We start from the raw sequence: 130099 nt of genomic DNA, 5'->3' as shown, positions 1-130099 counted from the left end.
GTTAGGATTATCGACGTCGAGGACGAATCTGACGCGAAGTCAGGGAGCCTCTAGGAACGGAGTCTAACGCACACGAACCTGATGCGAAATCAAGGAGCTGCAGGATGCGGACGAACCTGATGCGAAATCGAGGAGCCACTAGGATGAGATAGTTTTCGTGGACGAACTCAATGCGAAATTGGGGCGCCACTAGGTTGGTTAAATTGATTATAAGTATACAATAAAAATATGGTTACCCAGAGACGCTCGGAGTTGACGCACTGACAATGCGGGCTCTAAGAGTAATTATTAAATACCAAAATAGAACTAATGCCGGACTATTAGGTTAAATTCATTCGAAAGTGAACTTTAGCGCCGATCTCACTAGAATTGACTCTTAGGAGTGCGACACAACATGACTCTATACGTGACTGCATAATTACTAACCGAAAACAGTGAAAGTGCAAACGGTTCATATGCCCTCGAAACGAATGGGGTGGTCCGTAAGGTTGTTTTCAATTAAATCGGGCCACAGTTTGGTCTTTGTTAAAAGGGTTAAACAGAGACGTTATCTAGGGCACTTCCTGCCAGAGACGATCTTGAATAGATTCCAGTGAGAAAGTTGAACGGAATCTGTTCTCCGAACGTAACAAGTGATAGCACAAGGACGTAAGACCGAGTATGTAATAACGAGTATGTAGTAACCGAAGTTCCAGCCTCTCGGTCCAATACATTAGGGCCACACCTCGGGTGTTGGTCCCGAGGTTTCCCCACATCAAGAAGACCAACATTGGACCGGCTAGGTAAGGGGCAATACCTGGGCTTGTAACCTCCACCCCCGCCATCGATTCCGCAGGTCGGGACGGGGCTACACACCCCAACGTCATGTTGCGGATCTTCTTTGGGGGCAGACAACCGCTGCTCCTCACCTTATGCTCGGTTGGCTTCCTCAGTACGGTGCAAATAGGGCACCGTGGGGTCGCCGAGCATTCACTCACGCGGTGGGTTGAGCTAGCGCATTTGTAGCATTGCCCGCTCCGACCAATCGTGCTCGTGCACCGCTGCCTCATACGCCCAACGGCGACGCAACGGAAGCACCTACATCGGGCGGGCAGCCAACACTTCGACCTGTACGGTAGCCCACCTTTAAATTCTCGGCATCCGCGATGACTCGTGCGGCCGCGGCCAAACATTGAGCCTTTTCCTTTTCTTTTCCGTGGGAAAATGCTTTTCGCATACCGCGGCTCCCTGGAGAAAGCCGGGGTTATGTGGGACTGTCTCTGAGGGGGATCCCCAAAGACTACCCACTAAAAACCCACGCCCACCTAAGCTAAAGGGGAGGTGCCTGGATCACGCGAGTACTCAACAGGACACCTCCCAGCTAACATACTACCCAAGGGAGGGGGTTAGCCTCCCCCATTGCCTACGCTATAAGACCCTGGCCGGAGGGACCCGCCCGGTGTCCCCATCCCTGGAGCCTTCGGATTGGGCTTCCCGAGCCCCAGCTGGGTCCACCCACAGCTCCCGGAGTCTTCGTACCCCGCTCGGGCCGGTGTCCCGAAGGAACCAGTCCCGGCCGAGGCAAGAAGACGCCGCCACCGGAAGGAAGGGCCGTCGGAGGCGCGATCCGGCACGCCCCGACCCTTCCTACCCAACCTCCCACGAATCCCCCTCCCCTATGGGAGAGGGGCGGACCGACACCCACCCCCTCACCCACAAGGGGGAGCTATAGTGTTGTCACAACACGGGGGAGCTATGCTCCCCCGGGGGCCAGGGTCAGCTCACACCCCGAGCCCCCGAATCCACCGCCCGCAATGATGGGGGCACATCATGACGCGAGGAGTCCCCCCGCGTCAACTCTACTCCGCCCCCCTCTCCCGGGGGCACGCCGAACATTGAGCCTATATAATGCCCAACCCCGAGGGGGAGAACTTGACGTCCCCCGCTTTCACCTCCTTTGGTAGGTACTTGTCAGCCGCGGCCTGGCACCTCCACCTTTTCTGGGGCGGTGGCCAAGTCATCCAGGCCCCGTAGACGGAATTCCGCCTTTCTACGTGCCTGGAGAATCGGACATCCATCCTCCCGAGCACTTCGCTCATACGTGCCGCCAGGGCATCTGCCTTGGGGGCCCCTTCGGGTCCGGGGACCTGTATAATCAGGCTCCTCTTCCAGGATAGCTCCTGGGTCCCGAGGGTCTCCAAGACGATGTTTGGTGGCCCGTCTTCAAATCCCCCTTCATGGGTGGCTTCTGGTCGCCCGTTCCCACAACCTTAACGGCCCCTTTGCGGGGGGCGTACTGAGGGGAGGGGATGGTGAGTCGGTCTTTCCACTCCCTCACCTCACTAATCCCAACCCACTTGAAGTATCTCTTTGAAATCTTGTATATTACTTGTAATGTTTATATGTAGGTCATACCTTTTCAACACTGGGTGCAAATATCCCCACACTTACGGTTCTATTTTTATTTCTTATATTGAGATTCTTACTTATAATGGTTACATGGTTTAGACGAATGCAATTGGATATATAAAAAATTTGCCGTTTTATTGCATATTTTCGTATTATGCGGCCACCACGACAGGAATGTTTTGTAAGCAAATTGAACATAAATGATTGTGATGTTGTCGATTGAATAATACCGGACGTATAATCAGAGGATAATGGGTTTTTGGCGGCATTGAATGCAAGCCCAAAACCAATTTTATCTTTTTTCTGCCCGATCGCTCAACCGAAACGTGTACTACGTGTTACTACATGTAAAAATAAGTGAAAAAACGTATAAACCTTTTTCGGCTGAGGCTCCGTTTTCTGGAAGATTAACATGGAAATTTGGTGAAGTGCACGTGCACTCGTTTACGCGCTGATTATCGATTACGATGTCAATGCAAATAGAAAAGTTTTTATTTTTCATTCTTTTTACAGAATTTTTGGCAACGTATTTGTGAGATTTTTCTGATTAAAATGAGTCTAAATACGGCATAATTTGGACCATATTTAAAGGTTGAGAAATTCTGGTCTAGTCTATTTTATTTAGTTCCCGGAGAACATCCCCCATGGCTCCCCGAGAAGTTGCGGTGGTGCGAGAGAAAAGGCGAAAGATTCGGAGTGGTTTTGCGTCGAGGGGCGAGGTGTTGCGAGTCCGTTGATTTTTATTGACGTTAATTATGTGTATATATTATACATAATTTTATAGTCTTTTTCATTTTTTTACTCCCACAAATAGTGAACTCTGACAAAACAAAGCTATAGATCTGTTTAATAAATAGATTTTGAATAAATATTCCTCGAAAATTGGTTTCTCCTTTCCCGTTTACACGTGAATCCTTCCTTAAGGATACCTAAATATCTTTCGTATTTACAGTCCTATCAGAAAACTTCAGAGGACAAAGTGACACTATTGCAGGGGGCAATATAATGGTGAAGAAAAAAATTTTTTATCTCGTGTTTTTTAATGAAATATCAAGGTCACCGATGTTTTTTTAAATGGAATAGTATATTTTTTTACGATAGCATGATAGACAATAAAAAACTGAATTTTGTGGATACCACCTTTTTTGACCTTAAAATGACCTTGAGCAAGAATAATGCGAAGCGGATGAAATGTGGAAGTTTACAACTTACGTGTTTCAGCAAAGATTGCGCGTTGTTTACGTCGGGTTGACCTTTACATATCATAATAAATGTTCGAAATAGTTTTCATAGTAAACAGCGTATGTTTATGTTAGAGTATGTATCATTGAGATCGTTAACAGAAGGTTAATCGGTTAGAATAAGTACGTTGTTCCTTCTGCATTATTCGAGTTCGAAACGTGAAAGTGATAACAATGCGTTATAATGCGTTAAAGCCATCAATCTTTGAGGCAAGCAGTACGTTTGTATCGTGAAAAATTTGTGAATCGTATTTGTCCTTCGTTACACGCATTTTCCGTCGTGGTTGTCCAGCGCATTATTCTGAAGTTGCTAGAACGGTGCTAAATACGAAATATCCTGGACGCTGGATTGGGCGACGAGGACCAATTCCATGGCCAGCCCGTTCTCCGGATCTGACACCATTGGACTTTTATCTATGGGGCAAGATAAAATGTATTGTGTACAAAGATAAACCCACAATGCCAGAGAATATGCGGCAAAGGATTACTGCAGCATGTGCTTCAATTACGTCTCAGGAAATCGACAATGCCTACAGATCATTTATTAAAAGATTGCAACATTGCATAAATGAGGATGGTCAACATTTCGAACATTTATTATGATATGTAAAGGTCAACCCGACGTAAACAACGCGCAATCTTTGCTGAAACACGTAAGTTTTAAACTTCCACATTTCATTCGCTTCACATTATTCTTGCTCAAGGTCATTTCAAGGTCAAAAAAGGTGGTATCCACAAAATTCAGTTTTTTATTGTCTATCATTCTATCGTAAAAAAAATATACTATTCCATTAAAAAAAACATCGGTGACCTTGAAATTTCATTAAAAAACACGACATAAAAAATTTTGGTCTTCACCATTATATTGCCCCCTGCAATAGTGTCACTTTGTCCTCTGAAGTTTTCTGATAGGACTGTAAATACAAAAGATATTTAGGTGTTCCCATTTATGTGGGACACTTTGTATAATCCTTGTGAACTACTATCTTGTGGTATACAATAAATTATGTTATTTCGAGGCAAACCAAGTAATTGATCCATGAACCAAGCCACCACGAACACAGGCTGGTCCACGCAACTTGCATATCTATATAACTTCCAAAGGATGCGTTGCGCGGAAAAGTTTTGCATACCGAAGTTGCATGGTCTGAAGGGGTACACAACTTAGTGTATTTACTTTTTGGACAGGTGGAAGTGTTTCGGAGATTTGAAGGTCGACTTTGTTTTTTTAAATGAAATACTATATTTTTTATACCAAAATATGGAAGAATGTCGAATTCTGAGTAAAAATGTATTGACCTTCATTAGCCCTAAACCTAATAATTAACGAGTAATTTCACTTTATTTCCTGAAAATTTTCTTACAAAGAATAAAATATCATTTAAATTTCTTTTTATTTTTCTAACCTGATATTACGCGAAGAAAATTTTCAGGAAATAAAGTGAAATTACTCGTTAATTATTAGGTTTAGGGCTAATGAAGGTCAATACTTTTTTACTCAGAATTCGACATTCTTCCATATTTTGGTATAAAAAATATAGTATTTCATTTAAAAAACAAAGTCGACCTTCAAATCTCCGAAACACTTCCACCTGTAAAAAAAAAAACACTAAATTGTGTACCCCTTCAGACCATGCAACTTCTGTATACAAAACTTTGTCGTGCAACGCATCCTTTGGAAGTTATATCTGACTACGCATAGCTACGGCACTGGCGAATCGAGATACGGCTGCAATGGCCGCGTCGCGGGAACGCGTTGCACACAGCAAGCTGTCAATGAATATTTTCTCGACCTGCTCATATACCAACCGAACCAAATACTTTTCGTGAATGGATTCCTCAATAGAAATGTCTGCCAAATTCAATGCTGTATTGTATATTTTTGCTACATGAAGTCAGCTCATTTTCAAACATTAACAGGCACTTACAACTATTAAAATATACAAACAAATACAATTGTTTACATGGATATCTAGCGGAAAGTTCCCTATATCTTTTGACTCAAATCCGAACTTTCTCGCAGGTTTAGTTTTTTTGCCAAAATCATTTTTATAAAAACCGATATTTCTTTAAAACTATGCGTGAGAGAGAGAAACTATGCTTCCGAATTTGATTTTAGAATGACTAACTCTATAAGTATCACCTAATGGATATAGGAAAATATGAAAAAAAGTTTTAATTTATAAGATCGTGGTACTAGCAGACTCTGCTGGTATTCTACCATGTCAGATTTGGCTACCTAGGTAACAATTAAAAACCATATTGCTCTATAAACCATAAACCACTCGCCGGCTACCACGCGCGCTACCGCACGGTCAAGGTTTGTAACATTATGATAAGTTTAAAAAGAATAATCATAATAAAATCACAATTGTGCAACAGACCACCGACGGATTTCAGGCAAAATCCAACCGAATTTCATGAAATTTTATATAATGTACGAAAATGTATACTCTTGTTATATGTATAAATTTTCCTTTGAAATTAAAGCTTTCTCCAAAATAGCATTTTCAATAGCAATGTCCTCAAAATAGCATTTTTTAAAAACAATGTGAAACTTTTTTTTTGTCTATGTACCATTTCAGATATTTCCTTAAGAAAATCTTGATTTTTTAAAAATTTCGGATAACTAAAATGAGTTTCAGATCGGTAGCCGTTTTAATCAATCCTTACTTTACAGAGCGTGCAAGCCCGAATTCACAAGTAGTTTATTCAAAGTCATGACTAAATTTTTTCACTGTCTGTTTTTGCCTGTTTCATGGGCGACACAAAAATTGCAAATATCTATTATCAATAGTGTATTACATTTTTGTTTTGTTTTTAAAGTTGTGTCGATTCAATGGGGTCATTGGCAAGTAAATGATTTAAACAAAAATTCATAGAAATCGTTTACTTTTGTACAATAATTTTGTGGGAACCCCACCTTTAAACACGTTATCTGTTGCTATCTATTGCAAAATCACCATATCATCATCACCTCATTATTTGGAACTAACTTGTTTTTGCACCAAGTGGAGGATCATTTTTTTTAAAAATAAAATAGCATCTTTAACCTCTTAACTTAACAATTATTTTGTAAAAGTGTGTATAATACCCGTGTATTCTCGGGCTTTTAAGTTAAGAGGTTAACAAAAAATGTGTAACAAGTGGAACTACTTCATTATTGTTGAGAACCCTTCATTTGGCATTGTTACTAAGTTAGTATGAAGTGCATCATGCCAATCCTAATTCTGACGGTAACGATATAGATATACACTAGAGATTCATGTCCTTTATTTCGTTTTGTGACAGCAACACGAACTCGAGATCTTTGAGAACTGACTGCCTACAAATGTGTGGATAGTAACAAATTAATAGACAGCTGATTCTATTTTGTACAAAGATGTGCCATCTAACTATTAACAAATTTAAACATTTTAAAACATCATAAAATGTATATAAACTTATAAATAATTAGAAGATATTTTTTCATAAAAAATCCTAAACACAAGATCAAAGAAACTAAAAGTGTAGCATGTATAGAAAATTCGAGACGGAAAAGTAAAACAAAACGCGGAACGACAAGCTTCTAGAAGTTTCGCGAAGGGAGTTTGTAGGCAATCACGCGGGGAAGCGACGCGAGGGGAGCGCTCGAAAAGTCGAATCACGCTTAACGACCGGGTGTTGATTTCACGTTCGCGGATAGCAACGAATTTATATAAATAGAGGGATCACGGAGGGACTCGGCCTATTTGCTATTCCGAGAGAGAGGACGAGGTAAGGACCACGGCCGCTCTTGGTTAGCATTAGCACCCCGGCAGGAGAGTACGGCGATAATACCTGGACGCCTGTCGGGAGAACGGGAGAGGACGGGAGTCTGTTCCTGGTCGCTCGTTCGACATGGAGAGTACGGCGATAATACCTGGACGCCTGTCGAACGAGAGAGAACGGGTCAACTCCTGGCCGCCCAGGGCTCGGCAGGAGAGTACGGCGACAATACCTGGACGCCTGCCGAGAGGGAACGGAAGAGTGTTCCTGGCCGCTCGTCTCGACAAGGAGAGTACGGCGATAATACCTGGACGCCTTGTCGAGCGAGAGAGGACAGAGCATCTTCGGATCGGTTGCGAAAATACCACGGAACCTAGCTAGAGTATACGTGTGATGAGAGAAAGTTTGCATGATTGTGATTTATAATGCGAGCAATTGAATGAATTTATACATATACCTCACTTTCCTGTACCCCTGTTCCTAACCCAAAAATAAATTCTTTTATCCAGCATATCCTGATTAAATCCTTACTCGTGACTACAAAAGGTATTATTACGCCAATTTCTGAAAAATTGCATTTTGATTATTTATTCGAGTAAAAGTTTGTTTGGTCGTGTATATTAATTTGTGTAGGATGTGTAAAGCGTACTGAACTTTCTTTAAAAATAAAATTAGTTTATAATGTCTAACATAAACAATGTTTATTACATTCTGCATACTAAATATTTTGTAACATCGTAGAACTACAGGTTCATGATAATCAAAATTATACCCATGGTGAAAAATAGTAATATTGCTATTGAATAAATATTTAAATATCACATATACAAAATTACTCTACATGCATTCTTCATCGATTATACGAAACTGAATTCTGCACTGAAATATTACAAAACATTAGAAATAAAATGTACATGGTTACTGAGAACTTCATGTGAATATTATTCGTTCGTATTTGGAATAATTATTTACTGCATAGAGTAGATCTCTCATGTCGTAAAAATGCTACATGAATGCATAATACGTATACTAATTTCGTCATACGTATGTATTTTTTGAAAGAGAATATTTTATAGCATACTTACGTTTCACTGTCCAACAGACCTGTGCGAAGGAAATATTTTGAAAATCGAAAGCACAATTTCCGAACTGTGTTCCGCAAATATATCGTGCATGATTGTCGTCTGTTATGCTTTTTTTCTAGGTACAAGAATTACAGTTTCGGAATATTACATTTAACGTTGCTTTATAGAAATTCACTGCGTTTGTTTTTAAACTAGTCGAGAGCATGAACTCGTCACAATTCTCATGTAATTTTCATACAAAATATTCATAATAGAGTGTACTTATGTAACAAACCTGCATAAAATATGTATAAAATACGTACTTCATGATTTTACTCTACATAATACTCCTAATAATTCTGTTCTAGTTACTATTTATACATAACTAGACTGCGGATCTTTATGAAATATAAAATTTTTTTACCGGAATTGCAACAATCTGAAGTGAAATAGAAATTTATTTTCTTTCTTATTATGTTTAGCAGATAGAAAATAATATAATAGTACGTTTAAATTTTTCTAATATTTTTGCTACTTAAAATTGCACCTACTAATTTTTGTCATAAATGCATAAAATCCGCAGTCTATACATAACGTAATTTAACAAATAATGATGTGATATGCTTACACTATGGCATCTTTACAATATGACACGCGCATTATTAGCTGTGTGGAATTGGCGTTAGTTTTATTGAATCCTATAATTACAGGTGATAATCATCTCGTGTGTAAAGTACTTCAATTCAACTACAGCTAGAAATTCAATCACTGATTTGTTATTTGGACACCATACATATGCCATGTCTTGATGCTAGCCCCATTAGCTGGAACAAAAATGAATTCCCCAAATTCAAATATCTATCGACACGTTTACTCTGTTTTCTGAAGATAATAATTAATTACTTTGTGGTAGGTCTCCTTGATGGCTCTGAGGCTGTAGGTGGCGGAGGCGGACCCCTACGCGCTAATTCTTCTAAATAACCCATTAACAAACGAGTTCGTTCAGCCGCAGCTGCTTCCAATACAAGAAATCTTCGATCCTTCCTTAAAATTTCCTCGATTTCTGCTAAATGTGCATTGTTTTCTTGTACTTTTTTATATGTTTTATCAGTAATCAATTTGGTTTCCTGAAATTAATTGTTTCATTAAGAGTTTCATTAAATGCTTACTCAGGCTTGCGTATAACCGAAATAAACTATTTGAAAAATAATCGGCAGGATAATATATTATCGTATTTGGCTACATATTATTTGAAATAATCATGTATTAAGTTATTTGTTATTGGTCATTATTTATTTTTTATGCGATCAAGTATACATAAAATAATAATAATAATTATTATTATTATTAAAATAATTTATGGTCAATTGCGTCAGAAATGATAGAATTACAGAATACAGAATATCGTTTAGTATCAAATTACAATAATAAATATAAATATAAATGTCACTCTGACGGATTACTTGAAGCAAGACCAGTTTCGAGAGCAAATACCTAACCTAATTAATATTATTTAATATGTACTCTCTTATTACAAGTTATTTATTATTTCATCTAAGCAAATAAATAATGATTAAAAAATGAATAATGATTTTTTATCTTATTTCAAATGAAAAATAACAATTTGAAATAAAGCATGTTAATATATTTGTTGGTTGTATTTTAGGTATAACGTAGAGAAAGTAACTTTATTTCGCACGAGATTCAAATAACTTCTTTTTTGAGTTAATTAATTAATTCATATAAAGTAACAAAAATAATCTGACATAAGTTGTGATAAGATTACTTGTTATTTTATTTGAATAAAATTACTTACACTTAACTGTCAGAACTAGAGACCACAAATTTCTATAATAACCCCAAACAAGTTTCAATAACCACCCAATACAGTGTTTTCTCTGTATATATTTCCTACAATCGGTGTGTATCAAAATATTATCTCCTGGCCGATATATGTCCTTGGCTAGACCCTTGTTTTGGACATATATCGAGTAAACACTGTATCGTGGTAAGTCATTGTATCGTCATGTATTGTGGAAATAATAAACTATTTTGTTTGAATACCAAGTAATGAAATATCCAGAAAAAGAACTCTTTTCATATGCAAATAAACTAACTAGTAACTATTTTAATATAACATCTAGTCACATAAAACAATATATTATTGAAATCTTCATTTTTCAAATATATTATTTTAGTAATGTCCAAGCCTGATGTATTTTATTTTATCAATCTAAAATGAAATCTGCGTTGTAGCTTTTTTACCAATTAATGGAGGGTGAAGATTTGTTTTATCGCTTGGTAGAAGTAATATTCTACAGAATCCTTCTAAGCATGAAACATTCGTATAGATTTTAAATTTAAACATTAGATTTTTCCTAATGAAATTTTTTAAAAACGCAACAAATTCGTTTTTACCATGTCAACATCTAAGTTTCGCCTATTGGCTATTAAGTCCTCTATGCTATATCGGAACACTATTAATAGGTTCATTAATAATTGTGCTATATCTCCAAACAATTTAATCATTTTCTCTTAAATAATAATCTCAAAAGCAGTTATTCCATTATATTACTCAAGATAACTCGTAAGTTTGGTGAACAAAATGCATATCACTGTTGAACAATTCACTAACTAATCCTGAACTATATCTTTGATTTGAAAAAGCTTATTAATTAGATAAGCAGTAGATGAAGTGTCAATTGTACCAAGTTTGGTTATATTCTATGAAATGTGTAGGGATAAAAATAGTAATGGCTATCATAAATCTTGACTCTTCAGTTTATTTCGTTAAATTAATTGTATGCACTTTCCGAAATTTTTTGTAGGTGCTAATGCGGTGTTTAACGTGTTAATGTTCGCAGTAAAAAATGATGTATTTAAAATACCTGTAGGAGTTCTCTAAAATCAGCTTTTGCTGCGACAAGTTTATCCTTAATATATTCCTTGAATTCTTTCTCGCATTTCTGTAAGCATTATGGTAAATATATTAGAATTATTATAAAAAATATCTAGTCTCAATGTAACAATACATTAGTAATTAATGGACAATGAATCCTTATGCATATGTAGCATAGCATATTCGCATAGCTGCGAATTTATAAAATACAAGCAAACCGATAATTGAGAAAAATTAATATATATTTGTTTTTTTTTCATACGAAATATACTAGTTAATAGAGTATACTTTTTCTTCATTCGAATTTTCACAATATAGGCTATGAAAACTTAAATTTGCATGAAGATTCACAGTCTAGTAATTAGATTACATACCCGATCACTAGACGAAAATTTCAGATATCTAGGATCATCTTTCAACAATTTTTTTATATCTCTCCATGATGCAGTGAGTTCAGTCGAAGCACCTACTTCGTCAAGAAGTTCTCGGAATTTATCACGCTTCTTGCGACTAAGTTGTTCTATGTGTTCGTTGAATAACCTTTCCTTCTCCTCGCGGTCCAAGTTCTCTGCTGATTCCCATCTGTGATCTTTCCTCAACTGTCGTTTCGCTTCTCTCCAAGCTAGATCACCGTTTCTTACCTGTGTAAACACACGCACATGCATGATATAATAATTGACTATAAAAAACTAAATTTCTAACGACGATTCTACAACATTAACATCGTGACAATATAAGCAATAAACATAAGAAGTAGAATCGGATAAGGGGGTAAAAAGATTAATAAACTCTATGAAAGCATTATCAACAGTTTCTTCATTTTAAAAAGTGTTCTTGGTAGAGAAATGGTGTAGATGTTTGGTAAGATACCCAGTCAGCCCAACTTGCTTCGAGTATTTCTTTATCAATGTATGTAATCGTACTTAGCAAGCAAAAGCTGGTCATTTTATTTGCATGTCAAAAGCATGCATGCAAAATTCCATGCCAACTGAAGAGCAAATTGAGACCAAACCTTAGCCTCCTTATAGAGTAAATATCGGGCAAAATTGGAAGAAGTCTTTCTGTAGGAGGGAGAGCGGAATTTGAAATTAAATAATTCAAGTTTTATTTATTTTTTAGGACTGAAATATTTACAGATCTTAAAATTATAGTGTTTTCCCTCCTACAGCAAGATTTCCTCCAATTTTAACCGATATTTACTCTTAGTGCGACCGAGCTGCCCTCTATAAGGAAGCCAAGGTTTGGTCTCAATTTTCTTTCCATTTGTCATGGAATTTTGGCTGCTAACTTTGCATTCAAATACCGCGCCTATACTAATAATTGTCCAAAACACGAGAGGGACACGATGAGGGACAATTATCGGCTAGAAGATACTATTCTTCGATCCACTGTCAAACGTAGAAAAGGACAACGAAGATCAAAGGCCTTGGTCGCTGAGAAGTGTAAACATAATGCCGAGTTCACGCTGACAAGTAGAACTGTTCGCGAGCTGCTCATCAACAAAAACTGCATCGGATCCATATTGCTGTTGGCGAGCAGCTTGCGAGCAGTTCGTTGTAGACCTTGCTCGGTGCACACACAAAAATTATAAAATATGTCTGAAGAAGATATTTTACTTGTATCAGAAACATGTTTAGTAATACAAGAAGATAGTGTTGAGAAAAAAAGAAAGCGACAATGCTGGCAAAGAGAAATTAAAAAAAAAACGCATTTCTGGTGAAATATGTTTAATACATGATTTATTGAAAAACGAAACAGGATTCAGAAAGTTTGCGAGAATGTCATATAAAGACTGTGAAAAATTACTCGGCATAATTGGACCGAAAATATTAAAGAAGACTACGAATTTTCCAATAGCGATTTCTGCCAAAGAAAGATTATTAGTAACTTTTAATTTAGTAAATAATTGAAATTATTTAAACTTTTTTATTAAAATTGCATTTTTTCATCAACTGATAGATCTTCGTGTGGTCTTTAAACAAGTATTAAAGGTCTTACATCGAAAATGTATTAGTTTAGGAGTTATTAATTCCACATAGTCCACATGGACCTTCAGCTCGCGAACTGTTCGCTAAAGTGTCCAACACTGCAGCCGGCGAGCATTGAAGCAGTTATAAATCGTTCGCAACCGTAGGACATAAAACTTTGTAGGTTTGTGATACATCAATTGCTATTGCAAAGAAAACGAAACACCAAAATATCCGCTAATTCTTGACAATTAAAAGCTCTCCTAATAATAAATGAAATCAATAAATGAAAATAGTAAAGTGAAAAACATTACAACCGAACTATAATGAAGGATATTCGTAGCCGGAGATATTATAGCATAAAATATTTTTAAAATACCTTTAAAATATATCTAAAATGGCGTTATAACAGTTATATGATTAAGGAAGAACAAAAAAATAGTGTTTAACGAAAAAAATCAGTCGCTGTGGGTTTCGATCCGGAACCAAAAGATTCGCCGCCGGAGTTCTTACCGCCTGCGACAACCGAAAATGTTCAGAGTATAGCGCAAATAAAATATTTTGGTAATTGTGCATAAAAGGGTCCTCCTCACCGATTTTAATAAAATTTAAATATGTTTTAAAACTCAACATTCTGAACAACTTTTTCCTATACATATAACCGCCGCTCAGCCTTAATTTATGAAATATTCACTAAAAACTGTAGTTACTACTATATTGAATTTTTCCTATACGTGCACGTTTGTGTCGCTCGTATGTACATAAGCATGGTGCGACCGCTCATCAACTGTTTCTATAGATATATCACGATGATCGTCAAACGATCTATATACCGTGTGAACTGTTTACAACAAATGATAATGAAAGTTTGGTTTGTTAAATACAAAACATTATGGGCTGAATTTTAACTTTACTAAAAATTACAGACTTCTATACTTTTTAGTAATTTTCGACCAAATTTAACCCAACAAAGGCGTCATAAAAATTGTGTTGAGTTAGGTTTGGATTACATTTCGATGAGGGTAAACTTGTCGAAACACCTCTTCCTCACAGATTTTGATGAAATTGGAATATGTTGTCAAGGTCATCATTCTGAGTAACTGTTTCCTATAGATGTAACCGGCGCGACGGTGTCTTTTAGTTTCCGGGATATTCACAAGAAACTATCAGGGTGACTATAGTGAATTTCCGATATAAGTCCCTACAATACTCGCGTTTACCGGTCCCTGGAACTACCCACACCACCGCGGCGTATACCCTGCGAGGGGCCCAGAAGCTCGAGAGCCGCCGCCGAGGAGTGTAACATAAAACGGCCGGCCGGGTATGGATCAAAGTATACAAGATGGGAAAGAGACCGTGCACGTATGACCGCTAGATTCGAAACTAAGGTGTAGGGTTTAGGTCGACGGAACATCAGTGTTCTAGATTATATTTCTTCTAGGCACGGCTGGGTCATTATCTTGAATGTCTGACCATTTCTAGATAGCTTTTCCAGAGCGCGTTGACAGTTCACTACTGTGCATGGCACAAAAAAATGTTTTTACGGCCCCCTCAGTTCCTCAGGTAAACTATCGGTAACTCTTCTCTACAACATCATGAAGATAGGAAACGTTCCTGCCTCTTCGTGAAACAGCATCACACATCCTTATATTATACGTAAATTATACATATATCGTAAAAACGAGAATAGTAGTTATTTTTTTAAGGGAATATCCACATTAGGAAGCGTTCACTTGAAATAATTTTAATTTCGTCAATTTTAAAAACACTCCTCAGCGGCGGCGGCTCTCGAGCTTCGTTGTCCGTTTCTGCGTGCAACGTTGTATCAGAGAAGGACATTTTCTCAGCCTTCTTGTCCCTAACCGTCTGTATGTCCCTAGTTTTGATCATGTAGATGCGAGGGTCATTTACATTTCCAGCGTGCACTGTGTACATATTTCAAATGCAACGTTTGGCGTGAACCACAGATTTCTTCTAAATGTCCTTCGCCAGAACCGCCCAAGGGACTTATGACGCGAATTCTTCCTATTTCGAATGACCGAATTTGTTCTTTAGGGCCGGAGCCCACCCACCTGCACCCCCTCCCCGAAAAACCTAACACAAACACACTCTGAAATTCATTTAAATTTGAATCGGAAAATGTTCAAAACTCGAGTTACTTTGTTGTTCTTTGTTTTCATTACATTAAATTTACTAAAGATCAAATTCGGTTGTACAAAATAGGCAAAGTTCGCAATAGTGAATCTGACGGTTTTTTTCGAATATCTCGGAAAATAAAAGAAACCGCCACTCCGGTTATATCGATAGGGAACAGTTGTTCCTCATGTCATCATTGATACATACGAGCGCTATGAACGTGCACGTATAGACAAAATTCAATGTAGTAGTAACTACAATTTTTAGCGAATATCTCATAAATTAAGGCTGAACGGCGGTTATACGTACAGGAAAAAGTTGTTCAGAATGCCGAGTTTTAAAACATATTTAAATTTTATCAAAATCGGCGAGGAGGACCCTTTTATGCACAATTACCAAAATATTTTATTTGCGTTATACTCTGAACAGTTTCGGTTGTCGCAGACGGTAAGAACTCCGGCGGCGAATCTTTTGGTCCCGGATCGAAACCCACAGCAAGTGATTGTTTTCGTTAAACACTATTTTTTTATTCTTCCTTAATCACATAACTGTTGTAACGCCATTTTAGATATATTTTTAAAGTATTTTAAAAATATTTTATGCTATAGTATCTGTGGCTACGAATATCCTCCATTATGGTTCGGTTGTAACGTTTTTCACTTTACTATTTTCATTCATTGATTCTGCAGAATATGTAATGGTATGGAACTTCTTATTTTATTATTACCATATGTTATTTTGTTTCTTTTTATTTAGTATTGGAAGAGCTTTTAATTTTCAAGAATTAGCGGATATTTTGGTGTTTCGTTTTCTTCGCACTAGTAATTGATGTATCATAAACCTACAAAGTTTTATGTCCTACAGTTGCGATTGATTGACAACTGCTGCGACGCTCAAGAAAATTGAAAGTACCAATAGAGAAACGGAAGGCCAGCTATCAATTTTACTATATTCCACCCGCAGTTTAAAAATAACAATAACACTTTAAAAATATATTTAAAATGGCGTTACACGAATTATATGATTAAGGAAGAACAAAATAATAGTGTTTAACGAAAACACAACTAACATAATAATATAAACGTGGTCAATTGAAAATTTCAATATAAAATCGGCAATTTTATGCTTGCGGATTAAAAAAAAAAACTATTTTGCAACCAAAAATTCTGAAAAAATCACAGTCATATGTGCTATTTTAGATAGAATATTCATGAAATTTTTCGTAATTTTTTGTTGAGCAGAACAGAAGAAATGGAGCATAATTTACTAAAACCAAGTCCACCCTACAACTACCCTTGTGATAGCAGTACCTACTTGAAACTTGTCACAGAGGGTTTTCTTTGGGAGCTCTATCGAATAGTATAACCAGAAATCAATTTGGTTTCGAGACACTTTTGACCATCTTATCCGGCTATACTCTTAACCACTACTACTACACCTTCGTGATTTTTAGTGGGAATATGCGTAGATACATGCGATAATAAATTATGCAAGATTTAGCTGCCCATACGGTGGGCCAATGAAGACACGAGACACCAGCGAACGCGACGAAGATGCGCGCTGCATGAAAAAAAGGTTGATGGGGGAAGTAAGCGTTTGAGAGGCCCCAACTTACAACTTTCGTTTGAAACATTTTTTCCACCTACAATTTTCGAGTAATGGAATTTTGTCCAGAAAACGAGCTTTTCAACACACTGTGCGTCGTAGGCAAATATGTTTGGACGGTATCTTACGATCATTGTATAATACTTTTATAATTATAGTCCACTCCACTCCTATGATGTAAATCTGAAGTAATAGGAGTGGGGTGTTTATTCCTCTATGACGACTGGTTTTCTTTATTTTCATCTCGAGTGACTTCTTCCAGAAAAACAGACCATAGTAATTCGCATTTATAAAGCAAAATCGGGACATGTTATACTTGCAATTTCAGCTATTGGATTGAATAATACAAACAGTGTACATACTAAGTCTGCAAGAAGAGCACTGAAATGTTGCACCGCTTCTGTGTGTCTATGGTGCTGCCTCTCCTTGTCCCTGTCACGAAGATGTGTAGCAAGAGTTCTTTGGACTTCCCTCTCTCTTTCACGAAGACTTGCTTCTGCTCTTCTTTCACGTTCTCGTTTCAGTTTCTCACGATCCTCTTCCGAGTCAGATTGATCTTCTGCATCATCTTTCTACATGAAGAAACGTTACATGTACTACATCATGAAACAAGTTGCAACAATTTTTCAACTGATAACTCAATACTGCATCAATCTGAATATTGTTGAATGACGCAAAAAGTCACTAAATGAATTTCATGTGCACGAAATGACAGGGATACATATTTCAATCTCACATCAAGTAGTCAAGAGACTGCAGATCTTTGTTTAAATTTCTAGTTTCATAAATTATTTTATAGAAATCAAAGAATGGGAAAAATGTTGTTACCAACCAGAACATAAAATATTAAATTCTGTTAATATGCATGACTTCTTGTAATTTTTTTTCTGCAAATTTTGATCCATGCATTATACATTAAATCTGATTTTTATTTTATAATTTTCGAACAAAATTTTAAAAACATGGCATCCCTTAAGTGAAAGTATACATTTCTATGAATTTCCACTTCCTATATTACCTATTGATAATCACTAGGCTGTAGATTTCAAGCAATTATTATGAAATATATTATTTGTGATTTATTAAAATGATTAACTAAGAAAATGTTTTCTATTTATTTCCTGTTTTTTGTAATTTATGCAAAGAATTCTTATTTTCTATGAAAATTTGCAGTCTAATCATGATAATCGAAGCAACGATCATCATTGTTTTATCAATAGAATGTCAAATGATGAGGACAACTCGTGGAAATGGTTAAAAAAAAACTAAGTTTCTTTTTGTATAAGTCAATAAGATTATATCCTAAAAATGTGTTTTTGAAAGTATAACCTAACAAAAAAGGAACAGCTCTCAGATATAAACAAATTGAACTGCAAAAATTCCTAAAGGATAAAAAAGGTTTTATTGAATGACACTGGAATAGTAGACTAAAAAGATACAACATCTGTAAGTTGTACAACACTTTTAAGTTTCATAACCCGAGATTTTGAACATTGTTCTCCTTAAAGTACTCTTACTTATTTCGAATGTTTTTTATCGAATAAGTTATTTTCATTTAAAATCAACTGAAGGGCCATTTTAGCCACCACATCCAGCTAGGCCCTTTAATAATTGTTTTTCCTTAGTTTCGTTTCCAGGACTGCACAATTTTATTAGGAATACAAATCTGTTCAATTTTCTAATTTTAAATAAATTCAATGTTTGCTTTACTACACATCGATTGACTACTCAAATATCGAAGCCATGTCAAAATACTTCTGCAAATTTCGATAACTATCCTACATCTCAACAACAAAAAAGGTTTAGTTTTGAAAATATGTAATAACATCCTAAAAGTTTAAAAAACCAGTATACAGTGTTTAAAATTCCTAAAAATCGCTTTATTTTTAGTGCATTACACATGTTAACACAATTGTTTCCTTCAATGAATTATTCCTAAACAAATATTTTTATAGTCATACAAATTATCATATGTTTATACGTTAATTATTATTGCAATTATTGTACTTCGTTTATAACAGAAATAAAACATACTTTTTAAGTTTTAAATATTAATTTCTTAATTCTTATTAATCCTTAATCGTTCTCTAATCTACCTTTAATTATATTATAAAAATTCTACTTTTTTATTCAAAAAGAAAGAAGTACCCAGTCAACCAAACTTGCTTCGAGCAAATCTTGATGAATGTTTGTCATCGTACTTTGTGTCATTTTGGTGTCAAAAGCATGCATGCAAAATGCCATGCCAAATGGAGAGCAAATTGAGACCAAACCTTGGCCTCCTTATAGAGTAAATATCGGGCAAAATTGGAGGACATCTTTCTGTAGGAGGGAGAGCAGAATTTGAAATTGAGTAATTCAAGTTTTATTCATTTTTTAAGACTGAAATATTTACAGATCTTAAAATTATAGTGTTTTCCCTCCTACAGCAAGATTTCCTTCAATTTTAACCGATATTTACTCTTAGTGCGACCGACCTGCCCTCTATACGGGAGCCAAGGTTTGGTCTCAACTTGCTTTCCATTTGGCATGGAATTTTGGCTGCAAAATTTGCACTCAAATACCGCGCCTCGCGCGGCAATAGATGGGGTCGGAATTTGTAGACAAAGGGCCTAGCCGATTAAGATGGTCAAAACTGCCCTTAGAGGTTTTTCAATGATTAATGAACCATTCGAAAGCTGACCCAGAAATACCCCGCTGAGCAAAATTTCAACCCTCTATCTTGCCCGTGAGGGTAGTTACAGGGTAAATTAGATTTCGCGCTTTTCCGCGCATTTCCCACACTCTGATGCTTCCTAAAGTTCTGAAAAAAATGTGGCGTATTTTGGATCCTAAGACAGATTTTTGAGAATTTTTTCAGATTTTTTTCTTGCAAACTGTGGTCGCAAAAAATGAAAAACCTCAAAAAAATCGGAAAAATGTACATTTCTCAAAAATATGAAAACATGCTATTTTGCTGTTTAGTGCCCCGATAAAGTACCATAACAGGCAGTGTCCTCAATTTTTTTTAGATTTTTTCATGTGGGCACTTTTTGTCCAGACAAGAAAAACCGTATTTTTTCGCCGTTTCTGCTATTAGGAGGAAAGTTACACTTGTTGGTTTTATCGCAGGTATATATTAAGTCATTTTAAACATTATTACATTGAAACAAGTAAGTGTTTGACCTAAGAAATGTTTTAAGAGAAAAAATGGATTGTATTTTGTGCGGTATATACCAGAATGTTCGTAACGTTTACAACATCGCCGGTTGGCACAGCGGTTAGGGCGTCGGGCTACGGAGCGGATACGCTGGTGTTCGAATCCCGTCGGTGGGAAAGTTTTTTTTCCATACGTCATCTTTATTTTTTCAATTTCTTATATGGTTTATTCATGTGATTTTAACAATATTTTTTTAATGTTTTAAAAATATTGAGGTAACATTTTTAACTAACTTTTATTTATATCAGTCCGATTTTACTTCGAATTTAATGATATTATTTTCTTGGATTAGGCAATAAATTAATATTTATATTATTGTGTTCGTCCACGATTTCTGCCTGATATGAAATTGCTTGTGAAAATTGGTAAAATTCCGTGAAAAGAATTTTTAAATCTACTTCTGTCATTTCCGGAAAATCAAGAGTATCTACCGAGGATACTGTTTGAAATGGAGTCTTTTTACAGTTCCAATTGTTTCCAATTTTTGGAAAGGTTTTGCTGTCTACTTGTTTGTGTAGAAGCTGGTACTTTTGACCTAGTATACTATGAATTGCCTCTGCATCCCACCGAAAATAATGAACTTCCTCATCCGTATCATAAATGTCCACAGAACAAGTCTTTCATTCAAGTAACTATAAACGGGAATTACTTCCTCATGTACCTTACAATACAGAGGAATGGCTTAGGCTTATTTGTACCTGATACCTCACTTTCAAAATAGTGGTAGTATGTAGCCCTTTTCTCTCAATTTGACAAAAACCAATACTTTGCTGCGTGTTATTTATTCAGAGTTCTTCTTATTTCCTCCCTAATTTCTGAAGACGCAAGGCTTAGAAACTAGATTAATGAATTTTAATATTAACAATGTTAAACAGGACCGCAATGATGAACATATACAATTAGAGAATCGAGGAAATAATAGATACTGCAAAACTATTTTTGTATGTATTTTAGTCAAAAATGTTACCTCAATATTTTCCAAACATTAAAAAAATATTGTTAAAATCACATAAATAAACCATATAAGAAATTGAAAAAATAAAGATGACGTATGGAAAAAAAACTTTCCCACCGACGGGATTCGAACACCAGCGTATCCGCTCCGTAGCCCGACGCCCTAACCGCTGTGCCAACCGGCGATGTTGTAAACGTTCCGAACATTCTGGTATATACCGCACAAAATACAATCCATTTTTTCTCTTAAAACATTTCTTAGGTCAAACACTTACTTGTTTCAATGTAATAATATTTAAAATGACTTAATATATACCTGCGATAAAACCAACAAGTGTAACTTTCCTCCTAATAGCAGAAACGGCGAAAAAATTCGGTTTTTCTTGTCTGGACAAAAAGTGCCCACAAGAAAAAATCTAAAAAAAATTGAGGACACTGCCTGTTATGGTACTTTATCGGGGCACTAAACAGCAAAATAGCATGTTTTCATATTTTTGAGAAATGTACATTTTTCCGATTTTTTTGAGGTTTTTCATTTTTTGCGACCACAGTTTGCAAGAAAAAAATCTGAAAAAATTCTCAAAAATCTGTCTTAGGATCCAAAATATGCCACATTTTTTTCAGAATTTTAGGAAGCATCAGAGTGTGGAAAATGCGTGGAAAAGCGCGAAATCTAATTTACCCTGTAACTACCCTCACGGGCAAGATAGAGGGTTGAAATTTTGCTCAGAGGGGTTTTTCTGGGTCAGCTTTCGAATGGTTCATTAATCATTGAAAAACCTCTAAGGGCAGTTTTGACCATCTTAATCGGCTAGGCCCTTTAATCCAAATCAAGAGCAAATTGTTTACTCGGTAGTCTTATAAAAAGGCAGTGGAAACTTTTAGGTCTATACAATTAGAAATGATATGCAATTATCTATAGTTTCTTAAACCTTAACATATTTTCAAGAAATACTTACATCATTTTCTTTCTTCGTTGGTTTCTCTTCATTATCTTCAATTTCACCACTTTCCTTCTCTACTATAGTTTCCTTTTTGTCTTTACCATTTTCTTCCGCCGGTACTTCGCTTCTTCGTTGTTTTTTGTCCTTCGAACTATCCTTGTCAGCCCGATCCTTCGAGGATTTTTCCTTGTACTTATCAACATCCTTCCTGTCCCTGTCTTTTTTTTCTGACTTGTGATGGTCTTTGTCCCTATGCCGGTGGTCTTTGTCTTTCTCCTTTTCCTTTTTCCTCTCCTCTTTTAGCATGCGTATGTAATCCCTAAACCAATCCTCCCGTGTGCTTGCTGACTCTACCACTCTGTACCTCCAATCAGATTCCAATTTTTTCTTACAATCACTCCAATGCGAATGTCTGTCGATGTCTTTGTGTTCACGTAGCATCGCTATGAATTCCTTTTTCACCTGAAACGCATTTATCATAAGAGTTTTCATTATTGAAGAACAATCAGCTTTTGCTTATACTCTAATTATACAATTCTGTCTTAAAATTGAAGCTGTATCTTATTCATTCTTTTTTTATCTTTTCAATTGTTTCAGTTTTAATATCATGCACGCTTAATATTTTATCAACCAATGACTTATACATGTTCAGCCACATTACAATCACTTTGACAATATATTGTTATCGTAATTATTATTAATTAGAAAGAAGTTTATGACTTGTAATGTGGATCAAACTATTTCAACTTGCAAACCTTTTTAATGGTTTTCAAACTACATTTTCGTTAGGGGTAGAAGAAATAGTCATTCATGTCATTCGTTCGTGTCAGAAGGTATCGCAACGTTAAGGGCTCTACTTGTTGGAATTTTTAATGAAATAAGCTGGTCAGATTCGCTGAAAAAAATTATACTCATTATAGCTGCAAGAATAATTATTTTCAACCGAATCATCATTAAACATTCTGCATGGCGGAATTTAGAAAGCAGCAAAACAAACAATTAAACCAACGTCGTCACATGTGACGAATGAAAGGTCTGCTTTTGTTTAATGATGAAACGGAAGCATAAAATAAATAGATTTATATCTGCTGCCCTTGCTGAAATAAAAACAATCGTTAGTATTATTGTCACGAGATTTTTAAAATATTAAAAGCTTTCAGCCGTTCAAATTACGAAACGAGGCGCTACTTTTCCAAACCATTTTTTTACCACAGTACCTTTTCAATGCATATATATGTATATATATCTATGTATATATATATATATATATATATATATATATATATATATATATATGTCATCACTACCGTAGATTATGTATAGCATGATATGGTAAATAAAACTCTTAACAAATAAAACAAAAAATCTTAAAATTAAACTTGATTAGTATCTTTGGAGTGTACAATCAATAAAATTGCTTCAGTGAATTACATTATGAGTACATTATGTTCTAACCAAAAATCTTATACCATGGTTATAAATGATTTTGATGTATTTCACTATGTTTTTTCACGATTTTATGTTTCTGACTCCTTCATTCTACATTACTGTGAATTAGAAAATAATATCGTTGTATTAAAAATTCCCATTACGTAATTTGTGAACGACCTATAATTTTAATATAATTAAAATAACATGTTCATGTACTTGACTAATCTTAGTACATGTTCAATTTGTATCGAAAATACGATTACAGCTCATAGATGCTGGCACATTTTGGTCTTGAATTTACCCTTACAGTTATTACTCGGATCCTGACCCTATGTATGTATATTTTAGAAGTAGTCAAAAATTTGTGCCATAACTTCAAGTAACTTCTATCTCAGTACAGTTGTTTTCAAAGTCCACTTCTATTTTTCTTAAGACAAAAGCAGTCAAGGTTCCCTGAAGGATACAAACCAAATTTCATAAAAGCACACTCTATTACATTTGTGTACTCATATTTGATGTTTTGCTAGACTTCTTTAGAAACAAATTGCATTGTACCTCTTGCAAAGTAAAAATATTTGTAATTTTCCAACGATACAAAAAAAAAAAAAAATAAAAAAAATTTTCTATTATACCAATTGAAATGCACTCGATCAATTTTAAATGTACGTATCAATGCTTTGATATAGCACATATTGACATAAAAACAATTCTAACCATACAATACATTCTAATGAATAAATTAAATATTTCGTTTACACATATTCCTTCTGCAAATATTGATTCATTACACCATCAATAAAACTATTATCGGCAGAGAATGAACTAATGCTGTGAATCTACTAATGGCAGTGAATCAACTAATATAAAAAGAAAGTTAATTTGTTGTTATGCCAATACATTCAACGTGATAAAAACTGGTAGCTTCTTTGTCAAGACAGATAACGGTTCTTCATCTCCAGGAAACAGAATAAGATCTGTAAGTACGTATTGGAATTGATGCTACCATCTGGGTGTACCACCCTTTCTAACTGAATTCTATTCAATTTCATTGAGATTGGTTTTGATCTTTGGGGAAAAGTTAATCTTTTGAAGTAACGAGGATTACGAGTAATATACAAATACCGAGTTCGTTCATTCTCATGACTCTGCTTTGGAGTAAAGAATGCGGCGCGCGAGGGTGTGCCAACTGTGCCACGCAGTGTAGGTGGGGATGGTAGATGACATCATCCATGCCACCAACCAGCTTCAGAACCAAGCCACTCCACATACGGAACCTGTCCTGCCTGCCTCCTGACTGAAGTGGAGAGTTTAGAACACATAAGTACATAAGGAACCGTCACATACTAAGATTTTATTCTCTACATCTCCCATCTTACAGCTACAAAACTTTTGTCTATCGAGAAAATCTACTGGAGTAGAGAATTATTAGAGAAACTTCTCCTGGTATGTGTTCTTCAGCCATTAATTTTAGGAATTCATATTAGATAATCTTACAAGTGGAACAAAATAGTAACATACCTATAGAACCTGAAAGAATTATCAATTATCGCTGAAAATGTAAATTCATTAAGTATTATCCTCTCCTATCTCAGATCAGAACATTTTTTGAGTACTTCTTTGCTCATGTCTCTTATGTTAACGCACACCGTGAAATCTCACTCAACAATAGCATATAATCTCGTTGTTCTTTAATGAACAATAATGAAATGTAAATTTTGTTATTTACATACAAGTGTTCGCTAAACAAAGAACTTGTTCAGTATTCGTTTAAACCGTGCGAATGTATATATAGTATATGCTATGTCTACATTTTATTTGTTATATCTTTAATAATGCACTATACGATTTCTTCGAACAAAATGGAGGATGTATGAATGAGAACCTTAATGAAGTCTGTTATGGAAAAGGGAAAGGTTTGATGGTATTGTATCCAAAAAGAACTTCTGTTTTATAATACTTTGATACCTTTAGAGAATTGAGGTACCCAACAGTAATAAGGTTATGACAAAATGAAATTAGCATGAAAAATACAAGATAACTTCGATCGCATGTGAAAGACTAGATATATTCTCAAACCGTTGTAACTAATTTTCTAAACATATTCATATCATCTGTTCTAAAGCTACTGAACAATCCCAAAATTGTTAAACAATTTAGCGAAAGAGGTACCACAATTCTCAAATATCTTTAAAAACTTGATATGCTTTTTGTCACGCGAATAAGATAATGTAATTTTAGAATTTCTTCTTACTTATGGCATCGAATGTCTAAATTATTCATAAAATTTTTTGTTTTATATATTGTAGCTTGAATCCTGAAAAGTAATGTTTGCATTGCAAATAAATCACACGTATCAATAAAATATAAATACCTGTTCTCGTTTTGCTGTTTTTTCCTCTTTTTCCTTTTTTCGCACTTCCAGAAGATATTCGTTGAAAAGGCTCTCTCGTTCACGCATCTTTTCTACATTCTTAAACCGTTCATCACGCCCATGTTTTTGAGCAAAATCACTAAACGATGATCTAAGCAAAAAAGATCAAGTATTTCTCGAATTAATTAAGAAACGGCTCAAATACCTTTAAAAATCTTCAAGAACATTTACTAAGTCATTACATACTTCCCATGAAGACCAGCTTCTTCCAATAATTTCTGGAACTGTTCCTTCCGTTCCTTCATTTTGTTCCTTTTTTCCCGCCTTTCTTCTTCTGCCCTCTCCTTTACATATTTCTCGAACACTTGTTTCCTCTCCTTCGACGTCAAAAGCAGGTACCGAGGGTCGAACACTATTTTATGAAGTTCTTTTTCCCATGTACTGAAAGCCGATACCTACAAAAACCATAGAAAAAAACACATAAATATAGTGCCACATTAATTACCCAACGGCCTTAAAAAGTTGTGATATTTTACATCTTTTTCTGCAAGCATATCTCTGAACGATTTGATGCGTGTTTCCAGGGGAACGATTGCTCTTTCTCTAGCAGCACGAACTTCCGCTTCTATTGCAGCCTCTTTGCCGATATCAATAGTTTTTTTATTTTCCTTTTCGTCTTCTTCTTTTGGTGTTACTGTTAGCATAAAATCAGTAATTAATTCTATGTTTTTTAACCTAATGTATATCAAATCATATTTAGACGGAATATCCCAAACCATTCACCCGTCCCTATGAATACATTACGTATTTTAAACATTTAAAATTCAAAGTGAAGGATTGTTTTCAAAATTTGAGAGAACACTACCAATATATTTCCAGTAGATAAAGTGTTGAGATTGGAACAAAAATTCACTGTTTCAGTTCGCAATCGAAAAATATAATATTTCATTTGAAAAATTTGATTACTAGACTAAATAAATAATTTCTAGCTGGTATCAGAAGTTTAAAATATCACGATTCGACATCGAGTACACTTGATAGATATATCACAATTTTTCAAATTTTCCATGAAATCACTCCCCTTCATTTTAAGACAGAGCTGCCCAATAAGTTGCTCGTAAGCAGCTTTCAGTTTCTTTCCTAACTCGCATGCTAGGCTAAACGATTCCCACCACTCTAATCGACCGGGTAGAGTTTGCAGGGGAGAAGGGCTAGTGAAGTAGCTCTTTCCTCTCTTTCTTTTGCCCGGACGCGAATCTAATGTATCAGTACTATCAGTCAGTGGAGGAACCGAATGAACTTTGTCTGGCACGGAATTTGTTATGCGCGGAAAGGGTGTCACCCCTATTTAACAAAAAAAAATGGTATGGCACATTAATTCGTCGATATTCAAAAGTATGTTATCAGACTTAATAACTTCTATCTAAAAGTTTTTTTATTCTCCTCAGTAATAAGAAGAATATTGAAAGAAATGTACTCTGCTTCAAAAGTTATTTTGTTAAGTGATTTAAAGTATGTTGTACTTCTTAAATGTTAGTACGATATTTCTTTTGATATCTTTTATCTGTAAACATCTTACTTAAGTAGAATAAAAAAGATTACCTCAGTTAAAAATTGTTAGGATTGATAACATTTTTCTGAAAATTAGCATCAAAAAGTGAACATATCATCTCATTTGAAAGAATGGTGGTGACACCTTTTACATCTTTAAGAAACTCACCTCCACAATATCTTTACCTACCCCATACTGTATAGTTTCATAGAAAAAATCAAGACAAGATTCGTGACCCACATAAAATTTCACTCCCGATATGTAGTAACTCTGCTTAAAATATTTTCTTCAATGGCAAACAGTGTGAGAGATCATTAAGTGTAAACTTCAAATGGGATATCCTATACAGAATGGTCCACCGAACTTAGCAGAAAAATATTATTTGCAGAGAACGTGTTCTTAGGTACCATTCAAACTACATACAAAATATTTTCAGTATCGTCACGACTGAAGGAAATATGTTGGTTGCTACTTTTAGGTAGAACACTTTGTATATGTAAATACATGTCGTATATCTAAAAATTACTTTTAGTTTCTTCTTGTTTCATTTTTTTTGCTGGCGTAGGTTGATCATCGTCACTACTTTCACTTGTATCTGACTGACGTGTAGTTTTAGTTGGTACAATTGCATCTGGTGGAGTGGACACCATTTTGTCAACATCTTGACGACCAATAAGATCGTCTGGTCTTTCCCATACTGATATGCGCGAAGAAGGATTGTAAAAAAATACACGTCCATCACCCGTCCAAACAACACACCTGAAAAGAGGAGATTGAAACTTGCGTTTTCACGAAATGTTACAGCCGCACTGAAATAATGTTTAAAAATATACCAAGGAGTTCCAGGGACCGGTGTGCTAGAAATTGGTCTAGACTTATCTTGCGGTTTAGCAACCTCTTTAGGCGCAGTTTCCTCTTTTTTAGGTTTATTAGTATCGGCTTCTTTTACACTATCTTTGGCTTCATGAGTACTTTCTTGTTGCTTTTCTTGTTTGGTGGGTTCAGTAGCAACGTTATTATTGTTTACTGTCGAACTAGGGACAACAGTATTTGTAGAATTTACTGCTGCTTCCTCTGCCTTTTGCCGTAACGCTAATTTTGCACCTGAAAGCATATTTAATTGTATTTATTGCTGTATTTTGCTTTCCTTAATAGAAATTTGTATTAGCAATGGCATACTTTCAAGATCTTTTAGAGGTTGCGGTTTTTCCCATACAGATTCACCAGCTTTACTATTGTAATAATACAACCTTCCATCTGGAGCACGATGCTCCGTCCATACCATGGCAGATGCTACTAGTTCCTGATCAAGCTGTGCAAGTATGGTAGGATCTTCTGCTGGTGCCTGTGGAGCCATTACACCATGTGGCATTTGTGGCATGCCTAAAATGTATTGTTCTTTTAAATAAAATACTCGGTAATTATAAAAGTACCCGGGCTTGAAAATAACTGTTTAAAACTGTTATATAAAGGCTCTGATTAAAACATTTATGAAGAACTTTTATTTCGAATAACTGTTACGAAAAACCGAAATTTCCAGCTAATATCTGTTTCGATTACGGTTCTTATATCGGTTTGGAATAGTTATTTTTTCGGTTCTTACAATTATAGAATCGATAATTGCATCAAATCTTCCGTTCCGTAATCCATATGTCCAATTATTATAACTGTATCTTAATGTATACGTATATATGCTTTATAAAATAGTTAAAGAAAAAGTTGAAACATTTATATAGGGTGTAAAAAATACGTAATAATCATTCGTTCTTGGGGTAAACCTGGACCTCTGAATCGGTGGGCATTCGTAAAAGAAACTTCCCGCAAAATTGTTCATAACAAAGAAAATTAACAGAGGTCTAGATTCACCCCTAGAACGGACAATCGTTACTTTTTTTTTTACACCTTGCATAAATGTTTCTCTTCTTTTTATAACTATTTTATAAAACATATGTAGGTATACAGTAAAATGCTGTTATAATAATTCGAAATATTAATTACGGAAAATTTGATGCAAGAAATGATTCTACAACCGTAAGAACCAATATATAAAACCAGAAAAATAACTGTTTGAAACCGATATAAGAACCGTTATCGAAACAGATATTAGCAGGAAATTTTAGTTGTTCGTAACAGTAATTATAAATAAAGGTTCTTCATAACTGTTTTACGAACCGAAACCAATATTATAACATTTTCAAGCCCTCGAAGTACCTTTTATATAGACTAAGCACAGTTTATATCACCCCAATTTGTTTGTGGTGGACCATAGCCTCCAAAAGGTTGAAAACCTGGTGGTGGCATACCGAAAGGTGCTGCACCAAATTGTGTTGCAATTGGACCACCAAATTGATTTGGCATCCTATGTTGCATAGGTATCATATTGGGAGGTGGTTGCATCATATTTGTATTTACTGCTGGTGTATTCATAGTTGGAGTACTAGTAACAGTTGCAGGTGCTGCACCTGAATATTAGCAAAAATGAGAATTTTTCTTTAATATTTACAATTATTAAATTTTATTTTTTTCCACGAAAATAGTAGTAATACCATTTGTTTGAGTTGTGTCAGATGGTTGTGTGTTAACATCTGGAGTCTCACCAAGCGTGGGAGGTGGACCTGTTCCAGGTGGAGCAGTACTAAGTTGATTCATAGCATCTGTATTATTTGTAGCTGGTTCACTATTTTGAGAAATTCTATTCTCACTGATCTGACTTGGTGTGGCAGCTGTTGATGTAGGGGTGCTAGAAGCGGCATTTTGTTTAGACGCTCCATGTACCAACTGTTCTAACTGTAAGAGAATTAGTACATAAGATGATACATAGGATAATTACATAAGAGAAATTATGCAAAAAAATTTCAAAATTAATTTCACTAACCTGATCTTGTACCATGACCTTAACATTTGGTCCCTCTGGTTTTGTCCATGTAGTTTCTCTCGTACGAATATTGTAGTAATAAGACTTTCCATCCGGTGTTTTTGTTTCTACCCATACTTCGCCATTGAGATCTAAGCCTGGAATGTTTGCTTGTTGTTGTGCCTGTTGTGGTGGGGGCTGTTGCTGACCTGGAATCTATATCAACAATCCCTGTTTTACATTTTAGTTGCAAGGCCCATTAACTTTCTGTAAATCGAAATTTACGTTATTCATATTTGGAGGTCCCATTCCAGGAGGTGGTCCATATGGGCCTGGACCTGTCCCAATTGGGCCATTCATCATGTGTGGCGGTGGCTAATAGCATATAAAGTTAAATAACCCTTACTCAACTAATTGAAAAACTCGAATAACATATGAGCAATAATTACCATTCCTGGAGGGCCCATTAAATTTGGTGGTCCCATCAAATTTGGTGGTCCCATAGGTCCCCAACTAGGATCAAATGGTGGGGGTCCTCTAAAGCGTGGCCCTGTTGGTCCTGGTGGACAGTTTGGCCTAGGCGGTCCCTCAAATGGGAAACCATTGTTTGCTCCACGAAACATCGGTCCTCTGGGTCCAAATCCTCTTCCTCGAAACCTTGGAGGCCCACTTCTCATGGGGAAATCAAACCCACCTCTGCTACGACCCCTTAAATTATTGTTATATATCTTGACTATGTACTTTACGTACCATACGTCTGAATCATTCACCCAAGTGTAGACATCATCTTCTTTCTGAGTTTAACTTTATAGTTAAGCGACAAAAACGTATATAAACAATAATTTTGCATATAATGGCTCCATTACCTTTGTCATTTAATACACCGAAATGAAGAAAAAAATTCACTTGACAAAGAAAAAATGTTTAACACAAGAAAATATAGAGAAGTATTAACAGAACACCATACTGAACAATTGTGGGTAAATCATTTCATCGTATAGGAGCGTAAGTAGAAACAATAGTCATATTTCTATAGCATTTAAAATATTAGGTGTTTATTGGAATACGGAATCCGGATTGCTCGCATGAAATGTATTATGGAGGTGGACAGGATTATGGATGGGACGACTTAACCTTACTTCTTGCTCTTTTATTTTCGACGACGCGTAACTCGACGAATGTATGGGGTGTTAGGAAAAAACTGTAACGCACCTGAAGCCTCCTCGTCCCCGAGGTACGAAATGTCTATAATCTTCTCCATCGTAACCATAATCCTCAGTTTCTTCCATGCACTCATCATTGTGCTCCTGTTCATTATTAGAAACAGATTCCGTAGTCGCAGAAACTTGTTCAGTATTCGCTTCCATTTTACGCTAATACAGAAATTAATATTTTCTTTTCTACACGCCCATCTATTTCTTTCCTCAGGCTTGCACAAAAACGCCGCAAACAAATCACTATTTTATTCAATGTAAGCCGTAAACATATTATTGCCAACATAAACATTAAATTCTCCTAGGCATTTTAACAGTAGCGCAAACATAACAGTCTACAATCATGACTGGTATGGCGGTTGTGACCTTATGCTCGGTACCACGTAAGAAGGAACCTATTTCGCGCTTGTCGTTGTGGGTTAGCCTTGTTTTGAAGTCTCAGCTCCCCCACTCAATCGCCCACTACGTCATGAATATTCATATTCTGGGAGACAAGTCATTTGTAATTTGACTCGCCTTAACCCCTTCAACCATATCTCTCTGAACGCTACGAACACACGGTATTATCAACAACTAGCATTTAGACGCAGAAGAGATGCGCAGTCATATGAGCGCGAGTAGGGGATTAGCCAATGAACAAGTCCTGTTGGTGTCATATGCGCTGTAAGGTCCTTCGCCAGGTTCCTTCTTACGCGGCACCAAGTGTAGACTATGTAGGCATGAGATCTGGCCCGATCTGAGGCTCTTTCGAAGGCTACGCCTCCTTGCCCTGACCACGTGCCTCGCTCCCCGTGACGATCCACGTTCTCAAGCCATCTCAGGCCAGTACCATATGAACTGCAATGAACTGCGCGTGGCGCATTAAAGTGACACCCGTATCAATAAGTTTCACATCACTCATGAGATCCAACCCACTCTATGTATGTAGTACTACAGTGTTTTCTCGACACGGGTCTTGCCAGCGACATATATCGTCCAGGAGATACTATTATTCTTTCATCCACGTGAACGTCGTACCCGACCCGTATTATATTTACACTCCTCGGCGTTCGAAGCCTTTCGATCTTCGGGGCACCTCACGGGTTATACCCCGCAGTAGTGGGGATAGTGCTGAGACTTTTATCTGCCAAGTACAGTGAATCCGCTTTATATGTCTGAAGCTCTGGTCTCGTCGTGCTCAGGGTACTATTCCTTGATGAAGTTCCGAACGTAGAAAAGGACAGCGATAGTCTGACGTCTTTTACAGCCCGCCGCGGTCCGTAAACACGTCGTAATTCGTGTGTCCTATACGTTACATGCCAAAGTCATAGCGGGGAAATAGTGCCGACGAGACCCTACTATTCTTTGATGTAGTGCCGAACGTAGAAAAGGACAGCGAAGCTTGAGAGCTTCTTTATTTTTCATTATTTTTTTATGGGACTTTCACCAACATATTCGTGGCATTTTCCTGATTAAAATGAAACCAAGTATTATATTATTCCGATGATAATTACTTGTGTAATGAACGATTAAAGTTTCGGACGCAAAGAGGGACAGCGTATGGGAAAAAAAGAGACGCGGAGAATCGAAACGTTCGGAAAAGATGAAAGACTGGCGTGAACTCAGACCTTTAAATCAAATCTTGAACTTTTTTATTATTAATTATTTTGTTACGAGACTCGTTAACATATTCGTGGCATTTTTCTAAAGAAAATGATACCAAACGCGATATAATTCTGATCATATTTACACTAATTTTCTGTTGTAATTGTAATGGGAAGTCACTTTTATCGTTCATTACACAAGTAAATGTCATCGGATTTATATCATATTTGGTATCATTTTCATTAGAACGAATATGTTGATGAAAGTCCCATAAAAAAGTAATGAAAAATAATGAAGTTTTCCTATTAGATTAGTACCTATCCTCTCTGTTAGTACCCGTCGGTTATACCCGACCCGTGTCATGCTCACACTTCTCGGCGGCTCTCGAGCTTCTCGGCCCCTCACGGGGTATACGCCGCGGTCGTAGGGATATTTTGACGTTGGCTAACTTAGAAGTGTAGGCGACGTATAACCCGTTTTCACTGTATTTCCGACATACATCGAGAAATGACTGTAGCCAGTGATGAGATATTGGCCAACATTTGTCGCGCATGCGCGGCGATTTTAGCCGCAGCAAAGTAAAATTCTTGATAAAATGGGGTACCTTGATCACCCTGCAAAATTTTTAAAAATTGTTATAATTTGATTTTGAAAATAGCGAACTCTACGCCTCTTTGTAGCTCCTTCTCCAATATTACCTGCGATTGTATAATAAAATGTTAACAATAACTTATGAAAAACTCGTAGGACTCTCGTCTCGTCTCGGAAGAGATTATTCCGGTACTTTCCCGCCAATATCACTGTTTTACTATATTTTCCTCATGATACATATAGATACGTTACTAACAGGTACTAGCCACGCTGAACAACGTAGCAACACCGCTTGTAGACGGATCAGAAGTCCTATTGGATCCTATTTTCAATAATGACGTCTTGTATTTGGAATTATAATTAACACTTTTTTTCATATAAAATTATGTTAAAATACACAATTCTTTATTGATTGTGTATAAGCAATATATAAATATTATAATTATGGTAAGTAGGAGTGATATTAAAGTATACTAATATATAGACTCTCGGAATAGTTTGGTGTTGTGATACATAATATTTGAAATATTTACAGTGGTTTTAAGAAAATATAAATGCGGAGCAAAGTAAAATCATCTTTGAATTAGGATACAACATTTGAAAATGAATTAGGGGATATATAAGTTAATAGAACCCTTAATAGAAATCTTGGCCAATATCTCAGCACTGACAATGAGTTGAACATCCCTTTCTAGAGTTTTTCGATTTTCGAAACGACAAAGCTTTATTTCGATCATGATTGGTGTACATGAAGAGAAACGTCAATGTTATGTAAATTTATGAAAAAGTATATTTCCTTCAACAGTTGTTCAAACATTTTCGATCATCATTGTAAATACAAATTTTTTAATCACATTTTTGTTTACATCGAATACTACGCATTAAGCTAAGGTTCGAAATAAAAGCAGTCAGTAATAATTAAAATAATATGGTAGTGAAATCGAAAAAGTAAACTTCGTGATTGTTATCGATCATTAACATATCTTCTGGCACGTAAATAAGTTGCATTCGGTTTCAGACGAATATTACAGGGACACAGAAACGTGTTATTATCACAATAATACTTATGCTAGAAGGAATTCGACAAAAGACTGGTCTATAAAAGAAATTGAAATTCAAATTAGTCTTTCCAGATATAGACATAAAAAAGCTATATCTTCTATTATCATGTGTATAACATTAAAAATATAACTAACCTACGGAAAATAATATTTGAGTACTACTTTCGTATTTTGGTAATGTTTCGCAGACTCCGCAAAATTTATTCGATACGCGACAAAATTCATTTCACATTGAAATAATGAAAAACACAAAGAAAAATCAAATGTATTGGGATTCTTTAAATGGAGAGAAATAAAACAATTTCGTCTACAATAAATACTAACGTCCCCTATTCACAAGATAAGCAGTCTTGCATAGAATTGATTATTGACCATAATTTCCAACGTTGGCATTTTGATAATGCTTTCAGACAATTTTAAGATCCTTACAAGAATAAACACGATCTTCGACAAACTTTCAATACGTCAGGTGCCTCGCCCGAATACCTAATTATCTCCTTCGTTTTCGATGATATGGGAACGTATTTACAAAACAATTTGACCAATAGTAAAAGACAAAAATCCATCCAGGCATAAGCTTGAAGTGGCCTTGAACATCAGATAATTAGAAAAGATCTACAATTACGTAGAAAAAGTATTCGATTTATTTAAATTTCGTTTTACAGATTTGTCTGTATCTGTAAAAAAGCAAAGGAGATATTTAGACCTTTCGGTTCCGGTGGCGTGACCTCAATACCATGAAGTTCCTCGACTTCGCCAACAACAGTAGCAAACGCCTCTTGAAAGATAGTTTACAAGACATTGTTTCAACAACATGTCCTAAGTACGTGTGATCATTTTGCTTCGATCCGTAGCTCCGCAAAATCCTATCAAGAATTAAACAAGAACAATTTGGAATGACTTTCGACTTCCGAGTCAGAAAATATTCAACATAGCTTGTGCATATACTATCTCTTCTTCCAAAGACTACGTCGGTAATATTTACAGTTCCGCTATATATGTATATACCTATATACATATTTATTAAGAAACGGTTTCGTCGATGTCCATTTTTTCTACTGTATCATTCGGCTCCTCTGCAATTATAACTATTTATAACTCGTGATTGAAATGAAATAGTAACATTCTTTAAAACAAGACCGTAACTTACCACCTTCTTTTTTAGGGTCCTCAGCAGTTTGCTCGGTATCTTCAGACTCCGTTGGTCGCTCAACGACCTCGATATCCGAATCTAAAAATAGTATTTCGTTTTTTCTGATGACAATTCATGGTAAAACAAAACATTGCATATGGAAAAATATTCGAACCTGTGTCCGAGGGACTGGATGGCTCGTTTTGCGTTGGTTTCGCGTTTGTTTCGTTTTCGTTACTTGGTGATGACAATGCTTGTTCTTCGGAGTCGTTCGATGAATTAAGTTGCATCGATGATAGAGTAACATCGTGATCCAGTCTGGGTGCAGCACATTTCTGCTTTCTTGCAGGATTCCAAGTATTGCAGTAACAACACTTGAATCCTACAATGACCAAAGAAGTATATTTAAGACATTTACTATCGAAGCTGTACTTGCATACTTAACTCTTCATGTAGTTTATAACAGATGTTTACCGAAATATTCGAATTCCTCTTTCAACGACATTCCATTGTGCGAAAAGCACTGTCGGCATATTAATGCATAGCGATTCGCTGGACCATCACCCACTATGTAGTCAACCAACCGTTCCAAATAACTCCTTTCGCGTGCTAATATCGGCCGTGGTAATGGCGATCCTATCATGTAAATGTTTTCATCATTTCTTGCCGTTAATTTTTATAAAGTAGTAAGCAGACCAATACTGTACTTCTATGAACAACGGGCAACCGACGCACAAAATTAATTTTCGTTGTACCAGATATACAGTGGTTCACAAAAGTATTCAAACAAAACAAAATAGTTTTTTTTAAATTGAACCAAACGACCTTGACTCTTTCTGAACAATTAGAAGGATTGGTTTACTAAACAATGTACAAAAAAGATTTTGCAAAAGTTGCAATTGGTAGAAATTACATAAGAAAATAAAATAGGCACCTTTTAAAACTTTTTGATTGGATCTCGTAATGAAAATTTTAAATATACGTTTTGTAGATCTATGCTAGTTATACACATGCTGAAACTTTCATCGAAATCCCTAATATTCTCGGAAATCCCGCTGTTATTATTTATCTAGTACTTGAAAGTCTAATATATTCAATTTTAAAAATACTAACGATAACCCATAACTGGAATAACTGGTCTAATACCGCTCTGGAAACCAATTGGTGTGGCCTGAACGGGAGATATGCCAACTGGGGCAAGGCCAGTGTTACTGGGTGTAGCCCTCTGTACGTTTAATACTGGTTTTTGAGATGTCAGCACTCTCTTCCTTAGTTCTCCCAAATTAGAAGGGGATGTCAGATTTTGTGGTGATACAGATCGTTGTGGTGTTTCTGTGGGCTGTGGTACTCTATAAGATGACTAAAATAAAGTTTCTTTTAATCTTCATTTCTTTTCATTCCCTGCACACAAGAAATTTCGTATCTACTGCTTTTACGAAGAAAGCAAGAAACCTAAAATACAAACCTGTGGAGATAACTGAAATACAAAAACAAGAAAAGATCAATCAACACAAACTCAAATAAAACAAAAATCATATCACATAAATGAAAAAAAAAAAGTTTCACGTATTATATACACTGTTCTACTCACAGGTGTCATTTTTAATTGATCTGGAGCAAATTTTAACAGAATCTCTTTAGCCTTTTTGTAAGTCTCAGTCTCTGTGACTTCATCTAGGATTTTATTTTTTTCAAACTGCATTGTACTTAATTTCTCTTGATTCTCGGAAATTTTACGTTTATAATACCATGTGACCATCTTTTTTGTGAGTAATATTCTATAATAGTCAAAGATTCAATTAATGCATCTAATTAATGACTTTGGAAAATACTAGAATTATATGTACACAGAAATAAAATACTTACAGAATAGGAAAAATCAATAATGGAATGATATAAAATATTTGATCATACAATGATGCGGGAAAGAAGCAGAAATAAAAAATGAACGCTGATATTATATAAAGTATCACACTGTATAAAATGAGAGTGCCAACAATTCTTTTATGCCTTTGTTCTGTCGTGCGCCCATATTTCTCAATCTCTTTAATTTGCTATTACAAAAAAGAATAATTAGATTATTAACAAATTTCATGCCATGAACATAAAAAGGAAAAAGAAAAAAAAAGAAACATGAATTCCTTACCGAGTCAAGGCTTTCTAAAATTTCAATAGTCGTTTTTTTTTTCTGAAATATACGAAAGATTTGTTTTGTTATATATCTGCGAACATAAAAACCAAGCATATGTTCGTACAGCTACAATCATATGCATTTACATGTGTGTACACAACTTCATAAAACATTTAAATTTAAATATAAATTCAAATGAATTCTTCATTGTGAATCCAAAGAAGTTCATGAAATAACAATCAATATGGAAGCTCATAACTACATGCATAGCATGTTAATTCGCAGCTTTCACTAGTCACTGCCAAATCATCCTTTTCTGCCATTAAATTTTTTCCACACGAAATTGTAAAGTACAGTTAGAACGCTTATGTAAATTTCAATAAGAAAAAGATACTTTGAAAAATGGTTCATCGTATAATATGTATCCTGTATAATGTTCAAGGTTATTTATAGGTGGACAGTAAAAAATTCAAATAAGACGAATGGAGAGTCATTGAATGGTAATATCCTATCATATGGTAATCCTCTAGCATAACATACAATTCAATTCTGATAAATCATCGAACGTTAAGACCTGGAATCCTATTAAACAGAATCGAATGGCAAGGTATGACGTTGTAGAGACTTGCGCGCACAATGTAGATCCAAACAGATCGAAGGTATTCTACATCTCGATAAGCTTCGTTTAAACTCTCCTTACATATTCGCGCCTAACCTCGAAACCCTGTCACTCTTAAATCCGTAGATATCTTTACGCTGATTTAATTCCACGCTCCAGGAAGCGTAAATTATCGAGCTGTTTATAGTTTCCAGTGCTCGAACGGAAAATGGTTTCCGGCGAGCGATTTCTAAATGCACAATAAAAACGCGTGATATGGTGGAAAGACGGTTAACCTTAAAAACGAACACCAGCAGCGGGTCGATGCCATTTTGCGCAAAATATGCGAAACGAGACTTACGCGAAATCTTGACAATATAATCCCCATGGCGGCGAAAATTCAACGGGTCCCCCGGAGACGAGGCGGAAAAAATTCAGTTCCACGAACGTTGACGGGGAACGGTCGGTGCCTGAAGGTGTCAAAGTCAAAACAAGAGATTCGTTGCGAATTTTAAAATAACTTAGCCGGGCGATATCTGGTGGTAGCTGCGTGCAGTCGCTCGGCCCAAATTCAAATCCCTTCACGTTTTGTCCCGATATATTTATAGACCCGATACTCTATAAACAATTCTTGAACGACAGCGTGCCACGAAATCCGCTATCATGCCGCCGAGAACGGTAGTATGTACGCGTTTCCAATCAACGCGCGGAATACCTATGCCCGTGAAACACGAACACACGCGTATATCGCCGAAGCAACAGATGTCGGAGACCTCTTTATTTTTCGCTTGTCACTTTTGCGCGTTGCTAACCGATCGTCGACGGAAATGCATATCTGTGGTCGTGAGGCAGCGTTACCAGATCGAGGGATTTCTGAGATAAACAGTGGGGGAAATGCTATATTCCGAACCCGAGTAACGTCACGAGGCTGTAGTCTAGTCCAGTCTAGTCTAGCCCAGACAGTGACGTCGCGATTAGTGCTAAGGGTGAGCCTCCTATCACGGCTCTACAGTACCGGTCGTGACGTCACTAGGTACCCCCACTACTGGTACGTTGGTGGGCCAATTCTAAGAGCGTGACGTCACGCGATCTCTTAGAGGGACTTTTTGCGACAACTCTATAAGTCGTGAGGCAGAACGACGTCACAATTTTCAAAAATTTCAGCCACAACTCGGCTTCGAAAGACTCGAGTTTTCAAACGAAATAAATTTCTGTAACTATTTCTATTTTTTTACTTTCTAATCTTCGCACGCTGTAAGTTCAAAAATTTCTAACAAAAATCTCATATTTTTGCTGCAATATAGTATTATATATAGACTGTGGATCTTTAATGCAACATGAAAATAGTGCAAGTCAATTATAGAAACCATAGTTAACACTAGGTTTACGGGGCGCGTCAAATAATGACTCGTTCTAATAATTTAATTTACGATTATTGAAATTGTAAAGATGCATCCATGAAGAGTCACTTTCTTAGGCAACGTTCTCTTAGCAGAAACGTTGCGCTTCCCTTATCGATAAGGAAGAAATGCAGACGTCGAAGTCGCAGATCTTGCGGAGACCTTGCGATAGCGATAGTCTTCTCCAAGGTTCTGCGTGAGCAACATTTTTAGTGGACATACTATAAATAGACGTGACGCGTTACGCCGATTTACCTAGAGAAATCGATACATTGGCACTACTATTTTTAAAAAATATAAATAATCCCCCTCGTCCTCAGACTCCCATAACGACTACATAAAATATATTATTCAAATATATTATTTGATTTGTGTTCTACATAATTGCAATCGAACCTCCCACGCTACCAAGATTTCACAAAAGAAGGTAATGATTAAAAAGACCATTTTCTCCTTTTTTCGAGACGTCGTGGCCGCATACATTAGGGCGACAGCGCGCATATTGCTCCGTTTGGGTATGATTTATACAAACGTAACGGATACTCGTAAATTATCAATGTCATTATCAGCAACTCATTCCCGGGCGACAATTTAACGAGAAACAATTAAGCGAATGATATTGGCAACAGTAAGACATAGTTGCCGTTACATTATCACCGTTTTGCGTGTCTCGCTTCTAGACAAAAGGATTTCGCATCGTTGTTCAGCGATCGTTTCTGTAAGAGGCAACGACGTTAGGCGGTTTTCTGCTTCACGTAGCTGTAGCTGAAAACCGCTTTTATCGCCATGTGAACGAACTCGTTGATCATGGGTACTGCTTGCTCGACCAGTACCACTTCCGCTGGCGACATTTTTGGCAGTCCGAAATTCATCTGCACACCACCCGGGCCGAATAGCAATTCGCTGCTAAAGAACCGGCAAACCGGTAACACGTTCGATCGAACGTAACCGGAGGAGGTGACATTCGGTGATCCACTGAGTCCACTGGCGAGTGTGAGAATCAACTTGGCAGCGGCGGCACCAACTGACAGTATCGGTCCCCTGCGGTCGATGCTCGTTATTTCCTTATCCGCCCCGCGCAGCGATTGTAGCAACATTTCTTGTTGCGCCTGTTTACAACGTGCTCTTTTTATTTCGCTCACGAAAAAACATAATTGGAAAGTTAGCTGGCTCGACGAATCGCTAAATGGTAAGAGGACGCGTGCATATTCATAGGAGGTCGAGATACGGCGACACTTTAAAGGTATGTCCACACCGAAGCAACATTTTATTACCTTCTTCTTTTTTTAGCGAATAAAAGTAAACTATCAAGAGGCGACAAAAAGTTGCTCAATGCTGCTTCAGTGTGGACATAGTTTAGGAATCGCTCGTTTTTTAGGACATAGATTTTTCTCAGTTTACAGGTAGTGGAAGCTGAGAATTATTGCATTAGAGCAGATATGACTGCAATTTGGTCTGTGAACCACTACCCTAACGTGAGGAGAACTCCCAAGAACAAGTTGCGCTCATATCTGCTCTAGGAAATGATCGAGCAATTTTTAAAGAATTACTGTGTTACTGTACCGCTGTCTATGGTATCAAACTTATCGACTGATTGATCCGCGTGCAAAATACTCCGTCTTAAGTCTTATCTCGTGATACAGAACGTTCCATTAACCCTCCGACGACGGACCATTTTTATAACTATATAATTGATACCTTATTTTCATTGACGCCGACTGTATACTGGCTCGTTCATGTTCGCGACTAATTTTTTTACTGTTCTTGGCTTTCAAAAAATAAAAAAAATTCCGGGATACGTATTGAAGTCTCTATTTCAATATATAATGGTTGGAACGTCAAATGTTTAAATCATTAATGGTAAAAGATAAATATCGAAAAGAGAGAAATTCAAGAGCGCAATTTTGTAATCGTAATTGAATTACGATTTTTATATTGAGGATCAACATAGACCCAGGCTCCGTCGTTCGAGAGTTAATATTGTTTTGTCTGGAGACATCTCCGTTGTTTGAATTTGGGTATCCTCGTACATGAGTGAACCGGTTAATGGGGCTGCTGCGAGATAGAAGAGGAACGATGGTGTAGGGATCCGCGCCGGCTACCATAGGGATCGATAGGAACGCAGGATCAAGATCCAGGAGATTCGCTGTTGTAGCCTCCATTCGCATGCGTTCGAAGGCCGTGGAGCCGATGATTCTGTCTGGATCCCACCATCCAGAGAGTTTGTAAATCTCAGAGACCATGGGCAGCATTGCTGTGACAGGCCGAACGAAAATTGCTACCAATGCCTCAGAGCTCACAGTTACCATGTGTTCGGCCATTTCGTATACGTAAGATGCTGCAGATTCGAATTGGGTTTTCGGGTTCAGTTCCATCACGCATGGCTCCGACTCGTCCATCAGGGCAATTATGTTCGTCTGCGAAGGAGAGTAAGATCTTAGATCGAGTGGAGAACTTTGAAAACAGAAATCTCTTAGTAATCTAATGAATAGACAGCGGATTTTATGGATTTGTAACAAAAATGAGTAGGTGTAATTCAAAACATTAGAAGAATTTAAAAATCTTATTAAATATATTGAGGAAGAAAATAAATTTCTATTTCAGTTCAGTTTGTTGCAATTCAAGTAGAAAATGTTTCTTTTGCATAAAGATCCGCTGTCTAGTGGTAAACGTACTTCTTTAAGGGCGTTCCTTATTTGTTTCCTCTTATGGTACTTGATTCGGGTGGACGTGTCAATGTGACTCGTGTCCAAGACCGCACCAGCCATGCTGTTTGTTGTGTCCACCAGGTTTATGCGTTTTATTAAGCGGGATTGTTTCAGAAGTGCAGCTGTGTAAAGTGGTGTCTCGCCGCCCCCAATTATGCACACCTGCACGTCGCCCTTCCGGTCTGGGAGGAAGCAGTCGTAGCCATTGAATTCGCCCTTCGAACTAGCATCAGTCTTCTCTCCAGATTTCTCCGTGTTCTTGCTGCATTCCGAACTCTTATCTTTTCCATCGTTGGTCGATATTTTCGAAATGTTGCGGATCCGTACACCCCTCCCGATGGATCGCAGAAGACACCACTGTGATTCAATCATGATTGATCATTTGTTTTGCAGAATGAGTCATCGATGACGATGTCCTCTCTTATTACTATCAGGATTTACAAAGTGCGAGGAGAATCGCCGAGGGTATCGGTTTAACCCAATATCACGCTGACTAGTAAAAATAACCGGTGAACAAATGAACGTATAAACGAAATTGTCTATAAATGCGCACGAAAAATTATTAAATATCTTTTCCCCTAACTTATTTCACCGTTGCCTCTTTGAACGTAGCATTTGTGCAGAATTAAGAAAAAATGAGTGGTATGAGTGATTAAACAATAGTATAAATATTAATCTATCAAATATGTTTTTTATGTTTTACAATTGCATATTTCACAGTGTTTTAAAGTAGTTACAATTTAGATGCGTTCAATTCGGAGCTACAACAATGTTTTCTCGTTTGCTAAATGCAGTAAGGATACAAAGGCAATGGGGAAACTCAACGAATCCGCGTTGGTCTTTGACAAATTCTCTGGCAGTTTCTTATAAATCTCGCTGAAGCATTTATCTGCCTTCATTTGATTGCCAGTTTCTTATTGCACCTCCGGATGTATGTCTACGGTTTCCGTGCCAACAGACTCTGTCAAACATTTCCAAATTGATTTCTTTAATTATTGAATATTAATCTTCTTAGTGCGAACTCTGTAAGCGATGGGTAACTTATTTGTTAATGTGGGAATAGCGACCAGATTGTTCCCGAACATTTGTTCTCAAACGTTTCGTTCTCGTGATCCTTGTTTCTAACATTGTCTTCTGTTTCATGATCCATGACAGGAACATTAGAACAGTAGTTCGATATGTTATTTTCATTGTCATAGTTACATGTGATGATGTCGTCAGACATGTGAGTAGTGTTCAAGTCATCATTCTTTTTCGAATCTATGGAGATCAGCTCGTGAAGGAACAACTTGTTCACGGTCGTGATCAATATCAACGCGTTTACAATTAACGCAAATCTCGTGGAAGCCTAACCGACGATTCGTGCCAATCTCTTTCAGCAACTTCAACGTGAATTTTTCTACTGCAGTTTTCTTATTACCGTCGTCGTAATGTATGTAGCTCTATTTCTTTCCTTTTTTACCACGTTTTTGGGGATACGCTTCTACAATCCCACTTTCTCCGAAAGGTCTGTTGACGTTGTTTGCCTTCTAATATGCTGGACCAGCCCAATGTGCATTCCAATTTTTGTCGAGTATGGAATACTCTGACGACGAATCCACCAGCTTTTCTACTGATCTTTGGATGTGTTTCACCACATTCTTTTCATTCTCCTCTTCCTCGTCAATGTTAAAGGGGTCTATAGAGCGAACTATTTCCTCTTCAGCTGGAACGCTGACGTCCAAGTCGCACTGAGACCCGTTTCCTGCGTCTTCTTCTTCTACGTCTTCGAGCTCCGTGTTATCGTCATCGTCCCAACCGAGGAACTGAAAGTTTGCCATCGGTGGACATATACACGATCCAGAGAGATCTAGTTCTGGAATGCTTACTTCTCCTGGTTTTAAAATTCTTACTCTCCACAGTGTCAATAACAACGTCCGTTTACGGATGCATTGCTTGGTAAATTGTATTTACAGTTTGTGTGTCTTGATCCTTCATTAAACACACTGTGAGCTTCAGTATTTCAATGATGCATTTCAAGCTTTCAATGGTGCTAAAACCTTTCTGCTTATGTTTTTTCTTTTTCTTATTTTCTCTGTCTTTTCTGTTTGGTCGTCATGCACAGTGGAATCATCTGCCTGGTTATCTGTTTGTCACAGAAGCGTCTTTTTCTAATCTACCAGTAAATTTCATCATTGCTGTACGTATGCTATCTACATGAGATCCATAGATTTTAGTGCTGACATCCAAGGATACAGTGGCTGTTTGTAAATCGGACATCTCTCCGTCTTGCTTTTTGATCAGGTATGCCATATAGTCGATGAGTGGAAGGTTGAACGTGGTTTTCAGGTTAAACTTGTTTTCTACATCGAGCTGTATGCATTCTCTCACGCAACTGGCCATTTCAGGTACTGACATTTGTGCTAGAAAGGAGAGCCCTAGAGAACTTCTCCTACTGTTTGCAGTTGTCATTGCCACAGATTTTCTCACAGCATATAGTTCACTGTGTCTAGCTAAACGTTCCTGTTCATCATCATTTTCTGACAAGACACAAAGCGGTGTATCCTGTACAAGGATAGACTTTCTTGAAGTAATTAACATGCTACTGATTTTTAAAGTGTTTGTTAACAAATCTTTCTCATTTTTTACAGATGCCATTTTGTGATTATAATTAGATTGGATTCTTGTATAATAAATAAGTCTATATATATATGTCCGTGTCTATATATCTATGTCCATAAATTGTGTATATTATTTGTTTTCGAAGAAGCATTTTCATTCATTCGGGTGCTTTATTGTTCTTCAGGCCTATAATGTTATTTTGTTTTATACATGTATAAAAATATAGAACAATTGAAAATGTGAAAGCATCAAGTAAACATTTGTAAAAGTGACAGTGCTATCTCCAAAGGCTTTGAAGAAATCTAAACAAATCTTTCCCTTCAAAAGAAAGGCTATAACTATTAAACGTATTAATGGAAGTGATTACCGTTTAATGTGATGAAATTGTTCATAATCTTTTCCAGTTCGACTCTCAGAAAATGTAATAATGTGTGATATTGTTGTAACACAATGTGCATTTGTTGAAGCGTTTTTAGTTTGTTCGCAAGGTCCTAAAAATATCGGACAATCAACATTATAAACGTCAAACTGTACCGAAACAAGTTTTATTATATTATAACCAAAATCATTCTTATCGATTACCTTATTTTCCATTTATTATAATATTCATGAAAATGATGCAGTTCACTAACATTCCACGTTACCCACAAGAGCTTCTATAAATTCGTTCAAGTTTGAATTTCATATGTGCGTTCCTAAAACTATTTAGTTCTGTCATGAACAATATTCATTTACATTTGGCAGAGAGGATGTCACTTGAGAACTATGGAAGTACTTAGACAAATGTAATACAGTGAAATAAGGGAGCAGTATGTATACTATTACAGGTTTTAACAATACATTGTTTGTCTTAAAAAAAGATTAAAAGACTGTGTTTTTTTATTAACAATCATGAGCGACATCTGACGAGAATAGAATCACAGACGAGGTATAGGAGTAGACCAATCACCATATGGGCTTTCGTGTCTCACACGTAAACAACTGGTTTTCTTACGCCCTCTACGCTGACGAACGATAAATGTTGGAACTAGATCCACAAAAATGATTAAATCTGGTCAAATCAAATGATTGACGAGTTATGTAATGTACATATCTGATGTTATGACTATAGGTTCAAATTATATTTTTTTATTTGATGTCATTATGTTATATATCTACAATTATCTTTATCAATACAATATTAATAAATATAGATACTACGTTTCCAAATTATAGAAATACAATTTTCATAAACCTAGCTTGAACGTAAATAACAATTCTCCATACGTATAATTATTATTCGCATTTCTACAATTTTTTAACACTATTAATACGCAACCATTTTGAATATATTTTGTAACTGAACTTGAAAAAGAAATTAAATTGAAATTTACTATATATTTTCATGTATATTTCATTTAAAAAACATAAACTTTAGCTTTAAAGAATCATCCAAAATATCATATTAGTTGTAAAATTCGAAAGTGTTAAGAATTAATTAATCAATAATTATGTAGTTGATCTTTTTTCAAAGATTTCAATCTATTTCACTACTGACTGAGAACGTAGTTGCATTATTTTCTTTCACGTTTGTAGTGAGAAAATAAACGACGAAGGCAACAGTATGTCTCCTTACGTTGCTTCTACTACGCTCGCGCTACACACATTTATGCTTTTATGTTTTTAATCAGAACAATATTGTTAATACGAATGAGTTGTAGAGCTTATCCCGATCAAAATGAGTGCAAACACGACATCATTTGGACTGTCTTTAATTAGATTGTAATTTTTATTGTAACATTACGTATCAGTGAAACTTGTTCGATTACACTCGAATTTGACCTCATTTTCATCAGGAAAATCCCCTCCATTCGCTCGTCACAATTTCATGAGGATATATTGAAAAATCTAAAAGTTTAAACTTTCATACGTGCGCGATTCTCCATCCGCTTACATTGTATGTCGTCTGTCGTCGCTGGGTCTTTGAAGCTCGGCGCTCGGCAACAGTTATTCGAAGATTTATTCGAAGCGTTCGAATAAAAGATACAGATAAAAGATGATCTGGACCCCCGGCCGGAGGGGGGGGAGGCGGCGCAGGGTACGCCCCGGGGGCGTACCCCCGTTGCGACGCCTCTGACGCGAGCGGGGACGCCCTTGATGATCTCGAGGCGGGGGATCGGATATCCCCTTACACTCGGTCACCAACGGCGTCCCCGGAGGCCGCCGGGCATCTCGGGCGGGGGCCCGGATGCTCATCGGGCGGCCTAACAGGGGGGAAGGCGCCACGTCGTCCGTTGCGTGGTGCCTTCGGATAGAGTAGGTACGGGAGGGGGCCGCGTCCCCCCCTGGGTGGTATGCTAAGGCGGGGGCACACCGGATTGACATGCGCGCGCAGAGCACGGGTGCCCCCAGGAGTCTAGGGACGGACGGGGAGGAGTTAGTGGGTATACTCGGCGTTGCACCAACCAGCCGAGGAGTCCCACATAACCCGGACCACCCCCCCCGGGGGGGGGTTCGGGTATCCGTAACGAGATTACCTCCTCGGAGAAAGAAAAAAAAAAAAAAAAAGGAGACGTACTGTTGCCTTCGTCGTTTATTTTCTCACTACAAACGTGAAAGAAAATAATGCAACTACGTTCTCAGTCAGTAGTGAAATAGATTGAAATCTTTGAAAAAAGATCAACTACATAATTATTGATTAATTAATTCTTAACACTTTCGAATTTTACAACTAATATGATATTTTGGATGATTCTTTAAAGCTAAAGTTTATGTTTTTTAAATGAAATATACATGAAAATATATAGTAAATTTCAATTTAATTTCTTTTTCAAGTTCAGTTACAAAATATATTCAAAATGGTTGCGTATTAATAGTGTTAAAAAATTGTAGAAATGCGAATAATAATTATACGTATGGAGAATTGTTATTTACGTTCAAGCTAGGTTTATGAAAATTGTATTTCTATAATTTGGAAACGTAGTATCTATATTTATTAATATTGTATTGATAAAGATAATTGTAGATATATAACATAATGACATCAAATAAAAAAATATAATTTGAACCTATAGTCATAACATCAGATATGTACATTACATAACTCGTCAATCATTTGATTTGACCAGATTTAATCATTTTTGTGGATCTAGTTCCAACATTTATCGTTCGTCAGCGTAGAGGGCGTAAGAAAACCAGTTGTTTACGTGTGAGACACGAAAGCCCATATGGTGATTGGTCTACTCCTATACCTCGTCTGTGCTACCACTAACGACGCTGTCAGCAGATTTTAGTTCCAGTTGGTAATACAGGATGTGACACGAAAATGGTAATGGGGTTACGTGACCCCAAAAACGTTGGACACGAAAATGCATTGGATGATGGGTCTATCCTTATACCTCGTCTGTGGTAACATTCATAGTTTATGAAATTTATGAAATTTTTCTATTATATTACATTTCAAATATTGCCGCGCATTCCAAATCTTTCGACCCTTCGAATTCGCCTGACCTTTGTCTCCAGCCAATAGGAAAGCTAGATGTTCCCAGCTCAGCGGTGATTGATCGGTTTTTCTCTCTTCTTATTGGTGTTGTATGGTCATTGGTTATGCAGTTAGTTAAAGCTGGTTAAAGCACGGGCTGTAAAAGAATTGAGCCCAATAATATGAATCTTCTTGACTACTTTCGACATTTTAGGTGGTCTTCAAAAGAGAGACAATTAAAAGAAATTAATTAAATATTTTCGCAAGTACTTTTTTTGCCGATAATTACTGTGCAGGGTGCCCCGGTATTCATGACCCCAATATTTAAATAGCAGAGTCGAAGCGTTTCCTTCTTCCTCAATTAAAAAAATTCACATCTCCCGCCGCAAGATAATGCATGGCTTCGTGTTGTTGGCAGTGCTGGTAAATGTGACAGGTCAGTCTGCAGGAATGGCGACCATGGTGGAAGAACAGAATTCGGTTGACATGGGCAAAGATAAAGAATCACAGTGAGTTGTATTCAATTAAATGTATTTAAAAGAAACTGGTTCTATACATTACGTACGTCTATGAAAATGGTCGTGGGAAAGAGCTACGATCTCGATCAGACCTCTGGAAAATAACCTAACGTACAACACATTGCACGATCCTTGGCAATATTTTTTAATTTATACGTTCGTTTACATTACAGATTCGACCAAGTCAGTTACAATTGGGTGGACATCACCCAAGAGTTCTTCGAAGCCGTTACAGGTGCTTATTTACAAATTCAGTTTTTTCGCGTGTGAACGTTCGCTCGGATTTTTTCCCCTTTTTGTTGCCTTTTTTGTTGTACACTTCTTGTGATACTGTTAGACTCTAAGCAATAAAAGCAAACTGATCCAATTAGTTTTGTGCAAACACGAGTTTGATTATATTCAGAATTTATTAAAGTTAATTTCAAAATATTGGTGATGCAGATTATTGTTTCGCAAGGAATGTAATTGTCGATGTTTAATACGTATGTAATTTGTTTATTTAGAGCTGGAGTTAGGGGAACTTTTGCGCGATAAATTATTTGGATTGTTTGAGGCAATGTCTGCAATTGAAATGATGGATCCAAAAATGGATGCTGGCATGCAATGCAATAGAGGCAGCAACAAACCATGTACTTTCACGCAGGCAGTTGACTCTGGCGCATTGAAATTGGACAATCTGACACCGTCGGAGGTTATAGGAATAATCGATTCAACGTATGCGTGTATGGTATCATGGCTGGAAGGTCACAGTCTGGCGCAAACTGTTTTCACTAACTTGTACCTTCACCAGCCCAGCCAAGTAATAGATAAATCTCTGAAGACTTTTTGTTATGCTGTGTACAAAATAATCGAAATCATTAAAGATTGCATAAACAAAGCCTTAGTGTTTGAGGAAGAAGACTTTCAAAGTGTTACTTACGGATACAGACTGCAACAAGACATTGCAGAACAGAAAACTATATCTATGTTACGCGAAGTAGAAGAGGAACTGCATAGGAAAAGTAGAATAAAGCCAGTCGACGAGGAATCTGAAAAAGAAGTATGTACACTAATTTCCTCTGTGATACAATTAAAATAAAATCTTTGATATTACTATGACTAGTTATGCTTTCAGTACAATGATGGACTGGCTCTGTACGCGCGAATTAGATTTACCAAATTGTTCTATCAAATCTTGTCATTAATGGGGAAGAAAGAGCAGCTGCAACAGAATCTAAATGACTGCCATAGATTATTATACAAATGTTCATACATGATTCAAGTTATGATTAAGACAGTGGATCGTGGAGAAAAGGCTGATGAGATTTGTAGGTATCTCGCAAGGCGTTTTGCGCCGGTTCTCTTAAGGAATAATTCTGTTCTGATTTCCAGCAAATTATCCGAATATCATGGGATTTGATCCCATGGTGAATCAAAGATTATTACCGCCAACATTCCCGCGATATACAAAAATAAAGCCGAGAATGGAGGCGCTAAAATATTTGGACGAACTGTTAAATAGATTTAGAACGGTCACCATGATCACCAATCAGAACGGGCTCCACGCAGCTTTGGTAAGAAACGGCTTGACGAGTTTCGTTAGCGACTTTTAGTATAAATACCAAATACACTGATTTCTTTTTAGGACTTTTTTTTAGAATTCTCACGACAAAGTCCGTGTATATTATCTAGATCGATGCTACAGATTGTTTACTTGCCGACGACGAATCGGGTGTTCGGCGTGCACAACTTTGCCGATGTTCTGAAAGACGCGGCGCGTAATTTTATCGCGCCGCCGGTCTTAATGCCAAAGAGCACGTTGCTTCAGAATCACCAAGCGAAGGAGTACGTCGACAACTTTTTGTCCCACTGTGTCAGCCTGTTTGGCATGTTGTTGCAGCTGACCGGTCACAATAGAGCGAGGCAAAGAGACAAACTAGCACATCTGTTGGAAGACTTCGCCGCGTTGCAAGACGAAGTGAGTCGAAGCTGTAGAATCTAAAAAATCAATACGATTCCCCGAGGATTCTATTATTTGAAATTTGCAATTTCGACAGGCTGAAAGGGTAGATGGGTTCTTACATACGTTGTCTTTAAAAAGTGTTACACCCAGGTCGCATCTAGCTTGTTTCGCAACATGGATTTTGTATCATACGCTGCGAGTAATGGTCATGTACTTGTTGAGTGGGTTCGAGCTGGAATTGTATTCGGTACACGAGTACCATTACATATACTGGTACCTTTATGAATTTCTTTATGGTTGGCTCGTGTCGGCCATCACGAGAGCCGATACATTCTTAATGGAACAGGGTGAACGTAATGACGCGCATAAAGGCAGAGGTGCCAAGAAGAGCGCTAAAAATAAGAAAAAGAAATCAACGCCAAGACCGTACGACTTGGAAATATTAATGTATCAGGCTATGCAGAATATATGTGGCGGATATTACAAAGTAAATTTTCCTTCGACTATTCTACGCTCCAAAGACGTTCGCAATATGATCTACAATGCACATTTATATTATAGGCTTTAGTCGGTTTCCGCATGGATGGAAGGATACCTCTCCCTGAAATACAGTTTGATTCAGAACGAGTCCGATACGAGCACAGGTTATTGCCATTCTCGTCGCTGCTGACACCGCCGCCAGTTCATTATCAGGAATTCTTAGTTATGACTAATGCACAGATGCATAAACGAAACGTGAGTACGATAACGAGCAGACTGCAATTAACAAATTATTTTGCTGATACATTGAGTACGGCGCTGCGTTTCCATCCGACCACCCTTACATTGAATTTACTATTGATGTTTGTGATTCTAGGAAAAGGTCACTAGTGAGATGCAGTACTTAGCCGGCTGTAGACACTTTCATCAAGCGAGAAACATGCTAGAACGAGCCTTATCCCTTTACCCACCGAACGCCAGTACTGTAAATGAGGTACTGTGAATATTTATAAATTAATTTTAATATTTATCTCGTAACGTTGGAATATCTCATTAATGAATGAACACTGCGAGATAAACACCGTGCGCATTTTATTTACTTTATACGTTTTGCAGATTAATGAATTATTGAAAGTGTCGAAAACGAATTTCGTGGTTTTAAAATTACTCGCCCATGGACACCAAAAGGATTCGAAGGAACCGCCAGTATTTGATTTCTCCTGTCACCAACATTTTCCGCTGATCAAACTCACGAAACTGAAATCATTGTAATGGTCCCCGGTTCAACCGGCAAACTGGACATATTATTTATTTTAGTTTTAACCGTGGAAAAAAATATTTTTGTGTTGTTGACTCTTCGATGCCTTTTTTCCCCGTTCAACCGTGAGATTAGATCGCCCCCAGAGACAGACATCACGCCTTGAAACCCACCCTTACTCTTCAACCAATCCTTGATGCACTCCATTATAATAGGTCTCCGTCGTTAACCGGTCTTTTCCCTTTATTGTACAGATATGTATTATTTGTCGTATATATTTTGTGGATAAATTTCTATATTAAACAAGAAACGATATTTGTATATAGTTTATCACAGATTGTATATGTTTTAAGTGAGTTCATGTGGACTACTGAGGAATGAATGTGTCACTCGTCTGAGGATTGAAGGTTCGTGAAAGTTCACAGGTCTGATCGCGAGATGTAAATACAACTTGTAGAATGTATAGCTACGAAACGTTGTATAGTAAAAAGAAAAAAGAAGAAGAAGAATTATGCTACGCCCCCGAATGAAACTGTTCACAAGTTCCCTTTGTTGTTAGAGAGTCAGTCAGTCTCTCTCTCTCTCTCTCTCTCTCTCTCTCTCTCTCTCTCTCTCTCTCTCTCTCTCTCTCTCTCTCTTTCTTTCTCTTTCTCTCATCGGTGCAACATTTGAGAAATATTGCAAGCTTCCTATTGTATACACACACGCAACACACCGATCCGGATGGTATATCTTTTTTCTTACCATTGGACGATCTCGCAATTCCATTGATCTCATGACCTGGTTTGTTTGTGTGTATGAGTACTCCCATTCTGATTTACCCAGGAGACAGCACGATTTATACGTTGTTAAATTCTGTGTGATACAGAAGGAAAAAAGAAATGTAACCAATTCCGTGACGTTGAACGCGAGATCTGCGATCGATGCGATCGAGCAACCTGTAAATCACAAAATTCGTTTGAGAAAGTGGTGTACGTCTAATAAAAATAATAGCCTGAGACGGAAGAGAGTTTCCTTACTATTATCAACCTAAAAGATTGTGCTATAATCAAATAACTAAAGATGAACTATTGGGTGTTCTCGGATGTAGAAAAAATGCAATTGGGGGAGAATGGTACCAGTAAATCACAAAATTCGTGAGTGAAAGCGATGTACCTTTAATAAAAATAATAGTATGAGATACGGATATGCGAGTTCTCTTACTGTTGTACACCCCGAAAATTATGCTATAATCAAAAAATAAAAGAGTGCACTGCTAGATCTCCTAAGATTTGGGATAAATACGATTTAGGAAGAATGGCACACTGTAAATGGCGAGAGAAAGTGAGAGAAAGCGTTGTATGTGTAAACAAATAATAGTATGTGGCGGAGATGAATTTCTTTACTGTTACACACCCCAAAGATTATGCTATCAAGAAATAAACGAATGAGTCTCTTCAGCTTGAAACTTCATAGTTGTGCAAACTTTGATCCTCAACCTAATTATTCTTTGAAACAAGACGATTTTCTGATATTTTAACTTTTAGAATATTTATTTATTGAGTGGAGAAAATTACCCGTCGAAATGGTTTGCAAACGGGTTGTGATAGAAGATCGTCGCGTAAAGAAGCCTAATTTGGGAGGATGGCGGCACAAAGTCACAAAGCTGGAGTACTTGAACGCAGAATCGCAGACTGGCCCTCGAAAAATGCCTAGCAGCAACACGTGCAGCAAAATGACACAATACATCGCGGTCACGGACGTGGAGACGCAAACGCCGTGCCATCATCCAACGCAAATGTGGCGGTGCGGTATTCTTTATTGAAATTAAAAATGCTTGATGCTGACTCGAGTGCGGGGGAATTCTCTTCATCTTGCCGCGTACTTTCTCCCTCATCAGTCGAAATTAAACGCTGCGAGTGGTTCGCTGCTAGATGAAATTAAACGCGGGATGAAAAGCCCCCGCGCATCCTCTTACCATCGTCCCACCGGTAACACATTTTAATATCGTCTTTGCTTCGAATTATATTCGGTCCCTTTTTCATCGTTCTGCAGACGGGATTGCTTTATATCGAGCGAGAAGGACAAGTACATGACGTCGGGACCGTACGAAACGTACGAGGAGATGATGAAGCGATTGAATTACGATGGCAACGCTCGAATTATACAGAGAAACTGGCGGATATATCAGCTCTTGAAATATATCAAAGAGTATGCGAGACAATACAGAGAATTGGTCGAGAACTGCAGACTGTATGAAGAGGAGAGGGAGATGATGTACGAGTACGTGCAATCTTGTTAATTGTAAAATTAAATGGTTCAAGGTCTATCTAGATAGAACAATTTTTTTGAATATCCTCACATTCAGGACAAGACATCGACAAGAGATCCTTCGAAGGATCAACCCCAAGACTCGCCTAGATTTCGACATGCTATACGATATAGTGGAGCAATGGCGTCGCGATCGCATCGATTGCGCGAAAAAGCGATTCTTCAAGGCAGCAAGATGCGCGGAGGGTTATTTAATAGTGCAAAAGACTGTAGAAATGTTCAACGTGATAGACAAGAAAAGAATATGTGTGAAAGCTAGCTATAGGAACCGGAAGCGAGTTAAATTCTTGACGGATAACTGCAAGGCCATATGCTGGACCAATCACAAGGGGAAGCAAACGGAAATGGTGACCATGAGGAATCAAAAAGCACGCGAGTTGAAGATGATCCATGATTCCTTGACGAACTATTTGGTCACTCGTGGACAGCGAATGGAGATCCTGACTATGCTGAGGAAATCATTGGAGTTGCACAATTGTGTTCCTGCGTTCAGTTTGTTTCGATTAGTGAAGGAGGAGCTGGACTACTTGGCGAGAGGAATGGCGTCTGAGATGTACCTGGACTATCTCAGGGAACGGATAGTCTGTAAGATTTACGTAATATTTCCCTTAAACGTTTATCTGTAATTTACAAGCTTAATTTTAAAGTTGAGTGATGATTCTATTCCGATGTGAAAGAGTTAGTCACTGTTCTATCACTTGGCTCATCTTTTTCTTTAAAAATGCAGTGGGTTACCTGCTTTTTATACGATCGTCGCATTCGTGTTGCTGCGTGAACGATGACCGAGATTTTTGTAAAAACGTGGATGATGAAAAGCTGCGAGAACCCATCGAGCCCTGGACAAAATTGTGTAGGAGTTGCTGGAAAGTTCTTCCGTGTCACAATTTCACTGTCCACGGACGAATGACGAAGCTCTCTACTTGCATTGGTAACGCTATTTATTGTTAAATATATCCTTGATTATAACTTATATCTTGCTATTTTAAGAAATATATTTTTCATACTAGTGGACTATTTTTACGATTTTATATTGTTGATTGTGTGAAGTGAGAATTAAACAATCATTGAAATCAGAATTTATCCAGCACCTGCACCAAGGTCTTCAGACGTTTCCATTAGCCATATAATCAGCCGGTTTCAATGGCAGTATCTTAGAACATGGAACGCAATGAACAATATTTTACGAGGTCCACTTACGGATCTTTTCACATGTTGCACGAACCGCTTCCTCAAAGTTAAATTTTCCAATTCGGCGCACAATGGGCCGGGGCGCGTTCCGAGTGCCGAGGCAACTCCGTTCGCAATGTTCAACGGCAGATATGGTTCGAGGTCCATTTCATCGGGCGATCCATTCAAAAATAATGTTTGATCATTTGCAGGGTGCACCTGGTTGCGTGAGCGCAACATCGCCCACGTGAATTACGAGCCTTATGTGTTCCTTCTGAACTGCGTGCGTTCGGAAGAGAAGGCAAAAGAATCTCCATCGGCGATCGCGTTCATGATGCAAAAACACGACATGTACCATTTGGTGAACAGCATTTGGCATGGTCGTTCGGTGGTTAGCGAGAATAGCAATTTGTTTTTGCTGAAAATTGTGAGATATCACGTGGAAGAGGAATGGTCGCCTTGGAATTGTATTCTTCTGACGTCCGAAGAGGCGGAGATCCACTGTAGGATCAAGGATCTATCGATCGTTTATTCGAGGCCTTTCATCGAGAAAGTTTTGCTGCGCCATCAACTTGCCAAGAATCAATTCCAGTAATTGCTATTGGCTCTCTTACATTTCAACTTGAAACATAACGAGGAAATAGTATATTGTATCGAATATAATAGTAATATTGACTCTTTCAACGTGAATTGTTCCAACTCAATACAACAATACACCCGATTCCTCGGCAGACATTTGATGGAGCACGAGCAGGAGTTCCGAGAATCGTTCCACAAGATCGAAGACAAGCCGCTGTACAAGCCGGCGATCAAAGTGGTCGATTACAATTTCTTGTGATGGTGAAATTATTCTCCCCCCGTCTACAAATCTGGGGCAAACATTTCAGTAAGTCTTTGTTCCAGCAAAGTGTATTTGTTTTACAATAAAGGTTCGCCAGTGGAAAGGCTTCTTTCTGACCGCGCGCACACAGAGGAATAGAGAAAGAGAGATTCACTTTCATCGACGGTCTCCGACAAAGCGGTTGCATTTTTTTTTTATAGTTCCTGGCTACAATAATTAATAACAGCTTTGAAAACTGGACCGAGAGTGGTGCTCGGCAGAGATGAATCGAGGCGTATATGGTCAAGCAAACAACCGCCGAAATCTCCATTTTTTCCGCGGAGGTGAACAAAATCGGCCAGCGTTTGTCGCGGACGTATAAAATCGACAAATAATGGACTAGAAAGTGCTTTTGACCGATCGACCAAGCAGGTTGCTAGTGGCAACGCTTGGATTTAAGGCTTTGAGCTTTCAGGTGGCGCGATGGCGAGGGCTGTACGGGAGTTAAAAGCGCCGATTGTTTCTTTCCGTTCATCCACCGGGCCCTTCTCGTCGTCGATGTTTCCTTCGCGCAGTGTCCTTGCCCTTTTTTAAGCTCCGGTTCGTCGCGTTCGTCCGTTTCGATAAATGTGAATCCGCGGAACAGCTACCCTCCGATTTCGATGATATTTGGACACGTTGTAGGAATCGACATTTCGGACAACTTTTCCCTGTGCACATTAGTGACTGTCTCGCTTAGTTTCCGAGATATTCGCGAAAAACCATCGGCACCATTTCTGTGAAATCTGCTTGTACTTGTATAGTATTAGTATACTTCAGATACAAAGATAGAGTGAGCTTTTGGTGCAAGGTTTTGTCGTACAGCTACGAGACTGCAAGAGATGTCTGTTACAACTCGACGAGGTATATTTACTAATCCGACCTTGCAGTCACGCATATGCAGTTGTGCACGGAACCTTTAAACTCACTCGACCCCCGTGTCTGAAGAGAAGATAATTGACCACCAATACGGATGCGCTGCCACAGACGTAGACAGAATTCACTGTAGTGGTGCCGATAGTTTTTCGCGAATACTCGCGAAACCTAAGCGAGACCGTCGCTATCATGCGACGGGAAAAGTTGTTCGAAATTTACAGGATGGAAATAGGACGGTGTACCTACACCTACACCTACAGCTACCTAGCTGTTCTGCAGGTTCTCCGAATATCTAATTCCGCTTGAAGAACCCAGCCAATAGACAATTCGCGCACTCGCCTAACTTACGGCCTCCGAGGGGACGAGTGACGATAAATCCCCGTCGGTGACGAAAGCGAATCGTCGTCGACGACCGTCCAGACGAACGATGAATAATCGCGCCGCGGCGCGGGGCCTGTGACAGATAAACACTACGGTTATAAAAGTAATTTACGAGCGAGTAAACAATAAAGCCGTCGAGACCGTGGATACGCTCCTGGAGACAGAAGGGGAGGTGAGTCGAAGCCCCTGCTTGATTTGTATTTATTGCCGACTACCACCACCACCCCCGTGAAAATTGGCCGTATTTTTGGTTTTCCGCGTGTATGTTGCTTTTAGCCCTATTTGAATTTTTATCGCCTCTGTCCGCTTCTGTCCCGGCCTTATGAATTTTGCCCGACGCGTAATCTGCCAGACGGATTTTTATTTATTTGCGCTCCAAGCGAGATTTCGTATAATCGCGCGGAAATAACTGAATTTGCGATGCCGAGAGACAGTCTTTAATACACACTCTTGTCTATGGACAGCTCGTTTTGTTTTGAATAATTTTTCAGTTGATTCAAGGACTACTGGGCTTATTATTTGTTAATTCATGATTACTAAGACTGTAAAGTATATTTATGGAAAGCTGTTGAGTACATTTATTTCTCGTACCAATTTTTACATTTCATTGCGACGTTGTTACGAAGTTGCAGCTAGGCTGCCGATCTCTATGCAAAATAAACATTGCGAGTACATAATCTTCTCTTCGTAATTTTAATAGGTTCGAAGTAATAATATTATTCAACTTTTTCGAATCTTTCTACTTTTTCGCAAAAATTGCAAGATAGTCTTGAGGTCTCTGAAAATCGAACTTATGCAATCAATATTTCCGAGGGACGTACGGGAGATAATTAAAAGTAATTAATTGGCTTTTTCTTTTAAATAACAAGGTCGCATTTTGTCGAGATGTTGTACACTTTTATTCAGTGTATCCAGTGCGTGCCGGTCATTTTGACGGGTGCAGTAGTTCTACTATTAAACTTTGTATTTCGCACTTTCCGAAAACGTTTATGCAACGTTTATTAATCACTTGTTCGACGCCCGGGCAAATTAGTCCATTGACGCAAGAATATTCCGCGATGTATTTGGCGCGGATTGGGATCAATTTGCGAAATGGCGGCAGATGCGATCCACGGATCGGCCTAGCAGATTTTAACGAGAAGGGTCGTTTAATATTTATGCGCTCGAAATAATTGCGACACGCTCGTCGCCGCCGAATCAATCCCGGGCGATTTTTCGCGGTGGTTATTAGTGTGGATCCCGGGGCCGTCAATTATCGTCTCTACTAATTATCCTCGGCTCGACTCGTCTCGTTCGGATACTCCTTTGTCCGAGTTCTCCTTCCCCTCCTCCCACCCCTTCCCACACTATATCTCTTTTTCTGGTGCCGTTGGTCGTCGTCGTCGTCGTTGCGGCTCGGAAGAATGCAAATTTCATTACAACCGGTTTTTCGAATCCGAGCTGGAATCTGCTCCGCTCGGATCCACTCGTTAATATTATTTCATAGTGGCCCGGGAATGTTTCTTTTTCCCTCGGTTCAATCGGCTTTAATTAAAATGCGACTGCGGCTCGCGTCGTTACCGTATCACCGCGGGAATATTATTTCAGAGTATTCGCCATTTGAATTTCGAAAAATGTTAATCCGTCGCTCTTGGCCACGATCGCACCCTTAGAGGATCACATACCTTTGCCCGGTTCAAATGTGAATTGAAAAAGAAGCGAATGCCATACGTTCTTGACACATATAGTGGGGCACAAAATTATTCGTACACTTGGAATATAGAAATAAAAGCAACAATATCTTTTATGTTACTAATTGTGTTTAAGCATATGTAGCTGTATATTGTATACAACACTTATAACAACAAATGAGCAAAAACAAAACTTAGTTACATCATTTCGTAACTTACAATAGCAAAAATTTCACAAATTTCGAGAAACTGCAGGGACAAAAGTATTCGTACATTTCATTATTACAAGTGTTGCAATTAATTTAACGGGAATTTTCTAAATTAATACTTAGTAGGATAGCCCTTCTGACGTATTAGTTCCTGTAATCTATTGGGCATTGATAACACTAAACTTTTAGTGAAGTCAGATTCTAAATTACACAATTCTCTTTTTAATATTTCTTTCAAATGTTCTTTCGATGTTATGTCGTATTTTCGTACATTTTTTTCAAGTTTCGCCCATACATGTTCAATGAGATTTAAATCCGGTGATTCTGGAGGAGTTACTAACACGTGGGGAGTATTATATACCGCACTACACACACTGACGCACTACATATATGGGCTCTATGTTTCGGATCACAGTCTTGTTGAAAATAAAATGTTCTCCCAATACTTAATTTATCTGCACTTTCGCGTAAATTGTCTTTTAAAATATTTAAACATAAATGTTTATCCATTATTCTATCTATGATTACTAATTTTCCGACTCCGGAAGCAGCAATACATCCCCACACCATCACACTCACACTTCCGTGTTTCGTCGTCGGTTGCATATTTTTGGGATCCAATTCGGAATTAGCTCTCTGCCATACTTTTTTTATGACCATCCGACTCAAAAATATTAAATTTCGTTTCATCGGAGAATATTACATTCCTCCAGAAGTCGTCGCTAGAGCGTTTATGTATTCTTCTGCAAATTCTAAACCCTTTTTTTTTATTTACTTTGCTGATACGTGGTTTCCTCCTCGCAACTCTGCTGTTATATCCTCCCCGATGTAGCACTCTTCGTACTGTTTTCGGATGAACTTCCTTGTGCATATATTCTTGAAGGTGTGTCACGAATTCCGATGCACTGGTATCTCGTTTCTTTTTTTTTAATAATTCGGACGATTTTACGCTCCTCTCTCATAGTTAGCTTCCGGTGTCTGCCGGATCTTTCTTTATTCTGCATTGTTTTCTCTTTTTTATATTTACTTATTATACTCTGTACAGTTGATAGATTTCTTTTTAGAATTTCTGATATATTTCTATATGATTTGCCCTCTTCGTATAACTGTATAATAATTTTTCGTTCTTCCAACGTAGTGTCATTGCGTTTTCTCCCCATATTGCAAATATTCACTAATAACGTGTACTCGCCACGACTAGAATTAATGAAACTAACGCGATATCTTCTAAAGTAATGTTTACATTGATGGGGATGTTGTGATTTCTTCGTAACTGCTGTGCTTATCAACAGAAACGGTGGTGCACGAATACTTTTGTCCTCGCAATTTCTTACGGTAGTGTGAATTTTGAATTCATGTCAAGTTACTAAGTGATATTATTGCCTTTGTTTTTTGCTCCTTTCTTGTTAGAAGTGTAATGTATAATATATAGTTACGTATATTTGAATATACTTAATAATATAGAAAATATTGTTGCTTTTATTTCTATATTTCAAGTGTACGAATACTTTCTGTTCCGTCGCAAGGAACAATTCAAGTGGTGCTTGCCTTCGGACAATTGTTTATGATACGCTCGCAACCAAATTGTCACGGGACAATCGTCGTATCCGGGAAACGATAATGATTACTTCGCGATTTCGCGTATTAATACTTTGGAAATAACGTATTCTGAACCGTAGTACGGGATACGGAGTCGGCAGGGTAGAATAACAGCGCGTGGCGTAAGGTATTCGCAACTGGACTGCTTTATTGCTTTATGCAATATATACAGTAATTATACTGTATGCTTTATATACAGTTTTGGGGGTCCGAAAGGGCACGTTATCTTCGATGACGAGCCTTGGAATCCAAAGGGCATCTTAGTGATTATTCTATGCGTCAGGAAAAGATGACGCGTACGGTGAGCCAAGGAGCAATTTACCCTATGCGTCAGATAGGCGATAAGATTGGCTTCACAAAGTGATCACTTTCAACGATTAGGCAAGGCGCAACAGTGACGACCATCCAGGCTCGCATCACAGCCTGTCTTTCGTTTGTTTTCACTTCATATGGTTGCGGGACGTCATAAATTAAGTCCTACGAAGGACCACCCAAAATAAAAGAGCACTGTTCAAAAGTGTCGAGGGTCAGCCTTGTTGAGAGACCGGCATCAGCTTACGCTCTCCAGGACAAGGCCCATTCAGCTCACCTAAACAGGGTGATAATCAGTCAAGGATGCGCTGATTGGGCAATGCACCATTCAGCATAACCAATCAGTGCACTCGTCTCCCATGAGGACCGCCCTCTCAATACATAGAGGAGCCTCACGAGACGGAAGAACTGAAAATCGAATTCACTCTCTCGAGTTTCTCTCAGACGTAACATTCAGTTTTCAAGTCCATTCGAAACGGATCTCCAACAATCAAGATCGACGCGAAACGCTCTCGCGATCTAAAACAATCACACGAGACGAACCGACGCGTCTAAGGCAGGGCCTGCTAGATCAGTCTTACTGACGAATCCTCTAGCAGGTCTGGGATGAAACGCGCTTCCGACTAAATTCAGCAAATCAATATTTGAAACAGCTGTCCAAAATTAATTTGGCGGACAGTAAACCGCGGCGGTATCGGGAGTGACGCGTCCGCGACCAAACCGGGCCCAAGGTTTACGACCTCGGGCGGAACAATCGTCCACGTGTCATTTTCAACAAAAAATCCGCACCGAACACTTTCGTCCCCCACTGTACCCTTTGAAATTTCCTGGTCAAAAAATCTTTAGTGTTTCAACCATTTTCAGAGTTTCTAAGAGCAGTTCAATCGTCGATCCAAAAACCAGCTTCTGGAAAACTGGCACAGTCCTTTCTTTTTTAAATCGTTTTATTTCTTATCTACGTTTAATTTATATATTCATACACAGGTTAGAGTTGACCGCCTGCAGATGTTAGGGTCTAAGGTAATAAAACCTACCCTGACGTTTGCAGGATGGCAAAATTTATTTTTATTTGCGAAATGACTTTACGGGTGTAGAAAATTTAACTACCCCATCATAAACGTTGCCAGACGGGTACCGCTGGGGCCTGTCCGACCGCGCGGTCCCGACAGGACCTTTTTCCAACATTTGGCGACCACCTTTGCCGGTGACTATAAACAATAGACGCGGGATTTCCTACCCCGCAAAGCATAGCTCCGACTTCTTATCTTCGGAAAGGTAACGTCTTTCCGAAGATCAGTATATGTGGGTGTCGGGTGTAATGATCGAGGCCGTGTTCGCTGGTATACGTCTTTATTGGTCGGTGGACCGTCGACTGCCCTGTATCGACGTTCGCGAGCGAGTGTCGATCGCATACCCTTGACTGACCACCTCTTCCTCGCGTCAGTCAATTGTTTAACAGATGGCGACCGCCCCCGGAGCCGATCTTCACGTGTTTCTTTGCGGCTTTCCGAGGAGGGACGCCGCCGAGTTTACAATGTACATTGGCGGTTCGTCGGCGTGCTCTTTGCACGGGCCGCCACAGTATATAGAGGGAGGAAATCCACAAAACCTTCTTCTTGCACCTCTTGCCCTTCTTGCTATCGGTCTGCGTATTTTGTCCGTCGGTCTCTCTGTCTCCAATTACAAGTCCGGACTGTCCACTGTACTTTGAACACGCTAATAAAATAAAGTTCTTATTAAAATAACTCTGTTTTTGTGGTAACACAACCACAGTCTGGTTACGATATAGTGGGCGATCAAATTGTTAGAACCAGTTGCATAAATCGACAATTTTTGCTACACTGAATTCTTACTATTTTGTATGAATTTTATCGATGTTTGTAAATTGCACTCAGCAGTACTGTGGGCAAAATTAGTTATTAGGCGGTGAAAAAATGTGTCCTACTGTGGACATAACGATTTTTGTACTTTATGCTAGTTAAACAGAGAATGTTCATAATCTTAAATTGCAGTTTGGACCGTAGTCGCCAGATGAGGGGAGCGAGCACGAATCGAGGGGAGAAAGTTACCCTCTCTCTGCCAGTACCGGGTTAGTCACGTGAAATTGTGACACAGAATGCGTCCCATGACCGGGTCGTAACGGATCCGTGTGGGAATAGCGCGGTGGAAGGGGAAATTAGTGTGCGGGAACAAGTCTTGATCCGGCGACTATGGTTTGGACAACGACAACACACATTTATGACAATGTATTACGAATGGCTGTGAGGATCTCCATGCACATTTCTTGCAGTGTATCCTTTTGACCACGCGGTTTTCTTCCACGTAATAAAATCTACCTGGAACGAATAATGCTGACAATTCGAAGTACGAGCGTAACACGTACGTGCGAAAAATCATTTTTACTTCGCCGAAGGTATGCGTCCCCTAAGTCGTTACATCATCCATTCCCTTTCCGCGTGTCTTCGATGCCCGGGGCGGTTTGCTCGAACGGTTTTTCGTCCGTGTCGTCTCTTAGCAACCTCTATTTCCTCTTTTGCGCGTTAAATACATAATTCATAACATAGAGGGTACGTAGCCGCCGTACGTGTGTGTTTGCGCGCGAGTGCGTCACACGACCGTGTAGGTCGCCTGGGAAAATTTCGAAAACTGTTCTACTTTTCATGCTTTTAGACATGGGATCACGTCCGCGGGATTACGATTCCTAAAGAACATCTTGCGATTCGAGGGCAGCTGAGCATTAAAACGGTTGTTTGGTTCGGTGGTGCAAAGTAAGCGGGAAACAAAAGTCTTATATTGTTCATGAGAGTTGTTTGGATACGGGGACAATGAAACTTGGGGGGTTGAGGAGCGGAATGCTGAAGGAGAGAGGGAGTGGGAGAGGGAGAGGGAGGGAGGGGGTACGCCCACCAACGGTTTGCTGATTTAAACAGATGCGCGTCACCTTTACGTGGTTAACGAGAAGAAACGCGAACGAGAATGAAAACGGAGAAAGAGGCGCGTGCCTGGCGCGCTTCGTTTCCGCCGCTCGCATTTTTGGACTTTGAACATCCGGTATACCACATACCAGGAATCATGAATATTTCATGCGCAGATGCACGTGCGCAATCGGCGATCCAATTAAATAGAAATTTCATTTCCGCGTTCGTACGGCCTTGTTTAATAACCGAGATGTAAACACTTATTCGCTGTCCGTGGACTCGCGTCTCGTTTCCCTCCCTACCGTCGCGCTTTGCAATGCAAAATTCGATTCCGCTGACATCCTCAAGTTTAATTGCGGTTTCGTAAGCTGCATCCCCTTTCATACCGGCCAGACAATTTTTATACCGAATGATCCTTTCTTGAAAATGGGCACAGCAGTTTCCCCGCAGAATGTCTTGAATCCGTTATCTTTTTATTTAAGGTTGATTATTACCGTGTAATTTTCTATAGCACTTTAGTAAGACACTTTAATAACCTGGACTTTCTCTGATAAATCCATAAAATCCGCAGTCTACTGATAAATAATTTCTGGAAGTAAGGAGTAATGAAATTAGCTGTAAGATAATGTAATGCAGATAATTGGAAGTAATCCTAAGCCGAAAAAGCCGGCAATGAGTCTAATAAGTAATTTTATCAACGAAAAAGGCAATATTCGCAGAAACCAGACTAAAATGCGCAAGAATGAGTAGAAAAAATTCGCTATTATCTTGTATCGGAACGACTTCCGGTACCTCGCGACTAGAAAGAGCCACAATTCCGCATCGGCATGATCGCGTTTGAAATCAGAATTACGATCATTTCCTGTGTCGCACCCTACTCCCCGGTTCTACAGAGATCCATTAGGCAACGTTGCGATAACCGGGCGAGAAAGAACAATAATAAGTGTGTCCAACAAGGAAGAAAAAGAGAACCGGATTTAAACGGTCGGACGCTGGGCGTCACGACGCGTCGCGGGCTCAATTAAAGCGACGTCAAACGAAACGGGCCAGCCGTAGGTAAGTTTGAAAAAATCGTCGCTGCGAAGCGTGCGTGATTCCCTTGTTGAAGGGGGTCGCATTACGCGGGATGCATTTAATGCAACCGGGCCGCACAGGGTATGTGTGTAGTGTACATACAGCAGGTTTACGGTCCGCCCGGTTGCATTTCCGTGATCGCCGACGCTGGATCTCTCCATCAGGCGTAAAACCTCGAAGAGTGTGCTCTCCTCCATACGCTAAGCTCTTGTCGACGTTTCGGGCGGATAACAAGGAATTAAGCGCCGCTTCCGGGCCGAATTAACGGGAATTTATAACTTGCTGCCGTGCCGAAGAAACGGTTGGTTACTCCTCCCGTGAAATATTCATCGCACCCCTCCCTCCTCCTCTTTTCCTTTCCTTCCCTCGTTCTTTTTTTATCTCTTCTTCATCGTAGCTCTCCGCCGAGCAACAGTTTAATCGACGCGAGCTACTACGCTCGCAATGGCTCCGGGTTTTGTTCGGCTTATTTGCCCTGCGCGCGCGCACGTACGTTCTATAATTTATTAACCCTTTGCACTCGAAGCCATTTTAACTCGAAAACGAAACATTTCTTCCGACCTAGAATATTTCCCTTCTATATATATTTTTTCATGCTATACATACGAAAATGGTGCAATTTACTCGTACAGTACTGAAATGTTTAGTAATTTATTAAATACATACAAATTTAATAATGTCAAAAATATTTTGAATAACGATACAGCAATCTTTAGTGGCGCCTTACAGTCGCCATTCGAGTGCTAAGGGTTAAATTAAATTGTTAAACGGTGGAAAATTTGCCGTCCGTTTCCCAGCCTAAACTAGTCTTCGACAAACTCAGAGACCCGCAGACGCTGAAAAAGGAATCGATTTTCACGAATTTGTTTTCGAAGTGATACGTCTTACGTTTTCATGATAAAAGAACCGTCGCACCCTACTCCCCGGTAGAAACACTTAAAGAATCTTATGATACCGCTGCAATCTTTTCAACTCGATAGTATTGTAGGAATATTTTAAAGGAACTCCTACGCCTTAGGTGTGACGTATCAGGTGGAATGATCTGACACCGATTTCGCTAAAGTCCTTTAATAACTCGATACTCGATACTTCGTCAACGCACTCGCTCGTGTCACGGCCCGATAAGACCAAGGCAACAACCCTCGCAACACGTCACCAGGCCCAAGTTCACGACTGATTCAGCACCCGACAACTTTGAACCATTAAACAGTCCCAAACCTTTGTACCCCAAATAAGATTACCCATTAATATATAAGACCCCAAACCCGTGTACCCAGCAGTCGACGATCACCTCTGCTACGGCACGTCTCGCCGATCCAACTTTCAAAATAAAAAGCAACTTCGAATTCCCGAAATCTTCAAGTATTCAATCGCGAAAGTGAAATACGGCGTTCTTTCGCGAAAACCAGCCATTTCACCGTAACACTCGCGACTCTCGCTCTTCTGATACAACATTCCTCGCATTCGTTTAAACACTTCACTCCTGTCACCGAGACCCAAACACTCTTCTCTCACACTTCGGCGCAAACAGACTTCTAAGAAACAATCACTCTAACACAGTCACATTCATAACCCTACAGTATTATTAATAGATCGCGTAAGAATAATTAGTTAACGTTTGATATACAGTCAGTCCCATAAGTATTCGTACGCTCTTAAAAATCGCATAACTTTGTCAATATTGGACTATACTACTTGAATTTTTTTGAGAAGTTAGAACAATTGGATTACTATATAACGTGAGAAAAATGTTTGATTAAAGTTGCAATTGGTCGAAATTACAGAGAAAGTACTAAAAGTTGTATTTTGCAACTTTTTTTATGCGGGCTTATATTAAAAATTTAAAAAGTACGTTTTGTACATCTGTATCAATTATACATATTCTGAATATTTCATCTAAATCGGTCAACATTGCACTGAGCTAACAAACATTTGACGATGAAAACTGAAGGGCGAAAGTCGCATAATTTTGGCCTTCTCAGGGAATTTCGCCCTTATGTGATCATTTTGGAACATCTGCAGCTCATTGCAACGTCGACCGATTTTGATGAAATTCTTAGAACATGTATAATTCATACAGATCTACAAATCGTACTTTCTAAATTTTCAATGTAAGTCCACATAAAAAAGTTGCAAAATACAATTTTTAGTATTTTCTCTGCACTTTCGATCAATTGCAATTTTTGTAAAAAATTTTGTCACTTTATGTAGTGATCCAATTGTTCTAACTTCTAAAAAAAAATTCAAGTAGTATAGTCCAATATTGACAAAGTTATGCGATTTTTAAGAGCGTGCGAATACTTATGGGACTGACTGTATGTTTGGAATGACGTATGATTCCATAATGATTCCATAAACAGGACCACGTGGTTCTGTTTGCCCTGCATTATTCCTAATGTCACACAGCCGCATTTGCATTAGGACGCACCTCTGCTAATGGCACGTGGTCGTGTTTACAATGCGCCACGTGGAACTAACGTTACGGATCCACCGTTTACCCAGCACCACGTGATTTTCAGTCCGTGTGCACACGAAACTGCGATACGGAATTGTATTTGCCGAGCGGAATTAATTATCATCCACCCTGTTTCAGCTCGTGCTTAAAAATCTCTTGTGTGCAACACAATACATAAAATGCGTATCAGTAGAATGTGAAATTCGACATCGGACTACTCGAAATGCCGATCAAAGCAAAAATAGGCGAATTATCGTCCTAGGATCTTTACAGATTGTTGTATACCCGATAACCCTAGGCCTTATCTAAACGCCAACGCATCACGATAATCATACAATAGACACATCAGCCAGAACACTTGAATCACTACGACCAAACAAACCCTTTAGACTTTGTCCCTTCCACGTCATCCCTTTCCACAGCAAACCTTATCCACTGCCTTCCACATTTTCCTCTCAAAAACTACATACAGGGTTCCCCCGTTAAGTTATGTCACCATTTTTTAGGCATTTCCGATAGTGCAATTAAAAAATGTTTTAGAGAAAAGTTTGTCAGAACTTGGCGAGCTACATGTTCGCATATTCTTAAGTTTAAAAAAGTGCTTTTTACGTAATAAAGTGAAGGTCACCTTGACTTTTTTAAATGGCACCATATGCTTTGGACATCATAGGATTGTTCGACGATTGTTTGACGTCGAGACGAATTCAACAGTGTATTATACTATGACCTTGAAATGACCTCAAACTCGAAAATTTTGTTCAAACGTAACATTAATAAAAAATTATTTCTTACAAAACAAAGTAAGTTACATTAGATGTTTGAACTGCGATCCACCTTCTACGATGCAGAGCTCCGCTCATTGTATTAGACTTTTCGTTGTCGCCATAATTAGGGCATCTCGGTTTATGTTATTAGATGCAGTTGTTATGCGATTTCGAAGTTCTTGAACATTATTGACTTTTGTGTTGTGAATGGATTGCAGATATCCCCAAAGATAAAAATCCAACGGAGACAGATCCGAAGAACGTGGTGGCCAACGAATTGGACCATACGTTCCTACCCAACGATTTCTAAACTTGTTATTAAGATATCTCCTAATTATAATAGCATTTTGGGCAGGACACCCGCCTAGCGACTAGGATGTTTCCTATCAGGGAATTTACCACGTAAAAGCAACGATTTTGTAAGATAACCAAACGTTTCTCTAGAAGGACAAATCCTATTTGGAAATCGTTCTTTGTACAATCTTTCCGCCGCGCGTGCACTTTTTCCACGTTCATTCAAAACAGTTAACATATCACATCTTTCTGTATTTGAAAACTTACTCATTCTGAAAGATCAAATCGTGATACACTAAACTTCGACTGAAGGAATACTGTCAATAATCTGATTAGATCGATGAAACGATGACAAACTGATGATGAGCGTCGATGAAGCGACGAGAGTAAATATAAACCTTCCTTCAACAAGACGGGTGTCCTGCCCACAATGCTATTATAATTAGGGGATATCTTAATATCAAGTTCAGAAATCGTTGGATAGGAACGTATGGTCCAATTCGTGGGCCACCACGTTCTGCGGATCTGCCTCCGTTGGAATTTTATTTTGTACGACACACAAGTCAATAATGTTCAAGAACTTCGGAATCGCATAACAACTGCATCTAATAACATAAACCGAGATGCCTTAATTATGGCGACAACGAAAAGTCTAATACAATGAGCGGAGCTCTGCATCGTAGAAGGTGGATCGCAGTTCGAACATCTAATGTAACTTGCTTTGTTTTGTTAGAAATAATTTTTCTTTAAAGTTACGTTTGAACAAAATTTTCGAGTTTGAGGTCATTTCAAGGTCATAGTATGATACACTGTTGAATTCGTCTCGACGTCGGCAACAATCCTATGATGTCCAAAACATGTGGTGCTATTTAAAAAGTCAAGGTGACCTTTACTTTTTTACGTAAAAAGCATTTTTTTAGATTTAAGAATATGCGAACATGTAGCTCGCCAAGTACTGACAAACTTTTCTCTAAAACATTTTTTAATTGTACTATCAGAAATGCCTAAAAAATGGTGACATAACTTAACAGTGGGACCTTGTATATACAGCAGCCCATCGAAACAGATCCAGTGTTCTTGCATACTCGAGTGCAGAAGGTTACGTCGTTGTACTGTTATGCCGTGAAGAAAGAAGGATGGGATTCTCTCGAGAAATAGTCCTTGTCTTCTTGATAACCTGAAGTTTTTATTGAGCAGGCCACACACACGCCAACAGATTGCTTACAAGAAACTCGCGCTTACAGAAATTATGCGTCCGTGCAATAGAAGTGTTAACTCGGAAGTGATCGTCCTTTGATGAGAAGGCTCCTTATATGGCCCTTTTTCAAAGACCTTTGGAATCCTAGTATGCGTCACCGGACACGTAACTCCGCCGCTCCTAGTCCAGTCAAATAGGTGACTCAACCGGGCAGAAAGGGCGAAGATAAGGTTGGAGGATGACGCGGCATAACAGTACCTCAACACCTCACCGTGTACGTAATCGGTTGTACTCGATTTCCAAAACCCGGAATCGAACAAGATCACGCGTGTGACGCTCACGATTTTTTATACTACAGAAAGAAAATAAAATTAACTTTGACTGTGACAATATTTCTCTTTTCACATTCTAAGAAAATATTGTAATCTTGTGGACCATAGGATAGGCATTTTTATTTTCAATTTTCAATCAATAAAATTTACGAAGTTACGAAGAAAAATAAACAGAGTGCACTCCACAATTTTCACGACTTATCCCAACGTTTAAAAACACTACAAAACAATAATAGTACTTCCAGTGAACAAGAAAGTCGAGCCAGTCTTCTTAATTATATCGAGACCGATTCGAAAGCGAAAAGGCGGTTGTCGTCGGGAAATGCGTTCAAAAACGAGATTCCCGAGATTCCCGGGCCTGGAAAAGCTCGTTTTCTGCGCAAAGCTCGTTTGCCATTGTAAAACGGTGGCAGCGCTCGAATCCTTTAAACCGAGGCGCAGTAATTTCCTTTACTGCTCGCGGTGCAGCATTATCCTTTCGAGCTCTCGTCTTCTCGAAGTTTCTCCTCTTTTGTAGGTGGATCTAGGTCGGTGGACTCTTCGATCTTCGGAATCAAGGATTCGACGATGAAAGCGAAACCGTGTTTGGGCGGCTGGAGACATAAGGTTACCGGGGCCATTTATTGGAGCGCGTGCACGCAAACTGGACCGCAGGAGGACGGCATGACGGTCGAACGGACAGCGCAGACGGAATACCTCGTCGACAAATGTACGGTCACGCATCGGGACGTTGGGGTACAATCATGCTGTTTTCCTGATGCCACGGACAGGTTCATAGAATCCTCTCCCCCTGATCATAGTCCTGAGAAGGTACGCAATCATCATGCCAACCCCAAGAAAAGTTGAAATTCTTGCTTTTCTCCAAGGACCTCCCGGGGGCAGTTTCAGAATTTTTTTAGAGATGTTTACTGGATGGAAAATTCTAATTTTTTGAGGATATGAACGTGCAGCTTGTAGCTTTGTGCTCGAATTTTTCAAGCTGAAATCTTACAAAATGGCGAAGTTATTTAATTTCTTTCGAAACCTTGCTTCCTGGACCAGCTGGTTGTTATGCCGAAACAGAAAAATTCTTCTTCAGTTACAAACAGAAATGTTCTATCTAAAACATAGTAGTCTAATCGACCAAACAAACGTATGAGTTAAGACATTGTTTAAGACTTCCTATAAAAATGTTGTATTTGTGCCAAATGTTTCCAGACGAAAAGTAATAGTAAACTCGCTTATTTCCAGGGTTCCAAGGTCGCGTCCTCCCGCGAGGACTCCGGAAAGATCCTGGAGAGCGTCGTAAAGATACAGAGGTTTTACAGGTGAGGTAATGGCCGATGTCGAGTTAAAGTAGGGAGTAGTGTAAAAGTTAGGGGAACGAGAGCTGCCTTTGGGCTTCCGAGCCTCTCTTTCTCAGCCGAGGTGCCGCAGATCCCGTAGAGATCATCCACCCAGTGGCATCACCCACTGTATAGAATAGCCTAGACGTTGCGTGTACTAGCGGCGAAAGAAGGATCGTCTCGGAAATTTCAGTCGGAATAACCATAGACAATTCTGCCTATCTTCTTCTTTTTGGTAGTATCTATACAATCACCTAAACTAAAGTAATTCGAAGTTTCGAGATTCGTTACGACGTAGCCTCTCCCGAAAGTTTGCTCCCTCGTTTACAGCTGGCGGGGTGGGGGGGGGGGCAGTTTCACTACCGGGGCGATTATGCTATCTTTATATTGAGGAAATTAAGAAAATTTTTGAGCATCAAGAGTTTCTCCGGAACAGTACAAGTTTAATAAAGGGAACATTAAAGACAGCTTTAATTAACTTCAGCTGTATAATATGTATAGGAGTTTCTAGTACTTTGTTCGAGTATTCATTAAATGTTCGTAAAAATTTTGGATCTTTCTTATTTTTAATAGTCTTTACTATTAATATCTTACTTCTCGAAAGATTTTTCAATATTTTTTGTATAAAAAGGAGGCTTAAGAGTTAGACTAGAAAGAAATGGTTAGATTATATTACCGAAGAGTTACTTGTTGATTTACAAGTCAAATTGATGTCGCTAGTGAAAGTTTTAATGGATTTATTATTCTATTTTATTGAATACAATTTAATTCTTAGTTGTGAGTCAGAAATGCTTAAAAATTATTCAGTAATTGTTTGTAGTGAATGTTTTAATGTATACGAGGGCTTTGCAGACAAGATGGCGGGCGGAGGGACAACACTTCAGCCCAAGGAATTGACTAAGTGAATGACGTACAAATAAATTGTACTTTATTTTTAGATTGTGCAGAGCACTATTTAATTGTGAAAGAGACTGGAATGCTTCTAATCGAACCACATCGTATAATTGACTACCGTTTTTTGAGGTTATGTTGTCCGAATATGTTTCGAATATCTTTGAAACCGCAACAGCTAGAGAAATAGTTTGCAGGGCAAAGTTGCGTAATTTTTTATGAGGGATAGTGCGCTTCACGATTTGCGCGTCACATCATCGACTTCTGTATTCACCTCTTTCTTGTATATTTTCCACTTTTATTTCAATATACTATTTATTATATCATACAGTCCACTGTTACTCTCTACCAACTCTTACGCAACCTCTCTATCTCGTTCCTCTCGCTATAGTTCCAAACAGTCTGCGAAAACAGATTTCAAATGCGACTATTTGTTATCAATATTGATAACAAAAGTATAAGTTAGTGCGAAGCTGATCTGTGCTCTAACGATTAAAACCTCAAATAAACCGTGAGAAAATAATGTTGATACCGCCGAGATTAATCGTGCCATCGTGCGTCGGTCCAGGTAGCGCAAATTCGAGGTGTAAACTTTCGCCCCAAGAGAATTGCTAGGGACTTGGTATTCAAGGGTTCCTTCTGCTCTGCCCACAGGGCTCACCGTGGCAGAATCGCGGCTGGCCAGCGGCATCGGTGCCTGGTCCGGTCTCACTCCGAGAACAACCAGCAAATACCAGCGGAACCGAGGTCTTATCGCAGCCGGGATTTCGTGATACTAAACCGCAGCTCGCCGAGGACGAGGACGGACTTCGAGTTGCTCTACAATCTCCTCGACCGTTGGCGGGCCAGCTCTCTTTCCGCTCTCTCTGTTCCTGCTCTCTCCAGGACCGTTCTGTGCAGTCTAATCCTGTCGAAGGAGGTCGAGCTGCTGCGAGCTATCGACTCCTTGAAAACGGCCACGAAGCTGCGTAAAAGGGAACGATCCTACAGGAAATTCCTCGACGAGATGTCCAAGCCAGCCGTTTGGAGGAATCGTTTTGGTTCACGGATTCTGGTGGACACTCCTCGTTCGGCACTCGCTGGGACCTTGAAGAACAGGTTCGACGAGCTGTCCAGGGAAGATGTATCAACAGAGGAGCGTCTGGAGACTTTGTACCGACTTGGGGAAGACGTTCAGCTACATACTTGTCGAGTTTCTGACGCAATAGTGCGTTTACTCAATCAGGAGATTGATCTTATATCCAGTGACATCGATATTGATAAATTAAGCTGGCTCAGAAGCAGACTGAAGATTGCTTTCTTGACTTTTGCTAGGGACACTTTATCTAGAGATAAGGAAGACTGTCCTTATCCTAAATTCAACAGACAGATCTGTAGGAGCTGTGGTAGGTTGCTGCCTCTCGACAAATTCGTCAAGGAAAAGAGATATCGATCTTCTTCGTGCAACTATTGTCTGTATGTCAGAGTACGTACCGGAGCTAGAATCGTCTATGGACCCTATGAATGTCTGTTAAGAGATGTTAAAAGGAACGAGGCTAGGTTGAATAGCTATAGTAGTCTAGCCTTTGTTATTGATTCGAAGATTGTCTACCATCTGGTGAACGATATTTGGCATGGTAGATCGGCGATTTCGGAGAACGATCGCCTATCGGAATTGAGATTAGTCAGGTTTCGACCGGATTCTGAATGGTCCCCGTGGAACTGTCTTCTGTTGACAGCGCGAGAAGCCGCGGTTCACAGGAGAGTTGAGGATCCGGGAAAGTTTTACGGGCCGATGATACTGCAGAAGTTTCACACGAGAAATCTGCAGGCAAAAGTTCAGTTCGAGTCGGTCGCCGGGATCGAGAGGAGCTGGGGAAAGAAGTCGCGGTACTGAAAAACAGCCGAGGGCGTGATTAAGGGCTTTACTGCTGGCCGAGTATCATTTATTGCAGGGATTTTCTTTTGCTCTTTGTGGAGGAGTTCTGTGGCTATTCTGACTCAGAGTTATTGTCCGACAGAGGCGAAAGGAGCAACTGGGACAACGGTAGCTCCTTAATGTATATTAATGCGACTAAGCATCGCCTGGCGGACGGTACAGACAATAAGTGTCCGACGCGACGGTCGCGAGCAGTGATACCAGCTCCTGTTATTAGATTGTATCGTCTGTATTGCGATGGCGGTGTTGAGGAGAGTATCGGAGGAGATGTATGCATTATAGCGTTAGGGGATAGTTTGGAACATGATTCTAATGGAGGGATAACCCGGGGAGACGCTGCTCTGGTTATGGCGAAATCGTTGGAAACTTAATGGTTTGACGGATTGTTTTGGTGACATTGTGAGTTCGATGGAGTTTGACGTGGTTGCTAAAATTTTCAATTGAAATATTTTGTTGGCAGGAGCCTTCTGGGTTGGAGACCTAACTAATTGATTTGTTGAAGTCCTAGCATTTAGAAGCCTGTTTAAGAAATTCTAACTCAACCTGGCCCTAAATAATTGAAGACCTAACAGATGCTGGGAATAAGCAGTTGAAGTATTAACTTGGATGAAACCTAACCAGTTGACATCCTAGTCAATAATAGATCCAATTGGTTGAAGATACAGCGAAGGCAGCCGAAGACATAACCAGCTTGAGAACCTAACCATTTGAAATCCTATCCGATTAAAGACCTGCCCAATCGAAGACTTAACAAGTCGAAAACTTAGCCTAGCTGAACCTAACCAATAGAAGACTCAAACGAATGCCACCTAACGTAAAATTTACGTAGTTAATAACTCTGATGCAGTTAGGGCCTAACATAGTGGTCCATTATCATTACAATTGCTTCTTGTAGTTCAATATACAAAGTAATTATTCCCAAATCGTTCAACCAAATTTTTGAGCCACTTCAGGCTTCACATACGTTCCCAAAATGAAGCTGTCGCACACCAGCTGAGTTTGCTGCCCTCCTTAATAAGTTTTCAGCGATCAGCGGAAACGACTGGTGTTTTTCTCACCCCCGTAAGGAACTAATCGGCCAGAGGAGACATAGTCGAAACGTGCGTGGATCTAAGAAAAAAAAAGAGAGTAACGCCGGTGATTCCCGTGTAAATAGAGCCACAGGACCGTAGGTTTTATTCCCAATTACCAACTTGCGGAGACCGTCCGCGCGATAGGGGATGGAATGCCAGTATTAAGGCGGAGAAGTTGCTACTTCTTGTTCCATGTTCTCCTTTTCTAACTTCTTCACCGTTTAGCTTGGTTCTCGGTGCATTGATAGCCAGAGTTCATCGCGGCCGCAGTTTATAAACTAAGTTCCCGCAGGGCAAGAAAAGAGCCCGAGACATTTAACCCTTTCTAATCGCCCGTGCCTCTCTGGCAATCTCTATTGCCTCCCAGCTTTTAGAACTGAGACCAACGAGCTCCCAGATGGCTCTAGCAGGATGTTCTCTAACGAAAGACAGGGGACTGCTCTTCCTTCGCCTGCTAGTTTTCTCATATTCGTTCCGCAACGGTTTTACTGCGGTGACTTTAACACGATTGCTAACAGTGTCACGTGAACAGGGATGTTAAAAAGAATGGTACTATAATAAACCTGGGCTCATTTTACAGCTTGAAGCCTTTTTTCCGTGGGAAAATGCTTTTCGCATACCCCGGTTCCCTGGGGGGAAGAAAACCCCACGCCCACCGAAGCTAAAGGGGAGGTGCCTGGATCACGCTGGTACTCAACAGGACACCTCCCACCTAACATGATACCCGAGAGAGGGAGTTAGCCTCCCCCATTGCCTACGCTATAAGACCCCGGGCGGAGGGACCCGCCCGGTGTCCCCATTCCTGGAGCCTTCGGATTGAGTTTCCCGAGCCCCAGCTCGGTCCACCCACAGCTCCCGGAGTCTTCGTGCCCCGCTCGGAGCCGGTATCCCGAAGGAACCAGCCCCGGCCGAGGCAAGAAGACGCCGCCACCGGAAGGAAGAGCCGTCGGAGGCGCGATCCGGCACGCCCCGACCCTTCCCACCCAAAACCCCCCACGAATCCCCCTCCCCTAGGGGAGGGACGGATATGCACCCCCCCATACCGGGAAATTAACCCGGGGATTGCCGCCTCTGCACGGGGGGAGCCATGCTCCCCTCCGGGGACCCGGGTCAGCTCGCACCCCGGGCCACAGCTTGAAGACTCAGTTGGGCTCAACTAGCAAGGGAACATATTCAGTTGATACAAGCCGATTTTGATGAAACTTCTGTGTTTTCTAACAGAAAATTTTTAAAAGGAAGAAAATGTTTAATATATTGTTTAAACAAAAAACTTTTGCCAAAGTTTTCTTGCGCGACTATATTTCCTATTAGAAAACTCACGATTTAAAAAGAAAATGAATTTTTTTCGACCTCTGGTTTCCGAGATATCTTAAAAATGTGATTTTGACCCCCAACTTTGAGGGCTGTTTTCACCCCTTCAAAGTGGATGGTAACCGATAAAAAAACACATGTGAAATATTTTTCAAAGAACTATATCTCACATAAATATCATCAAAATCGGCTTGTATCAACTGAATATGTTCCCTTAGTTAAAGTAACTATGCCAAAGAGGTCATCTCAATACCACGCTGTTCTACACTGTGCACTCCGATCCGCTCTCTTCGACTTTCCAAACCACTCTGTTCATTTTCCCTTTATCAAGGGTCTCGTTGTCAGTCATTCTTTTCCTTCTCCCCCACGATCTATACCTGAATAATAAACGTAACGGTTTTTTCCGCGAAAGTTGGGACACGGTTCTGCAGGCCATCGCCGCTCGCTTGCAAGCCATCTGTGTCCCAAATGGTCGGGATACAGAGTACTTAAACCTAGACGCTCTTAAACCTAATGTTGACTTATTCGAACCACACAGTTAAGTCTCTGATTTGACAGGTCCTCGATTCCTCAGGTCTTCAATCGGTTAGGTGTTCAATTACTTAGGTAATCTGGTTAGGCCTTCAATTGGGCTCATTTTTTAGATTTTCAACTCGGCAGCTCTTCAATTAGTTAGGCCTTCACTTGTCAGGCCTTCAACTGGTTAGGTCTTCAACTTGTCAGGCCTTCAACTTGTTAGGTCTTCGACTTGTTATGTCTTCAATCGATTGGATGTCTTATTGATTAGGCCCACAACATAATTTCAACAGTCTATTCCTTGCACCTGTTAAGTCTTTACCTGATAGTCCCTCAACGTCTTCGACTTGTTAGGATTCCGACTTGTTAGGTCTTCAATCGATTGGATCTCCAACTACATGGCTTCCAGATACCATGAAAAAATATCGCAGAAAAAGTGAACGATGAATTGCAAAGCTAGAGGCTTCAAGCTTCAAAATGTCTCCTGGCTTATTATTGCTTCGGATCCAAAAATTGCTAAAATACAAACTTTCGCAGACGGTGAAGCAGCTCAGGCAATTTTCAATGGTGCCATAGTATTTTATTTAATGTCACGTTGTTCGAAACCGTGAATTTGCATAAAGATCGGCGTAGATCGAGCTGGGAACGAATTACACCGAGCGCTAGAAATCGATCAGCGTCAGGAGTACTGTGCAATAAAACCAGCAAACCCGCCGCGTAAATATAACAAAGTGTTAAAAATATACAGGGGAGATTGGACGGTATTGTCGCCCGCGCGCGTTCTACCCCCACAATCTGTTTTTTCTCCCTTTTCCGTCCCTCTTTTCTCTTTTTTTTTCGTTGACAGTCGAGCCGTGTAACGAGACCGCTGTTCAACGAAGGACCGGTCTTTTTTTACGGGGAGGAATAAAAAACTATATCGCCGTATTTAAAAAGAAAAATAATAATAAAGCGCGCACGAAATAGTCGCGCTATGGGTCATCGAGGGGGTGCGTAACGCGCCGCGACATAAAGAACGCTAACTTTTATTCCACGGCGAACGATGTCGTAACGACGGCGATGTTATGGCTGACATTTAAAGCTGGTTACATGCTGTCGCGATAAATTCGCATTTTTACCTTTCAATTTGGTCATGCATCGCAATTAGATTGCTACGGACCTATTTTTGAAAGCAAGCTTTACGTTTGTCGGACTGGTGGCTGCGGTTTTATTATACTTACGATATTTTGTACAGATGCTACTTGATAGTCGTTGCATGATGCAGCAATGAATTTGTATCTTCAGCTCTCCAGTTTGTCGCGTTTTATTTTAAATTGCGACAAAAGTGCTTTTGAGTTATCAAGAAAGCATTATGTTTGTGGAACTGGCGGCTGCAGTTTTTATTTAGAAGTGCGGTTATTGCACGACGCAGCAATAAATTCATCCTTATTCACAGCGGTTTTCCAGTTTCCTCGATCGGCATTGATAAGGAGTATCAAGGTACGGGCAATTTACTCCGCAAATATATGCGCCAAGCACGCTTTGAGCTGTGTTCGAACGGCTGATCAAATCACCCGTTGCTTATTATTGGTCTAACGGACGGCAAAGCCAACACCATACATTTCAAATAAGCTGTCGAGTCGCTTGACATCAAAGCGATCGAATTGACCGTGAAACCGTCTGGGACATCTTAGACGCATAACGTTTACCCAATCGTTTTATTCGACGTCAAATTTCTGTACCTTAAATTAAAGCGTTCAAAATTCCTATGAATTTCTAACACTAGGTTTACGGAGCACTAGAAATTACTATTTTACATTATTTTATAAAAATAACATAAATGTATCGATCAAAGTTTGTAACCACTTTTTAAATAATATATACCCAAAGAAATCAATTTGTTAAATAATTGCTCATGGATGCATTTTTACAATCTCAATATTCGAAATTTAAAAATATTAGAATCCGTCATTTTGACGGGTCCCGTAAATCTAGTGTTAAACTAGATTGGTTACTACCTGATACAAATCATGTCTTACAAAAAAAAAAAGATAAATCATGTTTATTACTTACTCTTTAGAAGAATTTTATTGCTGTAATTAATGATGCATTTGATCTTTGAATTACTCATTAATCTTCGTCAAAGGCCACATATTATAAAGTAGTATGTGTAGTCTGCGGACCTTCATGTGAAATACAATTTTTAATTGATTAAAACATTTATTTCTTCCACTTTTAAAATCCGCAGTCTACTTATGCGAATGGAATCTCGAAGACAACATATTTATGTAAATATGCTTAATGCGAATAAATAGAACATACGTATAGAACGTACATACAATGAAGAGATTAGCATGGTAAGAGCAACGAATATCGAAGAGCAGTCACAGTTGTCCCGAGGACACCACGTTTGTCGTAGATATACGGTTAAGTAGTTCTGGAGCGCATGTGGTCAGACACGTAGTTTACTGTAAGACGATTATACGCTGAGCCTGGTGTGTGTACCTCGGATACGTAGGTGTGACTCGCCTGCGCCAAGCCGAGACAATCTCTTGTTTCAATTCCGGAGGTTTGAATTTCATTTGATACTCGCCGAGAGAGAGAGAGAGAGTGGGGGAGAGAGAGAGAGAGAGAGAGAGAGAGAGAGAGAGAGAGAGCGAGAGCGGTTGTAACTTTTGCTTCGAATGGAAAACAGAAACTCAACTCCCGGTTACTCTATTGTTGATGTCATGCATGTACGGAATAAATTAGTCTCTTCCACCCATGCTGCGACGAGCGGAATCAGGATTCCAGCTGCGAGCTGAAATTTACGGCAAAACATTCGCTGGGCATCCTCTGCTTATTATATTAAAGCATTTTCAAAACATTTCGGTGCCTCTTCTAAGCTTGCTCTTTTCGAATGTAAACCTTCACTTGAACGTTTGCTGTAGCCTTTGCGGCGAGTCTTCGAAGTTGCTTGTATTAATTCCGAATCGCTGTACTCAACAGTGTGGTATTTAGGAATTAATTTTGAGAAAACGGTGAAATCTAGTAAGTTGAAGTTTTGTGTATGTGTTTGTGCGTGTTTGAAGTAGTAACACAAATTTCTGTACAATGTTTTATTAAGAATTGTTATTATATTGTACTGAAGCCGCCTTTTTTATTCTGAGCCATTCCTCAACAATGCCGTATTTGGGAATGAATTTTCAAAAAACGGTGGAACCCAACCAATTTTAATTTCTCATATCCATTTATACATGTTCGAAGTAGCAGCATAAACTTTTGCAGGATGTTTTGTTACAAATTGTGGTAGTTATTAATAATTTCGCATTTTATTCGTTTCGAATTTAATAGTATCGAGTTACCACAATATCGACATCTTCATACTTGCTATTTATAATAAACAAAGTATCGGGTCGATGGATTCAATTATTAAGAAAAGAAATTCTCCGTTAATTGTTCGAGACTCGTTAAAGAAATACCGAAGGGTTGTTTATCGAAGCAGATATCGTAATCCATTAAATCATAATCAGACTCGCATCGGCAAAATACTGGAAGCAGTGATAACAGTTGATGATTCGATTGGATCGGATGTAACGATTAAAAGGGAGCCGGTCCCGGCTAATTAAATCACGTCGCGGAATGAAGTTACGCGCGCGCGGTAATTGCGAAGCTACTTCTTCGCATTTCCCAAGCTGCTTGCTCGGTGCTGGCTTAATTAGTTTGTCCAAGTCCCCGATAATAACCTTTTAAGATCGGGATTATCCCGATAAATTTCACGGAGTCGAGACTTTAGCCTCCGATGAGAAAATTCTCCGCGAAAGAAAACGATCACGCGTGGTGGTTATTAATAAAATGAAAGAACAACGGAGGATCAGATCGAACGGATTTCGCAGATGTTCGTCGAGGAACATACCGGAAACTCTCGTAATTTCGAATAATCGGAAAGTTTCACGGCCGAGGGAGCAACTCCTCGATTCACCTCCCTGGGGCAATTCCTCGTCGAAAACTGCGGCCTGGGCTCCCCCTGGAAAAAGCTGTTTGTTTATGCATTCGAGTCGATTGGAACGCGAGACGAGAAGTTCCAGGGATCTCCGAGCACCGAGGAAATGCAAATGCCTCGTTAATTTCGTTGGCGATGATATACGGAACGTTAATAAAAAGTAATTTTCAAGTTTGAAAGCCTGCTTTCACGCTGTTGCACAGCTTGCCGCGATGCTGAAGCACGATTAACTGTGTTCGGGGAACTATGGAAATCATAGGACGGACCCTCTCTGGTGGCGTTACAATTAGAAGGAAAAAAATGATGACTAGACCGTGGATTTTTATGCAATATAAAAATTGTCTAGATTAATTGCGCGAAACAGATGCAAAACAGAAATTTGTTTCCTCCTTCAATAATTCGAGTAAGCTGAAACTAACTTATAGAGACTGTGGATTTTGAAAAATTGGTATTCCAGTCTAGTTATAAGTTTCCACGAGATCAGAGAGAGACAAGAAGTTGTCTCTATTCGAGCTTGCAGAATGTGGAAATAAGGAAGGACGTAAATGTTTATTTCGAGGAGCTTTTGACGATGAATTTGCACGAGATCATGCAGGATGTTTGGAAAAGTGATCGACGTTAGCAGAGATCTTCTCGGGGCAATTCGAGTTCGCGAACTACGGTCGGAAAAGTTTCTCCGGAATTCGGCGCTGCTGCGACCGGGTACGCGATAATTAAGAATTAATGCAAGTTTACCCGAATCGATATCAAAGGGTTGCGAGACCGTGGCACGACGGGTAAAGCGGAGAGAGGGGGTGGGGGCAGGAGTCAAATTTGCATTTAAAGCGGACCGTCTTCTTGACACTGATATATCCTTGTCTATATCGCAGTTAAGATCGAGTTTATTTATAGCCAGGCGAGGCGCGCGCGCGCGCGCTCGGGCCACGAGGAATAAAGGAAAAGGGAAGAACCGGTGGAAGATTCTAATTTAAAGTCCGACACCTTATTTCGATGCAAAACCGCGGCTAACACTCCCGACCCCGCAATAATCTCTCGCCCGCCACCGGAGAACCGACGACAAATTTTGTGGTTTCAAGCGCTTTCATTCAGAGTATTTTATATTGTGGGCAAACTAGCTAAAGGATGCGAACTATTTAGCACAAGTACAACCGCGAAAATGATCCTCCGAGCAGTATAGCCAGATCAGGGGAATTGACTCGAAGTGAGGGGAAAAGTTACCCTCTCTCTCTCTGCCAGTCCCGGTCTAGTCATGTGACATTGTGAGACATGCACGACAGAGACGAAACGCGTCACGTGATCCGGCTGTAACGGAAGCGCGGGGAAATAGAATTGTAGAAGGGAAAGGGTAGAGTGGTAGACCATTCTTAATCTGGCGACTCTGCCTCTGAATGCATTGATACTCTCAAATTTTTGTAATATTTTTATTTTTTGAAATTGGACCCACCCATTTTTGCTATGAATGCATGAAATCCGCAGTCTAATAAGTTTGGGTTCTGGCATTTAAAGCATAATTTTGATTGTCCTATTAACAATAATTTGTTATTAATCCTAAGTATAAACAGTGGTACTTTCCGACGGAGCGGGCACCTTTCGCGGCGTAGACTCTGTCGTAGAATCTATGAGGAGGCGTAAATTCCTCAATCGAGGGTGTTTCGACGACGCTACTCGGCGCGACCTTACGATCCTTTCGGATGATAAGGATGGTAAATATAAATTTGGAATTTAATGCTGCAAGGAGCAAACGGAACTATAGCGGCTGGTCCGCGTGTTGACGAGTTCCGGAGTCTAATCTCGATGTTGCCTTTGCGGGAGTTGCATTTAGACTAAAAGTTTTACCCCAACTCTCCATGCACTCGGGGTGCGTTGGCGTGGAGTGGGGGTATTCCATTTCGGGGTGGCAACGTCGCTGGATTTCGGCGGGCGAAATCACAGCTGTGGGCCCGATGTTCATCGGCCAGGGACCGTCGGATGGTCCCGCGATGCCACCTTTGTAGGTCCACGTTTTATGACAGTACGGTTGGCTGTTGAGGGCGCGAGGAAAATTCTAATGGGCAATTAAGAAAGGTTTCGTGAAGGCGACTTTCTCAAAAACAGCCCTAGAGGCCCGTGTCATAAAACGTGTATACCATCTGCACGCCAAATGTTGGGATGTGCCGATTTGTCAGTCGCGAGTAAAACTATTAAACTATTCTTGAAGGGATCGGTCCCTGGTCCCACCTTGAAATAGCGGTGCCGCGGATTTTCAAGGGGATCTTTTGTTTAACTCGCGGCTGAACAAACAGTATAGGTAGAATAAACTATCTCGTTTGTGGAAAAAAATTAAAGATTTTCTGGGAAAATGTTCAACGAAAAATTAGTTCATAAATAAACAAAAAATCGCGATGGCAGGCCATACGGAGCGTGAAGACGGCCATCGGGAAAACACCGGCCCCGAGTGATTCATAACACGGGCGTCGCATAAATTGCCGGTGATATGTTGGCGCGCAATTAGGGTTTGCTAAATCGGCATTACTAATTAGATTTGGTATACCGACCTCGGCAGGCCGAGGAAGCCGTCTCCTCGCCGTGCGTATAATTGATTCGAGTTTCAAACTAATCTATACCCGGGCTCGGCTCTCTCGATGGTGATCGATAATCATTCGCGAATCCTAGCTCGCCGATGTACACGGCGCTGGGTTAAGACCTCCTCGCCGCGCTCGTTGCGAATCTCTCGAGGGGGATCACTGGCAAAAATAGGTCGGACACGGTGTCGAACGAAGTGCCGCTTTGACCATGTTCGAGGGTGTTTTAGATATTCGTGTAGAGAGAGAGATAGAGAGAGAGAGAGAGAGAGAGAGAGAGAGAGGAGGGGGGGGGGGTGGGAGGGGCGGGAGACAGAGGGGCAGAAGGAGAAGGGGAGGGGAGAGGGAGGAAGAATTAGCAAAAGGGGGACGATTGATCCGAGATCGATTGCTGTCACCTATCCCTTACCTCAGCATTTCGCAAATGATGTTCCATCCCAAGCGAATAACGGTTCCGCGAAAAATCAGTCGAAATTAACGAGGCTGGAATGACTCCAAAGTTAAACGTTGATAGATAAAAATCTAATTAGTAAACTGCGAATTTTATGCATTTATGATTAAAATTAACAGATCAAACGCAAAACAGTAGAAACATTTGAAGAGTTTAAAATGCTACTACTTCCAACTCATTAAAGTGATTAAGGAAATAAATAAATGTCTATGTGGCTTTACGTATTTTGAAATTAATGCAGACCATTTTTATTTTGCATGTAAATCCACAGTCTACTAATTAGGAATACTATTAGACGATTTCTGGATTTTATCAGTAACGAAGCCCATAACAGTATTCAATAATTACGAGATGTCCAAAAATTTAGAATATTATTTACAATAAAATTCCCACTGTGAATCTGAGCCAAGTTAACCAGAGTATGCGCCAACAATAAAATAAATTGGGCACACTAAAACAAAAAAAAAAGGATTAAATCGAATCCCAATTTGAATTTCGAACCTCGCAAAGATGCTACAAATAATATGATTGAATAGTACAGGTCGTTCTGATTTCTGGCAAATGAGTTAACCATTGGACCGTTGATTTTATAGATCGTCTAGGTTGAAAAGCGATTAACGTGACGAATCGTCGGGTTGGTTAGCCGCAATTTCAATCGGTCGTCCCCGTAGCCGTCGCTAATAAGTTTTATACGCAGACAAAGCGATCGGAAAATCAGTGGCAGCTATTAAAACGTTTGCACGGCTCGCGATAATGCGCCGACATAACGACAGATCATCGCTCTGATCCATCGCTCGAGGACACGTCCAGTTATATTGGTCAATTTATTCATTAGCAGACGTTGCGGTTAAATAGTGGACGATACACGATCGATCGAATCGAATCGAATCGAATCAAAACGAATCGAGTCGAATCGACAAGATACGCATTCAATCGCGAACTCGTTAACTGTCGGCGATCGAGTAAATAACCGACGATATCATGCCGGCCGCGAGCTCTCGATTGTCGATCGAACTGATTCCGCTGGATATTGCAATTTAACTATTTTATAAGGGGCTCGTATGTTCGATTAACGCCGACCGGTCGTTGCGGAATATTACGAAATTAAAGAACAGGCAGTGGCAGAGTCATTGCGCAACGGTACGCGTCGGTCGGACTCTATTTGCATCTTATTAACACGTTGACCGCCGAATCGCCATCTAGGCAAATTTTAACTACCCTACGAAAAAATCTAAATTGCCTCGACATACTTTTCGAGCACTCTTCGGAAAAATTCTTCTGGATTTGGGTCCAAATGGGAGTGTAATTTTCAATTATTAAAAAGTAAGTGTTGGAAATGTTCTTTCATAGTACGTTATTCAGCAAACTACACTTTATTCCGTATATACTTTATTAGTATTATAAAGGTGTTGGTATTAATAACGGCACAATGTTTCCGCGTATCGTGTGTTTAATCCTTATGTAAATAGTATAAGTGAAAGCTCTTTCAAAAGTTGCGACCTGCACAGGCTAGCTGCTTCTACCAGACTGACTAACAGATTACGGTCTCGACTTTATGACCCGCCTGAGTTCTTCTGTCCTTGGGAGAACCTCCCCTTACGCCTAAATCCTTATGCCTAAGACGCTATGGTATCGTTGAATTTCAACAGTAAGTATTGCGTCCATCGGTCGGAAACTTTGTAGGTGTATTCGTATATGTCTAGAGAATACACAGAAATGATTTCATACAAGATTTCCGCCTTAATTGAAAGCTACGACATTGTGAAGAGAGCGTCTTTAGCAAAGTTTTTCTGGATCGTGATCCAAATGGGTGCGCAATTTTCAATGTTCAGAGACTATTGTACACAGCTATTTCCCTTCCATTCCACAAAAGATGTGCAAATAGACGTGTCAATATTTTTCGACCCAGCGCACGAAATGGAACGATCTGCACATCGATAACGTAATTTCCATAATGTCTGGTTGACCCATTCAGCCCAGTGATTTTCCTTATTTTAGAACAAATTACGCCGAGCCGCTGTCACGCGAATTTACCCGCGAATATGATAATGGAATATTCGACGAATCGATTGACTTGTATGGTCATCGATGACCGGGCGTTAAATGGAGAGGCCAGCTGTGGCAAATTTAAAATGACGATTCGCCGCGGGTCAATTTTTCGGTTTATTAACTTCCCATTTCCGCTCCTCCCCTCCCCCCTCTCTCTCTTTCTCGCTGAGGGTTTTCTATCGCGATACTCAATCGAGGGAAATGATTAATCGTCGGGAAAAGTCTTTGGACGCGTCGGCTCGCGGTAAAAGTTGATGTTTTCCATGTTCCAGGGGCCGAATCGAATCTGTGTAGGACCTGTATCGATTTGTCGCGTTTATTGGCCATTGGACGGTCGGCTCTGATTGTTCGGAAAACGGCCAGGTCCATGGAAAGAGTGAACATTAATCGTCGCTGCGATGCCACTTCGGTATATTAGCTTCCTTCCATTGGCCGGCCGCGGCGGCGATGATTAATCGTCCTCGAACACTCGATCGGTAATTAATTGGTAGGCTCAACCCATCGACGTGTCTCGTCATTGGGAACCACTCGTTAAACGGTTGCTGAAGCCGGCGTTGCAGAAATCTCGGAAAACGTCTTCCAAGTTCATTTTAATTCCGAACCATTATTCAACGATATTTGGGAATTAATTTTGAGAAAACAGTTGCTTCTAGTAAACTGAAATTTTATATATGTGTTTATACATGTTTGAACTACTAGCACACATTTTTGTGTGATGTTTCATTAGGAATTGTTGGCCCTATTAATTATTTGCTGAAGTCGTCGTTTTAATTCTGAACCATTACTCAACCGTGTGGTATTTAGGAATTAATTATAAAAAAAAAAGGTTGAGTCTGTAAAACTGAAAAATGCACATCTATTTACACATGTTTGAGGTACTAGCACAAATTTTAGTTCCATTTTTTATTTAGAACTGTGGTAGTTATTACTTATTTTCTGGGGAAGAATGTTGGATATATTTCAAAGTTTGCGTTTGTGTGTGTGTGAGGTCGTCTCCTACCGGTATGATGTTTGGGTTTTCTCGGTTGATGGGTGTACTTGCGTGCGTGTGTGTTGGTGTCCGGACGTTAGATATAGAATTTCGTATAGCTGAGGCGCACTGACAGTTACGATTTGTACGAGTCTGAAAACGCATCGATAGATCGGTCGGCTTATCGAACGAAACTCTCAACAAAGAATAAGACTGGTTATGAAAATTTTTCTTGTTAAAAGGAACATGTTTGTTAAAGGTATGGGGTATCTTGAACTAAATCTCCCAACGCGTTCGATCTTGGTAGGAAGGTTTTTATTACGTTCTGAGTTACAGCAACGTGTTCTCTCGAGCTAGACTACGACTCGACTCGATTCGGATCTTACTAGGGTTCAACGAAATCTTGGGCTCGACTCAGACTCTCGAACGGTCTCTAACGCTCCCCTTCAAGCTTACGGAGCTTTTTAACTGTTCCCCAAATCGTCCTGATTGGCCGGGGCCGAATTAGCCTTTTTAGCCAATCAGGTACTTCTTCGGGGACTCCTTGCGCCCTTGACGCGGTCTCTCTAAACGCAGGGGGCGAACCCGTAAATTTGGTAATGCAGCGGGATTTCCGACGGGCCCGCGGTGCATGACGTGGCCGGCTGTTGCCTACCAGCCTAACTTCTGGGTCCCTTCGGAAACTCAAGGTTTATGGTACCCGCACGAGCTGTTGAGGTCTGTGGTAAAAAATCTAATGGCCAATACGTGCCATAACAAAAACTGCTAAAACTGAGAGTTCCATAAACTCGCTCGACCATTTGCACGCCAAATGTTGATAATTGTACGTGCCGATGGCCACTACATTTGTATCGTGCGTTTCAGGATAAATGTATCGGTTAAAACAAATCGGTATTGTTTAATTGAAAAACCAAGATTCCGTTCTTAACGATCAAGAAAACCAGAAAGAAGGTAACCGAGCCAGTTCGCGATTGATCGAGACCATCGGAGGGCACTCGAACTCGTTGAAACGAATATCGGCAAACGGCTTGCATGATTGCCAAAATAATTACTCGCGGGTTAATTCATTTCTGTTAATGTAATTTCAGTGCAATTTCATTAAAGTACCCCGGGTTCTTCTACGAGCATTTATTGCCAGTCGGAATGATCAAGTGGCGGTCAATTACATTTATGTAAAATTTCTTGTTGTTCGCGCGGTTTGAAATTCTAATTGTGTTGTTAAATTAATTACGCGGACGGTATCTGTTTTAACTAGCCGTGTTATGGCCAGTGTGATCCCTGAACGATCAGTATAATATACATGCAAGCGGAATCCATTTGATCGATTGCATCAAACGGAATTCTAGAAAAGCTGCCAAACGTATGTTTAAAATTTTCATTACAGACTCAGATGAAAAAGAAAGCTGTAGAAATTAACTTTTACTTTTTTCTTCGCAATTCCTTACAATATCATTTTTTTTTAGAAATATTTTGCACATTAGCGAATTAAAGGTTCAAACTTTTTGAAAAGACTCGAGTTATTTGGTTATAAATATAAGGTTATAAGTGTTACGTATGGATAAGTTTTCTCGATGTTCATTTCGATTAGAAGTTCAATTGTCTTTTCTGAGAACGAAAAGCGTCCCAACAGGCCTCTTTTATTAATGGAAGATACTGTATGACTTCTTTATATGAAAATCTTTAGAACACTCCCTTCTGGCATCCGTTAATTAAAATTCTGATAGGAAATAGCCCGGATAACCTTCATTAACCCCTTTTAACGAAAATCTAACTGAGGCCTGGTTTTCATTAGAAGTGACAAAAAATATGAGTGTGACCCTACGTGACATTAAGTTTAACAGAGCACCCCTTTCATTTTCAAGGTATAGAAACCCGTTCATTTTCATCCTCTTTGGTTCAGTAGCGGTTCAGTAGCGGTTCAGTAATCGTGCAGTCACGTGTAGAGTCACGTCGCGTTACACGCATAAGAGTCAATTCTAGTGAAATTGGGTTAAAGTCCTTTTCGAATCAAATCGTAACTTTATAGATTCCGTTAGTTCGGTGTAGATTATATTTGGCATTCAATAATTGCTCTCTAACCCTGCATTGCCAGTGCGTCAAAACCGTGCATCATAGGTAACAATCGCTTCAATTGTACACTTACTAAATTCATTCGCGACACAAACAACAACACTTGTAACAAAGGGCCTAGCAGGATAAGACTGGTCCAGCGGCCCCAGTACAATTTTTATCGGTATTGTAAACAATGGTATTGGAAAACAATGGTTTTAGGTTGAAAGATAATCCCCCAAAATTTTAAGTCGCTAACCCTTCATTTAAGGATAATATGAGGGTAAATACCCTTAGCTGTATCATTTTTTTTCTCGGTTGTTAATTAAGATATTCAGATGGAACAAAAACGAAAATATTCGACTTTACCTCCTTCATATCATATATTTTTTTCAAAATTGTGATCAAATTATTAAGGGTAGAACAAAATTATTTAACTTTTTAGGGGTGGGGTTTGCAAGCAACCCTTCGAGTGACCACTTCCAAAAAATTCAAGAACAATCTTCTGTTACCTATTTAATATATACAAAAGTTTCAAGATCCTTAGATTGGTGGAACATAGTTAAATATTGAAAAACAAATGAAATTACGCCATTATAATAGCATAATGTATAGTGCAGTGTTTCTTACTACTCTAATTCCTAACTCCTTGATCAATTATTACTTTTTAAACGTGACGCATCGTATTATATTCTATTTTTACCTTCCTGAATTCATAAATAGACATTATGTAGGTGTAAAAGAGAATTTTAGGAATCAAAATATAGATTTATTCAATCTTCGTCACTATTTTCCTCAATTACTGGTACAGTATGTGTTACATCAAATGTTTTGGTTAATATCTCCGCTGGTTTTACAATTTTCGATTTAAATCGCCCATGAGATAAATAGTAAATAATTGTAGCGACATGAGAACAGCAACCTACTGTTCTGTTACCATTAGCACAGTCGCATGTATATCGTGTAATAGCAGTATAACTAATCGAATGTGGTACATATTCAATGTAACATTGATAACTTTTGCGATTAATATGCCTCGAATGAACTTTCACCCTTATAATATTATTAGTTTCCTTTAAATATTCAATATTTAAAATATTGTCATCCCTCATTAATTCCTCTAGATAACATACTGCCTGGCTTAATTGATAGGTACCTTTACATAATATTACATAAGTGGTATATAATTATATATGTGGTAATGTTATACATATACAAGACGGATAAAGATTAGTGTTAAAGCATGTCCTTACCTGTAAATAAGATTTTTCAAATCTTTCTCAGTCATTTCCGGAAAATCCATTACAGCGTTGTCAGTCATTGGTGTAAATAGTTTTCTACGACGACTTAATTTTTTTGCTTCTACTAATTCCTGAAGCGTGTTTGTTTTTATCCGTTGTTTCTTCATATAATCAATAATTAAATCTATTTCTGGATCGGTATCTAATCTCTTACCAAATTCATTGTGTAGAAAGGATGCTATTCGACACAATGATTTAAGATGAGGTAGGAGTTTATTATCTATTTCATGGTGTAATAAACGATATTTTTGTGCGATATCACCATGGACGGCTTCAACAATCCATCTTATTTTTGTTACAAAGCGTGATGAATTTGCTTCTGCTGCTGTCAATTGTGCTCGATTTCCTTTACAAGCTGGCATTAAAACATTATATCGTTTATTTTCCATGTGTTCGACAACATCGCGAAAACCACGGTCCACAACGCAAATATTATTCGGTTGTAAAAAGGAACTTATTCCGTTAGGATCTTCTAATAAGATTTTCATGATTGATGCATCGTTCATGGTACCATTAAATGGTCCTGCCGTGTCAATAATATATCCATTTGTTGTAGAAATTGTAAACGGTTTACATAATGATGTTTTCTTCTGTCCAGAATATGATTTCCTTTGATATACATTATTTTTACTTTTCTCGTGTCTAACATATGTTCCATCAAAAATGGCTACTAATTCAGAATCTTTTATTTCAAAAAGTTTCCTTGGTGCGTACGCTGCTTCATTTAAAATGAGATCGGCTCTGGATTTTACATTTATTCCGAAGTGATTTCCCAAAATATCCTTTTCAAATGCGTTAATTATTTGATGGAAATATCCTGACACTTGTTGTTCATGTTGCAGACCGAATATATTTTTGATCATTACTTTAGAACTGCCACTTCTAAGTTTAAATAAAAATATAATTAATGCTTGTTTCACAGTCGAGCGCGATGCAGCGGGTGTTTGTGATATTGGGTTCAAGACCGAGCGAGTGTTGGGGACTTTTAAGTGGAAGTCTTAAGAGCGAGTCGCAGAGAAACCGAATGAGTCTAACAGTGCCACACTGAGAATCGTAGCCAGAGTATCTTAGAATCAATAATAAATAGATATTATCATTAATCAAATCTACCACCAATAGTATTATCCCTACATTATAATACCGTAATTTCATTTGTTTTTCAATATTTAACTATGTTCCACCAATCTAAGGATCTTGAAACTTTTGTATATATTAAATAGGTAACAGAAGATTATTCTTGAATTTTTTGGAAGTGGTCACTCGAAGGGTTGCTTGCAAACCCCACCCCTAAAAAGTTAAATAATTTTTTTCTACCCTTAATAATTTGATCACAATTTTGAAAAAAATATATGATATGAAGGAGGTAAAGTCGAATATTTTCGTTTTTGTTCCATCTGAATATCTTAATTAACAACCGAGAAAAAAAATGATACAGCTAAGGGTATTTACCCTCATATTATCCTTAAATGAAGGGTTAGCGACTTAAAATTTTGGGGGATTATCTTTCAACCTAAAACCATTGTTTTCCAATACCATTGTTTACAATACCGATAAAAATTGTACTGGGGCCGCTGGACCAGTCTTATCCTGCTAGGCCCTTTCAACTCAGAATATCTTTGTCTTGTTTGTTAACTCGCGTAATCTACAACCCTTAATTATTGCCTAATATCCTAATCTAAGTGTTGCGAACGTTAACTAATGGCACTGGTTTGTATGAAAAACGTTCTAAAAGTGCGTAACAATAAGTTTAATAAAAACAACTGAGAACGTACAAAGTTCAATGCCAAGTTCTAGGCAAAGGTTATAGGTTTAAGTCCGTACTAAAGTTCAAATGTTCTAAACCTCATGAAGGATCGTAACGTTCTGACTTTTAGTTCTTCTGGAATTCCTTACCAAAGCTCGGGAAGAGATAATTTCTTTGGTAGAGATAACCAGGGGACGAATCACCAGTTTGGGGCGTAATCCAAACACTGTGCAACGCCCACTGACTCCATGGTTTCATTTTCTCACGGAGCCTCGGAGGATGCTGCACAAAGATTCCTTGTTTCAAGGATCTTTTCCCGAAACTGGTGTCGCCTTTCCGCTGAGTGTGGGCCTGCGATGCGTCAATCGTCATTGAGTGGGGTACGGCCGGTCTGTTTTCCCATTTCGAAACAGGACACTTAACTTTCAGCCGTACCCAAGTCCGTAATAAATTCTTAGAGTCAAGCATACCTATAAAGAACTCAAAAATGACAGTGTTCCACTCGATGGCTGCGCAGACCGAGACACGATGTCTAGACAATTCTAGACACTAATAATTGAACGTTCCCACACGATACAATCTTACCGCTCGGATTGTATCAACTAAATTATATATAAGTTACGAGGCTTACTAAACTTAAACTCAAACCAACAAAGATTTCTCCAACCTAGTGGCTCCCCGGTTTCGCATTGGGTGCGTCCACGAAAACTATACCATCCTAGCGGATCCTCGATTTTATATTGGGTTCTTCCGTATCCTAGCAGCTCCCTGGTTTCGCATCAGGTGCGCCTGTGAGTTGTCCATCTCCTAGCGGATTCCCAGTTTCGCATCGGGTTCATCCGCGCTCTTACACAACCTCCTTTCGTACCGGGTGCGCCGCGTGTCTCTCCTAGTGACTCCCCGATTTCGTATTGGGTGCGTTCACGAAGTTTCATCCTCCTAGTAGCTCCTGGGTTTCGCATTGGGTGCGTCCGCGCACCTAACTAACAAATTCAAACTATATTCCTGGGGTAATAACCCCCTCGCCGACCTCTCGCGTTGCTCGCAGCCCTGGCTCGTAACATAAGATAGAAATAAAAGTTGATTATTATAGGAATATTTTAGAGGAACTCCTACGTCGTAGGTGTGACGTATCGGGTGAAATGATTGGACACCGATTTCGCTAAAGTACTTTATTCTACTTCGACAACTCGGCTCTCAAACGACTATTCAATATTCAATATCTCATCAACTCACTCGCTCGCGACTCTCGCTCTACTGACACAGCGTCCCTCGCAATCGTCCCTTTTATCCAAGGCCCACTTTTATTCTTCCTCTCTCGCACTCTCATTCCCTCTCTGTCAGTCTTGCATCCATTCGGAAAACTGTATTAGTCACGTACGCCCTGTGCTTGGCGCCCCTAAACACTCCACTCCTGTCACTGAGACCCAAACACTCTTCTTTCACACTTCGGCCCAGACAGACTCCCTTTCACGCTGGTCCCAAACATGTTGGCGCCACGATGTCGCGTCCACAGTTATCCTAAACTATCACTCTAACATAGTCACATTCATAACCCTACATTACGTTGAGAGTACCTTAACCTGACAGAATTGGCGCAGAATATTTACTCAATAACTACTAATAAATGTATTTTATGGAACAAATATAAATACGAACCAGGTTTCATGAAGACAAAGGAAGGAATAACAAAAGACAATCACTCTTACATACATTACAATATTCATTGCGCTCCATACATCGATCATACATCGTACACAGCATACGTCATTGCTTACATTGATCACGCACTTCAGCCAACATAACCACTACACTTGAAACATTAACGCAAAAGCTCGTTTATAAATATAGACAAATAATTCCGTTTCCCATTTCTGAAAGACTCGGAGTGTCTAAAAATGAAATTAGCTGTTAAAAAATTCGAATTTAAATAGCAAGATTGTAACTCCGGGTCAGAATGGACCCAACGTTTACCGTGCTAGGATTAAGCGACCCGGGCTGTATACTTTTTATAGCGAGTGATCATACTTCTGTTCAGCAGACAGGGGTGCGGGTAATAAGGCTTGTCTTTGCTCGTTGATTTAATTTCCCACTTCGCCCGGGGGTTGGAAAAACGTTAAACGGTTGCATCGAGGGTTGGCAACTTCTCGGAGTCACGGGGCCACCAATTTAGCCCTCTACCAGCCGACAGAATTGACAAAGTACCGCGGGCTTCTTGGTCCCTCGAGCGCAGGGGCGTCTGCTTCTCATGACACCCCCATTATCCCCTCAGTTAGCCGCGAAATTAATCGATGGTATCCTCGCGTAACGATACACCGTAATCGGGGACCATCAAATATTCACGCTCCCGGCGATCGCTAGCCTTTCCGAAAAGCGAGTGCAACCTGCACAACGACTGCAGCACTAGTTTAAGCTGAAAATACCGCGCGACAAACGGAATAGCGAAGATTGTTGCCGGTCAAAGGGATCGCGACTTAATGTTCCTTAACGTCGGCGAACTGTGGACAGCTTCTTGAATAAATGAAGTGGACGCTGAAGAGAAGAAGGTCGCGTTAGGGTTACTTCTTGCGGCGTTTATTTTCGGTGGTGAGAAGACTCGATCGACGGTTCGGCTGCTTTGCGAGTCTTTGTCGAATACAGTTTTCTTTCGATATAAAACGACGATGTATTTTTCGCAACAAGAACCAGTATGTCATATTCTATCCTTTTCCAACGAAAGATATCGCTGCACGGTCGATCACTTTTTATGGTCTGCCGGACAACTTTATGAGACCTATAAACTTTCGGCCCATTCAAGAACAATGTCAACCCGAATAAGGTACCCTCGTCCGCAATACGTCGAAAGCTGCCCCGAAGCATCGTCTTATATCGAAAGAAAACTGCAGTGGGAAACTTGAATAAAGTCATGGTTGAACCTAATATTTTCACTGAAGATTCTAATTATCTACACCTTCTCCACTGTTTCTTCTGCATCAAACCATCAATTCATTATGTGAATTTTGAGAAAAATTTGGTGATTAATCAACCATTCGTTGATAGCAGAAAAAAACGTGGAGACAACAATTTTGTAAATGAAGTATGAATCTTTGGTATAAATATTAGGTATAAATGAACATGCAAGCAAATTCCACAGACGTAACATTTATAAACGTGCAATACAAAGATGTACGCTAAGTTTCGGGTTAGTGAGTTTATTTGCGTTTTTTTTTTTTTTTGAGAAACAATGAGAACTGGACATCTTTTTTCCGGAGGAGGGATTCGGCTGTTAATCGCGAGGCTGCAAAACATCCGATAAATAACGACTTCGTCCTCGATTCAACGAGCCACGACGAAACTCCTCGGGGCTGGCCTGTCGTCTGTTATCGCTTCCGGTTCGACCGAGATAGTCCGGGACCGGTTCGCCGCGTGCCGGAATCGCGCGGGAGGACAGGAGACAAAGGGCCTACCGGAGACGGTTTAAAAATGCCGGTCGTTACGGTACAAGGCGAGCCAGCCTGTAAACAGATTATTCGTAGCGAGCTGCTGATAATTTATGTGCTGGGGTACCCGACTCGGGGATACGACTGTCCCGTGAGCAGGACGAGCAGAAAAATCGTTCTCCGGGGCGATCGTCGCGACCGAAAACTTTTCCGCGCACACCCCACCCCCCTCTATTCCAGTCGCCTTTTTACAGTCGAGAACTTCGCACCGGATGCTACCTGGAAATTATTAAGCGACCCTCGCGAACTTTACTCGGATATTGCCAGTCCGATCGAGAACTTCTGAACTGCTTAACCCTTTGTGAATTTTTTCTCAATTTTCTTACCAACAATTTCATATCTAAGGGCTTCCATAAAACGTACCCAGAAGGACAGCTCCCTCATTGGAACTAATTTACAAAAATCTTGTAGGGCTCCATGTGAGTCGCTGCCGTCAACTGTTAAGTAGGCTTCTAAACTGATTAACCCTTTGTGAATTTTTTTTCCATTTGTTTACCAACGACTTCCTATCTAAGAGCTTCGATACAACGCAACCAGAAAGACAGCTCGCTCATTGATACTAATTTAAAAAAATTGTTCAACGAGACCAGCAAAATCGCCAGTCTCTTTCAACTGAATGATCCAGTACACGGGCTATTAGTGAAACGATCACAGGCTGACAATTACACATCGTATCCGGCGATCGCGGTAATAAAATCGAAATTTGGCGGACTCTAGATCATCTGGCAGCACGCCGAAATTCAATAACGGGTAATCGATGTATCATAATCGCCCCGGATTGAATAATTGACAAAAAAAAATCTGGCCCGTATTTAATTAACAAAGAGTAACGGGCGCGTAGAACGAGCGTCGCGGCGACTGTTCGTACGCGCGCGTCGAACAACGAGCGAAATGAACGGCGAAACGCGCCGCGCCGGCTCGTTTCGCAATGATATATCAATTTTCGACCCCGTTGAAACGCACAAAGCTGTCGTCGCAGTTTAATACGATTATAGCCGGGGTTATAAACGTTGAACAACATAAAGCGTTCCTTTTTGGCAGCGTGCGCGCGATGCTTCCGACGTGTCTCGCGCATATGCTGTTGCGAGGCACGAAGCCGAAGGGATTTTCGATAATAGTCGAATTTATGAGTGGCGTGAAAAGAGCCCGCTTATGGGAGCAGCTTTTACCAGTCCCGGAATCGAAAGTTTCTTTTCAACCGTGGACCGTATCGAAAATTTCATGATTTACCGGGGCCGAGAAAATGCGCTGCGTGGCTCACACTATTTTCTTGATGGCACTAAAAGCATCCCACTCTGTTGCACAGTGACAAGGTTTCGAAATTTTTGGCAGAATTTTTTTATCAATTTACCGCGGTTTGTTCTACTTATCCACGCAGTTGAAAGTCGCATAAATATCGTTTAGAATATTTAAAAAGAATTATTATTCGAGGGTGATTTATTCTAATTTAATGCTGGGGTTCTGGCCAGTTAGATTAATAGTTAGATTTTACCAACCGAGACAGTTTTTAGTATTTGTGACATTTTGCCGATTAAAATTACACCCTGCATCGTATAGTTGGGATCACATTTGCTTGTTTAATTCACGATTTAGTAGAACAACGAATTAAATCTAAATAACGATCTAACACTGTCGCACCGTAACTGTTCTACTATTCGAACACTCGTGTTCCAGAGATTAGTTCGGATAAGCAAGGTTCTACTGTTCTACTATGCTAGGTGAATTGAAAAAGTAAAAATGTCCCGAACTGTATCGCGCTTGGACTCTTTTTAATCAGATAAGTGTCAGGAATGTGTTGGTAAACGTTTCACAAAAAAAAAAAAAAATTTATTAAAAATCCAAAAAAAATTTGGCCCCTGGAAAATTATTGCGTCATTAATGTTTGCATAATTTCCCCTTTCACTTTCATATTAGAACACAACAATTGTTTTCTTTAGGAGAAATAAATGAATACAACGAAAATGTAAACTGATTGATGAGGAAATGAACCGATAAATAATAATGATGAATATTCTATTATTGTAATATTTCACCCATAATTTTGAAATAAAAATGGCGAATGGAGAAATTTCAGTCGCAGTATCAAGAACGGACCTAAAATACGTCTTCGGTTGGAACGAGATCAGAACCACTAATAATTAGGTTGCAGGTCGTGTATGTGTGTGTAGCAGTCTCCTTGGTCAAATGAAAACCATATAGGTCTGGTCATGGTCTTCTGACCTACACGTTCCACACACGTGCTTTCCTCATCAATCTATAAAGCCAATTAAAACGGAATCCAAGATGAAAGAGAGTCTGAAGCGAGAAAGAGAGAGAGAGAGAGAGAGAGAGAGAGAGAGAGAGAGAGAGAGAGAGAGAGAGAGACTTGGGACAAGCACATACGATGGATGTAACGAGCCAGTGTAGCATGTCGCAGCAGACCTAAAGTGGACGCTCCATCGGGGATCGCAAGAGGAAGAAAAATGTATCCGATGAAATTCTAGCATGGAGAAGGGATTGGTTAAAACGCCGACCGGGTAATGAACGGTAAATTTCAAAGTGGAGCGTAATGAAATATTGGAAAGAATTTATAAGCTCTTGTCTCGCGATGAAAGTAGCCTCACTTTCGAAAAACGGAAGCGACAAAGACCGACCGGAGAGACGCAGAGGAAGATGGAGATGGAAAGGGAGAGGAAGAGGCAGAGAGGGGGAGAGGGGGAGAGGGAGAGAGTAAGTAAGTGAGAAAGAGCGAGAGAGGGGGAGGGTGGAGTGGGAGAGAAATGGAGAGGAGGGATAGGGGGAGGGAGAGAGTGGGAGTAAGGGTGAGAGGGGGGGAGAGAGACGTAGCAAAGGAGAGGGAGGGGGGGGGAGTTCAAACGTGAGCATCTCGAAAGCGGTTTCGACGAGTCCTTTTGGAAAGAGAAAAAAAGGCGAAGCCTGTAGATGACAAGACCTGTTTCAGAAGGAGATTCCTCGATTGGTGCTCTTATTACGACTGTGTTCGAGCGACTGACAGGTGCTTCACGGGCTGAACCAATAAAACCTTCCCGAGCATAAATCCCATGCACACATTCGCAAAGCTGCGAATCACTCTCCCTCTGCTGTGCCGAACCCTTTTATGCTCTAGAGATGGATCCTCTGTTACGCATAGAAAAACCAAACGGTCACCGAGCGATTAAAACGTCGCCTGCAGGAGTAGACTGTGTTGACAGTGGTCGTTGGTCTCTTCGCCCCATCCACGAGGAAACAATTAATTGTTGCTCCACGGAGAGAAGAGGAATGTGTGTATCTGTATAAATTCTGAAAGAACATCATCGTAAATTGTCAAAAGGAATCTCCACCAAGAAGTCCAGTATATCGAAATCTCAGAATTTCTGTCAATCTGACCCAAAAGTAGTTCAAAGTTCGGAAGTTCCAAATCCTGAAAGTAGAACAGTTAATAAAATGAACGTCCTTACAAATCCCGGGGGTTGAATACCGTTTGAATATTGTAGAACGAAGTTTCCGCGGGCGTCGGTCTACAGGCGGTTTCATAAGGTTGCTTTTTCCGCCGATAAATTTCGCGAAGTGTTGGGGTGGAGGAGCGGAACGGAGCGAGGGTACGTGCGCTCTTACGGAAATCTGTGCCAGTGAAAGGATCTTTCCTCGCCCGAGGATGTTTTCCCCGTAATCACGGACGTGCCTGTATGGAATGAAGATAGGTTGTCGTCTCCAAGAGCCAATGAAAACACGAGTGTCACAATTCGATGGCGAATCTATATATAGGGGAATGGCGGCGAATGAAACCGGGGCGGGGCGGGACTCCTGAAAAATCTCGGGAGGTATCATACTTTTCTAAGAACTCTTTCACCGACACTCGAACTTCTTATATTTATAGCCCGCGCTATCTATTCATAATACCTCTATAAAGATAGCGAAGTCGATAAAGCGCAGCTTCAATAAGCACCAATAAACTTTTCGACGTTCCTTTGTACCCTTAAACGCGCTATTTCTCGTAAAACACAGTGTCAACACAATTTCACACTTTGGAACGCGGTTATGTCATGAAAATTCTTTCAAAAATGTATAATGTGATTCTGCGAATGGAAAAGCTGCGAAATCGAGGTGAAGAAACTTTTGATTATAGAGAAGCGGTGGAACAATGTTAAAACTTGAAAGATGCAAACAGCAAGTGAGAAATTTCAATGTTGACTGCCAAATTATACCCCGAAAAATTTCTTAATAACCTAGATCTTGCAAATCTTAATGAATTTTATGAAATCGAGGCGAAGAGGTTTTTTGGTTACGAAGAAGCAGTGTGGAATAATGTTGAAACTTGAACGATCCAAACTGTTCGGTCCCACACAGACCGAACGTGAGTTATAATAAACACGGTCGGCTGCAATAGCCAGAACACTCTAGGCGACGAAAGGGCAATACACAAACAGTTAACTTTCCAGACCTCTTTCCCATATCTCTCACACCTAATCCATTCAGATCATCTAAACACAATTCCACCAAATCGCATCCCCACTCCGACGACCAAATGCACCACCCATTCACCAATAGAAGAAGAGCCCAAGTTGACCTTATAGACGACACGACACCGAACGGCAGAAAAAGCTAAGATCCCTCGAAGAGAACACAATTCGATCGCGTCGAGAAAATCGTTGTACGCATCATACCTCGCCAACTGACTTGTAAATCTTAAGTTAAAATATATTGAAGTGTTGTTCCAAAACGTCGAGTTTCATTTTAACTAGACGTAGCTACCCCGTAACTCCGTCAAGGCCCGAATATCGTCCGCGAGCAAGCAAAACGGGATTTACGACCCCGCGAAGTCCGACAGGCGGACTGACGACATTTTCGGACGCCTCACAAACAACAAATGAAAAACTCCAACGTTGATCGCAGAATTATTATTCAGAAAAATTTAATAAAGTGCAACATCTTACAAATCTAAATGAACTTCGATTCAAGCGATCAAAATCAAGCTAAAAATTAATTTCTAAATATGTACACAGTCAGCGACGTCTAGAATTCATTCCGCTGTCAATGATTCTCTGTCTGAATCTGAATCTGAAAATCCGTGCTATAATTAAATTCAATATTTGCTGAGGATGTGAAAATATTATTTTTTAGAATGGTGGAATTACTTCGTTCTCATAGCTCACTTGACAGGACAGCATCGAGCAATGAACAGTCAGATGAACGCGCATAATTACGCTCGAGGGATTGCGTCGAGGGGGCTCGAAAAACTTCTAAGAAATGTTTACGATACTTCTTCGGTTCGTCTGCGGGTGCTATAGCAGATTATTTATGAGAAACCCGATCGAGATGTCGCTGCGGGCCGATTTATCATCGCGGCGGCTTTCACGACAATGACTATGCGGAAAGTTGAGGAAGTCAATAAATATTTAACATGTTCGGGTTTCCAATGCCCCGTGGCTGCTTTTTTCTACTTTTGTGTAGTATTCATGGCGCGGAGGTTCAATTATTTTCTCTGAACTTTTGACAACGCCTTATCAACTATCTGCTTAAACATCTAGAAACTTGCTGTGCAAAAAAGAATCGTGCAAACAATTGTGCCATACCATGAAAACGTAGGACTATTGAAAAGTCTAAGAAACATGTTTTCATTTTATATTTTTGGTAGATAAATTAAAAAAAAAAATCGATTTACTACTGTAACTGCGTGTAGGATGTACGATGTGTTTGGATCTACGAGATCGATTCAGAAAATTGTAATTGCGTTTGGTTCAATTTTTATAGAATTTTTGATGAATTAAATCAATCTTCTTTTATTTGTATTGATTCGAGCTGATGAAATGTCAATGTCATTCCAAGCATTCGTAAACATGTCTTTGGATGCATAATTCAATTTTTTGTGAATTTTTTATTAGCCTAAATAAATCTTCCATTTAAATCAGTTTTATATCATAATAAATTTTAATAAACACTACTGAAGTAACCAAGAAACACTTAGTTGCCTGTAGTGACCGTAACATTAACAAGTTGCAATAGACCATGATAAAGCTGTTGGGAACGCTACTGAAGTAACCAAGAAGCATTAAGTTGCCTGCAGTCGCCATAGCATTAACGAACTGTGTAATTCAGACCTGCAGTATTTAAACGAAACTCAATTGAACGATCTCGGATGACTCTCCCATCCTTCGATACTAATCAATGCACCGTGCTGTAACGAAGCCCCTTGCAACGGTCCCGATACTACTTAAGGAACAACCAAGTGGCAGCGTCTGACTACTCGCAGTCCGTCACCACTAATTGCGCATAATCGGCCGGACGAAATGAAACGCCCTTAACGAAGACGAGGAACGGGAACTTCGTCGTTCCGCGACAGACACTTATCGAAGAAGAGCCCTGCTCTGTATCTTCCTGCAGTATTCTATCCACGAATTTGCAACCAGTCTGCCATAGGCAAACGCTAGAATAAATCCCGGAGTATAATTCGTGCTGCTGACCGAACTCGAATAGCAGAAGTGGAGGATGCCGGCGACGTTTCAGCTTCCGCTGCCCGGGATTTTATCCGGTTAATGAATCATGGATACTACACTTACAGGTACCCCCCCCCCTCTCTCTCTCTCTCTCTCTGCGTATTCGTGATCGGCATCGTGACGCGTTATAGAATGCAAATTCCACAGGTTTTGCAGATCGCAATCTTCCCGGAAGCGAACTTTGATCGTTCCGGCTTGTTGCCTCGAAACGTCCGTAACTTATGTATAGAGATCGTCATTTTCTCGAGTGCGCGATCGAAGATCGGGTCTGCGAGCTTTGCATAGAAGGATCTCGTCGATGCAGAAACAGCTCAGTTTCTGGTACGCTATACTCGCAATAACATTCGGACACTCTTAAAAAGACGATCACTTTTTTTAATACTGGACCATACGAGTTGGACTTTTTTGGAGACATTCAGAACAATTAGTTTACTACATGACGTGAGAAAGAAAGTTTGGAATAATTCCAGACAAAATACTAAAAGTTGTTTTTTCATGTGGGTCCACATCAAAAATTTAAAAAATACATTCTCTAGATGTGTGCCGATTATTATGCCTTCTGAAAATTTTATTTAGTTACTGCACTGGCATGCAAAATTCAAGGATCAGTTTTTTGTTAAAAAATTTCCCATATTCAAAGTGTTGTAACTTCATTTTGCAATGAATGTAGAGAATTTTCATTTTGCATAAAAATCTGATGATCTAACAATCATCTAATAATCATCTACTTCGTCCAAGCGATAATCGTCCACAAAAACGATAGCCAGCGTTTCTTGACTTGTGGATCACGCGCGATCTGCAGCACACTGTTCGGAAGCGACTTGTTTGACCCCGTTCTCGCATTTCAAAGCACACAGTCATAAAATAATAGTGCAGCGAGCGTCTTTGTGCGAAGAAGAAGAAGGAGAAGAAGCAGCAGCGACGCGTCGCGCGTCGGTCGACAAAGATTGTAGGGAACCGGGGAGTATTTCAATCACAATAAAATATTCCATGCATATTCAATAAGGCGACTACGTTCGAGACACTTTAAAGTTGCTCCGTTAACCAACAAGTTCTCCGGATCGGGCGTCTTCGCTCGGTGAATTATTAAAGCTTGCGCAAAAAGGACACAGCGTGGAAGACAGCAAGAGAGAGAGAGAGAGAGAGAGAGAGAGAGAGAGAGAGAGAGAGAGAGAGAGAGAGAGAGAGAGAGAGAGAGAGAGAGAGTTCCACCTATTTCGGGTTTCCAGGAGCCGGGATAACGAAATCTGGCATTGGGCCTCCCTCTCGTTCGGCCATCGATCCCATTTCTGGAATGGTAGCCAGATTATCCGACCGAATGGCCCGCCAGACACATCATCATCGGCGGCTTCTTTGTCTCCGGACGATTCTCCCGATGGGAATTAGGTACCGCTGTCTTTCCGGCGGGATGCTAGCGAAAAAGGTTGAAGAAGGACAGACAGTAGACCGTGAAAGAAGAACAGAGAGGATGATAGACGGATAGAGAGAATGGTAAAGCAATGAGAGCCCTTCCCTCGGGATGAACCGAGACAAGACCACTCGACCGAATCGTCGGAGGAGCCAGAAGGGGACGAGGGAAAAGAGCTGTCACGGCGTCTTTGACTGAACAAGGAAGAGCATTCCGAGTAATTATAACCCCTTCCGGCAGCTCTTTTATTCCCCTGCTGAGCCCAGAACCGCATTATTTGCAATCCTTCCCCGCCGCGACGATAACTTTTATTGTTCCGGCGAGTACGATTTTACACTCCTTTTCATCTTCGTTTCAGAAATCGGCGGAATTGAGACTCCCCCCCTCCCCCGTCCAGATACTGGGACCCTAGAAAATCAGAGGAATTGTTTCCCGTGGAATTTTCGACCGTAATTGATTGGACCCTGTGTAATGAGCTTCTTGAAGCTGGAAAAACGCGGCTAGAGCAAACAGTTGTTGCAACAGGAAATTTTTGTAATTTGGTCAATGAAGTGAGCGTAAGACAATTTTATCAGAAGGCAGTTTCATGGACACTTATACAGCGCATATGTTAAAATAGTTCTGAAATATATTTTTCCATGCAATGAGTGCCGATGTGATGTACAAATGGCAAAGCTATTGGTACCCAAAAATGGTACTGGAGCTTCTATATTTGTTTAGAATTGTCAAGACATCAGCCCATTTCTGGGCTGCGTAGATTTACATTTTTTTAAACTTTAGTAGTTCCATGCGGGCAGAATGTTTAGAACTGTCTAGACGTAATGGATGGGTCTGTGCTGCGATCGAGTGGGACACTGTTATTTTGAGTTATTTATTGACCTGACTAGCTTTAGAATTCGTTACGGACTTAGCTACGGCTAAAAGTTAAGTGTCTTATTTCAAAACGGCCGGAAAAGTAAACCTGCCGTGCTCCCGTTTATAACGAATGACGCATTCCAAGCCTACACTCACCGGAAAGGCGACACTAGTTTCGGAGGCAGATACTTGAACATAGGATCTTTGTGCAGCGTCCTGCGAGGTTGACGTAAGAAAATTAAATCACGGGGTCAGTAGGCATTGCACAATTTTTTATAACGCCCCGAACTGGAGATTGGGCCCCTGTCTGTCCCTGCCAAAGGAATGATCTTTTTCCGATCTCTTGGTAGGGATTGGTGCGAGAATTAGAGGCAGAATATTACGAACCTTCCTAAGGTTACGAGCTACTTTGAACTTAAATCTTAGAGAACATCACGAGTCGACGTAACGATAAGAATTGTGGTTTATAAGGCAAAGTGGAACATTATGAACCTTACATTGTAGACAGTTAGACAGTACATTTAGACTGTACATTTTGGACATTATATTCTGTGCCTTGATTCTGGACTTTTAAACAAGTTGATCTTGAATTTGATCATGAACTTTGAACTTGTTGGATCTTAGCCTTGATCTTGTACTTTGATCTTGGGTTTTGATTGTGGACTTTGAACAAGTTGATCTTGAACGTTGATCATGGACTTTGAACTTGTTGGATCTTGACCATTTATCTTATATCTTGAACTTGAACTTTGCACGTCTTTATGGACATGATTTTGAACAGGAACTGAACTTTTGGACTATTACAAACGTTACGTCATATTTATGACTATAGAACACAGTAATTATTAGTTTTTAATTAGAGCGTTATTGCTTCTGTACCAGTGGCAATACTGGACTGGACAACGCTCGAAACAATATTATAGAATACTGCACTAGATTTCATTGCTACAGGCAGCAACGAAAATGTCTTCTTGTTTTACAAAATGTAACATACGCCCTTTGACTTTAAGATGATTGCAAGTAATCGCTGATTTTAAGTAATCGTACGAATTGTTTTTCTCTGCTGTCGATTACAAGTTTAGCCACTTTTGTCTTGCGCTGTACATCAGCGTTCAGGCCGTTGGCATGCGACGAAGTGAAGGTGAAAGGAAGTGAAGTGAAGGAAAGGGAAGGGAGGGGAAGGGGAGGGAAGGGAAGGGAAGGAAAAGCTAGCCTTTCTCTGCAACCCCGAAACACCGGAATTGCGTTTCTCCAAGTAACAAACCAAACGACACCAATCCCCGGGATCCGCGAGCGGCAAATGCAATTTCAGCTCGAAAACGGGGATCGCCTTCGATACTAATCAGCTTTTGATGCTTTCGCCGGTCGGTGGCACACGTGCGCCGACGCCGACTCTGACGACGACGCCCACGCTTCTCCACGTCCGTGATCCCACATGCGAACGGGGAGGCGAGAGTAACCTTATTCGGGAAAGAAAAGCTGCAGAGCGCATAGGGAAAATTGAGTTTCGAGTGGCGTCACGTGGACTGCACGCTTCTTCTCGGGGACACTTTACCCGGCGTTCATTCCTTCCCGTCGTTCTCGGTGTGCCTCGATTTTTCTACATCCTTTCGCCTTTTTCCACCGAAGGCAGATGGAAGTTCGACGATCTTAACAGGTTGCGTTTTTCATTTCCAAAAAATCGATTTTTTGAATTTCTGCATATCCAAGTTTTTATACAGCAGCATTATTCATAGCTCTTTTTAACCAAATTTTTTTAAGCAGTGCGAGATTGTATTAAAATGTTCGTATAATTTCAGAAGGATTGGTTCAATATCAAATAAATTCACAAAGATTCGAAGTTGATTGTTGACTTATTTTACTGGGAGCAAATACTATTAATAGTATTACCCAAAAAAATGGGTAATTTGAAACAATAAAAACACTGGAAAAATTTTAAAATACTGTTACTCTATTTTCCAGTACTTGATGAATGATACTTTGCACATGTTCGATTAAACACTGTCTTATTCTCCCGGTTGTATGGAGACTTTACTGAAGAAGATTATTTATTTTTTATCAGTAAAAGTATTAAAGTAGAGACTTGAATAATTATCCTAAAATTTGTTCAGATCTTTTTAAACGACTCACAATGACAATCCCGAAGTGACATCACCAGATCTTAAAATGATAAAAACAGTGTCATTTTAAATGTACTTTTTCAATAAATTAGAAACTGCTCGGCTGTACTCCTTTGCCATGTGAACCAGCTCTAATAATTCCCGAGGTATTCGACCAAGTCTGTTTCGGATCCGAAACTTTAAGGGCTGTTTCACCCCTTGCATATGAACAATGGCCGTTAAAAAAATATTTTTGCAAGAACTACGTCCTCCCAAAGCTGGATTAAGATCTGGTGATGTCACTTCGGCATCGTCTACTTGTCAGTGCGAGAAATAAGTATGCCTATGGAGGGTTAAAATTTCGGAATGCTCGTGTTTTATGCGTGGGAACAGAAGCGACGAAATTTCCCGGAACGGATCAATGGCCATCCGCCCCACGGTTCCTACCAGACGGTAGTTCAGACAGGTGCACACGGTGTCGGAATTGCGACGAGCAAGAAATTTTATATTGGCCCGCGTCGGTGCCTTATGGGAGTTACATTTTTATAGGGCGCCTGTTCCCGAACACAATTTCGCGTTGCGCGACGCAAACGCGAAAGGCATCTCAAGACTGCTCCTCCGCTCCGGCGAGTTATAATGCCGGTTGGAAACGAGAATCGTATTGTCTCAACGTGCCGTGGCGTGGCATTTCGTTTGGTTGAGAGAGCAAGAGAGAAAGAGAGAGAGAGAGAGAGAGAGAGAGAGAGAGAGAGAGAGAGAGAGAGAGAGAGAGAGAGAGAGAGAGAGAGAGAGCGAGCACCGTTTGCTTCTGTCGTCACAGAGTTAATTATTCGAAAGCGATGCCGGGCGATTCCATTTCACGACGTTAACCGTTTCATTTTCTGGCGTGAAGTTTTGCTCGGTTCCGAAGCAAGAACCGGAACACGCAAACTTTTTCCTTACGATGACTATTGAAAGTGCAAGTTACCGGAGCTACAGACACGCGAAGTTTAACAAGTTTCACGCGCGTCTTCGTCGAATATTATCCGAGGCACGATTTCTGCGAACCATTCGTTGACGGATCAATAACTGCGAGATCAAATTTTGGGGAATTTTTTCGACCGAAAATGGCGAATACTTTTCACTAGAGTTCTTTCATCCAGATCTTACATTGCTTTTTATGTAAGTAAGCTTGTCAAATTTGGCTGCAAGAGTATCAGCTCGATAAATATTTATATGCACGCTTTCAACGATTTTCTACAATCTCTTTGCATGCTTATCGCCATTAAATCATCAATCCTATGATAATTCACATTAAATCATTATTAATTCAGATAAAGAAGAGCAATGCAGATTTATTCACATCGTTCGTATCTAACTGTTCTTCGTGGTGTATTTTATTTTGAAGCTTGCGATTATTGCATTTAATAAAAGTCTAGAAATTAAAGAAGCTTCCTTGTAACATTTTATTTGTAACAATCTGCTAAATACATTTGATGCAATTTATTTATTAAATCTCTATAAAATCGCGAACATCGTATATCGCATTCTGTGTTCCATCTTATAAAGTGCATCCAATAGCATTTAACAAAATATTGAAATTTGGCAGAGAGGATGCAACGCATTTACTAGATTTCTATAAAATCAAGGACATTGTTTGCCACATTCTGTGCCCCAGCATCTTATAAAGAGGATCCAATCGCGTTTAATAAAATATCGAAATTTCCCAACCGGTATGCGATGCATTTAATAAATGTCTTCTTCATCAGGAACGTTCCTTTGTGTCGTATCGTTTGTTTGTACCTTACGGGTAAAACGCAATCGGGTATAATAAAGTATTATAATTTCGGTTGTCGGTCGGCGAAACAAATATCGTCAACGAACGAACAAATGAATGATTATAAGCATTGTTCGATCGACGAACGAAGTCGCGGAAAATGTGGGGAAACAAAAACTGGAGAGAAACGGGCGTTTCGAACATTGACGTTTTGTGCCGGGATTCCGTACATCACTTATCTGTCGGTGTTTGCGCGTGGGAATCACGGTCGAGGAAACACTTTATGCAGGCCGGCCGGTGCAAACGCGGAAAGGATAACAGTGCAACGCGAAACCGCGGACGCATCCGGAGCGCGGGGCGTCATTGATCAACCGAACCATTCATTTATACGATCGAGCTCGAAATCCCCCTGCGCCGACGAAGTCGCACTCTCGCACTCGTTCGCGTTTGTCGCGCACCGCACCGTGACAATGCTAGTCAGGTGCGAATTGAATCCCGGGGCCGAAAGCGGACCGGAAGGTGTTCGTGTGCATCCGCTAATACGATTACCTATTAATCGGGACGTTCTGCCGTCGCTATGGATAACCATCATCCGGAATATGAAACGTTTCCGCAACGCGGACCTAATTGCTAACCGTATAAGACACTTTTTTGCTTGAGGGAGTGTTCTGCTTTTTGAGGCCGCTTTCACACGAATTTTTAGGAACTTTTCAGAAAAATTCTTGAACCTTTTACATTGAGATTTCGCACACATATACATATGTATCGGTGTTTGAAGTTCATATGAAATTTTTTTCAAGTGAAAATAATCAAAATTACACGAGTTATTATTTTATAGAGTATGTTTTGAGAAATAGTTCAAGTATTGCGTCATTCTATCGAGTACCTCTAAATTAGATAACTTCTCATTCGACTGCCTGCAGATTATCACTGTAGTCTTTCAGTTGTTACGAGAGCCAGGGCTGCGAGCAACGCGAGAGGCCGGCAAGGGGTTATTACCCCAGGAATATGGTTTCAATTTGTTAGTGAGTTACGCGGACGAATCCAATGCCAAACTGAGGAACCACTAGCATTATAGACGTCAAGGACGAACCTGATACGAAATGAGGGAGCCTCTAGGAATGGAAAAATCTTTGTTGGATTATGGTATGTCGCGGACGAACTTGATGCGAAATCAGGGGAGCCGCTAGGATAGTTAGTAGGCCTCGTAACTTATACAATTTAATTAATACAATCCGAGCGGTAAGATTGTATCGTGTGGGAACGTTCAATTATTAGATTAGGATATTGGATAATAATTAAGGGTTTATAGATTGCGCGATTTACCAAACAAGACAAATATATTCTGAATTGGAAGTTGTTACAAGTTTTGTTGTTGGTGTCGCGAATGAATTTAAAGTAAGTATACAATTAAAGAATTGTTACCTAGAATGCACGGTTTTGACGCACTGGCAATGCGAGGTCTAAGAGGAATTTTAGGAAGGAGGTTTGTGTTCGGTAGAAAATGAATAGAAACCCGGACGGACTTGCAACGCTGTTTATTCTCAAGGGCCTACTGCCTGACTGTTTTGACGGGAGTGTCTTTAGACTGCAGTCTGTCTACTCTTTTATACAAAGTTTTGGTCTTTGATAGGTGGGGGTGTCTTTGCACCCCCACTCTGGTGAATCGCACTGTAACGGAATTTCCATCGGCCGCACACCCTTAAGGGGGCCGGCAGGGTTTGAAATCCATATAGGTATGCATGGGTCAAAACCTTTTCAAACTATCGCTTCAATATTGCAATGAGCAGTTTAGAAGTGGTCAATTGTGTTTCCTAAAAGTCCAATCTATGTCTGTATAGAGCCCAAATTGCGAATTTCTACCTCATCGTGGAGTAATTTGTAATATTCGGCAGAAAATTCGAATTCTGAAGCAAGTGAGACGTCACAAGATGGCTGCCGCTGAGAGGTTCTCTTATTTTCGAGAGATTTAGTGTTCGTATCGAAAAAAAGGCTCTGTACAGACGTAGCAAAGACATGTACAAACACGGTGGTATGCATTTTTAATTAATTACTTACTTATTTAAGACGTAAAATGTCTAGAAAAAAGGCATAGCGTAACATAGCGTGACAGTCAAGGCCAAATGCTTGCAGGCCCCCTCAACATGCTGTGTGCATCGTCAGGTAACGGGCCCTTTGTCTTCGCGGGGTTCCCGTACCATCGGCTTGGGCCGTTAGAAATTCGGGGTTTGTTATGACTCTTTGCGAGGGCTATTGAGGCTGTCGCTAATAAAATCTAATTGCAACCCTAGAGAGCGTCTTAATGACTCTACCTGACAGTTTCCTCAAAAATAGCTTCAATTGTCGCCTGAGTACTAAAACCTCTCCAGCATCTGCATTGCACGTGTCAACTTTATTATATGCAGCTGGCCGCTACAGAATCTATAAGGTTAAAATTTGATTCGAAAGGGACTTTAACCCTTACCTCACTAGAATTGACTCTTATGCGTGTCACGCGACACGTGACTGGACGATTACTGACCGAACAGAATAAAAATGAACGGGTTTATATACCCTGAAAATGAAAAGGGTGCTCTGTTTATAATTCGATGTCACGTAGGGTCATACTCTCATTTTTTGTCACTTCTAATGAAAACCAGGCCTCAGTTAGATTTTCGTTAAAAGGGGTTAATAGGAGGTTATCTAGGCTATTTCTTATCAGAGACTTAATTGACGGATTCCAGAAGGGAGTGTTCTAGAAATTTTCATATAAAGGAGTGATACGGAATCTTTTCATAAATAAAAGTGGGCCTGTTGGGGCGCTTTTCGTTCTCAGGAAAGAGATTAGAAAATTCTAATCGAAATGAATGTCGAGAAAACTTCTCCATACGTAACACAGTCCAATTTGTAGTCAGTGGGACTAAGTCAGTGCCTGATCAGACACTGGAATATAATCTGACTCATTAATATACTGTAAACTTTTCTGCAAACTCAAAATTCTCTACATTAATAATTAATAAGACAGAGAAACTATATACAGGGTGTCCCGTAACTGGTGGTACAACCGAGCAGGGGGTGATTCTACACGAAAAACTGAGTCGAAAATATGGAATAAAATTTTTTGATACAAGGCTTTGTTTTCGAGAAAAATGAGTTTGAAAATTTGTCTAGTGCGCGTGCACTCGGCTTACTTGCGGCTCAACGGACTTTATTCTGAGTTACCTCAACCTTTTTTCGCAAAGGTTTTCGAGGTTTGTATACATCGAATAAATCGAAGGTCGAGGTTACAATGTTAGAATTACCTTTGAGGAATTTGTTTAATTCATTAATTGCTGGAAGTGCTGTTCACGTTGTTGTAGACATAATTGTGCTCTTCGTATTAAATTCCTTCGAACCTCTTGTAATGTGTAATTATTATGTTGCTTTAAGTGTTCAAACGCTGTCACAGCCGCTGCTAAAGCACTACCATTACACGCACCCAACGCAATAATCATATCGGTATACTCTCGATTGCCATAAGTTGCCATTTCGACGGTATAATGAGAACTGGAGGCGTAATTTCATAAGGATGGGAAAAGAATAGGAGCGATAGAAGCGATGTCATTATACTGACAATGTTTGTAAACATATCTAGAAGTACGAAGGCAATTTCCGAGATATCCAGACGTGAGGCAGTGGAATCCGTTGAGCCGCAAGTAATCCGAGTGCACGCGCACTAGACAAATGTTCAAACTCGTTTTTCTCGAAAACAAAGCCTTGTATCAAAAAATTTTATTCTATATTTTCGACTCAGTTTTTCATTTAGAATCATCCCCTGCTAGGTTGTACCACCAGTTACGGGACACCCTGTATATAGACATTTATTTCATTCTTTCATAATTGTACGCACATGAAAATAATACAACAGCATTTTTAATTCTACTCATTTTTATCATAAATGCATAAAATTTGCTACTTATGATCGCTATTTAATTGGCTACCTAAATGACGCCACGCATGATTTGCTAATTGCGATGCTTTTTTGTTCCGAACAATACGATTCTTATCCCCGGTGCAGCAACAGTCTAGCAGTGAAATATTTCAGCTAACCACACCGATTGCCACGCGACTATCGCATAGCAAAACGCTAATGGCTTTAAGCCGTGGAGCGTCGCAGTCAAAGGGTTAATAATCGATGGCGAGTACGTGTCCGACCAGTTTCCATCTGTAACTACTGTCGAGGCGACAAATAATCCTTCTGCAGTATTATGCTCGGCGCAAAACGCTCTATCATTACTCGCCGCCGCGTGCTAAACCGTACAATTTAGTAAGCTTTTTTCACAACGCGGCATGCTCGCCCCCCGCGTGTATCTCCCGACAAAATCTGATTCGACGCCCGTCGGAGAAACACGGTTAGCATATGCTCCGCGAGAGTTTACCTCGACTCGGCGTACTTAGGGTCTCTCGATTATCTCGCGCGGAATCGTGATTCGATTGTGGGAGAACGTTCGCCGCGTAACACCTGTAGCGGAATGCTAATGAATTTCAAGTAGAACATCCATTAACTTATGGTAGAATGTTTGCGTAGGTGTCGCGGAATTTCAACTAACTCGCGGAAGAGATTCGGTTGTAACGGGAGTCCACGACCTGCACGTTAATTCTACCCGTGGGTTTAATTAATTAACTTCGTTTGCTCGGCACACGTCTTTGGATCAAACGCTCGGCAGAGAGCCCCGGGATACATCGTTGTCTATTTTGTTTCCGGCAGAGGATTATACTACTGATTATTTTGCGTATTTGCATCCTGTGTCCCGAGACTTTGATTTCGAGCACTATAAATACGCACTGTACTGCGATTTTTGGATTCTCTTTCAGTTACATGTATAATAACTAGTCTGCGGATTTTATGCATTTATAGTCAAAATAGATAGAACTGAAAAATATTCAAACCATTTAAAAATACTGTTCTTTAATTTTCGACCCATTAAGATTATTAAGAAAAGAAATAAATGTCTATATGGTTCCTGTATCTTGCAATTAATTCAGATTAGTTTTAGTTTGCAGAAAAATCCACGGTCTAACAATAACAATTTATTTCAATTGGTAGATTCCTTGGTACACTGTGTGACCATTAATTACTGAATTAGTGTTTTAGATGTTCCTTCCTTGAGCGATGATATAAGAAATATTCATTTCAATTCTGCGCCTATACAATTCTTTGAGTCACAAGTGCAATAAGAATCCGCTTTAATCGGTATGTTATTTAGAGTAATATTTGCAATTGTTGCAAACAGCCGGATTGTAAAACTTAGTTCGACAATACGTAATATTTTCTGGGACGGTACAGTACATCAGCAAATATTGCAAGTTCCGATGAAATTTGCGAATATTTCGCGAACATGTTCAACTCCTCGACCGAATCGAATTCCCCGACCCAGTACGAGCTTTCGCGCCTCGGCTTTTTTAAACAAATCCTCGATACTTTTGGACACGTTCGAGGATTCCACGAATTCAGCATAATCCCCGTTTGAAAAATATTGGATATAGAGAGCAGTACCGTTCGCCGGGAAGCGAAGGAACTCGAACCGGGAACGTGCGGAAAATAGCGAACAGTCTTCTCTCACCGAGTGAAATTATTTCACTCTCCGAGAACGATTTTCCACCTACCGAACAAACACTGTCGAACGTTTCTTCCCCCCTTGGTCTCTTCTGAATTCATAATTTCATTTGCGGAGATCAATGGAGTCGATGATCAACGCTCCATTCCTCTTTGTGACTCGGCGAATATTCTTTTTCGTCACCTGTGCTCTGAAAATTAATTTCAATCCATTTCTACGAAATCTTCAAATCTTATCGACTGCATGAAATTAATTGCTATCGATTACCATTTACCATCGAAGATAAACGATATTTCGGTCACATAGAATGCTTTTTAAATGGCTGATAACAGAGACTATTTGAATCAACAAATGAGCTACGCTTTGAAAATGTTTGAAGTTATGACTTCACCAAGAAATTTCATTTACGAAAGTATAAAATTGTAACGTAAGGATTGCGGTGGATGTTTGTGGAATAATAGCAATCGGAGAATCTGGGGGACACAGGATATATTTTCCAAAATGTTAATACAAATGATGGGAGATGGGTTTTGTTATATAAAATAGATTCTTTCAAGAGAGAGAGAGAGAGAGAGAGAGAGAGAGAGGGAGAGAGGGAGAGAGGGAGAGAGGGAGAGAGGGAGAGAGGGAGAGAGGGAGAGAGGGAGAGAGGGAGAGCGGGAGAGAGGGAGAGAGGGAGAGAGGGAGAGAGGGAGAGAGGGAGAGAGGGAGAGAGGGAGAGAGGGAGAGAGGGAGAGAGGGAGAGAGGGAGAGAGGGAGAGAGGGAGAGAGGGAGAGAGGGAGAGAGGGAGAGAGGGAGAGAGGGGGGAGGGAGGGGGAGATGTAGATGGAGATGGAGATGGAGAGGGAGAGGGAGAGGAGAGGGAGAGAAAGTTAGCAACGAATATTTTACGAATAGACATATAATACGCGATACCACCATCGGGCGTCCGGTTTATTTCAACCGTACTCTCCCTCTGGAGATACGACGACGACGCGGTTTCGCCGGTTTTTTCTCATGTCCGTTCGGCGGCCGGCCTTCATATGGCCATTCTCTCCGAAACGTACAGAGGAACCAGGCGTCCCTACTCTCAGGCGGAGAGGAAGCTACCCTGTTCTTTCCTCTCGGCGGGCGGCCGGCCTTCGTGGCCGTCCTCTCCCATGTATCCAGAGTGGCGTCCAGGTGCAACCCCTGTCCCCTCCTGGGCTGCTGGGCGTCCGATAGCATTGCTTCGTACTCTCCCATCCTGTGGGCGGCCGTGGTCTTACCTCGTCCTCTCCCACAGGTGCAGCAAGAGTGCTCGCTCCGCGGTAATCTACCGGTATTTATACGGACTCGTTGCTAACTTTATCAATAACGCGTTACTAGGGGTCTAGAAGGTTCCAGACCCCGCGTTTCCCCTAGAACCGCCGGCCACGCTCCCTCGACGCAATTCTTCTGTTACATCGGGTGGGTGTCGAGGAGTCTTAACGCTTTATTGTTCCTCGTCGCGTTACAAAATTAATTTTGCTTAAACAACTGTTCAGAACAGGGACTAACCAAGTCAGCAAAATAATGAACTATCCTCCAAAAATTATAAATTCAATCACTTGACCAGGAAATTTCATTCCGTCAAATTTTAAATTGATTTTTTGTAAACAACATTCGATCAACTTTTCCTCAAATGACTCCACTAGAATTGTGAAATTCATGAAAACAATGGTCAATCGCTTCCCTAGTAGGCTTTATTCATCCCGAAGGAAAATCATTTTTATTCCCGATCCAAAAACAAGAAAATAATGAACTCTTCTTAATCTAGGCTAGAAAGAAAAACTTCGCTTTCTCGAGGGAGCGGTTTAGGGCAGCTACACCCGAAAACATGAAAATAATGGTGCGTCCCTTAATAATCTATGGTGACCGTTCAGCCATGGTATTCCTTTTATCTGGCAGGGAACAGAGGGTGGACGAGTATCATCGAGAAACCGAAATATCAAGCTGTCGTTGCGTGGAAAGCGATTACGGTTGAGCATCGACGAAGGGTCCTCTCGGCTTCCATAATATGATCGAGCAAATAAAAGTTTCTCCGTACAGCCTAGGGGGTTGTATCTCGAAATTGAACGGTGGAGATGTAAGATACAACCGCGGTGGAACAGCTTTATCTATTTCGGGGAGGATCGTCCCTCTTCCCGCGATGCGAATCGCTCGCGTGAAGTATGATAAAACAATATCATTTGTCCTGGCGGTGATACCGGCGCTCACATTCTGGTCCGCGATTGGTTGGAGCAAAGATGTACCTTCGTCGGGATCGTGGTCGAAACGGCCAACTTGTTACGTGAAATTTTTTAACAAAGATTGACAGTAATATGGAAAAGTGTCCGATCATTAGACTGCGGATTTTGAAGCAGAATAAAAATTGTTTGCATCAATTGCAAGAAAGAAGAGCATCTTTTCTTAACAGCACGGCGGAAGGTACGAATTTAGCAACCCATAATGCGATGACCTTGAGTTGACCTTGAAGAAACCTTTGATAAAACTCAAGGACACCTTAATATCTTGTTAAGTTGTATTCACTCGATGCGTCCTGTAAAATGCTACATAATTCACTAAACAGTTTTTTGATACAACCAATAGGTACCGAGTTCTTTTAGATAGCAGTACTTACGAACCACAGTGTAGACAAATTTGTCATAAAGAAAAATCAAGTTTTCAGTGGAATCCCGGCCCTCTGAATGTTAACATTGAAATGATCCCGATTTGAACCTGTAAGAGGAAAAGTGATCGTGAGAAAGAGACATGGTGCATCGATAGGCGATAGATCTAGTGTGCATCGTTGCACCGAGACGCATCGGATGCATGTTTGTGGCCGCGATGGCAACACGTGGTTCGCGTGGTTCAATTTCCATCCACCGGGAAGCTTGGTTAGCTACTGTCCAGTTCGAAGAAGGGTACGGTGAACATTCGCAATAGGGTAAGATGGAATGACGAACAGGAGGGTTAGAGTTCTGGGTTAGGTGAAGGAATGCAGGGGATGATCTTCAGGCGAAAGCTCAACCGGCGTAAAACGAACCGCAGCTCGGGTATTTTAGCTATTGTTGGCGCGGTCCTTCGGCTTCCCTTATTGCGGCCCGTTCCTACGTGAGTCTAGTGGCTGGTGGCCGCGATCATAACGCCGGGGACGAAAGTCCGGACCAGGCCAGTTGGCACGTTCCTCGGTACGAGGTTTACGACCTTCGTTAAAGGACTCTATATTATCTCTCTCTCTCTCTCTCTCTCTCTCTCTCTCTCCCTCTCCTCGTCCATCTCTCTTTTACGTTCTCTCTCTCTTTCTCGCTCAGTGATCTCGAGAGCAACGTAGTCCGGGGCCCTGGCTTTTGATTTGGATCGTCTGTGCCTTGAATACCCTCGAACGAAGGACTGATCTTGCGGAAAATTGAGATTATCGCGGGTTGACCTGGTTCTTTGTAGTCGTTGCGACGATACCCCTAGCCTGACTCTCCAGGCCCTTTTCACGATGCTCCGGTTATGCGAGGGATTGGATCGCGCTAATCGATCTACTGGGAAATGCGAAAATGTTGGAGACGTTGCTGGAAATTTTGTTTTGGGAACTCGAAGCTGAGGTTTCGGCTACACTGGATGAGTTAACACACCTACAGCGGTCTATTCTTACAACTATACAGAGTGTCCCAAAAATGTTGTACTTCTTTGAAAGGAGCGATTCCTGCGGTGATTTGAAGCAACTTTTCCCGTTACGAAAATGTTCTCCGCGCCTTATTGTTAGTTAAGGAGTTATTAACGAAAAACACAGAAATCAAAAGGATGTAGAAATGAGTTGAAGACTCATTTGTTCGACAATAATATAATATAAAAGTAATAGGGGTCTACAATTGTGTAGTGTAAAGTATTATCACGGGTACTACGTTTGGTTGCTCTCGGTTTTGACGCACTGAAAAATGCGGGTGTTATGTTAACTAACTTGCCTTGAATAACGGAGGTAGCGGTTAAAGAATTGATTCGAAAGGGACTATGAACCCGATCTCACGACGCGTATCGCTCGGTTTTCAGCTTCAGACTAATCCGTTCGTGAACAAACTTGGACCCTTTATATAGTCCGATTTTGTTTAGAAGCAGGCAGTGGGGATATGGAAAAATCTGGAATGTCGCAACTGTTTATCATGGCAGGGACCACCTGCAGGGAAAAACATGTGGTTTCAAGAAGGGAGTAAGAGACTCACGTAAACAGAGTCTCCGTACGTAACACTGTAGAGTATGATTTATCGATCATTTTAATAAAAAGTGCAGGTAGGTGGAATGATTGTACAAAAAGTAGGCAATTAATGTTTTGCTTGTTTCCAGCGAATTTTTTAGTCAGACAGAGTAAATATTGATGAATCGTTTTAATAAAAATTACAGATAGGTAGAATGATTGTACAGAAAGTAGATACTTAATGTTTTGATTGTTTTTATGTAATGGATGTCTTATGAACGTTCGTAATCTGGTATTTATGGAGCGAAATGTATGGGCAAATCCTTGACAATTGATTTAGCCGGATAATGTGCGTCCTAATGGCTGTTTATGAAACTCAGGATTTAGCATACAACATGAACCTCCGCCGTGTGTGTCAATAGCATGTAGGCGATACAAATTCCGTAAAAGTGCTAATACGTTTGACGTGTACAAACATTTGCCCGGCGTGGTCCGATTTGTTCAACGTTTTGTAATCAATCCAGTAATTAAGCGTCGTTATCCGATACACGGATACGCAATTAATGCCCGGATATCAATTTAAACTAGTTATGAAAATAGCCTGCCAGCATAAATCAACGACGCGATGGCCATCAAGATTGTCCTAGTGACAGCTGGCGCGTTTGTGAGGCCTGAAATAGGGAATATTATACTAAATTGGTGTCTATAATTGCTGATACTATTAATCATTATTACTAATATTAATATTACTGTTATTAGTCCTGTAAATTGCTGCTTACTGCACAAATGTTACCCCTACAGGAAAAATACTGTTCTAAACTTTTCTTATACTTTATAATTTATAATTTATTTTCCAGAAATAGACTTTCTTTGTTATTTGTTTGTAATATACAGTACATTCGCATACAGTACGGTCTCCGTATAATGCGATCAAAAAATTGGTTAAGAAGACTGCGTGTACTGCGTATATTTGTCGGTATTTTTAAACAATTTCGTCACCGTGTTAGACAGTGACGCGCCGTGTAATGGTAACAAATTAATACGTCGACCGAAGGTAAATGTAAAATAATTACAGAGTCACAGAGATAAAATGAGATGACATGAAAATACAACTGTCCAACCGTCCACAAATAACAAAACAATCTATAACACACGCCCGTATTTTCAGTAGCGATAATAAATGTGTCAAATGGAGTCGGCTAAGCGTATTGTATTTTACTGAAACTCGTGCCTTCATGCTTCCTGTTTTCAAAACCACGAAGTCTACATTTCCAAGCTCGCTTGACAAGCCAAAAAATTTCCCAACGGCACCGATAAATCTTCTGCAGCCAATCCGGTGCACGCAGAGACTCGACCAAGAGACTTCCCTTTGGTTCTGACAGGAACTTTCACCAGCGTCGAAGTAGAAGCAGTAAATCGTCTACGGCCCGTTTAGGGTAGCGTTCTACACTCAAACTTTGAAACGTCAAATATCTCGGAAAAATATGAATGATTGGAAAACGTGTATTACACAAAAGTTGCACCACCTGGACGATAGAATACCACAATCTGTGGATATTTTACAAAAACTAAATCATTGCAATTTTTTTACGATCATTGAGAAACAATGGCATTTAAATGGCAAAAATCAAAGTGTATTCTAACAACGATCAATTGTGTTAAACAGTGATTAATGCAGATTTTATGCATTTATGACAATAATGCATAAAATGTAAAACAATAAAACCATTTAAAGAATTTAAAGACACTGCTGCATTATTTAAGACTCGTTAAAATTATTAGGGAACGAAATGGATGTGTATATAGCTGCTGTCAATTGTAATTCATGTAGACAATTTTTATTTTGCAGAATCCTAGTAATTAATTTCTTCCGAATATCATTCGAACTGATTAGGAAGAAAATATAAAAATGCGGGGATAACGTGTTCCACTGTTAGGATTAAAATTCAGTGTTTCCACGAGTAATTTATCCGCCACGTGACTCGAATGTCATTTTTAACAGGTTGTCGGCCGCGTGATCCTCGTAATAAGATTTCAGCCGCCATCGGTGTTTAACGTTCGCGAAATTAATGCGATTAAACGCAGGCTCGGCCGTTTAAAGGCGTCGGCCCGTCATTAAACCTCGAGTTTCCTCGACTACCTCGTTAAGATTTTAAGATCCAGATCCTTCTCCTCCCTCTATCTCTCTCTCTCTCTCTCTCTCTCTCTCTCTCTCTCTCTCTCTCTCTCTCTCTCTCTCTCTCTGTGTGTGTGTGTGTGTGTGTGTGTGTTACTCCCACGCCCAGGGTTTCTCTTTCACAGATGAAATAACTTTTACTTTTTCAGCCGACTAACTGGCTGCCGTTTTTTCTGCCCGAAGGGGTAAAAGTATCTTCTGCGGCTGTCCTCGCGATTATTTTCCATTATTTTTCTGGTGAAAGTTCATTCGTTTCCATCTGCCTGTATTGTAATATTTGCACCCACAATTACGAGTTTTAACGATGATTATCTTCGGTCTTGAAGTTTTAACGAGGAAACTGTATTCTGTTTGTTTTATGTGCGAATCGTACGTTAAGTCTAAACGATGCAGCATTGTTTTTTGATTTACGAGCTTCGTCATTTGTTATGACCCTGTTTGCTTATGAGTGTTTTATCCACTTTTAAGTGAATTAGGTTTTCTTATGAAGTATTAATGATAACGTGTTATTCGCGAACAAAGTAGCTGTCGCATATTTTATATCCAGTTTGCATTCATTTATTTATAGAACTTGCTTCAGAGTATAGAAAAATGTGAAAAATAGAGAAGGAGGAGAAACAGAGGTGCGAAATATTGGAATAACAATTTTATAATTATTTTTCCCTCACTGTTCAATTTGTGTATGAAGGTAAAAATTTGCATAAAGTCCCGCAGGCTACTAAGCATGCAATTTGCTTCTCACACTTGTCAATCTTTGTTTAAACATAACTGTACCGAATATATATTGCTACAAATTTTTCATATTATTGTCGCTAGTGAGTGCACGAATGCATTTTCTTTAAAAACCCGTTCATTTCCATAAAAGTTCGCAGTCCGACTGCGCCAAGCACATGATTCACCGTTTTTTAATTAAACTGCAAGAACTCTATGAAGTTATCTATGATTTATTTGATCGAGTATTTCATTCCATGGGGTAGTATGGCGGCCCCGGATGTCTGTCACGTAAGGGTTAAAAAATGATCTGGCTGAAACGAGCTGTACGGCGAATTAAACCATTAATCAACCTTTAATCTCTGCCAAGCAAACCTAAAACGAAACGGTGTTTCGAAATAACAAGTAAATATTTGAAAAATCTGTACACGAGACTCCGCGGCCGCGGTTAATTGGGTTTGAAAGCTCCGGACACGGTTACACGATAAACCGGGCAGTGCATTAACTGGTTCTACGATTTTTAATTATGTCGAGTAACCTTCTTGCTGCTACGAATGTTACAGAAAATTTATCAGAATTTTCGCGTATTTATTTATTTCAATTTATACTTTCCCGGAGTGGATCAATTATAAATTGATTTACTATAAATTTGATGCACAGAAATCTGCTACATCGATGCTGTGCATATAACTGTAACTAGACTGCGGTACCTTATGGAAAATAAAAATTGTTCAGTTGTAAGAAATAGTAACTGATCTTTCTTTTCTTATTTAACAATCGTAACAGGTTGAAAACGATTGACGTCCTTAAATTATTTTAATGTTTCTACTGTTTCAAATTGCACCAATTGGTTTCAATAATAAATCGACAAAATTCGCAGTATAATTATAACAGTGTTATTCAACATTGTTGGCAAATTTTGGACGCTGACATAATGGCTAAACTGTCGAACTTACCTGTATTGTATTAAATTTGTAATACTGGATAGGACAGTTGTCTACAAACCGGTGGAGCTTCGTTATCTAACGACACAGCAGCGGGCTTTAGAGTGGGACACCTGATTTCGACGGGGCCCCGTATAAGCCATAATAAGCCGTAGGCTCTAAGGGATCACGAATGCCTTATCTTGCTCGGCTTACGAGTGTCTTTGGGTTTCTAACGTCTGAATCCCGGTTTTAAGATGTACGGGTTGTGGAGCATCGAACCTCATGAGATCCCTTTTATGATGACCGAGTCGCCTGCCACCCCGTTAATAAACAATCTAAAATCAAAATGAGGTGAAAATTATTTCTGCCGAGTCGAGTGAAAAAATTTTTCTATTCTCTGTCACTTTTAAAAGTTGGAAATGATCTGATTCTATTCAAATACAGTAGGTGATCAAATTATTAGAACTATATATTTGCGCGAATAATGTTAAAATCCTAAGAAAAATTACCCGCTTCTGCGTCCGTGTGCTAGCCTAGCGGATCCACTCAGTAAAAACCAATATGGCGGCGCCCTAACCCGTTAAAAACGCTTAATACAACTTTACACCAGTAGAGCCAGATTAAGCCCTTCTACAACGTTATTTCCCCATTTTTCAGCGGCAAGCAACCCCACGCACCCGTCACGGATCGGTCACGTGACGTGATGCCCGCATCTAATTCGCGTTGCGTTTGCATCCGCGTCGTGATTTACCGCGTCCGGTAATGGCAGAGAGAGGGTAATTGTATTCCCCTCACTTCGAGTCAGTAAACTCCGCCATTAAAACTTGCATTTTTGGCATTTTCTCGTAAAAATCTATAAGAGGGTGTTCAATCTACAGTGTGTTTCACCTAACTCGAGCATCTAAAATATCTCGCTTGTTTTTTATGATAGAAGAAAGTGTCAGAGGAAAACATTAGTTGGTTCAGAGGGGCAAATATTATGATAGGCAAAAAAATTTGTTCAAGGTTATATTTTTGAGATTTCAAGGTCATCGAAGTTTTTTTTTAATGGAATGATATATTTTTATTGTCGCTGTATGATAGCCGAAGTCAAGACGAATCCAACGACCTGTAATATTATGACCTTCACGTGACCTTGCGTCTAATGTAACTAATGTTTTCCTCTGACATTTTCTTCTATCATAAAAAATAAGCGAGATATTTTAGATGCTCGAGTTAGGTGAAATACCCTGTATAATAAAAAGTTGAAAATTTTTGATCCCCCAAAGTGAAGTTTAGCCGCTCGCTGTAATAGCAAACTAATTAAAATTTCCCATATTCGAACCAACAATAAAAGCTGTCACGGGTCACCTAAAAGGATTCGGCCAAATAGAACAGAAGTTCACAGTGACGAACAAAAAATCGAGATTCCGTGGAAAATAGAGTAAAACGTTTACGGACGAGTTAACTCGTGTCCCTCTTAGCGTGCGCACGTTAGCCGTCAGTGATATTTCTTTCCTGCTCTGGTCGCAGCCTTTAGCTCTTCCCTTCCCCGCTAGTTCCATCTAATAAAGTTAGAGTACTCTGTTAAATCGCTTCCCGGTCCCCGTCGTTTCGAGGATCTCTGTAAATAAAATTAGCGCACGCTCGAAGTATTAAATTGTCGGTGTGTCTGAGCGACGAAAGCGGGTCCGAGCAGTGTGTCTTGAAAAAAAAAAATAAAAAATTGTAGTATGTGGATTCTACGGAGAGAGAGAAAAGAACCCTGAAAATGACGTTCCATTACGGGGGGAAAAGTTCTCGCGACCCTATGGAGCTATGCGATACCCATGAAAATTTGACACGAGCTGCAGCTTCTACACGCTTCCGGCCACCGACGCGGTAGAATTCGTTTTAACCCGGTGGGGATAAGCTCCAGCGTCCGTCAATATGTACAATTTTATTCCAATATAAGACGTCGCTTTTTATTTCGAAATAAGAAAATCGCTATCCTCTTTTCTTCTTTCGAAGTTATGCGCTCAACACCGGTTAGTGTGAGAACGAGAGGGTATGTAATGGTCTCTTCTTTTCCAACGACAGATATCGCTGAAAGATTGTATCGCTGATCGGCCTACCACTTTATAGTTTGCCGCTACATTTATTTGCCTCTCGCATATTCTTCGTGTTCACTCTCGGTTCACTCGTGAACAAAGTCAAGCCGCATAGGTACCCTCATTGGAAATACGACGAAAGCCGGAGTAAAGTCATCGTCTTATATGTGTAGGGTTATGAATGTGACACCGTGTAGAGTGATTGTTTATGTAGAGTGACTGTGGACGCGACGTCGCACAGTGGTGCCAAATGGCCAAAAAGCGGCAAAAAATCTGTAAAAACGAAACTATCCAACGAATTTGTTTGAAAATTTGTGGAGAGATTGCCACAGGTACAACGCTTATTTGGCAAAAAAAAATTTTTGCAAACAGTTGTTAACATTAAGTAATATGGGCTAATCGAAAATCTCTGTTTTCTGTCCATTTTTTATTTATGAAAGCATACAACAAATTCTTTAATAGATTTTGGCCTGGAACTAATTGTTTTGGCAAGGTGTAATATTGATCTAACTTTGTGCAAAAAATCATGAGATACTTCGAGATGCTTTCGCCGCAATTTATGTTTAAATATCAACTTTCGGAATTTCCGAGAATGAATCGTGCGGATGTCACGATTATTTGATGTTTCAGGTGAAATTTTTTAGGAATATTTCTAAATAGTAAAGAAAAATGTGAAGTGCATATGGTTTATTAATTTTTTATGTATAAAAAAATATTTAATAACAATTTTTTTTATCTTACATAAATTATTTTTATAGCGTTCATTGGAGCACTACCAAAAAATACCTGTTGCATTTTTGCGACAGTGGTCCAGTGAACGAAAACTTTGTTTATTTAACATAAAAAATTGTTATTAAATATTTTTTTATATGTACGAATGACATTTTTTTAATTATCTGATATGTATCCCTTAAAAATTTCACCTGAAACATCAAATAATCGTGACATCCGCACGATTCATTCTCGGAAATTCCGAAAGTTGATATTTAAACTTAAATTGCGGCGGAAGCATCTCGAAGTATCTCTTAAAATTTTGCACAAAGCTAGATCAATATTATAACTTGCCAAAACGATTAGTTCCAGATCGAAGGTATTCGAAGGATTTTTTGTATTCCTCCATAAATAAAAAATGAGCGTAACATAAAGGGGCTTCAGGTTAGTGCATATTACTTAATGTTAAACAACTTTTTTTGGAAAATTTTTTGCCATTCAATAGTTGAAACCATTTGCAATAACCCATATGCTTTGTTCTTTCCGACGTTTCGGGCACGTCTCGCGGCGCAGACTCTTTTGACGTAGAGCCTATGAGGAGGCGTAAATTCCTCAATCGATGTTTCTCGACGACGCTACTCGGTGCGACCTTACGATCCTTTCGGATGTTAAGGATTATAATTAATTCTACGAATGAAAGTTACTGTTGCAGTGTGCAACACGGAACTATAACGGCTGGTCCGCGTGGTTGCCAGTTCCGGAGCCTAAACTGTTGTTGCTTATGCGGGAGTTGCACTTAGACTGAATTTTACCCCAACTCCACTTCATGCATTCGGGGTGCGTTGGTGTGGAGTGGGGGTATTCAATTTCGGGGTGGCAACGTCGCTGGATTTCGGCGGACGAAATCACAGCTGTGGGCCCGATGTTCACCGGCCGGGGACCGTCGGATGGTCCCGCGATGCCACCTTTGTAAGTCCACGTTTTATGACAGTACGGTTAACTGTTGAGGGCGCGAGGAAAATTCTACTGGGCAATTAAGAAAGGTTTCGTGAAGGCGACTTTCTCAAAAACAGCCCTAGAGGCCCGTGTCATAAAACGTGTTGACCATCTGCACGCCAAGTGTTGGGTCGTGCCGATTTTTCAGCCGCGAGTAAAACGATAAAGCTATTGTCAAAGGGATCGGTCCCTGGTCCCACCTTGAAATAGCGATGCCGCGGATTTTCAAGGGGATCTCCCGTTAACTCGCGGCTGAACATGCTTTGTAGACCCCTAAGTATTCAATTATAGACGGAGTAATTACAGAACTATCGCACTGAAAACTGATGAATTCCGAGGAGCGAGGAAATGGTTATTTACCATGCGTATATCTCCGTAAAAAAATTTTTTTTTAAATCTGACTTTGGCACATCATACACGCACTATTAGGCTGTACAAAAATAATTTTTTTTTATAAAAATCGAAAATTTATAAAAAGGATTTTTTGCCGCCTTGGCACGTTGGCACTACTGTGCGTCGTGGCGCCAACGTGTTTGAGTCCTGCGTGAAAGGAAGTCTGTTTAGGCCGAAATGTGAAAGAAGAGTGTTTTTGGGTCTCAGTGACAGGAGTGGAGTGTTTAGGGGCGCCAAGCGCAGGGCGGTACGTGATTAATTCAGTTTTCCGAATGGATGCTAGACTGACAGAGAGAGAGAGAGAGAATGAGAGTGCGAGAGAGGAAGAATGAAAGTGGGCCTTAGATAAAAGGGACGAATGCAAGGGATGCTGTGTCAGAAGAGCAAGAGTCGCGAGCGAGTGCGTTGACGAAGTATTGAGTATCGAGTTGTCGAAAGAGAATAAAGGACTTTAGCGAAATCGGTGTCAGATCATTCCACCTGATACATCACACTTAAGACGTAGGAGTTTCATTAAAATATTCCTACATATGGGAATAAAACTATATTAGTGAAATATCGGCGTGAGTAAAATGAAATATCGGCGTGAGCATAGACCTAGAACTCGCAGGTGTCCGAGAGTTAACACGCGTGTACCAGCGAACGCGCGTCAAATCCGTATTACAGCGAATGAATTTAAAAATACTGATGTATTAGATTCGTCTTGTTGGAATTATTAAAGAAAGAATGACAATTTTATTCGGGCCTTGTTTCTTCAAATTGATGCACACAATTTTTATTTTGTAATTGTTTCTTGTAACTGGACAGTTTAATACAATTTGCAGCAGAAATTGTTGAGTGAAACACGTAAAGACGTCGCATTTAAGAATATTCTGACATTATTTCCAACTAATCAAAATTATTGAGAACATTTTAATCGAACTTCCACTTCATATGATTGACCAAGAAAATTTTTAAAAATTTCGCAGTCTGGTCGCAAACGTTTGATGGTGTGTCAGAGACATTTTTTCACGATGAAGGACGAATCAAAAATTGCAGGTGGCGGGACCGCGCCCCAGCCATCTAATAAATTGCGTTTACCTTGATTGCCGAGTTTACCTTTTGAACTTTCGCCGTGGCGTCGTTGTAACTCAGCAATTAAGCTGATGCTCGATCCAATTCACGGTGTCCGAACTCACGGCGAAGTTCCCGCGGCGCGGCGTGTTCAAAGCGTGCACGAGCGACGGAGTCCCATCCAATTCATTGAAATTCATTAGAGACACCGTTGAAAGCTGTTTGGGGCCATTCGTCGCTTCCGCGCGATAAACGCCGCGGCGAAATAAAAACACCATGCTCTGTGTCCCGTGTCCTGGAAGGGTGTAAAGTGGCGTTGAACTATTACGCCGCGCGTGTTTCACAATACCACCTCCACCGATATGTTTGTTTCTCGCCGTCGACGGTAATTAATCACGGACGTCCGGCGATCTGAAATTGGATCGCTGACATAAGCGCGGTTTACTTTGAAAGCTGATCCTCTAGGAACACCGTGACCCACTTTTATACCGGAAACGGTCCTACTGACTATCCTTCGAGGACGAACGAATCCGAATTGTAAGTCTCGACAATCTAATTAACATACTTGGACTAAGAATCGTCATTAATACAATTTCTACTACAGTTTTATGTTTACCTATTTCGACTTATTTTTTTATATACAATCCCTCCCCCTCTCCCCTCTTCCCCCAAAGAAATAGATTTATCGACAAATTTTTCTTTAATCCATCTTTGCAGTCTCAATCAATTTTTATTTAAAATTTCAAAAAGTGACTTTTAACTTCTTTGGTAGAAATAGCGTTAAAATCGAATTTTTATGGTATGCTGTACGGAGACTGGACGGGAAAATATTTATATGTATTTGAACACAAGTACATTTCTTCCTGCAATATTATTTATTGTCTTGCTTCTAAGGATGAAATGATCGACGATGCAGTAATAAATAAACGAAATTGAATGGCAGTGGCATGCTAATCATTGGACAGGGGACGCAACGAAGAATCTCTGTCCGTTCGAAAGCAAAGTTCGATGAAATCGTCATTTTTTCCGAAAGTCCCCTGACCGATTGGAATGAAAAAAAAGGACAACAATGGGAACGGCAACGAGTGGTCGGTCAGGAGCGTCGAACCGAGTAATTCGAAAAATTCATCGGTGCCCTGGCGAACGGTCAAACAACATCGGTCGAGCATCCTTTCGACGGAATACAATATGGCTGGCGCGGGACAACTCGGCGATACGCGCTCGACAAACGCACGCTGTCGCTCAAAAACCATTCAATCGCTTCTCCGGTAATCATTGAACATTTCTGGCCAATCAAAATGACAGGCACAAAACATTTTCTGATTTTATATAGACCTCTCCCTTCCAGATTTTACAGGCAGTTCATATTTTTACATTTTATGGAAAACTCGCGCTGTGCCATTTTATATAGCGTCCATATTTTAAGATTTTGTATTGAGTTTATATTTCGTCATTTTATTTGAGCTTTACACTTTTAAATTTTGTATTGATGTCACTATTTCTAAAGCTTCATCTAGATTTTTCACGTTGAGATTTTTTATACAGACTTTACAGTTCGAGATGTTGTACAGATGTTGCAGAGCAGAAGATTTTGTAAAACAGTGTAAAAAGTCCGGTAATAAAAAAATTGATAAATTGTATGGGTGCTTTTTATTTCGTTTTCAAGCGAACGGCACGGTTGATTAGGCGATCGAATTTGTATTCAATCCCAGTCTCTCGGTCGATTCGTTTATCAAGATTTACACGCGTACTATAAACCTCTGCATGCTAATTGTCACGCTTCGCAGGATTTTTTCAACACGTCGATGTTTAAACATTCGTATTCCGAGGAAATGGAGCGGGTCGGATCATCAAAATCGAAACGCTGGATTATTTAAATTATTGCCGAACTGAAAATTCACGGCACACTGAAAAATTCACTCTGGTAAAAAGTTTCCATACACCGGAATTTTGATTTCGTTTTTAATCTAATGGAAGCCTTCGAAGAATTAAATATAGTGTATTTTAAAATATAATAAAAGTAAAGTAATAAGCCAGTTGAATTAACTCGGTGATTGAAATTTTTATTTTATATTTTATTCCAATGGTTTATTCCAACGCGAACAAGCCTGCTCTTGATTGGTCCATTACGATTTGCATGCACGAAAATCCCAGCAGTTTAATTATTCAAGTTTGAATTGTCTTAATT

At 39.8% G+C, this 130099-nt stretch overlaps 7 protein-coding genes and 2 long non-coding RNA genes across 17 annotated transcripts; 4 read left to right on the top strand and 5 right to left on the bottom strand.

Annotated features, from left to right (window-relative positions):
- Positions 1–9099: 9099 nt before the first annotated feature.
- LOC143362612 (transcription elongation regulator 1) lies at positions 9100–31848 on the bottom strand. 7 transcript variants are annotated; one of them, XM_076802948.1, is made up of 18 exons: positions 31565–31848; positions 30802–31060; positions 30638–30727; positions 30374–30568; positions 30045–30285; positions 29730–29960; positions 28678–28881; positions 28332–28602; positions 28027–28257; positions 26483–26645; positions 26193–26401; positions 25947–26097; positions 22160–22606; positions 17410–17619; positions 11714–11980; positions 11329–11406; positions 9344–9567; positions 9100–9264 (listed from the first exon to the last, which is right to left on the bottom strand). In XM_076802948.1, exons 1-18 carry the CDS (start codon positions 31717–31719, stop codon positions 9261–9263), a joined length of 3630 nt encoding a protein of 1209 aa, XP_076659063.1. In that variant the 5' UTR covers positions 31720–31848; the 3' UTR covers positions 9100–9260. The 7 variants fall into 7 exon arrangements, with proteins under 7 accessions (XP_076659063.1, XP_076659064.1, XP_076659065.1 ...); XM_076802949.1 differs by having other exon boundaries at positions 26483–26640; positions 28025–28257; positions 31565–31847; XM_076802950.1 differs by having other exon boundaries at positions 29742–29960; positions 31565–31847.
- A 2241-nt stretch (positions 31849–34089) lies between these two features.
- Positions 34090–35540, top strand: LOC143362686 (uncharacterized). Its single transcript, XR_013083683.1, has 3 exons — positions 34090–34188; positions 34277–35372; positions 35403–35540. It is a non-coding gene; the product is annotated as an uncharacterized LOC143362686 (long non-coding RNA).
- A 199-nt stretch (positions 35541–35739) lies between these two features.
- Lnpk (zinc-ribbon metal-binding protein lunapark) lies at positions 35740–39559 on the bottom strand. Of its 2 annotated transcripts, none has more exons than XM_076803056.1 (9): positions 39025–39557; positions 38081–38122; positions 37801–37988; positions 37514–37712; positions 37048–37294; positions 36409–36570; positions 36110–36316; positions 35953–36033; positions 35740–35878 (listed from the first exon to the last, which is right to left on the bottom strand). In XM_076803056.1, exons 1-9 carry the CDS (start codon positions 39049–39051, stop codon positions 35826–35828), a joined length of 1206 nt encoding a protein of 401 aa, XP_076659171.1. In that variant the 5' UTR covers positions 39052–39557; the 3' UTR covers positions 35740–35825. The 2 variants fall into 2 exon arrangements, with proteins under 2 accessions (XP_076659171.1, XP_076659170.1); XM_076803055.1 differs by having other exon boundaries at positions 35759–35890; positions 39025–39559.
- Positions 39560–39902: 343 nt separating this feature from the next.
- LOC143362466 (malate dehydrogenase, mitochondrial) lies at positions 39903–43143 on the bottom strand. The gene is made up of 3 exons (XM_076802669.1): positions 42739–43143; positions 42094–42480; positions 39903–41172 (listed from the first exon to the last, which is right to left on the bottom strand). The coding sequence occupies exons 1-3, from the start codon at positions 43141–43143 to the stop codon at positions 40798–40800; spliced, it is 1167 nt and encodes a 388-aa protein (XP_076658784.1). The 3' UTR covers positions 39903–40797.
- On the bottom strand, positions 43135–45408 carry LOC143362465 (condensin complex subunit 2). The gene is given in 4 exon segments (XM_076802668.1): positions 43135–43858; positions 43861–44119; positions 44259–44701; positions 44703–45408. Coding segments are annotated over 4 exon segments (1734 nt in total). The 3' UTR covers positions 43135–43532.
- LOC143362685 (uncharacterized) lies at positions 45390–46086 on the bottom strand. Its single transcript, XR_013083682.1, has 3 exons — positions 45955–46086; positions 45740–45863; positions 45390–45558 (listed from the first exon to the last, which is right to left on the bottom strand). It is a non-coding gene; the product is annotated as an uncharacterized LOC143362685 (long non-coding RNA).
- Positions 46087–49257: 3171 nt separating this feature from the next.
- Positions 49258–52624, top strand: Naa35 (N-alpha-acetyltransferase 35). 2 transcript variants are annotated; one of them, XM_076802447.1, is made up of 10 exons: positions 49258–49341; positions 49524–49585; positions 49854–50389; positions 50465–50657; positions 50722–50903; positions 50975–51307; positions 51387–51779; positions 51854–52027; positions 52149–52265; positions 52388–52624. In XM_076802447.1, the coding sequence occupies exons 1-10, from the start codon at positions 49283–49285 to the stop codon at positions 52541–52543; spliced, it is 2205 nt and encodes a 734-aa protein (XP_076658562.1). In that variant the 5' UTR covers positions 49258–49282; the 3' UTR covers positions 52544–52624. The 2 variants fall into 2 exon arrangements, with proteins under 2 accessions (XP_076658562.1, XP_076658561.1); XM_076802446.1 differs by having other exon boundaries at positions 50453–50657.
- Positions 52625–54012: 1388 nt separating this feature from the next.
- On the top strand, positions 54013–56933 carry LOC143362377 (IQ motif and ubiquitin-like domain-containing protein). The gene is given in 5 exon segments (XM_076802448.1): positions 54013–54314; positions 54564–54791; positions 54877–55424; positions 55567–55767; positions 56219–56933. Coding segments are annotated over 5 exon segments (1824 nt in total). The 5' UTR covers positions 54013–54093; the 3' UTR covers positions 56845–56933.
- Positions 56934–70347: 13414 nt separating this feature from the next.
- LOC143362621 (IQ motif and ubiquitin-like domain-containing protein) lies at positions 70348–75262 on the top strand. The gene is made up of 8 exons (XM_076802963.1): positions 70348–70369; positions 70449–70515; positions 70615–70670; positions 70722–70812; positions 71193–71335; positions 71465–71757; positions 72217–72254; positions 73818–75262. The coding sequence occupies exons 1-8, from the start codon at positions 70348–70350 to the stop codon at positions 75037–75039; spliced, it is 1932 nt and encodes a 643-aa protein (XP_076659078.1). The 3' UTR covers positions 75040–75262.
- Positions 75263–130099: the final 54837 nt, after the last annotated feature.

Source organism: Halictus rubicundus, chromosome 17 (genome assembly GCF_050948215.1).
Source record: "Halictus rubicundus isolate RS-2024b chromosome 17, iyHalRubi1_principal, whole genome shotgun sequence".
Lineage (NCBI taxonomy): Eukaryota > Metazoa > Arthropoda > Insecta > Hymenoptera > Halictidae > Halictus > Halictus rubicundus.
Note: the sequence above shows the minus strand (reverse complement) of the source record. Positions and strands in the feature narration are given on the sequence as shown.

What these genes read in the sequence shown, in the direction of transcription:
- LOC143362612 (XM_076802948.1), bottom strand. Translation starts at nt 31,719, where the DNA reads ATGGAAGCGAATACTGAACAAGTTTCTGCGACTACGGAATCTGTTTCT. An exon ending in ATATGCTTGCAGAAAAAGAT is followed by an intron (nt 26,402 to 26,482) that starts GTAAAATATCAC and finishes TGGTTTTTGTAG; the next exon opens with GTATCGGCTTTCAGTACATG. An exon ending in ATTTTAGAGAACTCCTACAG is followed by an intron (nt 9,568 to 11,328) that starts GTATTTTAAATA and finishes AATTAATTTCAG; the next exon opens with GAAACCAAATTGATTACTGA.
- Lnpk (XM_076803055.1), bottom strand. Translation starts at nt 39,051, where the DNA reads ATGGGGATTATATTGTCAAGATTTCGC. An exon ending in TTATATTGTCAAGATTTCGC is followed by an intron (nt 38,123 to 39,024) that starts GTAAGTCTCGTT and finishes CGTATATTTCAG; the next exon opens with AAAAAAAAAACGACTATTGA. An exon ending in AGAGGAATTCGAATATTTCG is followed by an intron (nt 36,317 to 36,408) that starts GTAAACATCTGT and finishes TGGTCATTGTAG; the next exon opens with GATTCAAGTGTTGTTACTGC.
- LOC143362466 (XM_076802669.1), bottom strand. Translation starts at nt 43,143, where the DNA reads ATGATTGAATCACAGTGGTGTCTTCTGCGATCCATCGGGAGGGGTGTA. An exon ending in TAAGGAACGCCCTTAAAGAA is followed by an intron (nt 42,481 to 42,738) that starts GTACGTTTACCA and finishes TCTCCTTCGCAG; the next exon opens with ACGAACATAATTGCCCTGAT. An exon ending in CCATTAACCGGTTCACTCAT is followed by an intron (nt 41,173 to 42,093) that starts GTACGAGGATAC and finishes CGTTGTAAACAG; the next exon opens with GCGCAACAAGAAATGTTGCT.
- Naa35 (XM_076802446.1), top strand. Translation starts at nt 49,283, where the DNA reads ATGGCGACCATGGTGGAAGAACAGAATTCGGTTGACATGGGCAAAGAT. An exon ending in GGCAAAGATAAAGAATCACA is followed by an intron (nt 49,342 to 49,523) that starts GTGAGTTGTATT and finishes TTTACATTACAG; the next exon opens with ATTCGACCAAGTCAGTTACA. An exon ending in GTTCTTCGAAGCCGTTACAG is followed by an intron (nt 49,586 to 49,853) that starts GTGCTTATTTAC and finishes TTGTTTATTTAG; the next exon opens with AGCTGGAGTTAGGGGAACTT.
- LOC143362621 (XM_076802963.1), top strand. Translation starts at nt 70,348, where the DNA reads ATGCGAACATGTAGCTCGCCAA. An exon ending in GCGAACATGTAGCTCGCCAA is followed by an intron (nt 70,370 to 70,448) that starts GTACTGACAAAC and finishes ATAACTTAACAG; the next exon opens with TGGGACCTTGTATATACAGC. An exon ending in AAGATACAGAGGTTTTACAG is followed by an intron (nt 72,255 to 73,817) that starts GTGAGGTAATGG and finishes CTCTGCCCACAG; the next exon opens with GGCTCACCGTGGCAGAATCG.